Raw genomic sequence first — 144,179 nt, 5'->3', positions numbered from 1 at the left:
TCAGGTCAATCTTTGAGAAGTAGGTTTCTCTACCTAAGCAATCCATCATATCATCCATTCGTGGCAATGGAAACTTGTAATGAATAGTGATCTTGTTGATTTCTCTAGAGTCAGTGCACATTCTCCATTCTCCACCCTTCTTTGGACTTAGTACTATAGGTACGACACACAGACTCAAACTTTCTCTTATTAATCCTTTGTCTAACAATTCTTGGACTTTCTTCCTCACTTCCTCATTCTCTTTGGGTGTCATTTGATATGCATCCTTGTTTGGAAGACTTGCTCTCGGTATCAAGTCTATGTGATGACTGATGCTTCTTTTGGGTGGCAACTCACTTGGCAATTCATCAACTACAATATCATGAAACTCATGCAACAACTCCTGAACTTCAATAGGTAAATCTATAATTCAGTGTGTAGAAGTACTACCTTTGGCTTGCAAATCACTGCATAGCTTACCTCTTCTTCTTCCATCTGTTGTAGAAATTCCTTTCCACTAAGTAGCAGTGCTTTTGGGTTGGTTGTTTTAGTTGTACCTTCCTCTTTAAATGGTACAAGAGTGTGCTTGATGCCATCCTTTTCGAGCTTATAATAATTGCTCTCTGCATCATAGCCTGCTCTCAAATTCACCTTGTAAAACTCTTCAGTGTATTCTCTCATTGTCATTATCTTTTGTTTAATATTTTTCATCTATTTGTAAAGAGTTAGCTCATAATCCTTTGGCAAGAACTTACTCTTCATCTTTGCCACCATTCTATCCCAGTTTTTAATCAATGGTTTTTCCTTCTTCCTTATTTCAGCCAATACATTGTCCCACCATAGTGCAGCATGGCCTTTCAACCTTGTTACAGCAAACTTGACTCTCTTATCCTTGTCAATTTCCTCGTACTCAAAATACTTGTCCATCTCACTGATCCAATCTAGTAGATTTTCATCTTTCAAACTGCCATCATAAATAGATATTTCAGGCTTTGGCCTTGAACTTGAGCCTAATACTGCTCTCAACAACTTAATCTCAACAACTTTTTCAACATGTGTTGCTCCTTCTTCTTCAAGTTCCTCTTCGGCCTCACTAACATCTCCACCTTCAGGATACCATTGTCTCCCTAATTCCATGGATTCTAATCAAATTTGTAGTCCCCTTATCTCTTCCCAAAGTTCTGCATTACCCACGGGTCTGCATCCGCGACCTTGTGCCATTCCCGCTTGCCTATTCATCTCTCTATACTATAGAGACCAAAATCATTAAGGCTCTCATACCACAAATGGATGGCCCACAAATTGATGACTGTTATCTCAGTAGCTTACAGTGTTGTTACAGGAGGAACAACAAATCATTTCTCTCACAACAAACTAGAGTGATGTTACAGGAGGAACAAAAAATCATTGCTCTCACAAAAAACTACAGTGATGTTACAGGGAGAACAAAAAATCATTGCTCTCACAGTAAACTACAGTGTTGTTACAGGAGGAACAACAAATCATTGCTCTCACATCAAACTACAATGTTGTTACAGGAGGAACAACAAATTGTTTTTTCCAGCCACGTAGTCTGTAAAAACACAATTTAAATATCCCTTCGTAACTCCCCAACCAAGGATCTTTCTGGAAAATCACTCACGAGTTATCAAATAGATCCTACTCTACACAAAATCCAGATGCCAGAATTTTGAATTTCGTGTTTCTTTGATCGTAAATTGACCCGTAAATTTGACGATTATTTTCCTTTACAAATTTTCTTTCTTCTATTGGCTTGATACAGAGTGCTCTGTAATCTCGAATCTGTAATGTAAAATGATTCTTTCCAATACACAATCTTGGATGAAAAAGTACTGGATTAAAATATTAATTGAAATATGATTCTCCAAGTTCTCATTTAAATGTAAATAATAGAGAAAATACAGTGCAGGAATTCCTCATTCAAAACAACAATTTAAAGACCAAATCAATTTCAATCTCCAGATATTAATATTATGGTTCATAAACCTCACAAACACATATGCAAATAATTGTCTCACACACACTTACAGATTCAATTTGTTGATACAAAAAGCCATTGGTCTAAGAAATGATGTTCAATTAACTTCAATCTCACACCAAAACTTCCAGCACCCGAAAATGTTCGTCCTCTCTCTCCAAAAATAAAAACAACTGTCCAAGAAATGAGTTCATGGGTGTGAACCAATTTCCCTTAGACCTAACTACCTACTAGCTATAGAATCCTTTCTTTTAACTAGATATTCCTAACTAATCTTAACTAAATATCAAAAAGTTTTCACAAATAAACTTTAAATGTTTAGCCTTGACATGTGATCAATCTGTCACATTGCTAGACTCTTGGTCTGACTTTAATAACTTATCATTTTTATGTGCTCAGCCTAATGCACCTTCATCAGAGAGGATGAGGAAAAGGGAGGGAGGGAGATATAGATAGCTAGATATCGAGAGAGTGTGTGTTTTGGGGGTGAGATAGAGAGACAAAGAAGGAGAAATGAAGGGAGATAGAGATATAAATGAAGGAGGGGAGGAGATGGAAGAAGAGAGAGAAAAAGAGACGGAGGGAGGGAGATATAGATATCTATGGGGAGAGAGAGAGAGGGAGATGGGAGAGAAAGAGGAATGAAGAAAGATACACACAAATACAAATACAAATACAAATACAAATACAAATACAAATATTATATAGTATTTATATAATTGAACAATATTGACCATAGAGAAAGAGGAAGGATTTTACAAAAGGTAAAAGAAGTTGGATTTAGGAAGCCATGAATATTTTGTTTTTTCACTAAAATACATGCATTGATTTAAGTGTGGATGTTGGTTTCTGATCCTATTTGATTTATCACATTGGATATGTTGATTTATAATCCTATTTAGTTGCTTGCACTAGATGCATTGATTATAATGTAGATGTTGATTTTTAGTCCTATTTGATTTCTTTCACTAAATGCATTGATTTCAATAGAGATGTTGATTTCTGATTTGATGTAACTAGATGTTTGATGTACATTAATTTTAAGTTAATAATTTTAATAATGTGCATCGATTTCAACTATTGATGGTGTGCATTGATTTCTATGTTACAATAATTCAACCATGAATGAAATACTTGAATTTTCATCTTAGATAAAATGTTCTTTTACCTGAAATGTTTACTTCTTGAAACTGCAAACTATTTGTAATTGAGTACATTCTTATTATTCCCATTTTTCCATCATTCAATATTGTTAGTCGCTTTTCATGTGAGGTAATAGAAAAAAACTAGCATTGAAACTTACATGGGGTTTAACACTCCATAAGTCACAATGATTGACATTGGAGAAGTATAACTATTAATATTGGAGAGCAAGAGAGAGACAAGGTATGACTTTTACTACAATAGCTCGAGTTAAAGATTTGAATGGTATACAATTTCAACTGCCCTTTTCACATGATCAATATGAAACGATGGAAAAACTAACACTTGTCACAATAAGAACAATAGAATAAAATAGTTTGAGAACTATCACAATGAAAACTATTTGTAATTGACTCAATTATTATTATTCACATTTTCTATCATTCAACATTATTATTTATCACTTTGCATTTAAAATTTTAAGTTCATCATTTTTCATCATTCAAGTTATTAATGGTCTCGATTATCTAAAAAAACTAAGGTAATTGAGTAAATTTAAAATTAAAATGACTAGAATATTCTTAGACATATTTAACATATTTGAAATGATTAGAGTGATTGGATGTTTAACAATTTTTGTGTGACCACACATGATTGAAACTAGCCTATATCCATCTTAACCCTAGATCTATCAAGCACTAAGAGGGACCAAATCTCTTGAGTATTGTAAACACTTCCTCAACATTTTTTTCTTAGAAAATAGGTTTGCACCTCGAGAGATTTGTGCCCTCTTTGTGCTTGATAAATCTAGGGCTAAGATGGAACTAGGTGGGTTCTAACCCCAATTATTCGATCAAAGCAAAGGCCTTGGTTGGGATTTTTCCATTAGATGTAAGGTATAACATCTTTGAAGGGTGAGGGATTCATTAGATTCATTGGGATTGTCATTGGTTAAATTGGTATTGGTGATTAATTTGTAGGGGCTATAAATTCTAAATAATTATAAAATGAGTCAACATAATAGAATGGCACAATGATCATTTCCTAGTGACAAGAAGCCTCAACCACAATCCAATGATTTTATATCTTATTCAATTCACTTTATAATTATAATGAGCAACTCATACTTCTACTTCATATCCCCAAACATCAATGCCAAATCCTTTCAAGGAATGAGCCAAGGCCCAGGAATAGGGAAATATAGCAGGCTGGTAAAGGTATGGAGCTGAATGAAGTGAACTTCACAAAGAGGGGTTACCCCTCAACAATCACTAAGGGGAGGCCCTATTGTTGTGGATTCCTCTCCCAAGTTCCCTTCAATAGCTACTACAAATTGATTTTTTCATACTGAATAGGTAGGTAATATCATAGTATAGTGGTCAACTGCTTCTAAATTATTGTTCAAATAGGCCTCACTTTGTTGCTAACTAGGAAATTTGTCTCCCCTCCAATATGAGAGAAAGTAAAAAACAAATAGTTGGCATCCAATGTTGAACTTGAATCATCACATGATTATTTTGAGCAAAACTAATGATGCAAATGTTGGGATAACTTCATGTTATAACAAGTGTACTGGGGGACGGGGGACTCCCTTGAAGGATGACTTCACAGCTTTAAATGCCTGAATAAAGAGAGAATAAATAAGGGGTGGATCCTTGATAAATATATTTCTCAATTGTCAATAGTTAGTGGGTGCAAGGTTATTGGGACTTATTATGAAATGTTTAGGAAATATGTTGAAATGACTTCCATGAAGTTTCTCTTATAAAGAATTTTCATTTAACTCATTGGATGACTGTGCATGTGTTTCTAACGTTGAAAGTTATCAAAGTTGCACCACTTGAATTTGTTATTGTATTAATTGCATATATTGTAAAAATTGAGAGTTTTTTCTATATACAATCAAACACCATACACTATATTCTTTATATAATAAGTTTCTTGATGAAGATATGCAATTTAATGTATATTATTTTAGACTAAAAGTCCTATTTGTTTCTCAAGATCATGTATTTATCTAATAGAATATAATTTTATGTTAACTCTCAGAGTAGTTGATTAATTCCTTCCTATTCCTCTCTTCCATTTTGATTCCCGTGAGAATTGCATTTGATGGAGGATAGATTACAACAATAATTCGTTACATCCCATTCCAAAAGCCACCACCAATGATGTTGGGAATTTAGGTAAAGGATATGCGCATGTGAACAAATTATTTCAACTAATTTCCACTGAATCATAATCCCTAACAAGAATGAAAATCTATATTAATCCTTAACAGGAACAAAAATCTACATTAGCGAAAAGAGGCATTGTGTAGTTAGGGTACTTTAAGGAAAATGAGTATGTTAACATTAAAGGGTCATTAGTACTTTCACCCTTGTTTTCAATTGTGTTATTAGGTGTCATCACAAGAAGATTTGTTGGAGCCTTTTAATTAATGCATAGGTGACTGGCTTATGCTCATCTACACATAGCTTCATGGTAACCAGTTCTTACATTAAATGTACTATTATGATATTTGGACTCATTACCCATTGTAATTGAGAGATACATCTCATTTCCTAAGGTCATGTATTCTTTATATGGAGTTAAAGTTGATATTATGTGAGCTTATGGATGATGGATTGCAATATTCTTCATTAGATCCCATTCTATTTAAAGGAGTTGTGTAGGTCAACAAATTCTCTAGACAAATTTCCACAAGGTCATATTTCTAAACAAAGGATACAATATATAAGAAAATAATATTGAAGTTTCATAGAAGTGATTTTATTTGGTATTTTTATCTTTTATCCATTTTATTGCATATTATTCGTAATTATTTAAGATTCTTGGTGTGAGATCTTCCTTTTTATTGGCACAAAGATATTTAGGTTAGATAGTAACCTCTACAGACATACTTCTAAACCACATTGCAGAGGACATGTTGTAAGTGTATTGTTGATGTTTCCTCTTAGAGAGTACGTAACTAAATTGATGGAAAAACATAAACATAACATCCATTCAATAACCATAATTTATTTCCTAAAAACCAAATAACATTACATAATCATATTTTACCGTTGGAAATCAACCATAACCTTGACACATTTGCAAAAATACCAAGTCATAACAGTGACATATTGGGAGATTACTAAACAACAAGAATATATTAGTGTAATAATAATATATATTTGCATGTATTCGAGTCAATCCGAGTAAATTTGAACATTTAGTAGATCGAAGAAATGGGAATTAGAGATTATCCTAAGGCTATTAAACAACCCCAAAAGACTCTAATTTTGAGAAATATTGCACAGACAATTGGTGTCACTCTTATTAAGAAGCATATATTCACACTATCTCTTGATATGGCTTCAATAGTCCAACAATTTCTTACTCTCAACTCATATTTTTGCATTAATCATATAATTTAGTATCTTAATTTTTCCCCACAGATAAAGGTGATCATAAGTGTAGTGAATCTCCTCAGCATTTGGTTTGAAATAATATTATTTTATTTTGATTACTTGATATAGCTTCCTAATACTAGCTTATTCATTATAAGGTTCTGACCGAGGCTTTCCTTGCTTGGGGTTTATAGATATAATTATTATTCTACCATTTCCCTTTTATTTTTTTCTATCCTTCTCTAGGAATATTATTTCTTTCATTTTCCTGCGCCATGACATTTTGATTAACCCCACATATGTTTAGTTCCTTTGACCAGATCCATGACTTCAAAGCCAACCAATGTTGTTATTCCCATTATGTTTGTTTCTATGCCTTTAAGTAGCCCAATGGGCTCTACAAATATTTAGTCTACAAACTTTAAGAAGTTTATTAACTTAACTAAGTTAGTTATCCCCATTTATCCAAGTCTCCTCGAGAGGATACTAATTTTAGATCCAATTTAGACTATGATTTGAAGAATAAAAAACATTTAATCTCTAGAATGACTTGGGGATCATAATTGTGAATTGGCTTGTGTCACATAATTTTGATAACTTTGTTTTCATCCTAAGAGATTTTAAATATATTAATTAGTTTGAGTATCTTACTACTAATTCTTCTGTACCAAAGAACTCTAAGAATTCTTAGTTAATCTTTTGAACAATTAATGCAAATTTAATTCCAAATGGCATCAATGACATGGTTTTGTACAATAGCATTTGAGTAATAGCATTGAGTAATATTTTAAAACCAACTTTACAGAAATAATGATTTTTCCACATAAAACTTTACAGAAATGTTTGTACAGCCATGGTTGGGTTGGTTACAGGTGTTGCAACTTGGGAGGTGAGCGTTTTGTCGGCTTGCATAGAGAAAAGAAAAATGATGTGAGTTAGTGGAACGTCAATTCCAGGTCTGCTTTACAGTTGCCCATCTTTTGAGGTTCAGCTACTCACGCATGCACAACATCTTGTCTTTTTTGCACAGAATTTTCCCTTTTCCCTTTTAAATGTGGAGGGTACATGTCAAAGTTCCATTAGATGGAATAAAGTAAAGTGAAAATTCACTCTGGGAAAAAACCATGAAAGTTAAACCATTGTTGACCCCACACACAAAGCAAGCAAAGTCAAAGTTATTTCTCAGAAAAAGTCATGAAATTTAAACCATCGTGGACCCCACAAAAAGATAGAGGGTATAGTGAAAGCTAATCCTCACACGAGACTTAAACCTCGCGCAATGAGAGTAAAGTGAAAGGTAATTCTCAGGAGAAGAACATCAAAGTGAAAGGGAAAGAAAGATTCGTTGGAGTCCATTAATCGTGTGGACCACACACGCAAGAGATGAAATTCCACGTGGTTCATCCGTCCCTACCACTGTTGATGAAATTCCACGAGGTCCATCCGTCCCTACTTTTATCACTCAGGTTGTCCTTAAGCTCCGGAAAGGATACGACCGAGGTAACCACAAACCAACTTTGGACTGCAGGTTCTAGCCCACCTGCAATCAGAGAGGGCTCTCTCTTTCTGATTTAGCTTTGTTGAAAATGATCTTAGGCTAGCTATTGGGTTCAGGGGTTTTTGTTCTGTTTTGGTGGGAAAATTGATGTTTCAGGTAGAGAGGCAGAGCATAGCTTGAGGGTTTCAAACCATTGGGCGTGGAGTCAAGGAGGAGGACTGCTGGTGCATTCCCTTGGTTACAATAAGGGAAGGTGGAGCAAGATAGCTGCGCATGAAACAATGTTTCAGGTTTAAATGATGGAATGAATGCTAAGTAATGAGAGGCAGTTAAGAATCTCTCAATCAGCTTAACAGATGGATGTAACAGAGCTCTACCTAGGGGCATTTAAGAATCCCTAGATAATTGGCAAACACAGGTGAATAGGGGTAAATATAAGCCAGGAGGAATTCATATTCATAACCAATTCATTCAGAGGAAAACATAAGGAAATAGCAGAAACTGAGCATAGAGTGTATTTAAACAAATTCTAAGCTATTCTTTCTTTCTGCTATTTAGATAGTGGTGAAAAATAAAACAAAGGTAAGATGCACTTATTGTTTCAGGCTGCAGCACAAGAATTCCATCTTCATATCTTCAAAACATTCATTAACAACAGGCAGTTTGCTCTCCAAGCTTTCAGCAATCTTTGGTTATAGAAAAACCCAGGTATACAATGCGAGTCTCTAGTGAAAATTCTCAATTGACCAACGCTTGAAACAATGTAGAGAGCGATATATATATGGAAAAACTCTCTACAACTGCTTTTATTACAAATTAACCTAAACAGGTCTGAAAGAAAGATGATTACGTTAACCTAATCCTATCCAGAAATAAATGCATAAAAATATCTCGGGCTGCGCTGAGGGCTGCCGTATAAAAACTGAGTAAATGATGTAGTCCTCAGTGGCTTGGTGCAGTGTTTTCTGCAATAAATGTGTATGGGTTTCTGCTTCTTTGTTGTTTGTCTGCATTTAAAGCTTTAACTGTGATTTGAGGGCAAGGATGGGCTTACGCCTCTTGATTTGACTTTCTGGGGGGCTCATCAATGTTCAGGTGCTTCGAGCCCTTAAAAAATATTGGCTGATACTCTTTGGCTCTTCTTCTCCATCTGATACTCTTTGGCAAATGAATTGGGATGTTGTTCTGATGTGCTATGTGTTAAATCAACATTTAATGGCCGCTGTTCAGCTCTGTCTTCTTTAAAACTATCTTCGGCTCTTTGCTGAATGCTTCGCGAAGGAAAACAAGTCATTCGGCGCCTTTCGGGCTTGCTGGGGGCTGCATAATGAAAAGATTCCCTAAAGATTCCCCATTCAGGCCTATTTTATCCAGCGATGCGCGATTTGCGCTAGGCCTCAGAAACTGATTCCAGGGCTCCGAAGTACGATTTTCGCCCTTCGCGCCAAAAACTGATGATGATGTCAACATGACGTCAGCAGGTGGGACCTCGTACGGCGGATGACGTCAGCATGATGACGTGGTGGTATGACGTTAGCATGATGACGTCATCACGTACGGAGGTGACGTGGCAGTACGGCAGGGTGACTCGGCGGTACAGTGGCAGGAGGCGGCAGGCAGATGACGTGTCATGGTGACTGGGCAGGGGGGTGACGCAAGCGGGTGACGTCACTGGGCAGGAGGCGGTTTCCGGTTTTGCGGCGCACCGCCTTTAGGCATGAGTGGTTTTGTCAGAGGGGGCTCCGCCACAACCCAGGAGGTGACGCGTGGTGGGAGTACGGTGGCAATACTGCCCATCTCCCAGACGCTAACCTTCGGGCGCATCAGGGGACAGGAAGGCCTGCCCACCGTAGATCTGTGGGGCGGGCGATCCAATGGTTGGCGGCAAGGACGAGGCGGGGGCGGGATAAAGGACGGGGATCTGTGGGAATATTCCCATTTTAATCAAGCGCGGCGGTGGGTTTAAAACTTAGGGAATGGCGGAGTTTGTGGGTTATGTGGGTTAATGCGCGCGGATTAATATTTTCAGGGGTGAAACTTTGGGAAAAGGGGAAAATATGGTTTTTCTTTTTGGAGGTTTGCGTGGGCAGGATTTGAATATTTACAAGCCCAACTTTAGGGGAAGGGTAGCAATAGGGGCATTGTAGAATTAGGGGAATGGCTGTTAGTCTAACTAGGTGTTATACCAATTCCAAGACACGGATGGGCTAATGGCAGCCCCAGATGGACTGTTCTTTCCCTGACTCAGAAAATATGGCTATATCGCTAGGGAAAAGTGACTAATAAATGAGAAATAAAGAATCCTTGACTGAAGTAGAACTTCACGAGGACAAATGACATGGAGAATGATGAAACTAAGAGGAATCAAGCAGATCTTGACCTCTTTGGGAAATTAGTAATTGACTTGGGGAATTTAGAAGAAGGGGAATTTAGTGATGTCCATATTGAGCTCCTGCAGATGAAAAACTGTCTGCAACTGTGATCTGAAGAGATAAAACACTTTGTAACACAAAATTGATCATAAATCATCATTCTGCAACCTTACAGCTACCTACCCAGCCTACTCACCTAACATTTTTTCTTCTTTTGATTTGGGTGCACTTAGACTTGTAGACCCAGCTTTACAATTTTTCTTTTGAATGTTTCCTATCTAAATCTACACTTATTTCTGCCAGGGCCCAGATTAAGCAGTTGGGTCCCTTTGATTCTCTACCTATCTACAGATCTGCCAAGATTAAACTGTTTGGTCAGATGCATTCTCTACATTCTAAAACAGGAAATTGAAACCTAGGGAGACCAAGGTTAGACTGTTTGGACCTGTTACACTAAAAAATGTCACCATGGTCATGAACAGTTAGTATGGCTCTATCAATAGTCATGCTATCCTCCTGGGCAAGTCTTATGCCTCTGCTTGTCATTTCAAACTCCAAAATGAGAGAAAGTCTTTGTAAAAGTGTTTATCTCTGGGTACGCAGGTTCTCTCAGCTTTGCCTGCGGGGACGCACCCAATGTTCACAAAAGCTGCGTCCTTGGACGCTCTGTATGTAAAGGGACAGGTGCGTCCCCCTGTAAAAGTCAAAATGCGCAAGTTTCATCTTTAAAAAGTTACTTGTGGTCATTTCTAGAGCATTCTAGAGGGTTGTTCGACGTGTATTGAGCGCCTCCAGATGGTTCATGTATCCCTATGAAGGAGGAACTTATCCCATCAAGAGGGGAAATATCCCACCCAAAGAGGGACTTATCCCATTGATGGTGGACCTGAATAACTTCTTCCTGAGCACTATAAATAAAGGCCTTGGGCCAGAAGGAGGGGAGGTTGAAAGCTATACATTTCTAAGGGTAAATGCTGTCGAAATAGAGACTCCCATTTAGAAGCTTGTGAGGAGAGATTGTCATCTTTACTTGTTCTACTTGGAAGTGGGGTGAGCTTTGTCAAAGTAGAGGAAAATCTTGAAGGACCCTTGGGAGGAACTTGCACAACACCAAGGCTCAGGTTGTAATTGTTCCTTTTGTTACCTTTAATGCAAATTAGTCCATTCTTCTCAATAACTTGTTGTTTATGAGTTGTTTCATGTACTCCTTGGTCTACATGTTGAATATGCTTTGTTTTATGTCATAATCAGGTGCTATTTAATGGTTTGACTGTTGGTGATTGCAGGTTTTGGAGAAAAGGAGGAGCTCATCCAGATCAACAAAGCTTGGACTTCTACAACAGCGTTTGGACAAAGGTAAGAGCCACGTACTTGATTTCTCATATAATAATGCATGTTTAGAGAAGGATAGCTCTACTTTGTTTTGTTTGTCACTAGAGAGTCTTAGGCTCCTAGGGAGGTTGATTGTGTCCGCATTGTCAACTCTTTCCGCCTGACAGGACCTCCCTTAAAAAATTCTTCAAAACTTGGAACAACTCATCAAAATTGGAATATAGCAGTGGCATTTGGACTAGCACACTTCATGGCTTTTTGTGGAAATATGGAAAACTGCAGCCTGCAAAGTATGACATATTTGGCATGTAAAAATGTCAATCATGAAAGATGAAACCCTGTTGCAACAGGAGGCTAACAGTGGCTCCACTTGGGGATGGCTTTTCCTTGTAAAAAGTCAAGAACAGCAGGTCAGATTGCCTTGATCTTCTATGGTTTCTGTAGACGGGAAACATTTGTTCTAGCTGCTAAAAATGTAAAACTTTGAAATCTGAACCATTCTCTCCTCCACTGAGTTACTGTGGACTGTATAGCATCGCCTGCTTTCTTCTACGTGCTTGATGATTATGTACAATGCTTTGACTATAAACATTTCTTTTTCTACCAGGAATTGCTTGTAATGTGACAGTTTTTTCTCTTGATACTTTGCTGAAAACTGGTGTAGAAATAGAGCTTTTAAAAACTGGAATACTTGTATCGGCTATATCTTTACAAAGTTTACTGTTGTCCCTTAAACAATCATCCTACTTATACAAAAATAAAAACAGAGTGTTGATATATACAAATAAGACTGTACAAAGATATATACAAAATTGCATTGTGTCCCTTAAAAGGGGTCATGATAATGTTTCAGCATACGACCATTGACAGGGCCCTCTTCAGCAGAACAATCCTCTACAAAATTGAGAAAATATGTGTTATTTCCCTGAACAGAAGAAACAACAAATGGGCCTTTCCATAAAAAATCAAACTTTGCATGTTTTCCCTTGTCTTCTCTTCTTGAGTCCCACCTCAGAACTTTGTCACCAACATTGAAATCCTCAGCCTTAGCTCTTTTATCGAACATCTTTTTAAGCTTTTCTTGCAAAATTTGAGCTCTGTCATAAACTTGTTCTCTAGTTTACTGAAGATGAATGGTCTGATTAATCCTTCTTTGAATGTCATTTGGTTCAGCCTGAATCTCTTGTAACAATTTGAAACTAGGAATGCTTAGGGATGAAGGAAATCTTGCTTCCATGCCATATACTAGCTCATAAGGGCTCATCCCAATGGATCTCTTGCTTGAGAGTCTGTCTGCCCATAAGGCATTTACCAGCTTTTTGTGCCAGTTCTTCTTGTTCTCTTCCAGCACTTTCTTTATGATGTTGATGAGGCTTTTGTTTGATGATTCGGCCAAGCCATTACCTTGAGGGTAATAGGCTGTAGAGTGGCCCAAGGTAATATCAAATCTGCGGCAGAAATTGAATATCTTTTTGGACTTAAAGGCAGCGGCATTTTCAGTGATGATTTTCTCAGGGAAGCCAAATATAGAAAGGATATTGCACTCAAGGAATTGGATAATGATGGTTTCATTGGCTTGTCTGCAGGGAATGGCTTCAACCCACTTGGTGAAATAGTCAGTGGCTGTTAGGATCCATTTGTGCTGGCCTGAGGAAGAGGGATGAATTTCTCCAATGAAGTCAAGACCCCACTGTTGAAAAGGTTGTTCGGTTGAGATGGGTTTCAGGGGCAGGGGTAATAGCTTTCTCTTGCCCTCAAAAATTTGGCATTTGTGACATGACATGGCAAACCTCTTTACATCTGCAAAAAGAGAGGGCCAATAGAAACCAGCCCTTAGAATTTTATCAGCAGTGGACTTCCAATATAGATGTCCTCCACAGTCACATGCATGGAATTCTTTCATGACATTGTTAGTTTCATTCATGGTTAAACAATTAAGCAATATGCCTTCATGATTTCTCCAAAATAATGCACCATCTATAACACAGAACTTTAAAGCCTTCATTTTCAAAAATCTTTTCTTGGTCCTGGACAATCCTGGGGGAGCACACAGGTTTAACAATACAAAGCAAATATCAGTGTACCAAGGGCATTGCAGAAATATTTCACTGATCTGTGGAGTTGCCAGCTCCGATTCCTTGTCCAATTGGTTAATGTCTAAGGCTTGAAAATTTGTTTCGGACATTAGTTTGGCTAAACCTTGTCCCTTTATCAGCTTGGTTGGTTTTATTTCTATGTCATACTCAAGGATGCTTGCAATCCACTTGCCTCTTTTGCCTTCTAATCCCTCTTGGGTCAATATGCCTTTTACAGCAGCGTGTGGGACATAGGCAATCACATGTGAACATAAAATGTACACTCGGAAATCCTTGATGGCCTTAACAAGTGTGTAGGCCTGCTTTTCTATTATTGGGTACTTCAAAGGGGCGTCTCTTAATGCTCGGCTGAAGAAAGCGATTGGCTTTTCAGCTCCTTGTTCATCCTTTTGCAAAAGGACAACATCTATTGTGTGATCATATGCAAACGAAAATATGATAAAATCTTTGTCAAACTGTGGGCTGGTGAGTACAGGGGTTTGGGTTAATGCAGCTTTGATACTTTCAAATGCTTGCTTGGTTTCCAGGGACCATCTTACCTTGGCATCCTTCTTCAACATGTTGCTTAACAATCGTATTAACTCAGCTAGATTTGGAATAAATCTTCTTAGGAAGTTGATCTTTCCAAGGAATGCTTGCATCTCTTTTATGTTTCTTGGATATGGAATTTGGAGGATGGCTTGGATTCTTTCAGGGTCAATTCTAATCCCATCTTTTGATATGATGTGGCCAAGTAACTTGCCTTCTTCTAGGCCAAATAGGGACTTCTTAGGATTCAAGGAAATGCCATATTTCCTGCATGTCATGAAACTTTGCCTAAGATGCTTGAGGTGCTCTTCATCAGATTTGGAAAATGGGGTCAAGTCATCAAGATAGACAACTAGGAAGTCATGTATTTCTTTGGCAAATGCAATATCCATTGCTTGTTGAAAAGTTGCACCAGCGTTTTTAAGTCCGAATGGCATCTTTACATACTTAAATGTTCCCCACGGTGTGGTAAAAGCAGTTTTTTCCTGGTCATCCGGGTGAACAAGTATTTGGTTGAAACCTGAAAAACCATCTAGCAAAGAGATTCTAGATGACCCCACTACTCTCTGCAAGATGTCGTCCATTTTAGGCAAAGGGTAATGGTCTTTTAAGGAGACTTGGTTTAAATTTCTGAGATCTACACAAAGTCTGATTTCACCTGTCTTTTTTCTTGTAGGAACAAGATTGGATACCCATTCAGAAAATCTGATGGGTGCTATGATGCCTGCTTCAAACATCCTCTTTACTTCCTCCTCAATCGGTGGAAGAAGCATAGGGTTAATTCTTCTAAGTTTCTGCTTGAAGGGTTTGTGGTTCGGTTTTAAGGGGATTGTGTGTTGGATCACCGAGGTGTCATAGGATTTCAAATCCTCATAGCTCCAAGCAAATACATCTTGGAACTCTTTGAACAAGTCAATGTATTTGGGCTTTTGATCTAGTGGCAAGTTTTTGGATAGTTGGATCATTTTTGGGTTTTCTGCCGTCCCAATATTGTGTTCTTCTATATCAGTGTTAATGGGTTGCAATTTTGGCTTTCTAGGAACGTCATTGGCATCAAACATGTCTTCTAATGGGGTTAGGCCAGCAGGTAGAAAGTTATCCTTTAAGTCAATGATCTCTGCCTCTTCTTTGGCAATGTCTTCCAAATGCATTTGTTTCAGTTGTTCTATGTTTTCTTTGTCAAAAACAGTTGGGTTCAAGATTTTCTTGGCTGTTGCAGCTGTTATAGGTTGCTGATCTTCATTTGTTTGCTGTTCCGAATCTCTCATAGCATCCAAGTCAATGTTGATATTTGAAAATTCATGCTCAAGGGTAAGGAAATTATTAATCTGGACGTCATTTCGAACACTTGCCAATCTATGATGTTATTTGGGACAGCGGACCTATGTTTTATTTCAGCTATGAAGTGATGGTTTGGGTCAAAAGGAAGCTTGCATGTACTAGCAAAGGTGGCTAGGCTGTGTGCATGAATGTTATGTTCTCTTGAAATTTTGGCCAGCTTGAATTCAGTGAATGCATTGAGTATATTAGTGGCAGCAGTCCTATAGGCTCTCATTCTATTGTCGTTGGTAACAAAATTACCTTTCATCTGTTGTATGATTAAATCAGAGTCTCCTAAAATAGACACTTTAGCAGCTCCTAGTGCTTTGAGCAGTTTAAGGCCTAACAACAGAGCCTCATACTCTGCCATGTTATTTGTGCATTTAAAATTCAGCCTGTAGGCATGACCTTCTGCATGGTTGTTATATGTATTGTGAATCCAGACACCTGCCCCTGCTCCTAACTTGTTAACAGAGCCATCAAACTCTAAATACCAAGTGATTTCTTGCTTGTGGTTTGTACTAAGAGTTTCAGCTAATTTAGGATTGGGCAGATTTAAAATTTCTATTTGGGGATGTTCTTCTAACATGCTGGTTGTGTTAACTGTTGTGACAGTTTCACTAGTGTGTGCAACTGATTCTTCATTGATGTGTGCTTGTTGTTCTAGAGCCAAGGGCTCATTATCAATTGGAGAATTTGTATCATCATTAAACAAAATAAAGGAATCCATATCAGAATGGATTGAATAAATGGGAAAATTTTCAGGCTTGCTCTCACTACTCACCACATATTTCATCAGCGTTTCTCTATACAGTCTCTTTGGTTGCCCAAAGACTGAAATGGTGGCATAGGAAAGGTCTAATTGAAGGGATCCTTGAAGCTTTGCTCCCCATGATCTTGATAGGAGCATACCGTATTTTGGTGGAATGTCAGCAACCACTACATCCATGAGGATGGTCTTATTTGGATATTGAACTAAGGAAACACACAAGTCTTTGATGAGGCCTAGACATTTCACTTGACTTGAGTCAAATGAGTACAAGTCTTTGTAAGGTCTTGTAACGTCAAGGTTCAGATTTTCCATAACTGCTTTGGGCATTAGATTGTGTGATGCCCCTGATTCAAACATAGCATTGTGCAAAACTTTGTCATGTATATGCAAACGGACATAAAAGGGTGGGACAGGTCCATGTGTTGACTTTCCATTGACTTCTGGGCCAAACAGCAGTTCAGGGGAATCATCCAAAACATTTACATCGTCTTTGTTTTCTGGAATTTGAAGTGACCTTTGAATTTGTTGCCTATATACTTCGTGTTTGGCAAGTTCTGAGAGGGGGATGGATATTTTCAACTTAGCTATTTTTGCCTCTAAATTAAATGGTTTTTCCAATGGAGTCTTGTTATTGATAAAGGCAGTTTTTTCCTTTTCATTTAAATTATCTGCGGCTTGCTCTTGTTTATCAGCGTTATGAGGACTGATGGCTTGCGGTTTTTTAGTTTCAGGAAAGTTTTTTGGAACACTGTTCGAGCTTTCTTTCGAGGGAGAAGGTGGCAAAGGCTGATCTTTGGAAGGCTGTATTTCTGTTATGTCTTCTACAGTCACTTGATGCGGGTTTGGAACATTTGTGTCAGCTGTTTCTGTTATGACAGCCTTGCCTTTGGTCTTGTTGGGCTGTTTGCCATCCTTTGTTTTACTAGGTTCCGAAATGTCAATGGTCCTAGTTCTCAGCTTATATTGTTTGTGTACTTCATACAGTATCATATCCTTGTTTAAAATAAAAAGACTCACCAGATTTAGTTTGAAACTGATTGTAATCGAGTTCATTTTGGTCTTCTTGGGACAGGACAGTTTGGTGCTCACCCTTTAGATCCATCAGGTTCATGTGAGTGTCCTCTATGGGTTCACTAGAAGTAGATCCTTCAACATAGTTATCCTGAAAAGCGGGTCTTATGTCATGGTCTTGGTTAGACCTACCAGCATTTGTGTTCTGCGTTTTCCTGAAATTTGGATTCCTTATGGTATTGGACTGTTGTCCTTCCCATGATGCTTTTCTCTCAACATTTTCTACTCTTTCTCCTAGCCTTTGTAGGCCATTGATAATAGCATCAAGCTTTTGATCAAAGGCTGAGGGTTCTTCCTTAAAGGTGGTTCTTCTTTCCATTCTAGCTCTATTTCTCTTGGCAATTAAGTTAGCCTCAACACTGACAAATACTTTTTGCATGTCTGCAAGGGTCTGAGGAGCTCTTTCTTTTAACTGGTATGCCATATCAGGATCAAAACCATCCGGAAATTTGTACAAGGCCATATCAGGGGGAGGCCTTAGGTTCTGAGGTATTGCGTTATATACATTATTGAATCTTGCACAGTACTCCAAAACAGTCTCTTGAGGACCTCGTTTAATCGTATCATATTCAGCTAGTATGTGCAAGGGGTATTTCTTTTTCTCCCATCTGTTGGTAAAGGATTGGTAAAGCTCATCTGGGGTGGTTATGGAATTTGCAGAAAGTGATCTGAACCAGGTTCTTACATCACCTGTTAAGCTCTGAACAAAAATTCTCATTCTCACGCTATCATCATCTATTTCGTAGTTTTCAAAATATTCTTGCATCTTTTTGGTATGCTGAATGGCAGTAAAAGGACCAGTGCTATCAAAATATGTGATTTTAGATTGGTACTCTTGAGGTAAAGCCCCAGCATTAGCAGGTAATTGCAGGGGTGCATATCTATTAGCCATATTGGCAGGGATAAGTGGGACAACGAGGATAAATGGAGCAACTGGAGTAACGGGGATCACAGGAGTAACTGGAACGCTGGAAACAACAGTAGTGGTAGTATGTGCAATGAATGAAGGTGTGGAAGGAGGAGTTCGAGGTGTAGAGGATGAAATAGGGGAAACAGGGGCTGAATGAAACAAAGACTTGACAGGAGTCGGAATACAACTAGGGTAAGCTGTTTCAGGGCTCAAGTCAGCAAAATTTTCCTGTCTTTCTTACTTCCTAAGGATTTTCGGGATTATATTAGGGTTTTCAAAAACAGCTAGAGGGTTGGGATCTGGATTTGACCTTGTATATCGTGGATTTTTCTTGGGAGCCAGTCTTCCGAATTGTTTTTTGGGTATTTTTATGGGAATATTTTTGTAATTGACAAGGGACAAATCAGATTTTGGAATGGTTGTGTATATCTTAAAACTAGCATGAAGATTGACTGAAGCAGCTTTTATTTACTTCTGCTAATGTAAAACAGAAACAGTTCAAAGGCTTTCTGGCTGACATTCAGGCTTCATCTGTAGTTTTAAGAGATAAACAGAAATTGGAAAGTTTGATCTATGGTTTCAGCGGAGCTTTCTTACCTTCTTTGTGAAATTAACTGAGGAGTCCCCAGTCGAGTCACCATTATGTTATCACTCAGGTTGGTCTTAAGCTCCAGAAAAGATACAGCCGAGGTAACCACAAAACAACTTTGGACTGCAGGTTCTAGCCCACCTGCAATCAGAGAGGGATCTCTCTTTCTGATTTAGCTTTGTTGAAAATCATCTTAGGCTAGCTATTGGGTTCAGGGGTTTTTGTTCTGTTTTGGTGGGAAAATTGATGTTTCAGGTAGAGAGGCAGAGCATAGTCTGAGGGTTTCAAACCATTGGGCATGGAGTCGAGGAGGAGGACTGCTGGTGCATTCCCTTGGTTACATAAGGGAAGGTGGAGCAAGATAGCTGCGCATGAAACAATGTTTCAGGTTTAAATGATGGAATGAATGCTAAGTAATGAGAGGCAGTTAAGAATATCTCAATCAGCTTAACAGATGGATGTAACAGAGCTCTACCTAGGGGCATTTAAGAATCCCTAGATAATTGGCAAACACAGGTGAATAGGGTTAAATATGAGCCAGGAGGAATTCATATTCATAACCAATTCATTCAGAGGAAAACATAAGGAAATAGCAGAAACTGAGCATAGAGTGTATTTAAACAAATTCTAAGCTATTCTTTCTTTCTGCTATTTAGATAGTGGTGAACAATAAAACAGAGGTAAGATGCACTTATTGTTTTAGGCTACGGCACAAGAATTCCATCTTCATATCTTCAAAACATTCATTAACAACAGGCAGTTTGCTCTCCAAGCTTTCAGCAATCTTTGGTTATAGAAAAGCCCAGGTATACAATGCGAGTCTCTAGTGAAAATTCTCAATTGACCAACGCTTGAAACAATGTAGAGAGCGATATATATATGGAAAAACTCTCTACAACTACTTTTATTACAACTTGACCTAAACAGGTCTGAAAGAAAGATGATTACTTTAACCAAATCCTATCCAGAAATAAATGCATAAAAATATCTCGGGCTGCGCTGAGGGCTGCCGTATCAAAACTGAGTAAATGTAGTCCTCGATGGCTTGGTGCAGTGTTTTCTGCAATAAATGTGTATGGGTTTCTGCTTCTTTGCTGTCTGTCTGCATTTAAAGCTTTAACTGTGATTTGAGGGCAAGGATGGGCTTACGCCTCTTGATTTGACTTTCTGGGGGGCTCATCAATGTTCAAGTGCTTCGAGCCCCTAAAAAATCTTGGTTGATACTCTTTGGCTCTTCTTCTCCATCTGATACTCTTTGACAAATGAATTGGGATGTTGTTCTGATGTGCTATGCGTTAAATCAACATTTAATGGCCGTTGTTCGGCTCTGTCTTCTTTAAAACTGTCTTCGGCTCCTCGTTGAATGCTTCACGAAGGAAAACGGGTCATTCGGCGCCTTTTGGGCTTGTTGGGGGCTGCGTAATGAAAAGATTCCCTAAAGATTCCCCATTCAGGCCTATTTTATCCAGCGATGCGCGATTTGCGCTAGGCGCATCAAAAACTGCCTCAGAAACTGATTCCGGGGCTCCGGAGTGCGATTTTTGCCCTTCGCACCAAAAACTGATGATGACGTCAGCATGACATAAGCAGGTGGGACCTCGTACGGCGGATGACGTCAGCGATGATGTGGCAGGATGATGTCAGCATGATGACGTCATCACGTACGAAGGTGACGTGGCAGTACGACAAGGTGACTCGGCGGTACAGTGGCAGGAGGCGGCAGGCAGATGACATGTCATGGTGACTAGGCAGGGGGGTGACGCAAGCGGGTGACGTCACGGGGCAGGAGGCGGTTTCCGGTTTTGGGGCGCACCGCCTTTAGGCATGAGTGGTTTTGTCAGAGGGGGCTCCGCCATAGCCCAGGAGGTGACGCGTGGCGGGAGTACGGGAGCAATACCGCCCATCTCCCGGACGCTAAACTTCGGGCGCGTCGGGGGATAGGAAGGCCCGCCCACCGTAGATCTGTGGGGTGGGCGATCCAACGGTTGGCGGCAAGGACGAGGCGGGGGCAGGATAAAGGACAGGGATCTGTGGGAATATTCCCATTTTAATCAAGCGCGGCGGTGGGTTTAAAACTTAGGGAATGGCGGAGTTTGTGGGTTAATGCACGCGGATTAATATTTTCTGGGGTGAAACTTTGGGAAAAGGGGAAAATATGGTTTTTCTTTTTGGAGGTTTGCATGGGCGGGATTTGAATATTTACAAGCCCAACTTTAGGGGAAGGGTAGCAACAAGGGCATTGTAGAATTAGGGGAATGGCTATTAGTCTAACCAGGTGTTAGACCAATTCCAAGACACGGATGGGCTAATGGCAGCCCCAGACGGACTGTTCTTTCCCTGACTCAGAAAATATGGCTATATCGCCAGGGAGGGGATATTTACATAGGGGAATTTTATATACATTCTTTTAGTAGGGGAAAGGGAAAACTGATAGGGAGTTATATATTAGAGTTAGTGGTTAATATGGTGATGATAAGCAGGCGCTAAGGTAAGAGACCTTAGGCTAATCCTCGAGGGAAAAGTGACTAATAAATGAGAAATAAAGAATCCTTGAGTGAAGCAGATCTTCACCAGGACAAATGACATGGAGAATGATGAAACTAAGAGGAATCAAGCAGATCTTGACCTCTTTGGGAAATTAGTAATTGACTTGGGGAATTTAGAAGAAGGGGAATTTAGTGATGTCCATCTTGAGCTCCTGTAGATGAAAAACTGTCTGCAACTGTGATCTGAAGAGATAAAACACTTTGTAACACAAAATTGATCATAAATCATCATTCTGCAACCTCACAGCTACCTACCCAGCCTACTCATCTAACATTTTTTCTTCTTTTGATTTGGGTGCACTTAGACTTGCAGACCCAGATTTACAATTTTTCTTTTGAATGTTTCCTATCTAAATCTACACTTATTTCTGCCAGGGCCCAGATTAAGGAGTTGGGTGCCTTTGATTCTCTACCTATCTACAGATCTGCCAAGATTAAACTGTTTGGTCAGATGCATTCTCTACATTCTAAAACAGGAAATTGAAACCTAGGGAGACCAAGGTTAGACTGTTTGGACCTCCCTTAAAAAACTCTTCAAAACTTGGAACAACTCATCAAAATTGGAATATAGCAGTGGCATTTGGACTAGCACACTTCATGGCTTTTTGTGGAAATATGTAAAACTACAGCCTGCAAAGTATGACATATTTGGCATGTAAAAATGTCAATCATGAAAGATGAAACCCTGTTGCAACAGGAGGCTAACACCTACAACTGTTGAAATTCCACGTGGTTCATCCGTCACTCTTCAGAAATATTGATCGCCATAAAAGAGAGGCTAACACAGCGCTGAAAATAAATAACATGTTATACGGTATTAATTGGGCGGTCGCTGTATATACTTAGGTATATATTGCTGCTGCTCAATTAATGCCCTATAACATGTTCAATATTTGTTACTTACACGCAAAACAATGTTATAATTTTACAGTGTTTAAATATGCCATAGTCTAACTAGCCAGAGGAATTTCTCGGAAAGTTATGGAAATTCCAGGCATATTTAGAGAAAATCGGGCAACGATTTTTGTAAATCCAAATTATAGTTGTTAAACTTCAAAATTTTAGGTGTCCTAGACATTTTTGATGGTGCTAAATCCATTTCCACCATCAAAAACACTATTCAATCACTGTCTCTACAAGATTTTTTGAAAATTTTTTCCCCAGATTCAGACCACTTTTCGCTGTCCAGGAATCCCTCCACCTCATTAGACGACTCCATCAAGTATAGAAAAGAGAAACTTGAAGCAGAACAATGGCAGAACTTACATTGTACCATCTGACAATTTGGAAGAGAGAATAAAACATGTGCATGTATGGTTATAATATAAATGTGCTTTTAATCTGGAAAGAAATGGAGTCCATATTATTATAAATATTATATAGTGAAATTTATATATATATATATATATATATATATATATAAATTTATATTGAAAAGATATTTTAGTAAAAAAATTATGATTATATTTTTATTAAATTTGAGAAATAGGTATATGTTTTTTTCATTTTAAATATTAAGATTTAAATATTCACTGCTTGTAAAAGAGAAAAGTATTTTTTCCGATTAAAGTAATTTATTTACGAAAACCTTATTTGAATTGATTTGATTTATTTAGTTTTTTTAAAAATTAAATATGAAATAAAAATATTTTTTTTTTAAATTATAAATAAATATAAATATATATTTAAATTTAAATGTTTTTTTTTTAAATTTAAAATTTACCATACTAAAAACAACTTATAAATATTAATAAAAAGACTTGCAAATATTAATAAAAATATTTATAAAAGTTAAAATAAATTTTAATAATTATAAATAAATTAAGTTATAAAGGTTAAAATATTTTTTAATAATTATAAATAAAGCATGGTATTATGGTTTTGTATTTTTTTTTTTTTAATATTTAAATTTTCTTATCATATTTTACAAAAATGTTACTTCCAAAAAAATAACCTTGTTCTTTAATTGGCATAAACATTTTATTGTGTGCAATAAAATTATATTATGAGCTTGAATACTAATTAACATAATTATATTGAGTGTTAAGTTATTATATTAACTAAAGACTATATTGACATAAGACTATATTAATTTTATATAGTTTTTAGTTAATATAAATACTATTAACTCAATTGGCAATGGCCATGGAAATGAAGTCTTATTTAACCAAAAGTCTTGGGTTCAAATCTTGTTCCCTCTGATCGGGGTTGAAGATGTAGTCCTACCATGCTTACAAAAAAAATAAAACTAAAGACTATATTAGCATAAGAAGGAATTTTTATAACTAAATTAGCATCTATATTAACACAAGAAGGATAATCTACAAGTAAATAAGAGATGCTAGAGAAGAACATTATCTTTTAGCAGTTGGTCCATTGATTGACTAATCATCTATTTTTCTTTTGGCATTAGGATTGGAAGTTGGGGGTCACCATCAATGTGAATTGGTTTGTCTTGACTACGAATAGAACCCTTAAACCCTTCCTCGGTACTTGGAACCTCCTCATCTTCTACAATCTAGTAGACTTCAATTCTAAATCCAAATACAACTTGATAAACAACTCCAAAATTCCCCAACGCTCTAATTTTGTGTATTATATGTTGTTGTAAAATATTATGTTCATTTAAGGCTTGAGTTGGCATTGTTTTTACCATCTAGTAAACATCAATAATCTAGTATACCTTTATTTCTAGGGTCTTAAAAAGGAAGGGCCTTGAACCCACCCCTCCATTTCCTTTTGAATTTATTCTCCATTCATCTCATGTTTACCTCAACTCTTCCATCCAATTCTACTAATGAGGCTTTTGCAAATGCAAGGACGCAGTAGTAAAATAACACTTTTGTTGCTAAGGCTTCCCTTTCAACTTAGGTTGTAGAATTTGAATTCCCATGAGAATAATTTTGCTTAGGGGAGGTCATGAGCCTCTTGCTTTTTCTTCCTTTGCTTGTGTATTTCTTTTTTTCATTATGTCTTTGTGCAAACATTGGTGTCAAAAGAATTTGACTTGGAAAACTAAGTTGGAGTAAGTTATCCCCTCTATATTTGATCTCAGAATACCAAGCTAGAGTAGGTAATCCCTTTTATTTCCCAAAATAACAAAATGGTCACTATTACCTCTCCATAAGAGCCACATATCTAACTCCTCACCCAAGCCTCCCAACCAACAACAAAATTGGTGCTTGAGCGGCCACAGATCCAAGTCCTTACCCAAGCTCTCCAATAAATAACCAAATGGTGATCAAGTTGTTTGGATACAAATCACACCTCTCAAGCTTAGTGGCTTGAGACCATCCAAAACCTAGAGAACCTAGATTATATAGAGAAATTTATCATGATTTGGATTTTGCTTGAAGGAAATGGAACAACTATTGATTCCATGCCCTAGAACCTTTATTGAATCTCTCATTCATAGGAAAGGAGTAATTCCCTTGGTACCTCTACACTACCATCTTCAACCATGATCTCCTCATTGTCATTATATCTTAGTGTGCTAGTGTCTCAATGCAGAGGATTTTGGGTGAGCTTATACTCATCCTAGATCAATGTACACCCAAATTTATCATTTTTCTCAACTTCACTAATTTTAACATCAATGGGTCATAAAGTGTTGTACAAGTTGGTGGCCAAGTGACATGTGGTGGTTGTCACAACCCCAATTGTCACCATCTCATCCAAGGACAAATATTATAGTTGTTAAAAAAATGTAGTTTTTTGAAAATTTGTTTACAATCTTTTAATTACCTAAAATATTATTATTAGTATTTGTAAACATCGTCACTTTAATATTTAAACCAGTTTTATTGCTTTTTTTATGACTTTAATATTTATTTTGGGTTGTGATATGAATTTAATTTATTATATGGTTTATGAATTTATTTATTAATTCTAGTTTTTTAAAATTATAGAATAAAAGTATTTCAAATTAGAAATTACAGAATAAAAGTTGGAATGGAATGAAGATTTTTTATTAAAAGAATATAGACCTTTATAATGTAAATGAATTGTTAAATAAAAAGAGAAACAAAAGGTATTATCCATTTGGAAATGGAGGTTTTAAACAAAGGGAGAAAAGGGGGAAATATAAAGTCACATTTTGATTTATAGATTGCAATGAAGTAGTTCATAATAATAGCTCTTATAAGTTTTTGTAAATTATTTTTTATGTATAGTGTTTTATCTATGATTAAGTTTTGATGTTATTATCTTACAACATAAAACGATGAAATAAAATGAAGTAAAATCAAAATATCACACCATCCATGCCATGAGAAAAAGAGTTACTTTCTGAAATTCAATATGGAAAGTCCTAAGTTGAAGGCTATGACTTTCCCTCCAAGGAAAGGTTTAAGGATGAAAATTTATCTTAAAGTTTAGAAACATTGGTGAATCTCACTAGTACATGATACAAAATCTCTAAAATGTTTGGTGATATTTTTGTAAAAATATTCAACTTTTTAATGACTTTATATAGTCTCTATATAAAATTTTAGTGAATTTTAAGGTAAAACAATTCTATACTATAGAATTGGGGCAAAATAGTTTTTCAAAAAATAGAAATTAATGTTTTTTTTTTTTTTGGAAAAGCAGAGAAAAATAGTCCAACTGTGAATATCAGCTCCTAAAATTTTTCCTATTGCCTTGTTCTTCTATAAAATGAAAATATAAAGAAATGAAAATTAATTATGGAGTTGCCATTGACAATTATGGTTTGTATAGTCATGATAGGATCATCTAACTTTTTTTATTTTTTTTTTCTGCTCCAATTTTTCACTTCTTTACTTTTCTCAACTATGGAACACTAATCAATATAACAAGAATGACACCCCCAACTTTTCCAACAACCTAGTATTTAACAACTTATGATGTTGTCTAGGGTTAAAGCTTAGAGCTCTTTCCTACCTTAACTATCAATTAAGATTAGGATTTTAGACCATTTGTAATCTTCTTAAAAGTCCATACGTAAGCCATGTGTGATAGTTGGGAAAAATCACATTTGCTAAAGATTTTTAAGGATAGAGGCTCTTTTAGGGTCTCTAACCCCCACGTGAGATGTGAGATATGCTCTTCCTAGGTGTAGTTTGAAATCAATATATGATCCAAGATAATTACAAATTAGTCTAGAAAATGACATCGCATCATTTATCAAATACTTAAATATCTTTTTTTTTTTTTCTAGTTAAGACTAACCTAAGTACCCACGGGGGATTTGAACCGGTGACCTATCACAAGGAGTGCCTTAACAGTGCACCCATTCATCGTCAATCCAAAGCCCCGTGGGCATCAAATACTTAAATATCAATAGTGCATTATTTAAACATTACTTTATCTTAAAGGTGGTCTTTTAGGTGGCTTCTTCTTTTACTCATACCTAGTGGTATCCCAAGTTGAGATCCAATTTGGTAAAGTATCTAGCATGATGTAGATATTCTATGAGCAAAACTTAAACATAAACGCAACAAATTATAGATATAACCATAAATACCGAAATGCAACAGAAATAACACTTCATTTTATTAATATAAGAATACTGAAATATGCTTACAAACAGAATGGAAATAAACTAGCTCAGATGATGGTAGCTTATCTTTGAGAAGAGATGTGGTGGCTACATGCCTCTTAACTATGTTACAATGAGGCTCCAAGGGCTATTTATTATTGAGAAACAATGGAAAACCCTAAACATCCAGAAACCCAACCCTAGGAGATGGAGCACCAAATTTGTGGGCCTCGTTTGGGTAAATTGGTACATCAATTTCTCAGGGTCGTAACTTTGGCATACGATCTACTTTTGATTATCATAATACCTCATTTTGAAGATCTGAAAGAGTAAGTAGAAGACAATCATGTCTTTCATTATAAGACTTTTCTGGTCTCTCCATTTTCCCAAAAAATGTCATTTAGGGCCTCAAAATGGCTTTGGAAGTTTAGGACCCAAATAACTGCCAAAAATAGTAAACTATGCTACAATTAAGGAAAGTGAAAAAATAAAAGAGACAATGTTGGGGGTCCAAGTGGAATAGGAGGGTGGCCACCAATATCCACCCGGATCAGTCCTACCCCCTTAGGAAGAAATGGTCCCCATTGCATTAAGTGCCTCCATGAGATGGGTAAACTTCGCTGAACTTGGTCCCTGGTGAGCCACTTGCCTTGGCACAGGAGTTGGCCAGCTTTGACAACCCGATACAGTTGGATCTTATACTAGCTATTTTTCTTGATTTGTGTGTCCATGATCCGATAAGTTGTGGCCTATTCCGTGCAGTCTGTGTTTAGCTCTTTTTGTGTGAGTTGTTTTGCAATGTCGAATGTGTCCAACAATGGTGGAAAGGATGGTTGAAGGCAGTCTACATTGAACACTGGGTGCAAACCAAGGAACGGTGAAATGTTGAGCTCAAATTAATTGTCCCCTACAACCTTGGTGATGGTGTATGGCTTATATCAGAGCAGGAGAAACTTGTGATGTAGTCCAGCGAGGTGATCCATCTGCAAATGTAGCCAAACTTTATCACCCACTTGGAACTTGTATGACATCCAATGCGGATCATGGCGATGCTTGTACTTAGCATTGGCTCTGTCCAATATATCATAGGCTTGCTGGAAGATGTGTTGAATGCACTCAATGAAATTGTTAGCTTTGTCAGCTTCAGATTGGACATGAGTTGAATCTGCCTGAGTAGCTACAAACGGTATGGACACATCAATGGGACATAATGGCTTAAATCCCAACCCTACTTGTAAGGGGCTTGGCTCATTGAGCTGTGGAGAGCTATGTTGTATATGTGTTGGACATAGGGAGGCTTTCATCCCATGTGTGCGGATTCTTCGAGTTGTAAATGCACAAAATGTGTATGATCATCTTGTTGACGAATTCTGTTTGGCCATTAAGGGGATGGAAAGTCATGGACTTAGTGATTTTGGTATCCAAAATCGACCAGAGACTTGACCTAAATTCACTTAGGAATCTGTTGTCCTGATTAGAGACAATGGACTGTGGGATCCCAAAGTGTACCCACACTTGCTTAAAGAAGATCTTAGCAGTGGCATCTGTTGTGATACTCTTCTTGCAGGCTTCCATAATGGTCATATTAAATAATTTGTCAACCACCACGAAAATGTAGTTGTTGTCATGCTTAGTAGAAGGAAGGCCTAGCATGTAATCCATGGAGATGGATTCCCAAGGTCGACTAGGAGTAGGCATAGGAATATATAGGCCTTGCTTCTCGATGGTTGGTTTGGAAATGGTGCAAAGAGTGGAAAATTTAATGTACCTCCCAACATCCCGATGAAGGTTCATCCAATAAAAGTACTTCTGCAGTACTGCCACTGTTTTCTCTACTTCAGAATTTCTAGCGACCCAACTATAGTGCGCCTCCCAAATCATCTTGGCACGCTCACTTGAAGGAACACAAATGTGTCCCACATGGCATAACACTACATCCCGGAGGTGAAAATTTGGAACTTTCTTACCTTCAAGGAGTGTCTGGTATGTGCTGCCGAATTTTGGATCTCTCTCGTAAAGATGGGGCCACCTCGAAGTCACGTGCCCACAAGAGTCGAGCACAGTGATTAGCGCAATGATTGGTGGTTAGCTAAGGTAGTCTACAACATTATTGGTGCTACCCTTCTTGTACTTAATGTTAAAATGGAATTGTTTTAGGTATGTGGACCATTTCTAATGGTGATCATTCTGCAACTTCCTTTGTGTTTGTATTAACTACAGGGGTGGGTGGTCTGTGTGGATGACCATTTACTTCCCCATAATGTAATGCTTCCATTAACGATAGACCTGCACAATGTAATACATTTCTTTGTCGTAAATGGGATGCTTTTGGACTGTGTCTGAAAGTGTCTCACTATGGTAAGCCACTAGATGCCCCTGTTGAGTAATAAATGCACCAATAGCATAGTTGGAGGCATTTGTCTCAATCTCAAATGGTTGCTGCAGGTCTGGTAATTGAGCACTAGTGCAAGGCAGAGGCGATGCTTCAACTCGAAAAATACCTTTTGTTGGGTTTTAGACCAAAAAAACTTTGCTTTCACTCTGCCCTTGGTGAATTGACTTAAAGGCTAGGTGATATGAGAGAACCCCAACACGAACTTGCAGTAGAAATTGGCAAGACCTAGAAAGTTACGAAGCTCTGTTAGAGTGGTTAGGGCTGGCCAATCCTGAATGACTTGTATCTTGGTAGGGTCCACATGCACAAATTTCTCATCAATGATGTGTTATATAGGTAAATCCTCTACGCGGATAGAGACGATCCCTCTAGCCCAATGAGTGGATCTAACAACAAATGATACAATCTACAAGACACTTTCCTAAATTACAATCAAAATGAGAGAAGAGGAAGGATACCTACCTCATTATGATCCTATAATACACTCCTTTGTTGAAGATCTTGATCGCTTGCTCCACAGATTCAGTCCTTATTGCTCACAGTGTTTTAATACCTGTACAAGAAGCCAAAGACATAATAAATCATAAAAGTGCAACAAGCATAATTTTTTTTTTGTGAACTTGGTGGTACTTCCTTTATTGATATTATCTATTCAATCAAATTTTCCATTTGTTCCAGGTGGTCTTACCCACCTGAACGAAACCAGGTAGCCACCTGTCTACATTAAACGCTATCCAAAATTTAAAAATATCTTTCTCTATCCGTCTAGCAACATTATCTACACTATCTATATTGCAGTTCAAGTTAAACAAGTAAAAACTATTCATCATAAAAGTTCAAAAAAAATTAATTGGACCTTTGCTTCAATCCTTGTCCGAGGATATTACTGGGGCTGGCACTTTGGCACTAGAGCTCAACATCTCGCTCCTCTTCATGTCTTGCAGTGTTTGTTCAATTCTCCCCAGTGCCAAGTTGTTTCTGTAAGTTTGTATATGGACTGCTGCAATCTCCCTGAGGAGTTCTTCCCTGATGGGATCCTTTTCCTTGGTGTCTTCCTTTACCTCTAGTTCTTCGCTTGCTGCTTTTTCTCGATTGAGAGTCATAGCCCAGGCCACCACGTTCTTCATGCCCAAATACTGTTGTATTGTCTGTCTGAAGAGAGAGTGTTGTCCTCGAGAGTTCCCTGGGTCTGGAACCATGCCCTCCCATTCCTCCATGGGAATGTCTTGGTTCCTTATGTTGTCATTTAGTTCTCGCTCCCAGCCAACTATTTGGGCTCTAACTTCTAGTGGGTTCCTTGCCATGTAAGCATCAATGAGGGTTTTCATGTGTCTGCGTTCAGTCTTTCTCCTTCTCTTGCTTTGCTATTTGTTTGGGCCACTCACCCCCTCTGCCATCGTTTTGCCTGTGCCTCTCTTACCCTTCTTGGTCACCTATTTTCCGTCTCTTGCCATGTTGTCTTTGTATCTGTTTCTGGTTTCTCCTTTCTTTTTACTAGCCTCCTCTCTGTACTGGATGTAATTTGAGGTGAGAACTATCACATAACCATAAAAAATATCAGTTTGATGTTGAACAGACATCCAAACAATTTCCCATTTACCTGTGTCATGTTTGGTTTCCCTTTCAGGGCCAGAACTGAGGCTTTTCATGGTTTCTTTTAGTTTTTCCCAACTCGTCTTGTAGTTTTGGGTTCTTCTAATTCTTTCTTCTTTTACCTTTGTGTTTTTCCCACATCGACGTCCGTCACTCAGACAGTGCGATAGAGGCATCCACTTGGGACTGCCACCAGGATAGACTGGGTTACTGTTCTTTGCTTCACAGGGAGGCTTGGCCATGGGGATGTTCTCCGGGGGTCTAAACAGCAGTACCCTGTCCCTATTCTCCTCCGCACCGGGTAAAATTTTGTTTTTCTGTTTACCTCTTTTCTCTGTTCTCTTTACTCTATGTGGCTCTTCGCTTTTTCCCTCTGTTTTGTCCGAGGAGTCCCCAACAGGAATCATGATGGCCTCAATCTCACTCATTTCGTTTCGTGGGGTTACTGTGGTGGAGACCTCTCCATTCCTGGCTTCTACCCCATCCTCTCCTAGCCATAGGCACCACTTGGTCATAACAGGTTTCCCCATCCCGGTATCCTTACCAGGTTTTCTCGTCTTTCTTCTACTTGCTCCCTTCTCTCTAAGCTCTAGCTATATTGCCAGGGTTTTCATTACTAATTCTGCAGTCTTCGTCCATCTAGGGTCCCAGAAATTCCTGGGTTCCTCCCTACCAGAATCTCTACCTATCTTGGACAATTTTCCTAGATTTCTAAAGAACAACATCCTAATTCTTAAGGTGGTGAGGGAAAGAGAAGCAACATACCAACTTGCAGAGCTAGTTTTGCTTCTGTCCTCGTGCTGTGACATCATTCCCTGGCCACCATTCTTCTCTCTAGTTCTCATTTCCTCCCTCTGAATGCATCTGCCTATAGACTTTTTTCCCTTAAGTTTTATTCCTCTCCCCTTTCTGTCCTTACTCTCTGTGTTCACCTATCTATCATCATTACTCCCCTCATTTATCCCTACATCGTCACCTTGGAATGGTGACCCTCCGTGCTGTCTTGCACTATCTCTCATTAATTCTCACTTACTCCTGGCTGATCTTGCCGCATGTCCTCTTCCCTTGACCTACCACTTGCTGGTGTCCTCCTGCCCGCACTTCCACTGCCCCCCCCCCCCGCCATCCTCACTGTCTTCCTTTCTTGTCTCCGTCGGCTTGCTCTTGGGGTTTGTTCCTTCCCTGCCCTGTCTGTACGCTTGCTCTTCCCCCTGTCCTCAACCTCCACTTCCTCTTCTAATACATGTCCTTTCAGTCGCTTAGACTCTGCCTGCCACTTCCCGGACCCATCTCCACTGACCCACTTCCTCCACGGTGCTACACCCCAATCAGGGGTTCTCCTCCTCTTCCTTGTCTTTTTCCAGGATTTTGTTGAGAATGCAACAAGATGATGGAGCTTAGTGAAAAGAAGTTTCCTTCACTAAGTGGGCCCACAGGTTATTTTTGGTGCAAAGTCTATTTTTAGACATATGGATAATGGTCTATGAGTTTCAGGATGCTATTTGTGGATGATTGGTCATGTTGGTAAAAATAGATGGACTTCTATTTTTAGACATATGGGCGAAGTCTATTTTTAGACTGTCAGGCTAAAAATAGAGCAATTGAATATTATTAGCCCTTAATAATATTTGGACTATAAATATTATCTTATCCTCTTGGAGCACTTCAGTTCGAGCTATGGATGTGGCACATGCAGCTGTTAGAAGGAAATATGATTTTCTTATGGGTCAGTTGAGATATTGCATGCTGGACTTCAGTTGGAACTCAAGTGATTGAGTTTAGTGGAGTTGATTGAGGAGTTGATGGAGTTGTGTTCAGTTTGACTTGGTTGAACTAGTTGTATTTAGTCTAACTGCAGAATACACTAGTGACGAGTGAAGTGAATTAATTATTAATTAATTCACTAATTATTAACTCATACAGCAACTAAAGAATACATCAATTAACTCAGTGCATGGACAGTTCAATGGAGACAGGTGTTAGAGGTGGAGATTGCTATCAGTTGTGACTATAGTTGTGCATGAGATTTGCATAATCAATGGATTGAGTATTGCCAATGAGGATTGCGTGGTTCAGCCAAGGGAAATATGAGTTTGGATCAGCCATTCTCATCTATTCTCATGCAGGATTGCGCAGTGGAGGCAGGCAAGTAGCGGAGGAGATTTGAACCTATGATTGATTCAGATCTGAGCTAGTTTGTGTGTAACAGGTGGAGATAGTACTGAGTACTTGCGAGGAATATTGTACTATGTATTGTTACATGTTCTCAATCAATATAATATACAGATAGTGTGGGGTTTTCAGCTGTATGCTTTCCCCAGATTACATACCGTGTTAATGTGTGCATGCGATTGATGTTTCATTGTTTTTAATTTCGCAAAATTGATGATCAACGTAGAGGAGGTTATGTATTATGCATGCATTCCGCAATAGTGTATAATCAGGATAATCTCTGTGAATAAGTGTCATATTATTCAAAATTTCTACATGGTATTGGAGCAGAGTTGATCATCAGATCTATTATTCAGAAAGTGTTTACATTTTATTTCTTCAGGCAGAGTCTATAATCGGGCCAGGTAGCTTCTGGATTCATCCTTCCTTTGGAAGGTGAGATATCTAGTAAAAGCCCATACAGTCAATCTTTGTACGAGAAATACTTTGTTCTCATGAATTTTAGATCAGAAGTGGTTGAGTTTTGAGCTGGTGGAATTCGAATTTGTAGCAATGTTTTCTTGGTGTCAAAGTTGAAATGTCTTTCAACGGATTGTGATTGGAGTATGCTCTTGAGGGCAGCTCGAATTATATTGCATGGAAAGACAAGATGGAGGCAGTGTTAGATGACAATGGGCTGAAGGAGTTCATATAGGCTGAGGTCCCAAAGCCTACTGATGCTGCTCACATTGAGGTTTGGCAAAAGAAGACAACAAAGTGTCGAAGCATTCTGTTGGAGGGCGTGAAGGATCACATTGTGTCCAGCCTGCATGGAAAGGCTTCTCCATACTTGATGTGGAAAGAGTTGATAGGTCTGTTCCAAAGAAAGAGCGACCAGAGGAAGTTGGCGCTCAAGGATAAACTCAGAAACATTAAGTGTGAGAAAGGAGACAGTATGCCCAAGTATCTCACGAAGTTCACTCAATGTAGGGATAAGCTGTGAAGTGTGGGGGTGACTGTCGATGATGAGGACTTGGTGAGCTTGCCTCTTCTTGGTCTTTCGAAGAGTTGGCATTCCTATCAGGACTCTGTCAATGGTCGGGAGAAATTTCCAGGATGGGAGAGACTTTGGTCAGATCTTGTGCAGGAGGAGATCATGCGGAATACCAGGGACGGATTTTCATCAAAGGCAACTGATGAAGAAAATTGTGCTTTGGTTGCCAAAGCAAAGAAGGGGAAGAACAAGAAATCTTCTCATTCCGGTGTGAAAGGAAAGAAGCAAGACATGTCCAAGGTGAAGTGCTTTCACTGTCACCAGCACGGACATTATGCCACAAATTGTCTGCAGAAGAAGAAAAATAAGCAAGCTGCTGGATCTGCAGCGGGAGAGGCCTTAGCCTCGCAGTTTGAGCTTGATTTTTCATTGATCGCATGCTTGGTATCAAGTGTGATGGGATCGGTATGGTTCTTGGATAGTGGTGCATCTTTTCACATGACAGGAGATCGAGATTTGTTTTCTGATCTGGAGGAGAAATATCTTGGAGTGCACATCGAGATGGGCGATGATGGTAGATACAGTGCGACCGATATCAGTGCCATTTCCTTTGAGAGGGAGTATGGTAAACCCTTCATATTGAAGGAAGTGATGCATGTTCTAGGATTGAAGAAGAATCTTATCTCTGTGGCGATGTTAGAAGACAAGGGATATGATGTTGTTTTCAGCGAGGGAAAGGCTTTCCTGTGCAGTAAGACAACTGGAGAAACCCAAAAGATAGGGGTTCGAGTCAGGAACCTTTATCAGTTGCATGTAGATGGCTGCGTAGCAATGGCATGCAAGGCAGAAGGATTGGTGAGCCGGGATGATGGCGAGCTGTGGCACAGGAGATTGGGCCACCTTCACCATGGAGCCTTGAAGATACTGCAACAGATTAGTACTAGGCTTCCTAAAGGCACTCTTGCACAGTGAGATCAGTGCAAGGGGTGTACTTTGGGAAAATTTGTGAAAGCCACCTTTCATGAGAAGGATAGTCACGCCACCACGATCCTTGAGAGAATTCACACAGACGTGTGTGGACCTTTCTCAGTTGCTTCGACAGCAAAGCACAGGTACTATGTGATCTTTGTTGATGATTTCTCTCGAAAGTGCTGGATCTTCTTCATGCAGAAGAAGAGCGAGACATACTCAAAGTTCTGTGAGTTCAAAGCACTGGTCGAGAAGGAATCGGGGAAGAAGGTGAAGGATCTTAGGAGCGACAATGGTGGTGAATACATCTCTGGCGAGTTCAAGGACTTCTGCAGCGTAGAAGGGATTTGAAGAGAGCTCATAGCTCCCCATAACCCACAGTAGAACGGGGTTGCTGAGTGGAAGAACAGAACGATCATGGGTGCTGCACGGGCGATGTTGCATGGTCAGGGCCTACCCCTTCACTTGTGGGCAGAAGCATGCAATACTGCAGTATATGTGCAGAACCGTTGTCCTCACAAGATACTTGGCATGAGTACACTCGAGGAGGCTTATTCTGGTAAGAGGCTTGATCTTTCTCATTTGAGGATTTTTGGTTCTAACGTTTACATGCATGTGACGAAGGATGCCAGGAAAAAGCCGGAGCCAACCGCAAAGGTTGGGATATTTGTGGGGTACACTGATATGCCCCACAACTATTGTGTGTATTTTCCAGACAGTCGCAAGACTGTTGTGCGACGAGATATCAAATTTCAGGAGGAGAAAGCCATGAAGTGTTCGTTTGAGAGGGAGCCACACTTGCATGAAGATGAGGAGCTATTAGTTCCTAAGGATGAGCTTCAGGATGTGGATCAACCACAAGATGAAGTTCATTGAGTGGAAGAGACCACTCATGCAGCGCCAACCATCAGAGGGCGAAAGCGCACTACAGAAGCTGAGCGACTGGCTCAAGATGTAGAGAAGGTTGTAGAACCACCTACAAGCCAACGCAGACAGAGACAGTCACCTGATCGGTACACTGGATACATGGATATTGTGAGAAAATGTGTTGTGACTGAGCCATCCTCTTTCGAGGAAGCTGTGGAGGATCCCGCATGGGTAGATGCCATGGTGGAAGAGTATGATTCAATTGTCAGAAACAGTGCATGGGAAATTGTCCCAAGACCGGAAGGGAAATCAGTGGTGGGTTCGAGATGGATCTACATGGTGAAGCAGGCAGCTGACGGGAGTGTGGAGAAGTACAAGGCAAGATTTGTTGCCTGAGGCTTCTCACAGATAGAGGGGATCGATTATGAGGAGACCTTTGCACCTGTCGAAAGGTATTCTTCCATTTGGACGATTCTTGCTCTCTCAGCGCAGATGGGGTGGCACATTCATCAGATGGATGTGAAGACTATGTTCCTCAACGGAGTCATTGAGGAGGAGGTGTACATAGAGTAGCCCGAAGGTTTCGAGATCTTCAACAGCGAGTCGCATGTGTGCAGGCTCAAGAGAGCGCTGTATGGGTTGAAACAAGCACCACGTGCTTGGTACACACGGATAGACAATTATTTCACCGTACTTGGATTCTCCAAGAGTGAGGCGGATCCTAACCTATACCAGATTGTGGTGGAGGGTAAGTTTCTTATCATTGTACTTTATGTAGATGATTTGATTCTGACAGGTGATGAGCTGTTGATACTTCCATGCAAGGAGGATCTGGCTAGGGAGTTTGAGATGAAGGACTTGGGCTTCCTTCATTATTTCCTGGGATTGGAAATTTGGCAGCGCAGTGATGGACTATTTGTTTCTCAGGGTAAGTATGCTCAAGAGATACTAGAGAAGTTCAACATGCATGACTGCAAGCCTGTTGATACACCTCTTCCTGGAGGTTGGAGGAAGGAGGATGCTACTTCAGCGGAGGTAGTGGATGCCACTGTTTATCGACAGTTGGTGGGGTTGCTTATGTATCTAGTCAATACACGACCCGATATATGCTATGTTGTTAACCATCTTTCACAAGCTATGGTTAAGCCTGCCAAGCTCTTCTGGATGGCAGGCAAGCATGTATTGTGTTATCTTAGAGGCACATCGGGATATGGATTGTGGTACAAACAGGAGGATGAGGTGAAGCTATGTGGCTTCACGGATGTAGATTGGGCAGGGAGCCCAACGGACAGAAAGAGCACATCTGGAGGGATTTTCAGTATCGGGTTGACAACAATTTCTTGGTACAGCAGGAAGCAGAGATCCGTGGCACTCAGTTCAGCAGAGGCCGAGTATATGGTGTTAGTGTTTGAATTTTCCTCAGGTTGAGGAAGGCAAAACTTGAGGCAACATCAAACCAAGCACAGCCTCGTAGCTAGCCCTACGAGGACAGGAGAGGGCTCTCTCCGGGTCTATCTCGGCAGACAAGTTTTCAAAGGGGCTGAGATGACCGATAAAGAATACTGATTTTAGGCTAGTAAAGAGATATGAAATGAGGTTTTAAACAAATGTTTGGGTTTTCTGGGCTGCATGGGCAAAGACAGCAAGAGCAGAGGTTTAATCAAAGGCACAGGTTAATCCATAAGGCGAGGTAGGCATGAATTTTAAAAATAAAATTGAGATTAAACAGAATGGCAAGACTGTTGAGAAGTCGACAAGGGCATGTGTGATGAATCCTTATCGAATAGAGGGAAACATTAAATATGAACACTTCCTCAAGATAGAGCAAATAAATTGAATTCTGCCTTTCTCACTTAAAAGTATCCATTTAGAAACGATTATGAAATGAAATGGAAACATTACAAAGACATATGAAACATAAGAAAAACATAGGCTAAATTTCCACACCACAAGAATCTTACAGATCAGAGCTGAGCCATTTAATTAATCTTTGTCATTCAACTGTAAAATGAAATGCTCTATTTTCCTCCATGCACCTCTCAAAACTCTCTCCTTTTACAAAAAATTTGCAATACCCTAAATAAATTCCTCTGTGGGAAAACAAATCGACCCAACAACAAAGGTGCTATTTCAACTGAAATTACAAAATTAGAAAGAGCGTTTCATCTATTCTAAAAATAGAACAACGTCCCTCTAAATCTGATGATTGGCTAATTAAGAGGCAAAACTGGAGCGCAGATCCCATAGAATCAGGACTGAAGTCTTAAATAGGAATCGAATCCTATTCTTTGGCTGTGATAGATAGTCTTGACTTATTTTTAGCCTGCACGTTACATTTGTCATTTTAATAAAATAACCTTTAAACTAAAATTCTTCCAATTTCAGCTCATGGTGACAACTGTGCCTGAAGAAGGTTGCATGGTTGCAATTAGTCAGACAGTTTTCTCCTCCGAAGAAATGCTTTTCAACTGAGAAGAAAGCATGTTTGCGTTTTCAATTTCGCAGGTAGATACAACACTTGTTCTTTACCATCATTTTCTTCTGTTCTCAAAGCAGCTGGTTGTTCAACTGCAGGAGCAGAGTTTGGTTTCTCTTCAATTGGGTTGCCGTGAGAGTCTCGAGGTTTAATAGGCCCATGAAATGAGCATACTCGCAGATCCTGCCTCTGGCAGAGTCCACCATTTCTAAGGGATGCATTACATGGATGATTTTCATAGTATGTTGCGTGGACATTGGATGACAACATCTGAATCTACTCTGCCCCAATGGTTCTCAACTTCCAAGCCTGCATGTTCATCAACCCCATGGTCAAAAAAAATCACATCCGTTGAATGAAGCTGATCGTGGCGTTTTGGTATAAATCCAGACGCAATGGCAAAAATTCTGGTGTTGTAACAGTGTGTGTAGCGCTGAACCCAACGCGTAGCGCACACCTTAGTGCGTAGTGCCTATGTATATTTACACTGGCTGCTGAGACCCGATGCGTAGTGCCCACCTCAGTGCGTAGCACACATTTTCAACGCTGTCCACGGGTATGTAATGCAGCTTCGGCCTTCCAAATTGCTCAAACACGATTTTGCCTCCACAACCATGGCAACTGAGAGCAAGCTGCCATCATTGTCATCACTCAGGCCGATTGCTAATCCTTACTGACTGTGTTGTAAAGAAAACTGGCCACATGCACATGTTGTTCTTTAGTTGCATCACTGCCACCGCTTGCATTTCCGCCTATAATAGAAAGAGACAAACAGTATATGCAACATAATATTACAATGAACACTGCTAGAGATACATTGTGCACTCAACCCAGACAGTAAGCAATACGTTCAGAAAGTTCTGTGCCAACTACTTTAATATACTTCTGCAAGTGTCCGGTTAACAAATCAAACCTCCGTCGACCCATAATACCAGAAGCCTTCAAGTCCTTAAATCGAAACCGCAGACCATTCCATTGAATTAAAACCCCACCAATATCTTCAGTATCAAAATCCACAGCGGGTGCTTCAACGCCATTCTCAACACCCATGGAATGGTCACTGCTACCTGAGCTTTGAAATTCATGTAACTCTCCATCACGGAATTCCAGATTATCCTCCATTTCATGATCATCTTGCCCATAGGAATCATGCATTTCATCAGTGGCAGGGCTTTAAAATTGGTTCTGCATGGTCACAAACATCACAGAAACAAAGGTATGCTGCTTTATCAAGCACCAGCTTTGCAAGCTGGAAAGGAGTCCACTGGTAATGCACAGCACATAGAAGTTCCGAAGGATTATATGCTGCCTTGTATCTCATTTTCGGACAAGAGTGAATGTAGTAACCAAGATAGTAGTACTGAAGAGTAGGGCAGTGCTTTTGTGCTGCTTGCACCCATTTTATTTCCTCTAGAGCTGAATACTTCCCAAGTGATAAGAACGCCAAATCAGGATCCCAAAACATGTACTTACTTGAAAGACATTTAGGTAATATATCAACCACACCGACAGCAACCAATCTACCATCAATCAAGTACTGCTGGTGAAATGAGCCAAAGCCACAAGGAGGAGCAGAGTTGTCATTCCCTGGTGGAACAAAAATAAGTGGAGTTTCCACAAGAAATCTTTTGTAAGAACTCTCCCGCACTTCCTCCGGTCTATCGTTATGCACCCTTATTTGATACTTCTTGTACAAGGCAAACTCTTCAGGATCAAATGTTGATCTTTTCATACGAATCTCCAGCTTGTGTTTTTCATGATGCTGAAAACTTTTATTATCATCAAAATCCTTGTCTCTTTTACAATTACCTCCAGTTTTCGTTGGAGATGGTAGATCACATTCCATAACAGGAAAATTTTCACAACGAAAACTCTGCATCGAATCCTCTGATACACTGACAGACATGAAATTGAGATGGCCATTGCACGCTTGTACAAGGAAACCAGAAAGTCCAGATGTTTCTAGTTTGGAAGCCAATTTCTCTGCTATTACCATGGGAGAAAGTTGTTCTGACATTTCTTTGTGACCTTTGACATCCAATGAAACATCAAATGCACTCTTTATGTTTTCTGGCACCAGCTTACGCCTCAGGCTGGCTGCAATTTGAAATGAGATACTGCTGGTATATTCTACGTCTCTAGAAACTCCCTTCAATTTTTTCTTCATACCAGCTGTCAATCTTTTCACAGTTGTGAGGGGAAATTTAGTGTCAGCAGGTAATTCCCCACTTTCAACACAAGCCTTCAATGCAACAAGTCTTTAACTTTGGCATCTCAATCACGATACATGGTAAACCTTTCGATCTCTGAGAAGTACACTAGTAGCATGGCACCATATTTACAGAAAACAAACTTGAAAATTTCTTCTTCAAAACCGAGTTTTGAAGAAGAAATACCTTTGAGCACTTTGACGATGACAATCCTGAAATGAAAACTTATCGAAGCTCCCTTCTGGCCTGCAAGTGTTATTGAAACATTCTGAGAACAAGCTATGCAAACATCTAAGCTATGGTTGGTGAAGGCTGGTTGACATTAGCCTACATATTTGAAAAGAGACTTTGACAACCACCTGTCTGAATTGGACTCTAACAGAGGATTTGAGAAGACGGAGTCTAACATATGGCAGCAAGTTTGGCTGCATGCGAGGCTATATGGATGAGGAAGATCCTGTTCATGTTGTTCGGGTCGCACTTGGTGCCTACAGTGATTTATTGTGATAACTAGAGTTGCATTAAACTCTCGGCTAATCCAGTATTTCATGATAGATCCAAGCACATCGACATCAGGTACCATCATATCAGACATTGTGTGTAGCGGAGAATCATGTTACTTTCATACATTCCAACGGAGGATCAGGATGCTGATATCTTGACGAAGGTGCTCACTAGGAGAAAATTCGAATACCACCGAGGCAGGATAGGGGTTGCAGATAATCCATATCTTGTTGAGAGGGAGTGTTGAGAATGCAACAAGATGATGGAGCTTAGTGAAAAGAAGTCACCTTCACTAAGTGGGCCCGCAGGCTATTTTTGGCGCAAAGTCTATTTTTAGACATATGGATCATTGTCTATGAGTTGCAGGATGCTATTTGTGGATGATTGGTCATTATGGTAAAAATAGATGGACTTATATTTTTAGACATATGGGCGGAGTCTATTTTTAGACTGCCAGGCTAAAAATGGAACAGTCGAATATTATTAGCTCTTAATAGTATTTGGACTACAAACATTATCTTATCCTCTTGGAGCACTTCAGTTCGAGCTACGGATGTGGTACATGTAGCTATCAAAAGGAAATATGCTTTTCTTATGGGTTAGTTGAGCTATTGCATGATGGACTTCAGTTGGAACTCAAGCGATTGAGTTTAGTGGAGTTGATTGAGGAGTTGATGGAGTTGTGTTCAGTTTGACTTGGTTGAACTAGTTGTATTTAGTCTAACTGAAAAATACACTAGTGATGAGTGATGTGAATTAATTATTAATTAATTCACTAATTATTAACTCATAAAGCAACTAAATAATACATCATTTAACTCAGTGCATGGACAGTTCAGTGGAGACAGGTGTTAGAGGTGGAGATTGCTATTAGTTGTGACTATAGTTGTGCATGATATTTGCACAATCAATGGATTGAGTATTGCCAATGAGGATTGTGTGGTTCAGCCAAGGGAATTACAAGTTTGGATAAGCCATTCTCATTAATTCTCATGCAGGATTGCGCAGTGGAGGCAGGCAAGCAGTGGAGGAGATTTAAACCTGTGATTGATTCAGATCTGAGCTAGTTTGTGTGTAACAGGTGGAGATAGTACTGAGTACTTGCAAGGAGTATTGTACTATGTATTGTTACATGTTCTCAATCAATATAATATACAGATAGTGTGGGGTTTTCAGCTGTATGCTTTCCCTGGATTACATACTATGTTAATGTGTGCATGTGATTGATGTTTCATTGTTTTTAATTCCGCAAAATTGATGATCAACGTAGAGGAGGTTATGTATTATGCATGCATTCTGCAATAATGTATAATCAGGATAATCTCTGTGAATAAGTGTCATATTATTCAAAATTTCTACATATTTTCACTAAGTTCTCCATCTCCTCCAATTTTCGAGGTTATCTGTTGCCGCATTGCCTTTCCTTTCGACGTGTGTAGGGATGATGAAGTCTATTTGTCTGATTAGTTTACTAATCTCCTGGACCAGCCATGCAGTTCTCCAGCTTTAACTGATCTTCTCCCATTGAGTTCCTTGGTGTAGCTTCTTTACCATTTCAATCACCATTTTTGAGTTGCCTTCTACCTGTAATTTTTGAAATCGCTCTCTTATCATGATTTCTAGCCCTTTTTTCAGGGCATGAAGCTCTATTTCATTATTTGTCACATTTCCATAGTCCATCGCATAGACTCTAAGTGTCTTACCCCTATCATATCTGAATAACCCTCCTGTCCCCGTCTCACGAGGGTTCCCTTTTGCAGCACCATTGAAGTTTAGTTTGATGAATTCCTTCTGCAATCTTTTGAATAGGTTTACTTCCTCTCCTTTGGTGGTGTGGTGCTTCCATGAAGATGTATGCAACATGCTTGGTTTTAGGTTCAGGTGAGTCATTATCTTTTCTTCCTTTGGGTTAGTTTTCTAATCCTCCTCGACCATTCTCTGTCAGAATAATCTCTTGAATATTTTGGGTTATCTGGTTCCATTTTTCTGCTTTTGCTCTTCCTTATTCCTTGAAGATCAGTTTGTTTCGTTCTTTCCATATATTCCACAGGACAAATGCTAGTGAGAGTCTCCAAGCATGGTTCAGGATTGTATTTTGGCACGGCTTTTTCCGCTAGTTCTCTATTATTGTTTGCATGTTATTTGGATTCCCGTCACTAATTTCGAAAATTTGATGGTGTTGTTTCCACATGTTGTCGCTGTATTTACAAGCATTGGTAAGGTTCTCCATTGTCTCTTCCTGTTCTCGGCATAAGACACATATCGATGGGCCTTGCATTCCTTTTTTGTTGCATTTGGTCCCATGTTAATGCTCGACCATGGCTCAGGATCCAAATAAAGAAAGCAATCTTCGGCCATGTTTTTTCCTTCCATATGCTTTCGCAATTATTTGTTTCTTGATGTCTGAGCTGTTCTGCTTTTAATTGATAACCTTCTCTAATTGTAAACATTTTTTTGATCCTATAGCCCCATCTTAGAATGTCCTGTCCTTGTTTTTTTGCCATTTTCCTGGTTTCCATTTCCTTTTCGTATAGCTTCCATTGGGGTGTTTCTAGTGCTTCTGGCCAATCCTGTTTTTGTTTCCACTTTCTCCAGTATTTTCCTGGCTCTATGCACCAAAAGTTTTACACTGTGTTTCCCCCTTGGAGATTGGAGAATTGGTATATTTCTGCTAGCTGAGGTTGGTGGTGAGCCCCAGTATTGTAGCAATAATGCTGCAACTCCTGGAACTCCCTTCTTTAATTTTATCAACCCAGTAGTTCGTAACAAACTTGGAAGCAACGGTGTTGTATGCACAAGTATTAGCTCTTGCCGCAGCTGTCACTTGGTCAGCTGGCACAAGTCCGCTAGGAGCTTAAGCCAACTTCTATGAGCTAAAGAAACTGGAAAGCGGAAAGGAAATGCAAACCCTAGCAAACCCTAATTTTACTAGCTAGCCTTACTGATGCGAAAAAGAGGATGCAAGCTACTGAAAGAGATGCCATTGACTTCTAGGAAGGTAAAATGCATGTGTCTAAGTTATCACTATCTGAAGAAAACATCTTTTTGTATTTTTGAATAAGTTGTCACAATTATCATGCATACAATTTAACTGTTTTTGACTGTGCAGAGGTGGATTGGCAAGAGGAAATGCTTGGAAGAGGTCGGGAAGGTTCAGAGAGGGCCTAAGGGGTCCCTAACACCCTTCCAGAGAGTTTCATAGATTTTGGCTATCAAGAAACCTCATTCGTGAGCTTCTACAGGAAGTCTGCAGGGGTTCTACAGGATGTTTTAGGAATTGTACAGGATGTTCAGAAATTTCTACAGGATGTTTAAAAATTGGATTTTGGAGGATGGGTGAGTGAGGGAAGATGCATGAATGGATATGGAGGTAGGATAGGGGTCTGAAGTTGCCTAGGGACTGGTGGATGGAGTGGTGAGAAGGTGTAGATAGCTAAGTTGGCTCAAAGAAGGCTGAAACAATGATGTACAAAAACTAGGGTTATGTGAGAAAATGTGGCAAACGTGAGGTAAGGATTCTAAGTAGAGGGTGGAGTGGATGGTGCATATGGAGAATAAGTAGATGAAGAAGTGGTGCAGGTGCTCTGCAAGGTGTACATTTAAACGAATCAATAAAGTCTTACAAATAATCAAAGTCCTAGCTAATCTAATCTAACTGTCAATAAAACGAATGAACAACAGCTTTATTTGGAAAGAAAACCATGTACATCAATCATGCAAAGAAACATTTCAGAGATCTGAACCCATAACTAACTTCTGCAAATGAAAATAGTACACTAAGGATTGCATGGTCAAGCAAACTAGTGTTTTTGTTCGCAGCAAAGTCATCCTAGTCACAGCTCCTGATCCCACTGAGGGAGAGGTGAAACCACAGATGTTTGTTGGCCCTTTTATTGAAGCTTTTTCTGTTAACAACCTATCAACTAAATCTGAGCATGAAAAGCTATTTTACTCATCAAAAACAACCCAAATAATAAAACAAGGTTTAAATCTAAATAATAGATTTTATTCTAAGAATGCAGCAAAGACACATGAAATTAAACAAAGGAGGTACTGGGCACTTGAGATGGGCCCAACCCCAAGAGATACAACCTCCTAAGAGAGATTTAGAGCTGGTGCAAAGTTGGAGTCATCTCTATTGATCAGAAGAAATGTTACATTCCAAAAACTGTCCACAAGGAGAGCTTGAAAATGTGCTGAAAGCAAAGCTAATCTGCTGCATAAAAATCGAACTACAAAATGACTACAAAATGAATATAAAATGACAAACTACTGGCTAGCCAAAATGAGGCCCTAAGGCTTCTTATTTATACAAATTGAGGACCCCAATAGTCCTCCTAAACTTTAGGGACTCGGCTGCCCTTGTAGTTAACAACAGTCCTACTTGACTTGCTTGGCTGCCCTTGTGATAATCGATTTTGTGGCCCTTGAACTCCGAGCTGATGGTGGAGAATTCAAGGTAAGGGCCCATAAATGAAGGGGACACCTTCCTAAAAATCCTCTCCCTTGTTCTCCCACGAATTTGGCTGCCAAGTGCTCATTAAGACCTTTGATTTTGTCTCCAAATTGACCAAAAAGACTACACAAAGCACACATTAGACTTGTTGGCATAATGACTAACCCAATTCACTCTATTAGCATAAATATAATAAAAAACATGCAATAAAATAATGAGAATGGTGGATTAAGTCAAATTAGGAGGTTGAATGAGCCCATATAATTATCCATTTTTGGGGCTCATCAGCTGGCTATTTAATTTTCCTCTTTGTTGCCACCCTTCTTCCCAGAATTTGGCTTTGTCACCTCCTCTAGTTTCCCAGAAGCTATGGTTTCTAATCAGATCCCTGTTAACAATGGCTAGGTTCCATATTGCTGAATCTTTCTTATCATTATGGCTTCTCAGCTTTCCTTTAAGAGACCTGGGCATGCCATACTTCCTCTCCCATAGTCTTTTCCAAAGGGCTACCCCTCCCTGTATCCATCTCCACCACAACTTTGCTCCCATTACCTGATTCAGTATGTATGGGTACCGGAGTCCAAGGCCTCCTTCTTTTAGTGGTTTGCTGAGCCAGCTCCAGGATAGAAGCGCCCATTTTTTGATCGTGCTAGGTCCTTGCCATAAGAATTTTTTGAACATGTCTACCATTTTCTGGCAGACTGTTTTAGGAGTCGCTTGACTAGTTAGTTGATATATCAGAATGGATTGGAATACTGACCTTAGTAGTATTACGCGACTTGGAATGTTCAAAGTTCTGAATTTCTAGTTTTTCATTTTCCTTTGGATGTTTTCCAACAAGAGTTTCCAATTAGCCACTCTTTTCTGCTAGTCATTTAGCTGGACGCCAAGATATTCCATAGGCAAAGTTCCTATTTTGAATCCCATAGTTCTTGCTAGGAAGGCTTGAGATGGTGTTGGGGTGTTGAAGAAGAAGATATCGGACTTCTCTTTGTTTATCTCTGTCTCTGAAGCACCAGTGAAGTCTATGAGGATTTCCATGATTTTCCTAGCTTCCTTGAGCAATGCCTATTCGTATAACATTACATCGTCTATGAATTTTTGGTGGGTTATTCAGAGGTCATTCCCCCATAGTCTAAGGCCCGTATATTATTCACTGCATACTTTCACTTTCATATATCTTCCTAGGCCTTCCGCTGCTAGAATAAACAAGAAGGGTGAGAGTGGGTCGCCTTGCCGGAGCCCTCTGGTTGCATTGAATGCCTCTGTAGGGGATCCATTGAGCATAATTGATAGGATTGGGGTGGTTACCATTGACATTATCCAACTTATCCATCTTTCATAGAAGCCAAATGCCTTCAGTGTTTTTTGTAGATACTCCTAGTTCAATCTATCATAGGCTTTAGCCAAGTCTAGTTTTACCAGCATTCCTTTGGTTTTTGATTTTTTTAATGAGTGATTTGCTTCTTATTCCACCACTATACCGTCTGTTCTTTGTCTGCCTTTGACAAACCTTGTTTTCTCTTGAGAAATCAAACCAGGTAATATGGGTTTTAAACAATTGACCATTATTGTAGCCAAGATTTTGTATATGACATTACAGAGTGCTATTGGTCAGAACCCTTGTGGTTCTTCCGAGTGCTCTGTCTTCGGGATCAGGGCTAGAAATGTTGAATTTAGGGCCAATTGCATTCTTTTGGTACATCTGGACTCCTCCACTAGTTTCACTATGTCTTCACTTAGGAAATCCCAGGTTGCTTGGAAGAATTCAGCAGTGAATCCATCTGGCCATGGTGCTTTGTTTCTCGCCATACTCTTAATTATCTCCTCCACCTCTGATTTAGATATTTCTCTTAAAAGAGCTAGATTCTTGTCTCTTCTCACCAAATTGGGGATATGTTGAATGATTTTATTAATATTATCCCTCCTTCTAATGTTTGGTTCTTTCAGGAGCCCTTTGAAGTGCTGAATTAACAGATTCTCCATTTCTTCCTTTTGGGTGAACCGATTGCCTTGTTGATCCATTAGGGAGAAGATTCTGTTCTGCTGCCTGTGCTGTATCATTGCTTTATGGAAGAGCTTTGTATTTCTTTCTCCTTATTTTAACCATTGGATTCTTGATTTTTGTTTCCATAGGATTTCCTCTTGTTGTCTTCTTTCTTCCAGTTTGTTAATCAACAACCCTTCCTCTTTTGCAAGCTCTTGACTTCTACCCTCATCGATTATTTATTGTTGTATTTTCTTCATATTTGTTTGGATTGTCTCCTGTTCCTTCTTTAAGTTACCGAATTCTTCAGTGTTACATTTATTTATCTTCCCTTTTAGATCTTTTAGTCTGAGTTGGAAGGTGTGCATCTGATTTCTTCCTCCTATCTCATTCTCATTCCCTTTCCACCATTCCTTCATTTTTTCTATAAAGGTTGGTTCTCTTAGCCAAAATGCCTCAAACCTAAAGGGTTTGTTCTGGTTTCTTTGATTCATTTCTATTTCTAGTTTAATAGGCTAGTGATCTGACCCTAAACACGGAAGAATTGATGCTTCATAGAATATATCTTTTCCAATGAAGTGTTCTGTTGCCAAGAATCTATCTAACCTAGAGGCTATATGTCTACTCCCTCCCCTTCTGTTGTTCCACGTATATTTTCCATTTATGGTTGGGATGTCTACCAATTTTAGTTCTTCTTGAAGATCCCTGAAGCTCTCCATTTCCGGCTCTTCCCTTTGTAGTCCTCCTCTTTTCTCCTCTGTTGATGTTATCAAATTGAAGTCCCCTACTATCAGCCAAAGTTTTTCCTTGTGAAGTTTACCTAGCTTTTGTATTTGTTGGAGGAAGTTTCCTTTTTCCACTGGAATATGAGGGCCATATACTGCAGAGAGTAAAAACCATTCTCTATTTCCAATTAGCCAGAATCGACCCGTGAGGATTCTTTTCATACCCACCCAATAATATACTGTGATCTCTGCTGGGTTCCACAGTATTTCTATACCTCCCGCACTACCTTTCACATCTATGGTCATGCATTCATACCTTGGTTTTATTTTGTTTAGGATTTCCTCCATTCTCCTTCCTGTGATTTTTGTTTCTTGTAGCAGCATGAGTTGAGGTTTTTCTTTTCTTAGTCTTTCAACTAAGTGTCTCTATTTTCCTCTGCTATTAAGGCCTCTTATATTCCAGGATGTAATAATCATTGGGTTACTTGGTTTATTTGATGGAATATCACCGATAGTGGTACTACCCTCCCTGTATTCACTAGCATTTCTCCCATAATCTGTATAGATTCCTGTAGGTTTCTTCGGCCTCTTTTCTTTCCGCCTTTCATTTTATTTGGGTAATCTTGGGTGCTGTCATGTTGCAACCCTAGTTGTTCTGCCATCTCCACCTTCCCCTGCCCCTGTTTAACTTGATACTGCTAGAATGTTTCCTTGTATAGTCGTTTTTGGTCTTTTGGAATGAATCACTCATCTAAATGTCTCCATTCATTTAATATTTTCCTCAAAACCTCTTCTTCCATGCTTGGTTCTTCTCCCCTACTTGTAACTATTTCCATTGTAGTGTTATCCATATTTTCTCTGTCTCCCTTCTCCTCCTTCTCTGTCGGCTCACTTTGGGCTTTCCTCTTAGGTTTTAGTTTGCCTTGACTCGAGCTACTTTCCTTTCCTTTCCCCCCTGATAGTCCATTGTTTGGACCTCGTTATCTTCTTCTTATTCTTCTTCTTGTAGTACCTTGAAGCTATTTGTTCTGCTTGGATGGGCTTGTTGTTCTTTTCCCCCCCACTGGTATTCTCTCTTACTTGTTTTCTTTTACTTTTCACCTCTTGAAACCCATCCTTGTCTTCTTGATTTTTCCTCTACTGTTTATGCATGTTCTCTCCCTCTTCTATATTCAGTGGGAACTCCTTAAATAGGTGGCCATACTCATGACATCTTCTACATCTGAATGGGATATGTTCGTAGTCTAGGGTTTGCTGCCAGACCTCTTCATGGTACTCTAGTTCTACTCTAGTTCTTCATTTCTGCTATTTTGACAAATATTCCTATTGTGTTTCCTATGCCCTCTAGTATCTCTGGGTCCCAGAAGTCCATTGGGAGGCCAAATAACCTAACCCACATCGGGGCTGCCAAATTTTTTTCCTTGTCTGGGTCATAGCATTCTTCCCAGTATCTCATAAACAATCCAGCATTATAATGAAAGTAAGGGCCATTTTCAAATACCTTTTCTTTGTCTTGTAGGTTCGAGAATATTACCATGAAGAAGCCTCTAGCTCCCAGCTTGAGCTCGATATGGCCTCGGGGCTGCCATTTTTGCTGAATCCATTTGGTGAGGTCCTTTTCTGTCGGCCATACTCCAATGAACTTACATATTAGTGCATGGTATTTCATATAACTTCTGTATCGCTCTAGTTTGTTCATCAGTATGATGAATCTTGGTTTCTCCGTCACACATGGTAAACATTTGCCTCTGCTGCTTGCCTGCCATCTTGCTCCGAGGACCGGTCCTGACATTCTGTTTGTTTCTCCTACTTGTTTTTGGTTACTGATATTCTGGCATGATTCCCTTGTCTCCATGTCTCGATAGGAGGGGATCTCCCCCTCCCTCTCCTCCTCTGTCATTCCGCTCTGTTTCCTGGTCTCCTGGTTCTGCAACTTTTCAGCAGTCTGCAAGTTTTTTGGGGACGTACCATTTATCTCATGGCTGTCTGGCCATTAGGGTTAAAAGTGAAATAAGCTGTTTTGAATGTAATCCACTTAACAAATCAAAGAGCATTAAGATAAATGAAGCATTGGCACATGCATTTTTGGAAAGTGAACTATCAATTGTATATATTAATAAACAAAAGAGGAATCATACGACCTAGGCCTTGATGTTAGTAGCCCTCCTTGAGTGAATGTCCAAGTTCAAACTCAAGCTCTCCAAGCACTCCTTCTCCAAGGAAAAATGAATAGCATGTAGGCACTATTTCAGTACAAGGGTGCAAATAATCAGATACCAACCATTAGGGAATGGAAGAGGATGAATATATAGGTAGGGGGAGGGAGTTAGGATCTCACCAAAGATAGGGGAAGGTCCTCATCTCAAGGAGGAAGCTAATAGGGATAAGATCAAAGGGCAATATTAGGAGAATTCGACCACATCCACAACAAACAACCTCCAGCTTATCATTCTAGAAGCCTCTAGATCACGAAGCTTCTTGTCCTCTTTGGGAAAACTTTCCTTTTAGGGATCAACGTGGGTATCCAGGTAAAAACTACGCTCGTAGTGCAAGTCTAATATGGTACAACTTGCCATCAGCACAAGTAGGTAGTGTCACAGTCGGGCTGACTTGGAAATTAGGGTTTTGAGCTCATTTCCACAAGGAAGGCTCAAGGCATGTTTTCATTAGTTCTTCAGGGTGGGTTTGCACTGCATATCAGGATGGGTATGCTGCATAATTGTCAAGTTTTGGGTACTCTGGGGTATGACACAAGGAAGTGCAGGAGGTGTGAAAAAGTATTATTTAATATATTCCCCCTAAGGCGTGAAGGCAGAACAGGGAGTGATGGATGAGATGCTTTACAAGCTATTGCAAGGACGAGAACAAACACTGCCAGGAGACCTGCAAATCAAGGATGCATATACATATATATATATGATATCTCTGTCATATATATCAAAACATGGATCCATGATTGGACGCAGCCATCCGGATAGAAAGGACCATGTCAAAAGACCCACAGTATGGGCGCAACCATCCAAATGAAAAGGATAGTCTAGAAATCTAAGATCCATGGCATGGATGCAACCACCCAATATAGAAGGATCATCATCATCATAGATATAAGGTCCCACAGTATGGTCGCAACCATCCATATAGAGGAAACATGTATACAATCATGAATAATACATAACTCCATGCAGCCTGAGTTATATCAGACAAAACTCAGGGCCTTACTCTCCATCCCAACCCGATCAAAGTACACATTTAACATGAGAATGAATGTGTCGAAGTTGAACATGCTAGAAAACCACTTGATTACTGGCCAATGATGTGAACCGTTAACAGGCACAAGAGAAACCAACAATAATGACAATGGCCCTCAAGGTACGATAATACAATACATGAATGTGAAATTGAAGTTGAAGTCGAACACTCATGGAATCATTTGATTGAAGGCCAATGATTAAAACTTGTCTTCGAATGTGAAGAACTTGCCATTAAGGCATGCAAGCTCTAAGGTATTGAAAGGGGGTTTCTAAGTCAGCTTCCTTGATAATGAGCTGAAGTCTATAGGAAGTGACCCATCGAAGGAGGGCCATAATGAGTCCCTCATCATCGACATGAAACAAGGAATAAAGTGGAATAAATTAGCACGATCTAGGACTGTGTCAAAAGGTCAGAGAATGTATAAGTAATAAAATGCAGATAGGACTTCTCTTGAACATATCGACCACATGAATTTGGAGTTTGGCAGCATTTGGATCAACATGGGACCAAGGGTCATGATGATGAAATAGAATAGTCAAATGAGAGGCAAAATGAATCACCCAAACCTGCAAGGGCAAGTGATTGAGAGAGGTTATCCCAAACCTGACACGAGAAACAAATGAATGTCATGTTCAAGAGCGACATGTTGCTTATACAAGAGAGGTTTCATTTTCATTTTCCCCACTATTTCTAGTGAGTACCCCAATTATTTTTAATCACAGGCTTGAAGGGGATAGCATATGCTTGTCATATAAGTTCATTCTTCGAATGAATCCAGCCCAACAAGTTTTACGAGCCCTAGGAAGGAGAAACTCAATCTCATCATTGTGACAAGTATTTTGTTGTTTAGCTTTTACGAGTAAGACGAAAGAGTAAATCAATGTCTTTTTCATACTTATAGAGTTTGAAAAAGGGACGAATAAAGAAAATTACATCAAGTCCCTTTTTGTAATATGTCTCTCGAACTCAAAAAGGTAGAAAACAATATTCTAGAGAACCTCTTGACCATGTTGACCAAGGTGTTCCTTTTTTGTAAATAGTTAATCACAGCCCAAAAAGGGGTAAATGTATAGTGAGACGACATCAATTCATTTAATTTAATGAGTTTGAAAACACAAGTACTTGATGATCTTTTCATCTTTCAAGAGTTAGAAAAGAGCGAGTCTGAAAAAGAGATAAAACAAAAACTCATTGAATCAGTAAAAAAATGATCACCGTTACCACAAAAATATCCTGTAACTGCACAAAGACAACCACACATCACCGATATTGAGAAAAATAATAAAATATTGGTAAAAATGTGTTTAAAAAATTTAAAATAGACTAAAAGTAAAAAACATTTTACCATTTCACTTAGAGTAACTCAGAGAGTGCATTTTACCCCATTTTCCTTTATACTTGAGGCAAGCGGTGTGGTAGATATGGGGCACCATTTCACAAGTTGTCAGTTGCAGGTAAGAGCTCTTTCCTTTCTCTTGCTTTTCATTCTATTTTCATGCCATTTTAGAGAAGTTTTTACTACTTAAGGGGAGGATTTTAATTCTTATAATTGGGGGAAATCAATGCAAGTCTGATCATCGCATCCATGCTGATCACCCCTTAGCCCAAAAGGCCCTCATGCTGCCAGTGCGAAAATAATTCGAACAGTCGTGCTGGGTGTAGAGTGTAAAATAAAATGAGAAATTAGTTTTCTTAACCGGTTTTTTCGCAATTTTGATCCATTGAAAGACTTCCTAATATTTTTTATGGGTTATTTGCAAGAAATTTTGACAGATATGGCCATGGAATGGAAAGAGAGAGGCCACGAGGTGGAAGATCGCCAAGTTGCCCAAGGAGATGAACATGTTAATGCTTTGAAGGACTGTGTATGATTGAATTTCTTTCAAACCTTGGGACTCAGAGCTCAGAATGAGCTGCTAGAATATCTCATTAGATTATGGGATGTCGGTCATGAGACCTTAATCATTGGAGATCAAGAAATGGAACTAGAGGTAGTTGACATCTACTTCATCACTGGATTGTCCATAAGAGGGGAGAGGGTCCAACTCTTTGGAGCTCATCCTGGAGGGGAGAGCACCAATACCCTGATTAGAATGCATTTCCTAGGTGCCAAAACAATCATGAGTGGGAAGGTTAAGATAGCAACAATCGACAACCTTCCCTTGAGGATGATTATACATAGCATGGCCCATATAGTTGGGGCTCAGGCATTGCATGAAGAACGAAATAAAAATTCCAATACGCAATGGATTTCCTGGCTCCAACAATATTTAACTGGTATGAAGGACTGCTAGTCAACATGAAAAGACAACTGACCAAGTGTAAAATAGGGTGCTTGAATAATTTCGAGTTTAGATCGATTTAGTCACATTATGTTTGAGGCGTGTGTCCCTATTTCGATTTCCATGGGTAGAGGTGGACGATTGATGTAGGTGCATCTAGACTTAGCCATCAATGTGATCTGTTCACATGTTGTGGATAACTTGAGATGAATTTCATTGACCTAAGTGGTCAAAGTCAGTTTTAGTAGAGATGGTTGGATCTCTCGAATTTATCTTTGCTTTAATTATTGTAATAATTATATCACTGTATTATTTTTAGACTAAGAGATAATTTGTTAGTATAGGTGTGTATCAGAGCTTGAAACTAGGGATTTAATTGTTATACTGATAAAAATAGAGATTGAGTTGTCAATGCAGTTAGGATAGGATTTGATTCATAAAAGGAAAAAGAATGTAATGAAAAAGGGATTAGATGATCGAGAATAGAGTGAGTAAGTGAGAGGTGTGACAGAGATAGGGTTTGAGATTGAAACGGAGGTCAGACAAACTGTTGTAATCAAGCAGAGAGAGCCAAGACTCTGTAATTTCAATTTTATTTAATAATTAATTGAAGTGTGGTGTGGACACACTGTTCTGGTGAAAAAATTCATTTGTAGTTGTGTATTGGTGTTCTAGGCCCTAATCGGGTATTTTTCTCTGTTTAAACATTTTATTTATAAATCACAGTAAATTAGTATTAAGGGTTAATATTGAACTTAAGCGTTAAAGCTTCCCTTAAGCGTCTTTATTAAAATTATGTATTAAGCACGTGAGTGGTATTGATAAGTGGGAAGTGGTATCTCGCGCGCCCTAAAGGCTGGAAATAGTATTTCAAAAAAGCACGTGATTGACCTTAGCGGGCGACATGTAGCATGAGAAAACCACTTTTCTCGTGCACTCTCGACCAGATATCAGTCGTGCAAGATTTCACGCGAGATTTCGTGACAACCATTCGATTGGATGGGTCACATCAATGGTGGAGATCGTCTGGGCTAGTTAGCGAGTGGACGACGCGATATCCGTTGGATCTGGCGAAGTGAGATCAACAACGCATATTGAAGCACTTGATAAAAGGAGAAGTCAATGAGGGGCCTACAGTGATTGGTCAGAAAAGCGAGACCCTTAGGGGGAAAATCTATGTACAAAGTTTATTTGTGTGCAGCTGATTCGTCACAAAGTTAACTAGTAGTTGAATTACAGACTACCACCTCATTTTCGTCAACCTCCTACGTCATATTTGGTATCATAGCACAAAGATTAAGTTTTGCTACAGTAAACATGCCATCGAGGAGAGGAGCTGGCATAGGTCGAGGAAGACCTGTATCAGATGCAGTTCTGCTGGATGAGATCCAGAATCTACGTACAAGGATGGAGACAATGGAGATTGCTCAAAGGAGATCACTTGATGAAGGATATGCCAGTGCTGCAAAAGAATCTTTTCAGGAAGAAGAAAAGGATGAAAGTGAAACCACCAAAGTTATCAAGATGTTAGCCAAAGTAAGTGGAAGACCAAAGGTGGAAATACCTTTGTATGAAGGGAATCTCAATGCAGAAGAGTTGATGGATTGGATCAGTTCATTGGACAAGTATTTCAACTATGAAGAGGCTGATGATAAAAAGAAGATGAAATTTGCAGTTACCAGATTGAAGGGTCATGAAGCTATCTGGTGGGATGAATTACAAAAATCCAGAGCAAGAAAAGGAAAGTCCAAGATTAAACAATGGGATAAAATGGTGAGTAGATTGAAAGCTAAATTTATGCCAAAAGATTATCAGTTAAATCTTTTCAGATAGTTACAAAATTTGAGGAAAAAAGTAATGACTATCAAAGAATATACAAAATAATTTTATAAACTGAGTATTAGAGTAGGACATGCAGAGGATGATGTAGAAAAGGTAGCCAGATACATCAATGGCTTGAGGTATGACATACAGGATGAGATCAGCTTGCTAAGTTTGAAGACAATTGAAGATGCATATCAAGCAACTTGAAAAGCAAAAGAGAAGATGTTGAGGAAACAAAATCAAAGGAACAGAGGGAAAAGTTCAACAAGAGGTAGAGGGACTACTAGACCAAGATTTCAGCACATTCAGAGTGAAGCAGGAAGTTCAAGTAGTAGACCACCACAGAGAGGAGACTTTAGTAGAGGAAGATTTACACACAGAGGAAGAGGCCGAGGAAGAGACATTCGATGTTATACATGTGGAGAATGGGGACATGGATCATGGGACTGTCCTCATAATAAAGTAACAAATAAGAGAAATGTGAATGTGGCTAAGGCAAAGGAAGAAAAACCTCAAATTGCAAACAAGGAAGAATCACCCAAAGAAAGAGAATATTTGTTGTTTAAAAGGGTATTACTTAAGGCAGAGAAAGAGACAAGAGAACCAACTCAGAGAAAGAGTTTATTCAGAACTACATGAAAGTCCAAAGGAAAATGTTGTAAAGTGATAATTGATAGTGGAAGCACTAATAACCTTGTTTCTACAGAGATGGTGGAAAAGCTAGGATTAGTAAAAACAGTACACCCTACTCCTTACAAAGTGTCATGGTTGCAAAAAGGACATTAGCTTATTGTGATAGAACAATGCAAGGTAGAGATACAGATTGGTACTTATAAGGATGTGATATTGTGTGATGTAATGCCAATGGATGTATGCCATGTGTTGCTGGGAAGACCTTGGCAGTTTGATCAGAAAGTTATTCATGATAGGAGAAGAAATACTTACACTCTAGAGAAGGATGGAAATAAACACACACTACTGCCATTGAAGGAGGAAGCAGGCAAAGAAGCGCCTGAAAACAATGTTATGCTGATGAGTGGAAAGGAGCTGCTGCAAAAAGTCAAGAAGGATGAACATATACATTTTGTTATCATAAGGAGACCTAAGGTAATTTTGACTTCTACAAACTTAGATGATTTACCTGAAGAAATCAAAACTCTGTTGAATGATTTTGCTGATATTATTGTGGATGAGTTGCCAAATGCATTACCACCAATCAGGAGTATTAGTCATCATATTGATTTGATACTTGGAGCAAGTTTTCCAAACAAAGCAACATACAGATTAACTCCTCAAGAGAATGCAGAAGTTGGAAGACAAGTGCAAGAACTAATGGATAAGGGATTAATCAGAGAGAGTCTTAGTCCATGTGTTGTACCAACAGTACTCAGTCCAAGGAAAGGAGGTGAATGGCGCATGTGTACTGATTACAGAGCCATAAACAAGATTACTATCAGGTATAGATTTCCTTTACCACGAATGGATGATTTGATGGATTGTTTAAGTGGGTCAAAGTATTTTACTAAAATAAATATGAAGAGCGGATACCATCAAATAAGGATTAGAGAAGGGGATGAATGGAAGACTGAATTTAAAACAAACAGTGGGCTGTATGAGTGGTTATTGATGCCTTTTGGACTCACTAATGCACCCAGAAAATTCATGAGATTGATGAATGAAGTCTTGAAGGAATATGCAGGCAAGTTTGTCATTGTTTATCTTGATGATATTTTAGTTTTCAGTAAAAGCAAAGAAGAACATCTGGAGCATCTTAAGTTGGTTTTAAGAACTCCGCGGAAAGAGAAATCGCTGACAAATATAAAGAAATGTAGTTTCATTAAAGAGGAATTAATCTATTTGGGATTTGTAGTTTCTAAAGAAGGTCTGAAAATGGATCCAGAGAAAATCCAAGCAATTTGGAACTGGCCTATTCCAAGAAGCATATTTGATGTAAGAAGTTTCCATGCTCTTGCAAGTTTTTATAGAAAATTTATCAGAAGTTTTAGTCAGATTTGTGCACCAATTATTGAAATAATCAAAGAGACTAATCAACTGTTGAAGTGGACAGAAGCAGCAGACCAAAATTTTACGTCGCTGAAGAAGAAAATTACAGAGAAACCAATTTTAGCTTCACCTGATTTTGGAAAAGTATTTCAAGTTGAAACTGATGCTAGTGGAGTTGCAATTGGAGCAGTTTTGAGTTAGGAACAAAGACGAAGAGCATACATTAGTGAGAAACTAAATGAAGCTAAGAATAAATATTCTTCTTATGATAAATAATTTTATGCTATTGTGCAAGCTTTAAATAAATGGAGACATTATTTGCTACCAAAGGAGTTTGTATTATATTCTGACAATCATGCATTACAATTCATAAACAACCAACCAAAATTGAACCAGAAACATGTCAAGTGGGTAGAGTTTTTACAGAGCTTTACTTTTGTGATAAAACATACAAGTGGTAAGTTGAACAAATTTGCTGATGCTTTAAGCAGGGTAAATTTCATTGTGCAAGAATTAAGAGTCGATGTTGTAGGATTTGAAGGAATGGTTGATATGTATAAAGATGATGCTGATTTTAAAGATGTTTACGTAGTTGTACAAAATTTGATAGTTCATAATAGAAGCCAGTGGTTAGATTATCTTATCCAAGGAGGTTTACTGTTTAAAGGTAACAAAATATGCATTCCCAAATGTTCCATGAGGGAAAACATAATCAAGGAGAAACACAGTGGAGGATTATCTGGGAATTTTGGACAAGACAAAACCTTTGCTCAGGTAAATGATTTTTACTATTGGACAAAGACGAAAATTGATGTTAAGAAATTTGTTGAAAAGTGCAGGATATGTTAGCGTGCTAAAGGGAGAAGCTAAAATATAGGATTGTACCAACCATTGTTAATACCAGACCGACCATGGGATATAGTTAGTATGGATTTTGTTTTTGGATTACCTAGATCTCAAAGAGGGAATGATTCCATTTATGTTGTGGTAGATAGGTTTTCCAAAATGGCACATTTCATTGCATGTAAAAATACTAGTGATGCAACACATATTGCTAATCTTTTTTTTTCAGAAGTTGTAAGGTTACATGGATTGCCTGTAAGTATTGTGTCTGATAGGGATACAAAGTTTTTTGGGCATTTTTGGAGAACTCTTTGGAAGAAACTAGGTACCAACCTTAGTTTCAGTTCAACATACCATCCTCAAATAGATGGATAGACTGAAGTGGTAAACAGAAGCCTGGGAAACATGTTGAGAAGTTTAGTGTATCAAAATCCTAAGCAGTGGGATTTAGCACTTGACCAAGCTGAGTTTTCTTATAATGACACTCCAAACTGAAGCACTGGGATGAGTCCATTTCAGATTGTTTTTGGGATGAATCCAAGAGGTGTGTATGAGCTCAAAAATTTGGGCAAATAGGAGATAAGAAGTGAAAAAGCTAAAGAGTTTGCAGAGCAGATGAAGACACTACAAGAAGATGTCAAAGACAGATTGCAGGAAAGCAGTGGAAAATACAAACGCAGAGCTGATATGAGGAGGAGAGAAAACGAATTCCAAGTGGGGGATCTAGTGATGGTATACTTGAGAGAAGAAAGGTTTCCGGATGGGACTTACAATAAAATAAACATGAAAAAGATAGGGCCATGCAGAATTGTGAGGAAGTTTTCAACTAATTCTTATGAAATTGAATTGCCAGAAGGGAGTGGAATTTCACCTATATTCAATGTTGCAGATTTCTATCCATACAAAGAGACAAAGACAGAGCTATAGAAGGAACCTACAGAAGATGAAGTTCAAACTTTAAACTGGGAAGAACAAATGCCAAAGATAGTCAAGAAAGAGGTGGAAGCTGTTCTGGAGAAGAAAGTACCCAAAAGAACCAGAGGACAAGTTTACTTTCAGTATCTAGTCAAATGGAAGGGATAGCCAGTGGAGGATGCTAGTTGGATAACAACAAAAAAATTACAAAAGTATGGAGTAAATCCTGAAATTTTGATGAAGAATTCCATTCTTCCCCAGGAGTCTGATGCAGGAGCATCCAGACTTAGCCAACAATGTGATTGTCTGTTCACATGTTGTGGCTAACATGAGATGAATTTCATTGACCTGAGTGGTCAAAGTCAGTTTTAGTAGAGAGGGTTGGATCTCTCGAATTTATCTTTGCTTTAATTATTGTAATAATTAGATCACTGTATTATTTTTAGACTAAGAGATAAGTTGTTAGTATAGGTGTTATAGACATTTTTGTGCCCTACAACTCCAAGCATGAAATGTCCATAAACCAAGGGCTCCTAAGTCCCTAAAAGTGTTGTTCTAACCCCTAAAGGAACAAGGTCAACAGATTACAGCTTCTCCCAGAAGTTCTCCACCAGAAACTGCTCAGAATAAGTCAAAACAGGATCATTTCAGCTGCTCCACTGGCTAGGTGCGTTGCATTGCACCTAAATACACTGTGAGGGTGTGTTGCATTTCAAAAGTCCCTTCTGTGGGGTGCGATGGGCGAGAAATGACAAATGGCAGTGTCATTCCGCGAGGTGGAGAGACAATGGAAGCTTCCAGAATCTTCTCCTGAGACACTTGCCTCACTGAATTCGACCAAGGATGAGTAAGAGGCCTTCAGTCTCCAAGTGGAAGCAAGAACTGACAGAGAGAAGACACTAATCAAATCACAAGCTAACTCATCCTCCTTACACATATCTATATATGGATCCCTCATCTCAGAGATCCAGAGGCTGGAATTTTGCATATTGTGAGTAATTGCTGTTGGTTTTTGAGACAAATATCAGAGTATTGGGTGATCTATGCTTTGTTTGAGGTGAAGAGGGGCTTCTTTGCTGGGAGGTTGATGCTGGGTCAGGAACCACCGGTTTTAACTCCCCCTGGATCTTTTCTTGTTTATCAATAAAAAACTATTTGAGTTTTCCTCCATGATTTTGTATCATTGATGCTTGTTACATTTGTATGGTTAACTTAAATCTGATCCTAAGTTGTTTATGAATATAGATCCATGTCTTTGTATAGTGTTCTTCTTCTGTGATCTTACAGGTACTTTGTGAAGCTGGGCAAGTAAGGGAGCAGGTAGCTGGAGACTATCAAAGAAGAGAGGGATTGGATCAAAGGATTAGCGCAAGACACAGGTTGGTTCTTTCTATTCCTCTCTATCTATAGTTCATAAAGGAAATACAAAAGTAGTTTTTCTCTATTTGTTTCTAAGGCAGTTGTCACACCTTAGTGGGATAGAGCAGTTCTAAATAGACACTTTTCCCTGTAACAAAATGGCGACTCCACTGGGGAGCTAATTAGTTTGTTTGTTTATCATTCTTTGTTTGTTTGTTTCATAAACTTATAAGTGGCATTCGAACTGCATTTGCCATAACAAATGCAAAGTAGACATCTGCTGCTTCAATCCATTCACTGGATCTGTTTATGATTTGAACAACTAATTCACAAACTATCTGATTTCCCTTGTGATAGCTCTTAGATCCTCCTTAGATCTACCCCTGATTGTTGAATTACTGATTGCTTTTACTCGGCCAAAAACCAAAGACTGAAATGCAAACTGTGACCCGGAACCCAGACAAAGTCTCGTTTCTGGCCCAGCGCAGGTACTGTTAAGAGATCCTGAATTTCAGCGCACTTCCCGAAAGGGCAACCTGCACTGCATTTCAGATTCTCTGTGTTACAAGTGCGCTGATCAGACTAGCCCTGTGCAACTGTGGTTCTTGTGCTTCATTCTTTCCAATTCTATCCCTGGATTTTGCTGCCTGTGATCAGTATATGTCTGTTTGAAACCCCTTTTCCTTGCTGTTATTCCGCCTCCTTTGTACAAAAGAACTGTAGATGTTTTTGTGTGTTTGTTGAGTCGTTTACAGTTTTCCATTGCAAAAGTAGAATAGTCGTACTGTCGTCCTTTGATTTGGATCTGTCACAAGTGTCAATTTCGATCATAGGAGAAAGTTTGATTGCTGTTGATGGTCGATTATACTATTACTATTGCCTTTGGTCTAAATTTGTGATTTTCTAGTGTCAAGAACAAGTGTTCATTTCAAAATCGTAAGGTGTCGTAATCATCTCTGTTTTTTATTTCGGAAAAAGAGCTTGTTTATATTTGTCGCTTGAAAAGAAATTCAGATTTGTACATCAACTTTCTTTTTAGCATCAATACTAAGAAAGTTGAAAACAAATACATGCAAGTGCATTTGCATATAGACAGTCTGTTTGGCTTGATTTAGGAAAGTGCATTTACAGTGTGCTCTTTGCTCTTTGTGAAAAGATTGTGTCTTTCTTTTCCCTTTGTAGCTAGGATTTTCATTGCACAAAAGAGATAAAAGTTTGTTTATCATATTTAGATTGCATTTTAGGAATTACATCTACATCTCGTGGTGAACCCGAAAGGAAAACTTCATAAGCAAGATCAACTTAAAATAAATTCAATGAATCTAACAACGCTTTGGAACTTAACGCACAACATTTAGAGGTCTAGGCTAGAGACGTATTCCGGCATCGTAAAGCCTGGTAACTGTTGTCCTCACTGATGGTTGGGTGATTCCTCCACTTTGAGATGATAAGTGCCAATACGGACTTGTGCTCCCACGTACCATCGAGTATATTTTGGGAGACCCCTATAGGCTTAAATCCTTTATCCATAGGAAGCCGTGTATGCCGCCCTATCGATCGTAATGCACTGAACACAGCATTTGGGAAGATTGACTGCCGTACCGTAAAAATTATTCTGCAGTTTTGTGATTGGTTTGGTACTCCCTCTACCTAGATCTCCAGAGCAGTTCCTTTCGTTCCTTTTCAGACTCCTTAACGGAAAAGGTCCATCTGAGCACTTGTTACTTTAGGCTCATTAAAAATCGAAGGAGACTAGAGTCATCTTTTGTTTTTTCTCGACTCTTAAAAATTGAAAAAACAAGTTGTGTCAAAGTGTCTAAAATTTATTTTAATCGGAATAATCATCACCTTTCCCTCTTTGATCTTCGAAGTTAGCCTCCCTTCATCACAAGTTCTTGTAGAATCGCTAGGAAATCTTTTGGATAGACTAGATATGTCTGAACAACCATCAACATCCAGGACTGTGTCATTCGATGCAGCAGTGGCAGAGCCTCCTGCTGCTAGTCCAACGATGTTCGATGGTATACCAACTCTCCCGGCAAGTTATCAACAACAAGACGGAGTCCAATCGGGGACTGTTTTGATGACATGGTCAGTTCCTATTTCTTCATCTGGATTATCATATGGTATTTCTTATGTTGAAACTCAACAAGTTGATCCAATGTGTCTTCAAAGGCCAATCTACCCTTTAAGTACTGGATTTCCACCATATGGAGGGCAGTATGCCTTTTCATTATTCCCTCCCGGAGAACAACCATATGGGAGTTTACAACAAAGTTCAGGTCAAACTAGAATTACATCCAGCGGTTGGGTACCAATACTGCCTCAGCAACCAAGGGTTGTATATTCAATGCAACCAGTCCACCCTGTGTCGAATATTCCCACTATACCTGCTATGGTGACTGCATCGCAAGTACAAGCGTTACCTGTTGTATGTCAACCCCAAGTTTCTCAGGTTGCAATACAATAACCTCTTGTCTCAACGACTCAATCACAACCTCAGGTTAGTGCCTCCTTATCTGGAGCGACTCAGGCTCAAACAAGTACTATGACTCCTCATCTTGGTCAATCATCCAGTATTGGACAACAGCAAATGGTCCAACAACCAGGGCTGGTTCAATCTCAACAACCGCCATTCCAGCAATCATATCAAGGACCTGAGCAACAAGTCTTTGTAAGTAATGGGCAGCTGCATTTCCAAAGCGGTTATCAACAACCATATTATAATGGTTATGCCCATCAACCTTGTCAAAGTTGCCAGCATCAAATACATTATGCTGGTATGAAAAGACCCATTGCTCAGGCGATTCCATCTTATCCTAGGTATGCTTCGCCTAACCTGAATCAACATTTGCCCTTTGTAGCAACTCTAGAATTACCAGATCTAAACTGGCTGACGAATGATCCAATTGCTTATGCCCCTTGGTGGCCAGCGATTTCGCATAAACTTCCATCAGATATTCCTAAATTTAATGGAAATCCGGGTGAAGATCCGTCAAATCATGTGATGAAATTTCATCTGTGGTGTTCATCAAACACCCTAAACGATGATTCGATTAGGCTTCGCCTTTTTTAGAGGACGTTAACTGGTCCGGAAGCAAAATGGTATATCGAATTGCCTAGAGCTTCATTCGACAACTTTAGTACCCTAGCCACAACCTTTTTAACCCATTTTCAGTTACTGATAAGGTACGAAACGGGAACCAAACTTCTTACCAACTTCAAACAAATGACGACCACTCACATATATGATCATATACATGAATGGCAACGTCGTTGTAGAATGGTGAAAACGTATGTTCCCGATCATCTTTTAGCTGAATGGTTTATTAAGTCATTACTGCCTTCCATCACGGAAGATGTGGCAAAAGGGGGAGTCGTCATAGAAGAGCAAGTTATCGCTCGTGCGCAATATTTAGACTTGATTTACACTCAGTCTGGCACGCTGGAATTCTCAGTTCCTCCTCCTCCTAAATCAAACAATGACTCTCATGCCGGTGATGGCGTGATTGGCGCAACAGACACGAAATCAACAAAGGCTACATCTAAAAAGGCCCGTAAGATTTCAGGTCAAAATGAAAAAGACGAACTTCTTGCTTCGGAAGTAAGTGCCGTATCGACAGACAAAGGCAAAGAAACCAAACAACTAGGGAGCAAGAAAAAAGGCAAAGGGAAGAAGAAGAAACAGGAGGAATCATCACCTGAAAAATCTTCTTCAAACCCTCCTGGAAATAGGAAACCAAAAAATCCATGCTTTATATGCGATGAGGATCATTGGACCGCAGATTGTCCACACAGGGCTGAGCTTAAGAAATTCTTCAAGAATTCGAAAACCTCCGCAGTGTTAACTGATCCGTTTCCAAATCTAGGAACAAATCTGGTTGAGAGTGGAAATGCTTCCCCGTCTCAAGTGCTAATATTGTCGGTTTCAAAACAACAAAAGGATGCTTTGATATCGACAAGGAACAAGGATTATGGGAATCCACAACTGTCGAACAACAAGGATAAAGATCAACCAAGTAGTTTGACAACGACTTCGACAAAAGTTGTGCCACCCACCATTCCTGAATTGACGATAAAACCGCCAAAGGGAGTAGTACACAAGTCGACATTTAATCCCCGCGCTAGAGCGGCACAACATTATAACATAGTGGAAGATTTGGCCAAATCGCCATCTACTATTTCGACTCTTGAAGTACTACAAAATTGCCCGTCCCAAAGGCAGGCTTTATTATCGGCCATTGGTGGGATTGACCCAAAGGATTCCAATCTTGTATCCTTCGATCATAAAGGATACGATCCTCAATTACCAGCTCAACTAGCTTTCCTTATTCAAGTGAAAGCCCTCAACAAAACTGTTCATCGAACAATTATTAATGAGGGGGCATCTACATGTATTATGTCGATGAGTTGCTGGAAAAATTTAGGCTCACCACCCTTGTCGAGATCGTCAACGACGTTAAAAGCATTTGATGGACGATCATACACTCCATATGGGATTTTAAGTAACTTGCAAGTTGAACTGGGGGGCAAAATAGTAGAAATTGATGTTGAAGTAATCTACGGAAACCTCGATTACAACATCCTACTGGGAAGGCCCTGGATATATGCCATGGCCGTAGTTGTGTCGACCTACTTTAGGAAGATTACATTTCCCTTCCAAGGAGGAATTACAATCATAGACCAACAAACATTTCTCCCCAACAGTTCACAAGTTACAGGAAGCATTCCAATGATCCATGGAAGCAATCATTCGCTTAAAAATATTGGGGTAGGCCTCCTAAAAGACCCTACCTTAATGGGTACTTTTGCCCTACCGCCTCCGAGTAATTTGGCGGAAGTGGCCACAGTGGAAACCTACAATATGAAATCTTCTATATCTAATGGATTCCGAAGATTCCTAAACATTTTGTCAGCATGGATCATCGCCATGTTAGAAATATTGTAGCAATCAATTTTCTTGGCTTTGGGGGCAAACCTAAATCAACGCTCATCGAGTGTTTGGATAGATAGGTCTAAGGAATACGGCACCTCTTCAGATCCTTGGTCGCATGTACATTCTATAGACAAAGGAATCATTCAATCAATGATGATAGGAGAGGCACCATGGGAAGATTACCACCATCACCCCCATCTTCTGGATTACCACGAAGATTATTCCAGCAACCTTAATTATCCATCAGTTTTTGATTTTCAATCAAATACTGTAAATACGATGGATTATGAGGATAGTTCTTTTACTGTGTCAACCTCATTAAAAAAATGAAACAAATCCCCTTTCCAAATCTCAAAGGTAAACCTTCATTCCAACCACCGAGTTGAATGCAATGAAGCCTGGGGGGCATGCACCTCGATTTTCGTTATTATGCTGGGGGCATGCAAACTTATCACGAGCAGTTTTACTTTAGGGTTCAAGCTCATTAAAAAATAAACCCGCCTCGAGCAGTGTTACCGCAAGGTTCAAGCTCGTTAAAAAATAAACCCGCATCGAGCAGTTTTAGCACATAGTTCAAGCTCGTTAAAAAATAAACATAAGACATGAGCAAATGTTTCCACCCGCGTTTAAGCTCGTTAAAAAATGAACTATTCCCCGGTAAATAACCACCATGAATGTAGTACTTCAGCCATTAAAGCCTTGGTCATGTTTGCACCATCACCTCCACCTTTTCATTGGCCGATCATTCACCTCCATTTGATTGTTTACCCATTTTGAGGAACAGCTGTGAAGAGTGATTTCATTAGCCATCCTTGTGACACTTCCGTGATTGGAAAATTCCAAACCTTACCTGGAATCAGCTGCTACCCATTTGATCACTCGTTCCTCAAAAGACGAGTCTCCTTTAAGCTCTTTTCAACTGACTCGTAAAATATGAAAAGATTGTCGAGTCCTTGGCCTTCCAGCTCGTTAAAGCGACAGGAAGTGCTATCCCTCATCTAGATTTTAATATTTTTGGACCTGAGGGATTATTGCACAAAAAGATCGAGCGCTTTTTTTGTTCGGCTCGTTAAAACTATCGAAAATTCATCCCTTCTGTATTGTTTTATACTTTTTCGGACTTAAGGGATTAGATGACGAAAAAGGAATTTTGGAGTTACCTTTACGTTCCTTTTCAGACTCTCTAAAATTGAAAAGGACCGAGTTATCTTTGTCGTTAAACTCGTTAAAAAGATTAATAGCGACAAACTTGTCTTTAGACGAGAACGAGTTTCACTATCGCTAGGCTCGTTAAAACATAGCGATGGGTTTGCCCGAAGGGAAAATTATAGAACAAGCATATGTTATCCTCCTCAAGCTTGACAAAAATAAAGAGGTACTAGTCAGCAATGACTGGGGAAAAATTGGGAAGAAAACTCAAAGAATCTTTATTAGTAGCAAGTCGCTCTTGAACATGACACTTCCACTCCGTGTCCGAGTCGGGTTGGGTTGTTTCATTCACTGGTCACATTGCCATGGTCACACCATACCATCCACATTTGGGGTTAATGCTACCAATCCATCACATCAGTGTCGCCGATATGTTCAAGAGAAGTCATCCAGAGAAGTCACCTGTGTCGCACCCACTACCATACATTATACTCCATTCTTTCATGACCGCCACCCTAAACATTATATCATTAGATTTTTTTCACCTCCATCAAAATCATTTGCTCCATTCCGTGTCATTGATGTGGGATTCATTAAGGCCCTCCTTTGACGGATCACTTCTTGTCGACATCAACTCATTATCCAAGAAGCTGGTCTAGGAACACCCCATTCAGTACTTTGAAGCTTGCATACCTCAATGGCAAGTTTCTCACTTCCGGCGACAGGTTTACATCAATGACCTTCGACCGAAATATTTTGCGTGGTGTTCGACGCCAAGTCCTTTATTCACACCACGTGAATTGTACTGCAGTACCTTGAGGATCATTATCATTATCGGTGATTCCTCTCGCGCTTGTTAATAGTTTACATCATTGACTAGTAATCAAGCGATGTATTTCCATGTTCGACTTGAAAACATTTCTCACATGGATCAACTTATACTTCGAGTAAAGATCGGACGAGATTGAAGACCCACGATCTAGTTTCATCCATCCGGGCTGTGATATATATTCAAGGAAACAAAGACATCAAATGTACAACATTGCAGCATAGATAATCATCCTACCAAAAGGATGATGGCTCTATCAGAATCATCAGTCTACCCTCAGACGATTGTCTATCCTATGTACATGAAAATGAATTTATAAAGCTGAGCATGGGAATGCCCGCCTCAGCTAGATCATGAAAATAGTATGAAGATAATGTATTTTATTGTATCTTATTACAGGTCTCCTCCCAGCATTGAAAGAACTTCGGATCCTCATAATAAAGCATTTCACCCGACACCAAAAGGTTAACGACCTCATACTTTAGGGGGCAACTGTTATAGACATTTTTGTGCCCTACAACTCCAAGCATGAAATGTCCATAAACCAAGGGCTCCTAAGTCCCTAAAAGTGTTGTTGTAACCCCTAAAGGAACAAGGTCAACAGATTACAACTTCTCCCAGAAGTTCTCCACCAGAAACTGCTCAGAATAAGTCAAAACATGATCATTTCAGCTGCTCCACTGGCTAGGTGCGTTGCATTGCACCTAAATACACTGTGAGGGTGCGTTGCATTTCAAAAGTCCCTTCTGTGGGGTGCGATGGGCGAGAAATGACAAATGGCAGTGTCATTCCGCGAGGTGGAGAGACAATGGAAGCTTCCAGAATCTTCTCCTGAGACACTTGCCTCACTGAATTCGACCAAGGATGAGTAAGAGGCCTTCAGTCTCCAAGTGGAAGCAAGAACTGACAGAGAGAAGAAACTAATCAAATCACAAGCTGACTCATCCTCCTTACACATATCTATATATGGATCCCTCATCTCAGAGATCCAGAGGCTAGAATTTTGCATATTGTGAGGAATTGTTGTTGGTTTTTGAGACAAACATCAGAGTATTGGGTGATCTATGCTTTGTTTGAGGTGAAGAGGGGCTTCTTTGCTGGGAGGTTGATGCTAGGTCAGGAACCACCGGTTGTAAATCCTCCTGGATCTTTTCTTGTTTATCAATAAAAAACTATTTTAGTTTTCCTCCATGCTTTTGTATCATTGATGCTTGTTACATTTGTATGGTTAACTTAAATCTGATCCTAAGTTGTTTATGAATATAGATCCATGTCTTTGTATAGTGTTCTTCTTCTGTGACCTTACAGGTGCTTTGTGAAGCTGGGCAAGTAAGGGAGCAGGTAGCTGGAGACTATTAGAGAAGAGAGGGATTGGATCAAAGGATTAGCGCAAGACACAGGTTGGTTCTTTCTATTCCTCTCTATCTATAGTTCATAAAGGAAATACAAAAGTAGTTTTTCTCTGTTTGTTTCTAAGGCAGCTGTCACACCTTAGTGGGATAGAGCAGTTCTAAATAGACACTTTTCCCTGTAACAATAGGTGTGTATCAGAGCTTGAAACTAGGGATTTAATTGTTATACTAATAAAAATAGAGATTGAGTTGTCAATGTAGTTAGGATAGGATTTGATTCATAAAAGGAAAAAGAATGTAATGACAGAGGGATTAGATGATCGAGAATAGAGTGAGTAAGTGAGAGGTGTGACAAAGATAGGGTTTGAGATTGAAACAGAGGTTAGAAAAAATGTTGTAATCGAGTTGAGAGGGTCAAGACTGTAATTTCCATTTTATTGAATAATTAATTGAAGTGTGGTGTGGATGCACTGTTCTGGTGCAAAAATTCATTTATAGCTCTGTATTGGTATTCTAGACCGTAATCGGGTATTTTTCTCTGTTTAAACATTTTATTTATAAATCAGAGTCGATTAGTATTAAGGATTAATATTGAATTTAAGCGTTAAACCTTCCCTTAAGCGTATTTATTAAAAGTATGTATTAAGCACGTGAGTGGTATTGATAGGTGGGAAGCGGTATCTCGCGCGCCCTAAAGGCTGGAAATGCTATTTCAAAATTCACGTGATTAACCTTAGCGGGCGACACGTAGCATGGGAAAACCACTTTTCTCACGCGCTCTCGACCATATATCAGTCGTGCAAGATTTCACGCAAGATTGCGTGACAACCGTTCAATTGGTTGAGGTCATCCGGGCTAGTTGGCGAGTAGATGAAGCGATATCCGTTGGATCTGGAGAAGTGAGATCAATAGTGTGGATTGAAGTACTTGATAAAAGGAGAAGTCAATGACGGACTGATAGTGATTGGTCAGAAAAGCGGGACCCTTAGGGGGAAAATATACATACAGAATCTATTAGTGTGTAGTTGATTGGTCACAAAGTTAACCAATAGTCGAATTATAGACTACCACCTCATTTTCGTCAACCCCCTGTGTCAACAATCCAGCTCCATGAGATCCAAGGTTTCTCAAATGTATTGAGATCATGCCTTGAGCGGGAGGAGGTCAATGGATGCATTTCCATCTGCCATTCTTTGGTTTGCTACACCAACAATTGATCATAGTGGATGACAATGCCTCTGCGGGCATAGAATTCAGAGGAGACCCAAATCTTCCCCTACCACCTGGTGCACAGTGGACCGATGCAGATAAAACTTGTTTTTTGGAATTTTTCAAGTTTTATGATATTTTTTTTGAAGTGTATTTGAGAGTTTACTTATGATAATTTTGCAGATGTGTGATTGGAAAGACCTCCTAGAATGTCCCCAATAGCACGGCGAGTAGCACGCCCAGCAAAGGAAGAAGCTCCATACAAGGAGCAGATCCTATAGTAGAGATGGAGAAAAACTTGGAAGTGATTACTCGGGGGATTCCATAGTATGCGTATATAGATGACGTGCCACTGTGGTACTAGAGGCATACAATAGGAGTATCCCTGAGACTACGTCGGTTGTTAGGCCGAGTGATTAAAGCGGTCTCATACTATCATGAGCATCATGTGGGCGAATAGCCTATTCCTAGTTGTGTTTATCTGCACTATTGTAGCATTTCAAAGCCATGTGTCTTAAAACACTATTTTTTGATATTTTGATATAACAAAATTTGACATACTCGATATGCATGTTTCTATTTTCTACTTATGTGTTCATATATCATGATGATGTGTTTGATTTTTTACAAGTGACACAAATGTCTATCTAAAACGTGATGCAGGAGCATTCACCCAAGGGAAAATCATTGTAAATAGTAGACATAGCGGGTCATGTATTTTTAGGAAATAGTTTTCCTAAGTCTCAAAATTAATGTAATTTAGGCCTTTTAGTGATTTAATTAGATCATGGAAGGAATTGTAAGTGCTCTCAAATAAATGAGAACATGCGTGGGAATAAATGACAAGAGTTCAAAGTCAATTAGGACTCTTAGAACAATTAATGATTCTAGCAGCGAGAGAGAGTTTTTAGGCATTAAACTGGAGAAAAAGATGGAATGGATAAAAGTCTCGAGGAGACTTATTAAATGTAATACTACCACATATGTATTCTGTAGTGAGATTTAGGGCTTTAGTTGAGTGATTCAAGGAAAGGATGTGATCAGATCCTTCATAGTGATCCGATCCAATGTTTCCATATAAATATATGTGTGATGGACCTGCGCATTCAATAGGAGATAAGGAGAGGGACATATAGAATATATGTAAGCCTATGGGCAGAGTCAAAAGGGAGAGGCCGCAACATTGAAGAACTGGCCTGTGCGAGACCAAGGAGTCTAGAATGTAATCTTTTCTTTTACATTAATATATATTCAGAGTTTATTTTTGACTATGTCAGAGAGTGTGAATCATATGTTTTGTGGTAATTATGGTGGAACTTGTAGGTTCTGTTACAGTAGATTGCAGGCAAAGTTTTGAAGAACACGTAGAGGAGAGAATGATTCAGAGGAATCATAAGGGTTCTTAGAATCCATTGAAGAAGTTGAGAATTCACTGAGGAATCAGCTCAGGAGGGAGTTGCAACGAAAACAGTGAAGAACGAGATCCTTTGGAAAAGCCAGAACCACGGAGAAAACTGAAGAAAAGGAGTAAAAACACAAGTAAAGTGAAGAGCAGAGGAATGGAGTAGTAATTCTTAGCAGCCATTATATCTGAAAGACTAACGGTCGAGATTAAGTCGCATCAACAGAAGCCATTGCAACAAGGACTGGAATGAGCCTTTGGAATAGAGTGATTGCGATCATGTGATTAATCGTTGACCATCGGATCGCGATCCTGATTGACGGTCACGATTAAATCGACCATCGCATATCGGGGAAGTGGAGATCGGAGGTATCGAAAGATCAGGAATCGGCATTGGAAAGAGGCTCACGATAATACAAAGGGCCGGTGGATGAACGGACCCAATGTTGCTTTGAGTCACAGTATATAAAATTTGAAGTCCGCTTTATATTGGTTTGGGCGGAAGTTTAAGTTAATCCCTTTTTTGCGCCAAGTGTTTAAATGTTATGTTAATGACTCCAATAGTTTCATATCGGAAGTCGGAGGGGTGATGAACCACATATGTGGAAAGGCTGGGAAGGAAAGCCGATAGCGATTGCGATAAGATGCAGCATCGAAATTTGTGCAGAAATCGTGCAAAGGGAGGAAAGGTATGGTTTATGCATATTTTCCTTTGTAAAAGGGTTATAAGGGGAAAGAGCACTGATAGTGTTTTTGTGTTTTAATCCATATGTAACCAATGGTTGAAAGGGAATGGTTACATATATGTAAATTATGGATTATGCAAAGGAGTTGAATGGTTGTTAATTCCCGATAAAAGGATTCTAAAAGAAGACTATAATAAAGTCATAACAAAAGGTTTCTATGGGGTTCAAAGTTTCGATAGGAGGCTCTGGTAGGGTGATTGGGTTTCGATTTAAAGGAATCGTTAAAGGGCCTTAATCACATATATAGTTTGAAGACCTGACTCTTTTGTGAGTCAATTTCCTGGGACTGTTGTGTTTATGCATTTTATGCAAACTGTGGGTAGGTGCGGGGGTTACCCTGCACCATTAGTGGTATCAGAGCAGATCTGTAATCACAACAGATTTGTATCAGAACAGAACTGAGGTTAGAGCAGAATTGTAAGTGAAACAGTTGGGGTTAGACAGAACAAAAAAATTCTATGTGAAAGAATTAAAAGCAGAGTTATGTGTAAAGATGTTTACGCAGACAAGAGGAGGATCAGATTCTAATCTGATAGAAGAAGACACATAGAGATGATGTGTAGCAGTTCCAGTAGAGGCTTGGAGTAGGTAGGAACAGAGGATTCCTTGAAGGAAAGAGAAAGCAAGATTATTTAATGCAAGTTCTGAAGGAAAGAGGACTTGAGGGACAAAACAGAGGACAATCCATTCAAAGTGCAGAAGCATGGGTGAAACAAGATCATACTGAGATCTTGAAGGAGGTAATATGTTCTATTTTAAATTAGGAATGTGTGTTTTTATTCTAATGCACAGGTGACAACAAAAAAATCTGTGAGAGGAGAACCATATGTGTTCTTGAAGACCATGTAAGGAAAACACTCTGAAGAAGAAGTGGAAGTGAACCTGAAGAATCCAACAGGACAACTGAAGTGTTCTCAAGAGGAGGTGAGAGATTGTAGAAGCCTAGAAGGAGCAAAGGTGTTGCTCAAGAGGAGGTTCTAGACAGAGGACCTGTGCTTACCAAAAGACTGAGTGAGGAGAGCTTAGTGAGGTAAGATTGTAGCCAGGAGGATAAGCTATTGTAGAGGCTTGTTGCAAAGGAGCTCATGAAGAAAGAAGAGAAGAATATGACTACTGATATGTTGGAAATAATACTGAGAGGGGGGGGGGTGAATCAGTATTATCAAATTCTTTTCAATATATCTTCCAGATTTATACTTTAATTTATTCTTCAGATATTGATCATTAATTTGTATGTCAGTACCGTATAATAATGAGAAAGAACAAGAAAAATAGATAGTCACACCAATGAACACCAGATCTAAGGTGGAAACCCAATGTGGGTGAAAACCACCTGCTGCAATATGTCTCTATCTTCTTTCAATTAGAAACTTCTTTTACAATGATTTTGTACTGGTGAAGTCCTTTACCAGTACACAGGATGCAACCTACAGAGAGCTACAACCCTCTCTCGTTTTCCAGTCTCTCCTGGAAGGGAGCTACAACCCCCTTAGCTCTTGTACTAGCTGAAATACTAGTACGTAGGTGCTGACCTACTTCTTTTCTTCCAAGGACCACGTTTCATAAAGTTTCAAACCAGATCCATGAACATCAAATAATCATCAAGTACATGTGAATCAACCAATCTCCTTTTATAATCACCCAATGAATCAACCAATAACTTCTCAGAATGCAGTAACCAGAAAAGCAATACTAGTAATCTAAACTCAGAACTCTGCAGCAATAGATAAAACGCAACCAACAAATATTGCAAGAAAAGTCCGCAACTTCACCAATAGAAACCTGCGAATATCCGCAGTTCTTTTGTGTCTAGACTGCGTAGCTCCGCACCTGCACTATCTACCTGATAGCGCACCTCCACACCTGATTCATCTTCTGCGCTGCGTACCTCCACACCTGTGCCTTCTGCTGTGCTGCATACCTCCGTACCTACGCCTTTTGCAGCGCTGCGTGCCTTCGCACCTGCGCCTTCTGCTGCACTGCGTACCTCCACACCCGTGCCTTCTGCTGCGCTGCGTACCTCCGCACCTGCGCCTTCTGCTGCGCTGCGTACCTCCGCACCTACACCTTATGCTGCGCTGCGTACCCCCGCACTGCGCCTTCTGCTGTGCTACGTACCTCCGCACTGCGCCTTCTGCTGCGCTGCGTACCTCCGCACCTGCGCTGTGGATCACCTGCGGACCTCCGAATAGAGCCAAATTATCAGTCCTCCAATGTGCCACAGACAGTCAGATCCACAGATCTGATCATGCGCCAAAGAGATCACGACCTATCAATAGATCCGCCTTACAATTTATAGTTTTCACCTTGATTTAGATCTAGCTTTTCAAACCGATCACCCAAAATTTCAGATCTTAAGATATTCAATTTTCACAAGTAACTAGCCAAGTGATCTCCTTTCCTTTTTATAGGCAAGCCCTTACTCAAACCATGGAACAAAACCATAGAAAACCAATACAAGGGACCCAAAACTAGGGTTCAATAATTTAGATGCTATACCACGGACCAAAACCATAGGATCATGTACGTCGGACTAAATACCATGGACCAATCATAAAAATTCCCACGTGCACACGCTTCTCTGCATTGAAGTGAGTGAATTTGACGCCCGCACCTTTTGTTCGGAGAACCTGCGGGTATGCCCGCACTTCTTGTTTAGGGCACCTACGAGTCCGAATCTTTTCTTAAGCTCACCTACGGGTATCTCTTTTTCTATGATTTTAAGAGCCTGAACAGAGATTTGCCACTTGAGTGGGTTGCCATCAAGTACAACACCTGTGCCATAGCGCCAAACCTGAATCATAATGCCAACAATCTCCCCCTTTGGACTTGATGGCAACCCCAAGATCCTCAAATTCATTCTCCCCCTTTGTCATCAAGGGCAAAGGGTTATGCTCCCCCTGAGAACATGCTGAAAACTCTACTCTGCTGTGCTAATCATGCTCCCCCTGACTGTAGGCCAGATCTGCAAAAGAAATTTTCTTCAAGAAGAACCATAATCCACCATACACCATAAATGACCTTGACAAAAGAGATATAAGACATAGAGACAAAACATTAGCAGCAATATTCAGATCAGCATCCATGTTCTCCTTCTAAACTTTCTCCTCCAAGATCTTCTACAATAATGCCAACAATGTATTATTAGAAGAATATATGCTCCCCCTGAACCTGTGCCAGATGGTCTTTGACCAATCCATAAACCAGCGAATGTACGCGTATACCCCATATGAAACTCGCGTACAACCAACAATCTCTGAAACAGATAAGATTCAACAACAAGATGGTACATCTACTACCCCCAGCTTTTTCCTGAGGAATTCAAAGGTCTCCCTGGGCAGTGGTTTGGTGAGTATATCAACAACTTGTTCCTTAGAAGGAACATACTCCAACTTGACCTTTTGTTCAAGCACTTGTTCCCGAAGAAAATGATATTTGATAGGTATATGCTTGGTCTTTGAATGCATGACTGGGTTCTTTGAAATGCTGATAGCACTTGTATTATCACATAGGATGGAGATAGGTGGAGTACAAGTGATTTGAAAGTCCTGCAAAGTTTGCATCATCCAAATAAGTTGTGTGCAACAAGATGCAACAACCACATACTCTGCTTCAGCTGTAGATAAAGCAATTGAACTCTGTTTCTTTCTGAACCAAGATACTAATCTCGAAACCATGAAGAATGCACCTCCACTAGTGCTTTTTCTGTCATCCATGCTTCCGGCCCAATCTGCATCTATATAAGCATGAAGTGTGAGATCTGTATCTCTAGGATACCATAAGCCATAGTTTTGAGTTCCTTGAAGGTACTTGAAGATTCTCTTAACTGCCTGAAGATGAGTTTCCTTTGGATTTGCCTGAAATCTTCCAACTATTCCCACTGCATGCATGATGTCTGGTCGGGTACCTATCAAATAAAGCAGACTTCCAATCATGGATCTATAGGTTGGTTGATGCAATGCTGTTGATTCATCATTTGCACTGAGGCTACATCCTGTAACCATAGGGGTACATACTGGTTTCGAATCTTCCATGCCATATTTCTTCAAGATCTGCTTGAGGTACTTGGTTTGAGATAAAAAGATACCGCCTTCATTTTGTTGGATTTGTAGACCAAGAAAATATGTCAGCTCTCCAAGCAAAGACATTTCGAATTCTTTCTTCATTACCAAGGCAAAGTTTTGACTCATAGCTTCTTCATCACTGCCAAAGATAATATCATCTACATATACAACAAGTATTACCAATTTGTCATTTTCAATTTTTATATAAAGATTGATATCTGCTGATCCTTTTGAAAAACCTTGTTGATGAAGGTATTTTTCCAACCGATAGTACCAAGCCCTTGGAGCTTGTTTGAGACCATAGAGAGCCTTTTTTAGTCTGCATACAAGATTTGGATCATTCCCAAGGATGAAACCATCTGGTTTCTCAATGTACACTTCTTCTTCTAAGTCTCCATTCAGAAAGGCTGATTTCACATCCATTTGAAATACTTTGAACTTCTGAAAGCTAGAGAGAGCAAGGAACATTCTGATGGCCTCACGTCTTGCAACGAGAGAAAAAGTTTCTTCAAAGTCTATTCCTTCTTGTTGAGCATACCCTTTACAAACAAGTCTGGCCTTGTTTCTAATTACTTCCCCATTTTCATTCAACTTGTTTTTGAAGATCCATTTTGTCCCTATGAAATTCTTATCTTTTGGTCTAGGAACCAACTCCCAAGTGTTGTTCTTTTCGATCTGCTCAAGTTCTTCATCCATTGCCTTGACCCAACATTCATCTTTGCATGCCTCTCTTACATTTTGTGGTTCAGTGGGGGAGAGTAATGCCAAATAGCTTGAAGCTTCTACAATTGTTCTTCTTGTTTGTATGCTTGCATCCTTTTGCCCAAAAATTTGAGATTCTAGATGATTCTTTTGAACATACCTGGATGGAGTCTTTTCTTCTATCCTTATCTGTTCCTCTGGTGCCTCATGGGTTTCTTCTTCATCATGAATCTGATTTGATGGTGACGGATAGTCCTCATCACTTTCGAAGTCTTCAGATCTTACTTTCCTGGGAGTGTTTTCTTTTTCATCCACTACTACATCAATGCTATCGACGATTCTTCCAAGCCTTTTATTGTAACATTTGTATGCTTTGTTGTGAGGAGAATAACCAAGGAGAATGCCTTCATCTGCTCTAGGTTTAAACTTGCCAAGATTTTCATCATTATTTTTAATATAGCATTTGCTTCCAAAATTTTTGAAATGTTTTACCGAAGGAGTCTCACCATACCAGAGCTCATGAGGAGTTTGAGTGCTGTTCACCCGAATATTTGTCTTGTTGAGAATAACAACTGCAGCAAATGCGGCTTCACCCCAGAAGGTTGCGGGAGTTCCAGACTCATCAAGCATAGCATGAGCCATTTGTTGAACCGTTCTGTTCATCCTTTCTACCACTCCATTTTGCTGAGGAGTCCTAGCTATAGAGAATTCCCTTCTTATTCCATGTTCTTCACAAAAGTCGAAAAATTCATTCGAGGTAAACTCCCCACCTCTATCAGACCTGAGGCATTTGATTTTGTGATCTGATTCATTCTCCACCAAGGCTTTGAATGATTTGAACTTTTCAAAGGCTTCATCTTTGTGCTTCATAAGTCCTATCCAACACATCCTAGAAAAGTCATCAATGAATAATATGAAATATTCTTCTCCTCGAGGTGACCTTTTCCTAGATGGGCCACATACATCAGTATGGACAAGTTCAAGTGGCCTACTAGTTGATCCTTCCTTCTCAGGGAAGTTAGTTTTGGTTTGCTTACCAAACTGACATGATTTGCAAATTGTATTGTCTGGAATTCTGATGTCTGGAAGACCACGAACTGCCTGGTATTTACATGCTTTCCTTATCTATGAGAAGCTAAGATGCCCCAATCTTCTGTGCCATAACTAGTGTTCATCGTTCTTGCTTAGATAGCATTGATGTTGTCCTTCTTTGAATATGTATAAATTATTTGGAGTCCTTATGCCTTTGATCACTATTTTTCCTGTATCAAGATCACGAACACTACATCCATTTGATCGAAATATTACCTCTGTTCCTTGATCACACATCTGAATGACACTCAACAAATTATGTTTTAACCCATCAACATACATAACATTTCCAGCTTTGAATTTTTCTTTCAATTGAACAAAACCTTTACCTTTTATGAGCGCAGGGGTGTCATTTCCAAAAGAGACATTCTTCTCCTTCTCTAAGGCACTATATGGCTGGAGTTTTTCCTTATCACCCTTCATGTGTTTCGAACAACCACTGTCAATGTACCATTTATTTTCTTGCCCTTCTGCATATAAAGCTATACCACATCTCTCTGGTTGTGGTTCCTTCATTCTCCATGTTTTGACACTTGAGGCTTGCTCCTTCTGAGTTGTCTACCGAAACCTGCTCCTGCATTCAGAATCTTCATGACCGAAGTTGTTACAAATAGAGCATTCTATTTAATTTTCAAGAGCAGAAAAGTTATTGTAGGTTCTTTTCATGATCCCAGTCATGCTCCTTTGTTTTTGAGCTTCTCTAGTCATGATTGTCTTATAGGCAACACATTGAGCTGCTTTGTGACCAAAGTTATGACAAGAAAAACATTGGCCATTGAATAAACTCCTGCGATTATCAAATCTATGAACCAACTGATTGTAGTTTCTACTGACATCCATTCTTGAGGCAAATTGGGAAGATTTTACCTGTGGCTAGTTGTAGCTTCTATTCATCCTTAAGGTGGATTGCCCCTAATTTACCTAGTAGTCTCTATTCATTCTCGAGGTAAATTGTCCCTGATTTACCTGATGATTTCTATTTGACCTTTGCTCACTCCTCCTTGCTGCATCAAGATAACTTTTGGAGGTGGATGGTTGCTGCACTTTAGATGCTTCTTCATTATATCCCAGACCTGTCTTGATTAGTGGAGAACGTTGTACATTGATAATCTCATCTAGAGTTTCAGATCCTTTAACAAATCTAAGATTAAGAGCTTTTGTTTTCTCAATTTCTTTTCTAAGACCAACAATTTCACATTCTAACTTTTCATGAAGTTTTTCCTTTTCAGCAAGTTGGAATTGAAGAGTATCAATGATCACATTCTTCTCTTCTAAACATATTTTGAGTCTAGAAATCTCTTCATAAAGACCTTCTTCATCTATAGCATCCACAAAATCATCATCTTCAAAAGCCATTAAGAGTCTATAATTGTTACCTTGTTCATCTTCGTCACTATTTGAAAGTCCATCACTGTCTTCATGAGTGTAGTAACTTTTCTTAGTTACATTCTGTTTCTTGTTCCATCTGACAGGTTCCTTACCTTTATCAAGCTTGTCTTTATGTGGACACTTTGCAGCATAGTGACCGACTCTTCCACAAGCAAAGCATTTGAAAGGTAACTTACCTTTGAATCTTCCAGCACCCCGTTGAAGATTCTTGACAAAATTTGATTCTTCGTCTTCTTCTGATAGATGTCCTGACTCATAGTAATCTTTGCCTGAAGCCTTGAATGCAGCTTCTCTTCTGTCTGATGGTCCTCCTTTCCTCATTTCGTAAGCGGTCAGAATTCCGTGCAGCTGTGACATAGTGAGGTTTCGTAGATTCTCCTTTTCTTCTATAGCAGAAACTTTAGATTCAAATTTAGGGGACAAGGATCTTAGAACCTTTTCAACCACAACAGCCTCTTTTACTTCTTCACCCAAGTTTTTCATACAATTAACAATCTCATCTACATGAAGGAAATAGTTAGCCACACTTTCATCATTGTGCATTCTAAGATTTTCATACTGAATTCTGAGGGTTTGAAGTTTTGCTCGTTTTACCTATTCATCTCCTTCATAGCTCAAAACAATCTTGTCCCATATTTCTTTTGCGGATTTATACTGCATAACCTTGATGAATTCTGATTGAGATAGACATCCTAATAGAGTATTAACAGCCTTTGCATTTGTTTCATATTGCTTCTTACCAGCGGGATCTTTAGGTGTTGCTAATGGAAAAGTGTACCCTGTATCTATGATATCCCAGACTTCTGTACCAAGAGATTGAAGATATGCAGTGACTCTTACCTTCTAATATACGAATTTTGTCCCATCAAAAATCGGTGGCCTGATCGATGCTTCTCTCTCGTAGTTGCTCATGATGTAGATCTTCCTTCAATTGATCAAGCTTCTTTTGAAGGACCTGCTCTGATACCAATTGTTGGAAATAATACTAAGAGGGGGGGGTGAATCAGTATTATCAAATTCTTTTCAATATATCTTCCATATTTATACTTTAATTTATTCTTCAGATATTGATCATTAATTTGTATGTCAGTACCATATAATAATGAGCAAGAACAAGAAAAACAGATAGTCACACCAATGAACACCAGATATAAGGTGGAAACCCAATGTGGGTGAAAACCACCTGCTGCAATATGTCTATATCTTCTTTCAATTAGAAACTTCTTTTACAATGATTTTGTACTAGTGCAGTCCTTTACCAGTACGCAGGCTGCGACCTGCAGAGAGCTACAACCCTCTCTCATTTTCCAGTCTCTCCTGGAAGAGAGTTACAACCCCCTTAGCTCTTGTACTAGTTGAACTACTAGTACGTAGGTGCTGACCTACTTCTTTTCTTCCAAGGACCACGTTTCATAAATTTTCAAACTGGATCCATGAACATCAAATAATCATCAAGTACATGTGAATCAACCAATCTCCTTTTACAATCACCCAATGAATCAACCAATAACTTCTCAGAATGCAGTAACCAGAAAATCAATACCAATAATCTAAACCCAGAACTCTGCAGCAATAGATAAAAGGCAGCCAACAAATATTTCAAGAAAAGTCCGCAACTTCACCAATAGAAACCTGTGAATATCCGCAGTTCTTCTGTGTCTAGACTACGTAGCTCCGCACCTGCACTGTCTACCTGACAGCGCACCTCCGCACCTAATTCGTCTTCTGCGCTGCGTACCTCCGCACCTGCGCCTTCTGCTGCGCTGCGTACCTCCGCACCTGCGCCTTCTATTGCATTGCGTACCTCCGCACCTGCGCCTTCTGCTGCACTGCATACCTCCACACCCGTGCCTTCTGCTGCACTGCGTACCTCCTCACCTGCGCCTTCTACTGCGCTGCGTACCTCCGCACCTACACCTTATGCTGCGCTGCGTACCCCCACACTGCGCCTTCTGCTGTGATGCGTACCTCTGCACTGTGCCTTCTGCTACGCTGCGTACCTCTACACTTGCGCCGTGGATCACCTGCTTACCTCTGAATAGAGCCAAATTATCAGTCCTCCAATGTGCCACAGACAGTCAGATCCACAGATCTGATCATGGCACCAAAGAGATCACGACCTATCAATAGATCCACCTTACAATTTACAGTTTTCACCTTGATTTAGATCTAGCTTTTCAAACCGATCACCCAAAATTTCAGATCTTATGATATTCAATTTTCACAAGTAACTAGCCAAGTGATCTCATTTCCTTTTTATAGGCAAGTCCTTGCTCAACCATGGAACAAAACCATAGAAAACCAATACAAGGGACCCAAAACTGGGGTTCAATAATTTAGATGCTATACCACGGACCAAAACCATAGGATCATATACGTCAGACTAAATACCATGGACCAATCATAAAAATTCCCACGTGCGTGCTCTTCTCTGCATTGAAGTGAGTGAATTTGACGCCCGCACCTTTTGTTCAGAGAACCTGCAGGTATGCCCGCACTTCTTGTTCGGAGCACCTGCGGGTCCGCAGCTTTTCTTAAGCTCACGTACGGGTATCTCTTTTTCTATGATTTTAAGATCCTGAATAGAGATTTTCCACTTGAGTGGGTTGCCATCAAGTACAACACCTGTGCCATAGCGCCAAACCTGAATCATAATGCCAACATGATAGTCATAGCAGAGGTTCAGAGATAAGCCACAGTAGAGGATATAAGAAAGAGGATGCCAAAGCAAATGGAAAGAGGATGAGTCAAGAAGAAATTGAGAAAGAGGTTACTAAATTAAAAGAACAACTCAATGCATTAAGGAGAATGCTTGAGGAAAGCTAGAGACTAGGTTGGGTCTTAAGGAAGAAGCCAGTAGAATGGCATGAGATACAGAGAAGGCTACAACAAAGGCAAGTGAAGTGGTTGATGGAAAAACACAAGGAAGCTGAGTTGGAAATGGAAAAGGAAGAGTACATTTGTGAACCAGAACAAGGAGAAATTCTGGGAGGGACTGGAGATGAAGACTTGAATATTGAAAATTCAAGTGAGGCCAAAGGGTCACATGGTTTTAAAACTAACAATTTGTGTATGTATGCAGGTGGAACATGTAAAGAAGGAAAATTGGCTGATATTGTCATAAAGAAGGAAGAAGACTAGCAGAATCTAAATTCTGTTCTGGAAGAAGATGAGATAGATAGGTCTCATATGCAGTTGGAGGAAGATATCAAGCAACCAAGTGAAGGGCTTGAAGAGATTGAAGAAGAGAATATCAAAGAATTTCTGAATCACATGAAGGGTTTAGAACAACAAGAAGATATGATGGTTGAACCATCAAGTGAGACCATAGGGTCTTATATTTTTTGTAGAGGTAAATCCTCTCTGCGGACAGAGATGATCCCTACTAGCCCAGACCGGGTCTAGCAACAATCACACAATGCTATCACGCAAGTTCCTAATTGCAAATAAAAAGTAGATGGTGAGAACCTACTTGGATTCCAACGCTAGTGTTCGTCGAAGAGATGTCGCCTTCGTTCCTTTGCCTTGGCCGGTCACGATCCCCACGATCTCCGTGATTGGACACCTGCACATGCAAAGAACAACACGAAAACAAGCGTAAAATCTAGTAGATGCAATTATATATCAGTCAGAAAAGATATAACTCAACATCAAACATAAAACAACGAGAGTGGAACCATAATGATAGTCATCTATTATTAATAAATAACAAAGAAGAATACAACCAAAGTTCTGACGTCGAATCCTTCTCAAGAGGGTCCAGCCAGCAAGTCTCTTAAGCATTCACCCTTGGAGGTAGATCTCCCAAGACAAAAACTCTCTCTCACACAAGTTTACACAAGAAAGAAACACTTCACAACCTTCCTTAAGCTCTCTAGCAATCCCACACTTGTCACACCAACTACCTATCAAGTTCAGACACTAGCAGCAACACTCCAAGCACTATCAATTCCAAAACTATCCAAAACTAGCTGCTTATGGCAATGGTAGAGGCTTAAATAGGAGAGGGAGTCTCCATGAATGGTGGGAGGATGAGCTTATCTCCAAGGAAGGTGGCTCAAATGATGAAACAGACATGCAATAGAAGGGAGGGAGACATTTACAAGGCCAACAACCAGGACTGGAGTCATCTGGAAGGCCGGCTGTTAGAACAAACTTGCCCAAACTAGATCAGCACGGGTCCATAACTGCACTGGAGTGCTGACATCGCAGCTGAATAACAAAGAAGGTCATGTCAGCACGATCAGATATGAATAACAGACGCACTGGCTCATGAAATTCGACCAGCGCGGGAAACACATGTGCTTCCGCGCTGGCAGCGCATTCCGTCTGTTATGGAGCACCCGTCAGCGTGTTTATCTTGACAACAGTCGCGATGATAGCAAAAACTTTGGCAAAGTGGGTCATTTGGCAACATTAGAGAGCATGAGCATGATTAATTTGAACTCATGACACAGTAGGAAGACTGACAGGAAGACAGTGACAAATTACTGTGTACTAGATGCCCCCTAAAGCATGAAGCCCGAGAGAGTGGGAGGGGTGAAATGCTTTACGAAACTGACTGAACTGGAACACCACCAGGAAGAACCTACACGTATGTACAACTGATATCTCTGATAATCGATTACATGTAGTCCAGGCATGGGCACAGCCATCCAAAAGACATACGAAGGAGGTCTGTGGTATGGACGCAGCCACCCAGCTAAAGAGACCATGATGATAATAAAGGTATGGTCGCAGCCATCCATGAAGACTCAGGTATGGGCGCAGCCATCCATCAATGAGTCATGCAATGATCATAATAATCCACAAAATTGCAGCCTGGATTTCAACAGACAAAACCCAGGGTCTTGCACTCCATCTCGACCCGAACAAAGTACAAGTCCAAGCATGTGAATATGGGAGTTGAAGTCAAACATGCAAGAACATCGTCTGATTACCAGTCAATGATGAAAACTGTTAACAGACACGAGAGGGACCACCAATAATGACAATGGTCCTCAAGGTACTATAGGTACAATCCACGGCGTGCGAATCAATGAGCTGGCGTCGAACACCCGCAGAATCATTCGATCGGAGGCCAATGATGAAAACCTCGCGTCGAACACGAAGAACCTGCCATTGAGGCATGCAGGCTCTAAGGCACCTAAAGGGAGTCTCTAAGTCACCTTCCTGGATAATGAGCTGAAGTCGACAGGAAGTGACCTTGATCGAAGGTGGCCCATAATGTTTCCCACATCATCGACATGAGACAGGGAAGGATAAGATATTTTGTGTGAGGTATCAGAGGGGGGTTGAGTATTATTGCAGAGGTCAACTTCTCTTGAACATATCGGCGGCGCGACAGTGGACTTGGCAGTATTGATATTCAAATGATCAAGGTTCATGGTGACAAGTCAATGAGCAGATGAAAAGTCAAATAGGATAACCCAAACCCACAGAGGCCAGTGTAAAACAAGATGAGATGTCCCCACCCAGACACGAATGCGGGCAAGTGCCATGTTCAAGAGCGACATACTGCCGACACGACAATGATTATGATTCCATTTTCCCCACCATTGCTGGCGAGTACCCCAGTTATTTTTAACAAGCTTGACGGGGATAGCATATGCTTGTAAGGCGTCATTGCGACAGAATCCGATGTCATTGAGTTTTAACGAGTCTGACAAAGGAAGAACTCGACGTCTTTTCCTGTTTAGAGAGTCTGAAAAGACAGCAGAAAAGTAAACTCCAGGGGGTCCTTTTTCGTAAAGTTGTGTCTCGCGAGCCCAAAAAAGTATAAAACAATGCTCGACAGAACCGGCCAACTGGTATGATCGAGGAGTACTTTTCGTAAGTAGTGACTTCGACCCGAAAAAGTAGAAAAGCGGTCAGAAGTACGTCGTTTTGGAGCCAATAACGAGTTCGAAACGACAAAAACCTGACAATATTTTTAGTTTAAACGGTCAGAAAAAGAGCTTTAAAGGCGACCGCCTCTCATTCCTTTTAACGAGCCGAGAGGGGGACTCGGCCATCTTTTCTTATTTCACGTCGAAAAAGAGCTTAAAGATGATGTTCCGGGACCAAGTGTGTATAGAACCGTCGTAATTCCACTGGCATGAGAATCTGCACAAAAACACCGCACGCGTAAACCTGTTCGAGATAATATGGACCAGACGCATAAAAACATAGCAGAACTATATGGGCACCAAGAACATGGTAAAAATCAATCCAAAAATCCCTCATTTATGAAAAATAATACTTAATTATGAAATTTTACCATAAATAGGGGGGTAAATAAAGTTTTTTACCATTGTTACCATTTGGAACTTTGGAGGACGTCTTGGAGCTGTGAGGTTGACGAGCCGAATTCCACTCCGTACGCACATCAACCATCCTGCAGTCTGTTCCAGGAAGGTTCACCCTCCTCTACGCTCCATTTTGAAGTATTTTAGCTGCATTGTAATGGTGGGAAGTGTTGGTTTGGGTGGATTTTTTGAACCTCAATTCGCTCTCGGTCAGCGCGGATTTCCTTAACGGGTCCGCATTGATCGAAAAAGATTTACACAGACCACCCCCGGATCAGCACGGAAGAGTGATGTACTTCCGCGTTGACCCAGGAAAAATATCAAAGGGTGCCATTATCAGCGCGACTGTTTTAAAAACAGTCGCGCTGACGCCGCGCAACAAGTTTTTTAACAAATTGAACGTATGAAACTTTATGGACAGGGCCCTAATGAATTTTTGTGATCATGCAGGGTAAAATGGCATTCGTTTGGTAGGAGCGAGCTCATGATAATGAGGACATAGCGGCATTTGCCGATGCTAGGTGCCGTAATGCAATGCGGGCGTGCGGGTTGCTCAAATTCTTCCTAACTCCGCGCCTGCGAGCACAGCCTGACCTTCTTGAATTCCTGATCAGAGCCTGGAATCCCACTGATGGGAAATTTGTGATTCGAGGCCGAGACATTGAGTTCGACTATACAGATATCTATTTTTTGACCGGGTTATCACGTCGAGGTGAGATGCCCATTCTAGAGGGGCAGCGACCCGGCGGTGATACTCTGGATATGTTGATGGCCTGGGTGTGCCCACAGGCATGCAAGTCGCGGAGTGGGAAAGTAGCTATTCCTACGGTGGAGGACATCGTCCTTCGAACCATACTCTTCATGGTGACTCGGGCAGTGGGCTCCTTGGCCAATCACGAGGCCTCGAAGGCCCATCTTCGATTGGCTCTCGAATGTTTAAATCCCACCATATTCAACTGGGCAGCAGCAGTAACAACCAGTATGAAGAGACAGTTGAGCAACTGCCGACGTGGTGAGTCGAAGCAGTTTGGCTATGGGTCGATTTTAGTCCCACTCATGCTGGAGCGGGTACCGGCATTACAGCTATAGGACATGGTCGTGGATCCACCTAGAGGCCCCCGAGAGACGAGGGCCAGTCGATGGGGCCATGTCATGCCACGAGGAGGTGGCGACCGACCAGTGGCATGGGGAGTATACTTCCGAGAGTGGTTGCATCGGCAAACTATTTTTGTGGAGGACTGGCCATATGCTGGCATAGACTTCCGTGGAGACCAAAACATGCCACTGCCTGCTGGAGAGCAGTGGGACGATGGTGGTAAGCCACTTGATCTCTTTTTGATTTTTTATTTTTGTTAATGTTTTTGATTTTTCATGTACATGTCTTAACGATGAATACTATGGTATGCAGATGTAGGACTGATGAGACCCCTTGGTTTGGCCCCAGAGGCGCAGAGGGATGCACAGGGCATTGGAGCTCTAGCCCTGGCTCCTCCGGGAGTCGATACGATGGAGACCGTGATACGGAACTTCAAGGGCTTACTGTCAGGGATTCCAGATTACCAGGGGATAGAGGATGTCCCCATAGCATCTCAGATCCATACAGTGGGGGTAGAACCTAGGATGCACCGCCTTTTGAGGCGGGTGGCACGAGCGGCTGCAGATTATAGAGAGCATAACCCACCCCAGTAGACATCTAGGTCTTTATTTCCTACTGATGGTTTTTTGAGAGACATGTGTCTCAGATGTACCGAGAACACAGGCCTTATCTAGACATATACACTTATTTTTTGAGCGCCTTGGTGCGCCATACGATATATATATACATATTCCTATGGTTTATTATTGTGCTTTTATGTGCTTGCTTGTATGATGTTTTGATTATAAATTACGCAAATGTCTATCTAATACATGATTAGCCAATGCATCAGATAATGTGTTTAATCGTCATGGAATATGCTGATATGTGATAAAGTCAAAATTCCTTTCTAACAATTTAACACGTAAGTACAACCTTAAAATGTGACGGTCTCTGACGGAATATTGCCCATTGAGCTGATGGAAGACAAGTTGAGAGTCTAGGTTAACAACCAATGTACGAATATTGAGATTAATCGCCTCGGCTAATAATTCAATAACAGCACTATATTTAGCGACATTGTTTGTAGTAAAACCTAAACACACACCCTAAAGATCTATCAACTCACCGTGAGGATCGTAGATCACCCACGCCGCAGAGGACAAATTGCGAGTGCTGCGGCAGGCACCATCAGCGAAACCAATGTAAGGTGCACCCGACATCTGCACAAGAAGCAAAAAGACACAATAAGGGTAAATCACGCTTTCACACCAAACCGAAAACATGAAAAATCACACACACACATGCATGTACAAATCGGAGCGCATTAATCTTGAGAATAAAGGGACGGGCATGCCCCCTGGCATGGTGTCTCAATTCGAGGTACATGCCCCCCAAGCTTCAGTCCATTGAAAATGGAGTGAAGGTTGACATCACTGTTATTGCGCTCGAATGGCATCATATCACCCCGAGATTCTATCTGATGTACAAAAAGTGTTTTAATAGGGGCAAGATTCAGAGGTGGAAGTGGAAAGACACCCATTAGGGCGGGGTCCTTAAAGAGCCCAGCTCCCACACTCTCGAATGATTTGGAGGTATGCTCCACGAAAGGCACATTACCTTCAAAAGAAGAGGCGAAGAAGGAGAGTTGGTCCACTGTGACAATCTTCCCCTGATGAGGGAAACGAATGACACAGAAAAGGGAGGAGGCCACGGCTTGCATGGCGTATGTCTAGCTACGTCCGAGGAGGAGGTTGTAGGTAAGATTAGCGTCGACAAATTCGACCTCCACTTCTACCGTCTTCCCTTCCAAGGAGATGGGAAAGCGTTGGAGGATACCGTAAGGACGGGACTCTCTTCCATCAAAGGCTTCTAACGTCGTAGGAGACTGGCTCAATGTTGGAGAACCAATAGCTTTCCAGCAAGCAACAGACATGATGCAAGTTGAGGCACCTTCATCAATGAATGTACGATGAATCGTTTTACCATTGATGATGACCTGTATAAGGAAAGCGATTTGGTGGGGCAGTCTCGACGTATAGCCCTTGAGATCAAAAGAAATCAGATCCGAGTCAGTCGGGTCTATGCCACCGATGGCCGATAGCAAGGACTTCCTCTAGGAGGGGCAGCTCTGGAGGACTTCTAGAGCGGACATAGCAGACGGAGCCTGAGCTAAGTCCTCAACGATGCTGTAGTGTTGGGCAGCACGAGCATTAGGGTTGTAAGAAGACTTCCGGAGTACACCTTTTGGAGGGGGTCGGATAGTCATCTCAATGCTAGGTCTTTCGATGTGGAGAGGACCAGAACTGGACGGAGGAGCGTTGGAGGGGACCTCCGGCTCTTTCCCGGTGTGAGATTGTTATAGGGAAAAGTATCCGACTCGGATGACCCTATCCCACTCTAAGGGTGATAGTACCTCAGCAACAACTGTAAAGAAAACTACTTAAGGTTTACTTCTTTATGAAAGCAAGAGAGAATGAGGAAATGCACTAACCGTTTCCTTGCGCTTAATGTCGAATCCAAACTCTTCTCTTTGCTGCTTGCTCCCAGCTCCTTGCTCTTTTGCTGGCCCAGCTACAATGAGATCCTGCAAAATAACAAAGAAGGAAACTACAAGAAGCATGCAATCATAACTGATTCAAGGATTAGCATAAATCAAATATACAATCATCACAACACATCATTGAAACAAATGCATATAGAAGAACCTCAATAGCTTTTATTAATGGAAGAAGTAAAGTTCTGAGAAGGTTACAACCATTGAAGGCCCCAATCCAACAACACCTCCCAGCAAAAAGAATTTCTCCTCTTCACCTCCTTCAAGCAATCACCCAATAATTCTATAGTGAAACCAACAGCATATCATTACTTTGCACAAAATTCCAGCCTCCTGAGCTCATAGGAGAGAGCTCAATATATAGATGAATTGAGAAAGGATGAGTCAGCTTGCAACTGATGTGTAGCTGCCTTGTGTCCTCTCTCTCTTCAGTTGATATTCAGTTCTTGAGTCCACTTGGAGAACCTTGCTTCCACTTGGAGAAACAGAGCCTCTGACTCATCACAAGGCGAAATCCCTGATCCAAGTGTCATTTTTGGAAGATTCCAGAGCAATGACTCAGTGTGCCACTTGTCCCATCTCGCTCAGCGCAGGTAGCCTTTGTTCTACCTGCTTTGCAACGCAGGTACACCATGGAGGAGTTGAGTTTTAGCGCAGAAGCCTAGTGGAGCACCTGCTTTGATTTCAGGATTGCTTGTTTTTGAGTGTTTTCAGGTGGAGAACTGATCTGAGAGCTGTTGGTTTGCTGATCTTGTTCCTCTAGGGGTAGGAACATCATGTTTAGGGACTTTGGATCCCTTGGATTATTGACAATTCATGCCTGATGCTGCAAGGCACAAAATTGTCTATAACAGATGCCCCCTAAAGTATGAGGTCATTTATCGGGTGAAATGCTTTATTAGGAGGATCCGAAGTTCATTCAATCTGCTGAGAAGCGTCCTGTAATAAGATACAATACAATACATTATTTTTCATACTTTTTCATGATCTAGCTGAGGTGGGCATTCCCATGCTCAGCTTTATAAATTCATTTTGGTACATAGAACAGACGATCGTCTGATGGTAGACTGATAATTCTCTACTGAAATTATCATCCTTTGAGAAGGATGATCATCTGCTGCAATGATGTACACATCAAATGTCTTTATATCCTGAATATATATCGCAGCCCAGATGGATGAAACTAGATCCGGGGTCTTCAAACTCTTCCGATCTTCACTCGATGTACAAGTCGATCCATGTGAGAATTTCTTGAAGTCGAACATGGAAAGACATCGCTTGATTACCGGTCAATGATGTAAACCGTTAACAAGCGCGAGAGGAATCACCGATAAGGATGATGACCCTCAAGGTACAGCAGTACAATTCACATGGTGGGAATAAAGGACTTGGTGTCGACCACCATGCAAAATCTTCTGGTCGAAGGTCATTGATGTATACCTGTCGCCGGAAGTGAGAAACTTGCCATTGAGGCATGCAAGCTTCAAAGTACTGAAGGGGTTGTTCCTAGATCAACTCCTTGGATAATGAGCTGATGTCGACAAGGATCGATCCGTCAAAGGAGGGCCTTAATGAATCCCACATCAGTGACACGGAACGGAGCTAGTGATTGTGATGAGGTGAAAACAAACTGTGATGTATGATTCAGGGTGGCGGTCATGAAATGGATGAAGGACAATGTATGGCAGTGGATGGGACACGGTTGACTCTTTGCAGAACAACATCTCTTGAACATATAATGACACTGATGTGATGGATCGGTAGCATTACCCCAAATGTGGATGGTGTGGCGAGGACCATGGTGATGAGACCGGTGAATGAAACAACCCAACCCGATGTGATACGGAGGACAAAGTGTCATGTTCAAGAGCGACTTGCTACCATTAAAGCTGTGAGGTTCTCCCAATTTTTCCCCAGTCATTGCTGACCAGTACCTCTTTATTTTTGTCAAGCTTGAGGAGGATAACATATGCTTGTTCTATAACCTGCCCTTCGAGCAAGCCCATCGCTATGTTTTAACGAGCCTAGCGATAGGGAAACTCGTTCTCGTCTAAAGACAAGTTTTTCGTTATTTAATGATTTTAACGAGTCTAACGACAAGGATAACTCGGTCCTTTTCATTTTTAGAGAGTCTGAAAAGGTACAGAAAGTTAACTCCAAAATTCCTTTTTCGTCATCTAATCCCTTAAGTCTGAAAAAGTATAAAACAATACAGAAGGGATGAGTTTTCGATTGCTTTAACGAGCCGAACAAAACAAGCGCTCGATCTTTTTGTGCAATAATCCCTCAGGTCCAAAAAGATTAAAATCTAGAGGAGCGATAGCTTTCCGGTCGCTTTAACGAGATGGAAGGCCAAAACTCGGCAAACTTTTCATATTTTACGAGTCAATGAAAAGAGCTTAAAGACGACTCGTCTTTTGAGGAACGAGTGATAAACAGGGATAGCAGCAGATTCCAGGTACAGGTTGGAATTTTCCAATCACGGCAGTGTCACAAGGATGGCTAAGTGAAATCACTCTTCGTAGCTGTTCCTAAAAAAGGGTAAACAAACATATGGAGATGAACGATTGGCCAAATGAACGGATGGAGGTGAGACTGCAAGAACACGACCAAGGGCTTTAATATGGCTGTCAAAGGTTACATTTACCAAGGTTATTTACCGGTTCATTTTTTCTGGGTGAGCTTGAACTCTAGGGGAAGATTGCTCACAACTTATGTTTATTTTTTAATGAGCATGAACTATGTGCTAAAACTGCTCGGATCTTGCGTTTATTTTTTAACGAGCATGAACTGTGTGCTAAAACTGCTCGATGATAAGTTTGTATGCCCCCAGCATAATAATGCAAATCTAGGTGCATGCCCCCCAAGCTTCATTGCATCCAATTCGGTGGTTGGAATGAAGGTTTACCTCGGGGATTTGTTTCATTTTTTAATGAGGTTGACACAAGATAGGAACTGTCCTCGGAGCCCACTGTATTTACAGTATTTCTATTAGGGCGATGATCCATGCTGACAAAATGTTTAGGAATCTTCCGAATCCATTAGATGTAGAAGATTTCATATTGTAGGTTTCCACTGTGGCCATTTCCGCCAGATTACTTGCAGGCGATAGGGCAAAAGTACCCATTAAGGCAGGGTCTTTTAGGAGACCTACTCCAATATTTTGAAGCGAATGATTGTTTCCATGGATCATTGGAATGCTTCCCGTAACTTGTGAACTGTCGGGGAGGAAAGTTTGTTGGTCGATGACTGTAATTCCTCCTTGAAAGGGAAATGCAATCTTCCTGAAGTAGGTCGACACAACTGCGGCCATGGCATATATCCAGGGCCTTCCTAGTAGGATGTTGTACTCGAGGTTTCCATCGATTACTTCAACATCAACTTCTACTGTTTTGCCCCCCAGTTCAACTTGCAAGTTACTTAAAATCCCATATGGAGTGTATGATCGTCCATCAAATGCTTTTAACGTCGTTGACGATTTCGACAAGGGTGGTGAGCCTAAATTTTTCCAGCAACTCATCGACATAAGACATGTAGATGCCCCCTCATCAATAATTGTTCGATGAACAGTTTTGTTGAGGGCTTTCACTTGAATAAGGAAAGCTAGTTGAGCTGGTAACTGAGGGTCATGTCCTTTATGATCAAAGGCCACAAGATTGGAAACCCTTGGGCCAACCCCACCTATTGCTGATAATAAAACTTGCTCTTGGGAGAGGCAATTTTGCGGTACCTCAAGTGTTGACATAGCGGACGGCGATTGGGCCAAGTCCTCTACTATATTATAATTCTGTGCTACTTTGGCACGAGGATTAAATGTCGATTTGTGTACTCCTCCCTTTGGCGACTTTATCATTGGCTCAGGAACGATGGGTGGCAGAACTTCAGTCAAAGTTGTCGTCGAACTACTAGGTTGTTCATTAGCCTTGTTATTCGACAACCGTGGATTCCCGTAATCTTTATTCCTTGTCAAAGCATCATTTTGTTGTTTTGAGACAGACAACATAAGCACTTGGGATCGGGAATTATTTTGATTAGCAACCAGCTTAGTTCTCGGGTTTGGAAACGGATCTGCTGAGGTTTTTGAATTCTTAAAGAGTTTCTTAACTTCAGCTATATGTGGACAATCTTTCGTCCAATGATCCTCATCGCATATATGACACCCCGTAGGGGGTTTCCTTTTTCTCCCTGATTTTTTCTTCTTGCCTCCTGGTTGCTTCAGTTGTTTGCCTTTGTCGTTCGACGCGGCATTTACTTCTGAGGCAAGAAGTTCCTCATTTGCATTTTGATCTGAAATCTTAAGGGCTTGCTTGGAGTTGGCCCTTGTCGATTTTGCGTTTGCTATGCCAATCACGCCATCGCCGGCATGAGAGTCACTATTCGATTTAGGAGGAGGAGGAATTGAAAATTCCGATCTAGGGGCATCAGGTATTTTGTCGTAGAGCGTGCCAGACTGAGTATAAACCAAGTCTAGATATTGCGCACGAGCTATAACTTGCTCTTCTGTTACGACTCCCCCCTTTGCCACATCTTCCGTTATGGCCGGAAGTAATGACTTTATAAACCATTCAGCTAATAGCTGATCGGGAACATATGTTTTTACCATCCTACGACGACGTCGCCATTCATGTATATGATCAGATATATGAGTGGCCGTTGTCTGTTTGAAGTTGGTAAGGAGTTTTGTTCCCGTTTCATACCTTATCGGTAATTGAAAATGGGTTAAAAAGGTTGTGGCTAAGGTACTGAAGTTGTCGAACGAAGCTCTAGGCAATTCAATGTAGCATTTTGCCGCCGGACCCGTTAACGTCCTCTGAAAAAGGCGAAGTCTTATCGAATCATCATTTAGGGTGTTTGATGAACACCATAGATGGAATGTCATCACATGATTCGATGGGTCTTCACCCGGATTTCCATTGAATTTAGGAATATCTGACGGAAGTTTATGCGGAATCGCTGGCCACAAAGGGGCATAAGCAATTGGATCATTCGTCAGTCGGTTTAGATCTGGTAATTCTAGAGTTGCTACAAAGGGCAACTGTTGATTCAGGTTAGGTGAAGCATATCCAGGATAAGACGAAATCGCCTGAGCAGTGGGTCTTTGCATACCAGCATAATGTTGGCAACTTTGACAAGGTTGATGGGCATAACCATTATAGTACGGTTGCCCATTACTTACAAAGACTTGTTGCTCAGGTCCTTGATATGATTGCTGGAATGGCGGTTGTTGAGTTTGAACCAGCTCTGGTTGTTGGACCATTTGCTGATGCCCAATACTGGATGATTGACCAAGATGAGGAGTCACAGTACTTGTTTGATCCTGAGTCACTCCAGATAAGGAGGCACTAACCTGAGGTTGCGATTGAATTGTCGAGACAAGAGGCTGTTGTACGGCAACCTGAGAAACTTGGGGTTGACATGCAACAGGTAGCGCTTGTACTTGCGACGCAATCACCATACCAGGTATAGTGGCTACATTCGACACAGGGTGGACTGGTTGCATTGAATATGCAACCCTTGGTTGCTGAGGCAGTATTGGTACCCATCCGCTGGATGTAATTCCAGTTTGACCTGAATCTTGTTGTAAACTCCCATATGGTTGTTCTCCGGGGGGAAACAATGAAAAGGCATACTGTCCTCCATATGGTGGCAATCCAATACTTAAAGGGTAGATGGGCCTTTGAAGACACATTGGATTGATTTGTTGAGTTTCAACATTAGAAATACCAGATGATAATCCGGATGAAGAAATAGGAACTAACAACGTCATTGCCCCTGACGGGACTCCGGCTTGTTGTCGATAACTTGCCGGGACATATGGTATACCATCGAACATAGTAGGGATAGCAGCAGGAGGCTCTGCCGCTGCTGCATCGGATGACACAGTCCTGGATGTCGACGGTTGTTCAGACATTTTGAGTCTATCCATTTTGAACTTCCACTCGTGGTAGACTAACTTCAAAGATCAACGTGGGAAAGGTGATGATTATTCCGTTTTAAAATAAATTTTATTAACGACGCTTTTAGACACAACTTTGCTTTTTCATGTTTTAAGAGTCGAGAAAAAGCTAAAGATGACTCTAGTCTCCTTCGATGTATTAACGAGCCCGAAGTGACAAATGCTCGGATGGACTTTTTCAGTTATAGAGTTTGAAAAAGGCCAAAAGAAACTGCTCTGGAGATCTAGGCAGAGGGTGTGCCAAACCTTTCGCAAAACCACGGAATACGTTTTACGATACGTGTGGTCAATCTTCGTGAATGCTGTGTTCACTGCATTGCGATCAGTAGGGCGGCCGACACGGCTTCCTAAGGATAAAGGATATATGCCTATAGGGGTCTCCCAATATATACGCGACGGTACGTGGGAGCACAAGTCCGTATTAGTGCCACCGACTCTCAGGAGGAATCACCCACCTTCGTAGAGATCGACAGTCACTACGTTTAACGACGCCGGAACACGTCTCTACCTAGACCTCTATGTGTTTGCGTTATGTTTCAAAGCGTTGTTAAGTAAATTGGATTTATTTTAATGTTGATCTTGCTTAGCAGTTTGCCTTTAAGGATCACCACGAGATGTATGTAACAAATTCCTGAATGCAGTCTAAGATGAGAAGCAAACTTTTCAATCTTTCAACTTTGAAAATCTTAACTACTGAGGAGAAGAAAGGCAAATCTTTTCACACAGATCATAGAGCACACACTAATGCAAAATTTCCTAAATCAGCATGCAAACAGTCAAATGCAAAATGCACAATGCATGTATTTTCTTTTCCCTTTCTTAATGTTGATGCATTACAAAAAGAAAGTTGTTATATAACTTTGATTTCGATTTAAAGCGAAAAACAAACAAGCTTGTCCAAAATCAAAAGACACCTTAAGATTTACTTGTTTAATCACTTGGAAATACATGAAATCAAACCGTAATGACGAAAGTAAAAGGACCAATCAGCAATGGACAGCCAACAAGCTAACTCTTTAGACCAGCAAAATGCCTAACACAGGTTCGGATCTAAGAGGCCAAAGCAATACTAGTTCACTTTCGTTATGGGAAATCGTAAATGAAGTAAGAAATACAAAAGAACAAGTACAATTTCGTTATATAACAGAGGTGGAATGATGGCAAGTAAGGTTGGTTTCAGAACAGGTACAAGACTGGTAACTGAATGCAAAACTATAGTGAAAACAGGCAAGAAAAAGGGAGGAAACCCCAACTGCACAAGGCAAAATTGGGCCAACGCAGGTGCTGCACAGCCAGTCTGGCTCTCAGCGCAGGTAGCCCTTTCGGGACCTGCGTTGCAAAGCAGGTAGCCTGTGTACTACCTGCTTTGGAAAACGAGAGTTGCGTTTTCACAGTTTCCGGGTCACAATTTTCTCAAAAATTCACAGTTTTTGCTCAAATCAGAAGCTATCAGTCAAGCACACACTAAGGGATGACAAGGAAGATGAAAAGCTATCACTAAGAGCTTACAAGGATCCTTGTAGATCAGCTTTTCAAATCATGAACATGCTCAGAAATGAGCTAGAGTAGCTGCCCTCTACTTCGCTTTTGATATAGTCAAAAGCTTTTCGATTTGGTACTCTTTTGTTCAGGAAATGAATAGCAAAATACTACAAACAATCAAACAGATACGATCCCCAGCGGAGTCGCCAGTTTTTTATAGGGAAAAGTATCCGACTCGGATGACCCTATCCCACTCTAAGGGTGATAGTACCTCAGCAACAACTGTAAAGAAAACTACTTAAGGTTTACTTCTTTATGAAAGCAAGAGAGAATGAAGAAATGCACTAACCGTTGCCTTGCGCTTAATGTCGAATCCAAACTCTTCTCTTTGCTGCTTGCTCCCAGCTCCTTGCTCTTTTGCTGGCCCAGCTACAATGAGATCCTGCAAAATAACAAAGAAGGAAACTACAAGAAGCATGCAATCATAACTGATTCAAGGATTAGCATAAATCAAATATACAGTCATCACAACACATCATTGAAACAAATGCATATAGAAGAACCTCAATAGCTTTTATTAATGGAAGAAGTAAAGTTCTGAGAAGGTTACAACCATTGAAGGCCCCAATCCAGCAACACCTCCCAGCAGAAAGAATTTCTCCTCTTCACCTCCTTCAAGCAATCACCCAATAATTCTATAGTGAAACCAACAGCATATCATTACTTTGCACAAAATTCCAGCCTCCTGAGCTCATAGGAGAGAGCTCAATATATAGATGAATTGAGAAAGGATGAGTCAGCTTGCAACTGATGTGTAGCTGCCTTGTGTCCTCTCTCTCTTCAGTTGATCTTCAGTTCTTGAGTCCACTTGGAGAACCTTGCTTCCACTTGGAGAAACAGAGCCTCTGACTCATCACAAGGTGAAATCCCTGATCCAAGTGTCATTTTTGGAAGATTCCAGAGCAATGACTCAGTGTGCCACTTGTCCCATCTCGCTCAGCGCAGGTGGCCTTTGTTCTACCTGCTTTGCAACGCAGGTACACCATGGAGGAGTTGAGTTTCAGTGCAGAAGCCTAGTGGAGCACCTGCTTTGATTTCAGGATTGCTTGTTTTTGAGTGTTTTCAGGTGGAGAACGGATCTGAGAGCTGTTGGTTTGCTGACCTTGTTCCTCTAGGGGTAGGAACATCATGATTAGGGACTTTGGATCCCTTGGATTATTGACAATTCATGCCTGATGCTGCAAGGCACAAAATTGTCTATAACAGAGATGGATATTGTTTTGCTCGAGCAGTGACATGGATGGGAATTGTCCCAGCCATAAATACTTGAGAGCCAAATGAAGAAGAGGGTTGCGATGGATCTGCCACCATTTGAGTTTGTTGAGAAGGGAAAGGTTCTTTAAGCACAGCAGGAGTCCCAAGAGAACCTTTCAAAAATCAACTAACTTCGGACCGCCTGGGGCAGTCTTTAGTGTAGTGATCCTCATCACAGATAAGACAAGGATACTTAGGTTTACGTTTGGCTCCTTCCTCGGGTGGAGGTTTAGGGGAGTCCTGTTTGGGCTGTTCGGATTTATTCTTGGCTTTCCCTTTCTTTTTCCCTTTTGAGGATTTATCCACCGGGGTGGACTGAACGACGTTGACCTCAAAGGTACTTCCAGAATTAGATTGACCCTGAGAAGTGTTTCCATTAGACGCATTCTGTTTTTTCTTCCCAGGGTTCGCGGATGACTTCTTTGAAGACACGTTTACAGAGCCAATAACTCCGTCAACAGATGGTTTTGGCGGAGCTTTGGATGTTCCGGGTCTCGGGGCGTCTGGCAAATAATCATATAAAGTACATGACTGAGAGTATACTAAGTCGAGGTACTGAGCACGCGCGATAGCTTGCTCTTCAGTTACACAAGCTCCCATGGCGATGTCTCGCGCGATCGCATGGACAAAGGAAGTCGTGAACCAATCGGTCAGGAGCTGATCAGGAATCCAAAATTTGATCAAGCGATGATGCCGTCTCCATTCATGTATATGATCGGATATATGCGTGGCCGTGTCCTGTTTGAGAGACGTAAGGAGATGTGTCCCTGTCTCATACCGAATGGGTAACTGAAAATGAGTTAGGAATTCCATAGCCAGCGAGTTGAAATCTTGAAATGTTCCGCGATTCAACTCAATATACCACTTAGCGGCTGAGCCAGTGAGAGTCCTTTGAAAGAGGCGGAGCCGGATGGAGTCATCAAGCCACGAGTTGGATGAGCACCAAAGGTGATAGGTCATGACATGGGCTTGAGGATCTTCACCAGCTTTGCCATCGAATTTTGGGCAATCACCGGGTATTTTAGTTGGAACTGGTGGCCAATATGGATTATGAAGAATGGGATCATTCGTTAACTTGGACACATCTGGAAGTTCCAACGTCGCTAAGAAAGGAAAATGAGGATTAAAAGACATTTGTGGCTGTGGAAGAGAGGTAGTACCAGGGTTCCAACCAGGTGGTGGTTTCCCCCATGGACTTTGTCCGGATGGGCCCGGCCCATAAGGTTTCTGCCCATAGGGATTTTTCCCATAGGGGTTCTGTCCATAAGGATTCTGTCCATAAGGATTCTGTCCATAAGCAGACAGTTGACCCTGGGTCTGCCCCCAGCACCCCATGGATTAGCAACTTGACCTGCAGGCGCAACGTACTGTTGCTGATAATTCTGGTAAGGAGTGACCTTCATTTGTTGATAATTTTGATAAGGGGTGAATTGAGTTTGCCCCTGGGGTCGTTGGTAGCCATACATTTGCTGAGCTCCATACTGAGCCTGATAAGAAGGCTGCGCTTGGTAAGAAGGTTGAGGTCGCGGCCCACCTTGCATTTGATAACTAATTTGAGTCTGGGGCCCAGAAGGATGTCCTTGAACAGGTTGGGCTTGGACCATCTGGCCGGAAGGTTGGCCTGGTTGGGTTTGGGGCGGACCTGTTTGCCCAGAAGGATGTGCTTGCTGGGTACTAGGTTGTCCTTGAGCAACCAAGGGTTGTCCTTGCAGAACAGATGGTTGAGCGGGCTGGACGGCCGGTTGACCTTGAGGTTGGCCAGCCTGTCCATAGGGATGACTAAGCTGGGCAGTGGGTTGGCCTTGCTATGCAGAAAGCTGGCCTGCTTGCCCAAAAGGATGACTAGGCTAGGAAGTGGGTTGGCCCTGCTGTATGTAAGGCTGCCCCCCTTTCCCAGAAGGATACCCCTGTTGGACTGCCGGTTGACCTTGTGGAATATAAGTTTGTCCAGCTTGTCCAGAGGGATAACCTTGCTGGATACCAGGTTGGCCTTGTTGGATGTAAGGTTGTCCTGGTTGTCCAGACGGGTAACCTTGCTGGGTACCAGGTTGCCCCGGATAGCCAGAAGGTTGAGTCAGATAGGTAAAAGATGGACCGCCAGCGGCCGAAGGTTGTCCCTGATAGGGTTGTCCTTGTAGGCCCCCAGGTTGTCCTGGGTAAGACTGGCCATAATATTGCTGCCCTTGGGGGGTTTGCACATAAGATGGCTGGCCTTGGTTAGGCAGTCCCTGAAGCTGTGCAGGCATTGCTTGGCCCCCATGGAAAGTGGTGGCGTTCCAAGCAACGGATAATGGTACCGAAACCTCAACAAAAGGTTGAGTAGGCAAGGGTTGAGAAAGCTGAAGGTATTGACCAGTAGAATCGTAATAAAAGAATGGACCCTGCGCATTCGGATCCTGAACAGCTTGTCCATAGGCATCATATGGCCCCCCTCCTGGGACGGGACCAGAAGAGGGTGGAGCACTTTGTGCAGGGTGGACAACTTTAGGTGAGTGTGCCGGCTGGCCGTTACTCACTTGACCGTGAGGGGGACCAGCACCAGTGTTCAAGGCTGAAGACGCTGTAACGGCACTAACAACTGGAGTTGAATGTGCTACACAAACAGTTGGATTTGTCGGAACTGAAGTGACAGGTGTAGTGTGGACTTGTGAAACAAAAGATCCCGTGGTGGGAGTGATATGGGGGTCCCACATAGTCGAAGCAGGGGTCCTGGCACTTACCCTATCCCTCAACGACTGGTAGCGTGGGGGGAGCGGAGAAGTAGCTGGGATGGGAGTGTCGATATTCGACAAAACAGGTGTCTCACTCACTCTAGGAGATGTCTCATCCATGTGAGAGGTAGACATTGGAGACGAAACACCAGGGGGGGTAAAAGGAATATCGTCCTCTTCAGGTTCCTAGATGGGGTTCCAATGAATTTCATAACCTTCATCATCCAGAGCGCGAGAGTTGATCGGTTGGATACTCGGGATAATAGGAAGAGTATCACTTACAACCGGTACCTCAGGAGCAGCGGAGGACGGAGACCCTTGATCACTTGGAACGGGAGTCGACGGTTCAGCCAGGATGACAAACTTCAAACAAAACCTAAGGGAATCTAACGATAAAGGACCATACTCAAACTAATGCACGCAAGATCTAACCAGGTAATGTTTATCGTGGCCAAATGAATTTTAAGACGCAAGGACACAACTTGACCTTTTCATGTTTTAAGAGTCGAGAAAAGGACAAAAAGGTGACTCTAGTCGCCTTCGAATGTTTTGTGAGCCCGAAGTGACAAACTGCTAAAGTGAGCCTTTTCTTTTAAGGAGTCTGAAAAGGATCAAAAATGACTACTCTTGAGAGACTAGGCAAAGGGTTTACCAAACAAATCCGTAAAACTGCATATACACCTTGGCAGTCATATGAAAACCAAGGACTTCTCGTATGACAATCAATCTTCCCGAATGCTGTGTTCGGTGCGTTATAGCTTGTAAGGCGGCAGAAACGGCTTGCTGTGGATAAAGGATGATAACCTAGTGGGGTCTCCCCTATTACGCGATGGTACGTGTGAGCTCAAGTCTGTGCTAGACCACTATCGAGTCACAAAAGGAGGAATCACCCAACCGTAGTGTGAAACAACAGTGACTAGGTTTAACGACGCCGGAGCACGTCTCTAGCCTAGACCTCTAAATAGTGAGCGTTATGTTCCAATGCGTTTTTAAGTTCATTCAGTTCATTTTACGGTTGATCTTGAATTAGGTTTCGGTTTTCAGGCCCTACCGTATGAAAACTTCTCAAAACTTCCTAAATGCAAACTATATGCCAAAATATGTCATTCCATTCGATGAATGCTAATTACGAGAGAGTTAGAAGGCTTTCATACAAACGAAATGATTACAAAACAACAAACAGCTTCTCTAATGCAGCTAATGGAAGTTCACAATCTTTTCGTTAAGATCACTAATCATTAATCAAAAGGAAAAGCTTCTAGTTCTCATTAGCCAATACAAAGAAAAAGAGATTTTTTGTTGATGGCAAAGTGCATTAAACAAAATTTTGAGAAATAATAACAAACAAATGTGAAAAGAACCGGTTGACCCCAAACAACTGTGATCCGTGTCCGGGTAGTGAGAAGTAATCGAAACAATGTGAAGACTGGTTCAATAACAATCACCTAAACAACCAAGCAAAAGCAAGCAAAGAGGAAGGTTTCGCAAAACCAAAAGCAAGCAGTAAACGAACCTTTGTGAGCGAGTAACCAAGCAAAGCCGATCCAATGAATTTGGAATGATAAAACTAGGTCACAAGACACAAAAAGAAAGATCCGCTCAACAAGACTTCTCAAGAAAGTGCTTCAATCTTCAGACAATGGAAATCAAGTCATAAACCAAGTGAAAACAGCAGGGGATAGCAAAACCAACAGGCTCAGGAGGCAGAATTGAAGAAATTCAATTCTACAGGTATCAGCGCGGGTGATACACAGCAACAATGCGCTGATCAGAAACCACGCGTAGCAACAAAGCGCTGTCAGCGCGGAAGTACACGGCTTAACCGCGCTGGTTCGATTTTCAGAACCGTCACGACTGTTCAGTGTATAAACGCGATGATCACGAAGTCAAAGAAACAGCTATGCGATGGCAGCGCGACTGTTTTATTATAAACCGCGCTGAAGCTAAAAAACAGGCACAATCAAGCCAAAAGCTCCCAAACCAAGGCAATCACTCTTTAAACAATCAAGGCACCTCCCAGACTGAACCAGGAAATCCAAAAACAGAGAACTAATCCCCAATCTTTGAAAAGAGAGCAAAAATCAAACTCAAGGACAAAAATGAACACAAAAAGACAGAAGCCAGCTCCAAGCTGTTCAGTTCGTAAACCAAACCGGAGATGGACTGAAGTGGCTTTGATCTACTTCGCTAATGCAGAGCAATAGTGTTTCGAAGGCTATCTGGCCGTGCTTCAGGCTCCGTCCAAAGTTTACAAATCAAACAACAAGGTAAAGAAACTCCCCAGCGGAGTCGCCAAATTGTTGTAGAGGTAAATCCTCTCTGCGGACAGAGACGATCCCTACTAGCCCAGACCGGGTCTAGCAACAATCACACAATGCTATCACGCAAGTTCCTAATTGAAAATAAAAAGTAGATGGTGAGAACCTACTTGGATTCCAATGCTAGTGTTCATCGAAGAGATGTCGCCTTCGTTCCTTTGCCTTGGCCGGTCACGATCCCCATGATCTCCGTGATTGGACACCTGTACATGCAAAGAACAACACGAAAACAAGCGTAAAATCTAGTAGATGCAATTATATATCAGTCAGAAAAGATATAACTCAACATCAGACATAAAACAACGAGAGTGGAACCATAATGATAGTCATCTATTATTAATAAATAACAAAGAAGAATACAACCAAAGTTCTGATGTCGAATCCTTCTCAAGAGGGTCCAGCCAGCAAGTCTCTTAAGCATTCACCCTTGGAGGTAGATAGATCCCAAGACAAAAACTCTCTCTCACACAAGTTTACACAAGAAAGAAACACTTCACAACCTTCCTTAAGCTCTCTAGCAATCCCACACTTGTCACACCAACTACCTATCAAGTTCACACACTAGCAGCAACACTCCAAGCACTATCAATTCCAAAACTATCCAAAACTAGCTGCTCATGGCAATGGTAGAGGCTTAAATAGGAGAGGGAGTCTCCATGAATGGTGGGAGGATGAGCTTATCTCCAAGAAAGGTGGCTCAAATGACAAAACAGACATGCCAGAGAAGGGAGGGCGACATTTACAAGGCCAACAACCAGGTCTGGAGTCATCTGGAAGGCCGGCTGTTAGAACAAACTCGCCCAAACTGGATCAGCGCGGGTCCATAACTGCACTGGAGCGCTAACATAGTAGCTGAATAACAAAGAAGGTCATGTGAGCGCGATCAGATATGAATAACAGACGCGCTGGCTCATGAAATTCGACCAGCGCGGGAAACACGTGTGCTTCTGCGCTGGCAGCGCATTCCGTCTGTTATGGAGCGCCCGTCAGCGCGTTTATCTTGACAACAGTCGTGATGATAGCAAAAACTTTGGCAAAGTGGGTCATTTGGCAACATTATAGAGCATGAGCATGATTAATTTGAACTCATGACACAATAGGAAGACTGACAGGAAGACAATGACAAATTACTGTGTAAAAATATTTTTAAAACTGATAGTATGTGTATGATGGCAGATATTACAGGAGAAAAGCAACCTTTTGAAGATATCTTAAGAGGAGATGAAGATCTAGAAGCAAAAGGTGACAAAGAAAACATTTTAGAAGAGGAAAAATTTGACTGCATACAGAAGAAAAGGTCTATGGAGGAGTCTATAGACACTGTCATGGAGATGAGGAATCAAGATCTTATTATGAGGAAGAATGAAGAAATACTATCTCAGAAAGGTAATAAAATGAGTTTGATTAATGTTATTGATGAAAACCAAGTGCAGGAGAATGTTAATGAAGATGATGGGACAAGGATAACTCTGGGAGAAGAGTTACAGAGGGACAGCAAGGCAAAATGTACTGAAGAAGAAGAAACTATGTTAGCTGAAAACATAGTAAAAGATCATCAATTCACCATGATGATAGGCACAGTGGAAATAGCCATGAAAGCTATTGAGACAGTCAGTGAAGAAGAAGAACATCTACTGAAAGATGTTAAGGAAGAAGAAGTCTATGGGAAAGACCTAGCAGAGGGAGAAAGGAGATCTAATGATCTATCCATAACAAAGGAAGGTATGGAGAACTATGTGAAATTTCCAAAATCTACTCCAATTAAAGTTATTGAGTTATATAGAAAATTAAATTTTCAAAGAAGGGAGTTGGAAAGACAAAAGAAGGAGTTCACTACAGTGGAAAAAAGCAGAGAAATATCATTGAAGAAGATGGTATGAAAGAGAGACTAATATACAGTCTCATGAATTCTGTTAAGAGTTCAAATGAGAATATTGAGATAGCCAGTGAAGAAGAAGAACATCTACTGAAAGATGTTAAGGAAGAAGAAGTCTATGGGAAAGACCTAGCAAAGGGAGAAAGTACATCTAATGATCTATCCATAACAAAGGAAGGTATGGAGAACTATGTGAAATTTCCAAAATCTACTCCAATTAAAGTTATTGAGTTATATAGAAAATTAGATTTTCAAAGAAGGGAGTTGGAAAGACAAAAGAAGGAGTTCACTACAGTGGACAAAAGCAGAGAAATATCATTGAAGAAGATGGTATGAAAGAGAGACTAATAGACAGTCTCATGAATTCTTTTGAGAGTTCAAATGAGAATACTGATGTGCTAACAGAGGAGAAAGAAATAGTGCAACAAATTGAATTGTTGCCAAAGGAAAATAAGGCACAAAAACCTTGTGTTTTTAATTTTAACAAGTATTTTGTGAATGCAGGTTTTGTTGCAGATGCTGGAGGAGATTTGGCACAGGTGAACAACCAAATAAAGATGAGAGAAGAAGAGAATTCTATGGAAGAACTCAATCCATGGAATAGAGAAATTAATTTTCTAGAGAAAGTGCTGAACAGTCATGATCCAATCATGAAAGAGGGTAAGGATGATAGGGAGGCAACAAGCAAACCAAAAGTTGGAGCAAGTAAAAGAGAAGTCAGCAAAGCAACCAAGGCAAAGGTTGAAGCAAGCAAAGTTAAAGTCAGCATAGGAGTCACAACAAGCATTGAAACAAGAGTAAATGAAGAAGAAAAAGAAAACCAACAGCAGATTGAAGAACTAGTAGACAGCAACAACCTGAAACAAAGAGAAGGAGGTAGAAATATGAAGCATAAGATGGACCAGTCCAAAGATGTACTGGAGACAAAGATTGAAGAAATGTGGGAGTTGATGATGAAGTAGTCCAAATGGAGGAAAATGGTAGCAGTAGCAAGCAAGATCAATCAGAAGTTGAACTTGATTGATAAGAAGAAGAAAATGGAGCAAAAGACAACAAAAGTGCAACAGCAACAAGGGAACAAATCATGTGGACAATTACAGAACAAAGTGTGGGATCCAGGAAGACAAAGACCAGAAGACACATGATCAGGAGATCATGAATATTTTCTACTTTGGGAGTCTGATGTAGGAGCATTCACCCAAGGGAAAATCATTGTAAATAGTAGACATAGGGGGTCATGTATTTTTAGGAAATAGTTTTCCTAGGTCTCAAAATTAATGTAATTTAGGCCTTTTAGTGATTTAATCGGATAATGGAAGGAATTGTAAGTTCTCTCAAATAAATGAGAACATGAGTGGGAATAAATGACAAGAGTCCAAAGTCAATTAGGAACCTTAGAACAGTTCATGATTCTAGGAGCGAGAGAGAGTTTTTAGGCATTAAACCAAAGAAAAAGATGGAATGGATAAAAGTCTCTAGGAGACTTATTAAATGTAATACTGCCACATATGTATTCTGTAGTGAGCTTTAGGGATTTAGTTGAGTGATTCAAGGAAAGGATGTGATTGGATCCTTCACAGTGATCTGATCCAATGTTTCCATATAAATATATGTGTGATGGACCTGCGCGTTCAATAGGAGATAAGGAGAGGGACATATAGAATATATGTAAGCCTACGGGCATAGTCAAAAGGGAGAGGCCGCAACATTGAAGAACTGGCCTGTGTGAGACTGAGGATTCTCGAATGTAATCTTTTCTTTTACAGTAATATATATTCAGAGTTTATTTCTGACAGTGTCAGAGAGTGTGAATCACGTGTTTTGTGATTAATTATGGTGGAACTTGTAGGTTCTGTTACAGTAGATTGTAGGAAAAGTTCTGAAGAACGTGCGAAGGAGAGAATGATTAAGAGGAATCATAAGGGTTCTTAGAATCCATTGAAGAAGTTTAGAATTCATTGAGGAATCAACTCAGGAGGGAGTTGCAGCGAAAATAGTGAAGAACGGGATCCTTTGGAAAAGCTGGAACCAAGGAGAAAACTGAAGAAAATGTGTAAAAACACAAGTAAAGTGAAGAGCGGAGGAATGGAGTAGTAATGCTCAGTAGCCGTTAGATCTGAAAGATTAATGGTTGAGATTAAGTCGCATAGGTGGAAGCCATTGCAACAAGGATTGGAATGAACCTTTGTAATAGAGTGATTGCGATCGCGTGATTAATCATCGACCGTCGCGATTAAATCGACCATCGCATATTGGGGAAGAGCAGATCGGAGGTATCGGAAGATCGTAAATCATCTTTGGAAAGAGGCTCACGATAATACAAAGGGCCGGTGGATGAATGGACCTGACGTTGCTTTGAGTCATAGTATATAAACTTTGAAGTCCGCTTTATGTTGGTTTGGGTGGAAGTTTGAGGTAATCCCTTTGTTGCGCCGAGTGTTTAGATGTTATGTTAATGATTCCGATAGTTGCATATCGGAAGTTGGAGGGGTGATGAACCACATATGTGGTAAGGGCAGGAAGGATAGCTGATAGTGATTACGATAAGATGCAGCATCGAAATTTGTGCAGAAACCGTATAAAGGGAAGAAAGGTATGGTTTATGCATATTTTCCTTTGTGAAAGGGTTATAAAGGGAAAGAACATCGATAGTGTTTTCGTGTGTTAATCCATATGTAGCCAATGGTTGAAAGGGAATGGTTACATCTATGTAAATTATGGATTATGAAAAGGAGTTGAAGGGTTGTTAATTCCCGATAAAAGGATTCTAAAGGAAGACTTTAATAAAATCATAACAAAAGGTTTCTATGGGGTTTAAAGTTCCGATAGGAGGTTTTGGCGGGGTGATTGGGTTCCGATTTAAAGGAACCATGATAAAAGCGCCTTAATCACATATATAGTTTGAAGACTTGACTCCTTTGTGAGTCAATTGCCTGGGACAGCTGTTTTTATGCATTTTAACCATATTGTGGGTAGGTGTGGGGGTTACCCTGCACCAAAACATACTTTTCTAATGCATCTGTTAATGTATTCAATTTTCTAGAATGTGTTTATTTGTAATGTAATCAAAGTTTCTTTCCAGTAATCGAACACGTATATACATGCACAAAATTGGTGGATTTCTTACTGAATAATGACCATTTAATTGTAGCACAAGGAGTTGTGAATCTAACTTAACAACCAAATTTCTGATTTCGAGAGAAACTGATTCTAATAATAGTTCAATAATTGCATTGTACTCGGCAATATTATTAGTTGTTCATCCCAGGCATGGAAAATTTTAGGGGCTACTGTTCACCCATTGGGTTAATTTTCCATGATTTTTCCACAAAAAGGATTCACCAATTTCCAATTTTTATAAAAGACGATTTGCCCAAATTTTAGAATCTAAAATTATTTTACCTTAAAAATCGCCAACATTATATACAGACTATATATGAAATAATTATAAATTTGAATATATTTACAAATATATCAATAAATATTTTATATTTTGGATATTAGGGATTACTGAGATTCGCCGATGTTTTTAAACTTCAAGAAAATTTTCCATCCTTAAAATTTTCCTTGGTCCCAGGAAAATACCTTGTAAATTTATCAAGTCGCCATTAGGGGTGAAGAGTGGCCAAGCTGTGGAAGATAAGTTCTGTGTGCTACAACAAGCACCATCAGCAAAACCAACATAATGGTTTGATGACATCTACAAACCGATTGGAACACATGGTAAGCAAAGAAACATGTCTGCAAAGCAAACAATCACACCAAAAAATCAAAATGCACACTAATGAATTCACACACTAATGTACAAAATTAATTACATGGAACTCACACATAATACTTTTTCAGATAAAGCCCATTGCGAGGCTGTGCTAACGCATTACCTTCATAGTCAACCAACTCATAGGCACCTTTTTGCAAAACATGTTTAACAATGTATGGCCCATGCCACATAGGTTCGAACTTCCCAGCTCCCAACTTATCGTTGGCTTGGTCATACAACAAGACCAAGTCACCTTCAGCAAAAACTCGTGGAGAAACAGTTTGATCATAATGAGCTTTAACTCATTTTTTCTGTGCTTTGATAACCATAGCAGTAATATGATGGGTTTTATTAAGGCTCTCGAGATAAAGTAAATGTTCCTCTCAAGGTGGTGTATTGGGAGTAGTTCGATAGCTATTTTTAACAAAGGAATCTCGCACTCAATAGGGAGTTTCGCCTCTAAACCATATACCAACTGGAATGGAGAGAAACCAACGGTTGTCTTAAGTGAGGTTCGGTAATCCCAAAGATCCAAAAACAACATGAGATGCCAATCCTTTTTATGATTTCCAATGGTATGTTGAAGCATAGTAATTAAGACTTCATTAATTGATTCAACTTGACTATTGGCCTATGGGTAGTAAGGAGTTGAGTTGTTGTGACGAAGACCCAACTGATCACTAAGCTCTGCCATCATGTACTAACAAAAATGTGATCTGTGACCAGTGAAAATGGCTTGAGGGATGCTAAAATGGGCTATGACATGGTTAAATAGGAACTAAGTAGCAGCTGTACCGTCAACATTATATGCGGGCATCGCCTCGGCCCATCTAGTAAAATAGTCGACGATGACAATAATATAGTCATGCCCCCAAGTTGAGCGAGGGTTATAGGTCATGAAATCAATACCCCATTTAGCGAATGGACCAATGGTAACAACTGGGTGTAAGGGTGCTAGTAGGGTGCCCTATTTATGGTTATATATCTGACATTCATGGCACTATTGAACTGTAATAAAGCAATATTTGAAGATAGAAGGCTAGAATTAACCGACACGAAGGATCTTATGAGCAATGGCATAGATTGAGATGTGACCACCACATGCCCCAGAGTAACAGTCATTTAGGACTCTTTCAGCCACTTCAAGTGTTAAACATCTGCGAAGAACATAATCAACACAAACTCAGTACAACGTATCACCAATAATCCGGTAAGGTTGAGAATGATGCTGGATGCAGCATTAGCTAAATCGAGATAACTTGGATCAGAAAGTATGGGTGTGAAGGTAAATGATGATATCTATGTACCACGAGTCAAGAGTACTAATAAGAAACAAGCTTTCATTAAGAATCTTCTTAGTAAAATTAGTGGAGGTGTTTGCAGAAGGAAGGGGGTAGATTAGTTCGACAAAAACTAGTGATTTCTTTGATTTGGAAATAGTAAACTCCAAATCAAACTCCTACAAGATAGCGATCCATTTAGAATATTTTTCCCCAAGCAAAAGATGAGTCAGAATATAAGTCATGCGGTTACATTCAGAAGTCACTGTGGTCTTCCGTAGAAGAATATAATGGTGAAATCATTGGACAACATGGACTCTTGCCAAGGAAAGCTTCTCGACATGAGCATATCAATTTTCTATGTCAAGAATATTTCGACTCAAATAATAAACCACGTGCTCATTTCCATCATCGTTGTCCTAGACTAGTAGCATGGCAATGGTATTGTTAGCTGCGGCCAAGTATAAGAAATAATCATGGTGGTAGTCGGTGGGATGTAATAGAGGATCACTAATGAGTGTTTTCTTTAGAGAATCGAAATATTGTTGGGAAATTTCATCCCAAATGAATGGGATCCCCTTCTTAAGTAAGCGAGTAAATCCCTTGGTAAGCTCAGCATAATTAGGGACAAAGCAATGAAGAAAATTTTCCTTCCCTTGCAAACTTTGCAATTGGTGCAGGGATGAAGGAGGGGGTAGATTTACAATAGCCTCTACTTTCAGAGGATCTATTTGAATTCCTTCTTTGGACTTAACAAAACCCAAGATTCGACCAAATTCGACGCAGAAGACAGATTTGTACGGATTGAGATGAATATTATAGTGTCGACAATGTAGAAAGATTACTTGAAGGTGGTCTGGATGGTCACGATGCTTAGCAGAATGAGCTGGTAAGTCATCTAAATAAGGTTGAACGATGTGTTTAATATCATGAAAGGCATATGACATCGCTCTCTGGAAGGTAGCACCAACATTTTTGAGACCGAAAGGGAGCTTCTTATAAGCAAAATCCTCCCATGGATAGATGAAAGTAGTTTTCTGTTGAATAACATGTAATATGTTAATGTGGTTATAACCAGAAAATCCATCTATAAAATAAAATATCTCACTCCAAGAACACTCATCAATGATCTAATTAATAAAGGGAGTGGGATAATTTTATTTAGGGCATGCACGATTGATATCGCGATAATCAACACAATCTCGAATTGTTCCCTAATTTTTCGTGATAGGTATGATATTGGAAACCCAATCTATCAATGGGTTAGGGTAAATAAAACCAACCTTTAGAAGTTTTTCAACTTCTCCCTTAATAGCAGTGGCCTTTCTGGGATGCACTAGACGAATCGATTGACAAAAGGGACTCACATTAGGATAAGTGGGTATTTCCTGTACCACTATAGCTGGATCAATACTAGGCATTTCCTCATATGACCAAGTGAAGACATTGCAAAATTCTTTAAAAAGGTTAGTGTAAACCTTGGTCTCTTCAAGAGAACAAGAAACCCCGATGTGAATGTTCTTGACAATCTAAGGTTTAATGGAAATGTCGATTGGCATGGTAGCAGTAATATTTCCCATATTACCTTTGGAAAGAACTTTGTGCACTAAAACAAGTTTTTGATGTGGATGCGTTGGGTTATGAGAAACAAAAGTCTCAAGACACGAAGAAATCTCACTAAGACTTGGAAGAAATGAGGAACGATGATGAACATCATTCCAACGAGTTTCTTCAAGAGACATAACCTCAACAATACTCTCGTCGGTGGAAAATATCTCGTTCAAGGGATTCAGAGAATCCCAAGAACCAAGCCAAGGAGATTGCGAATACGTGTTCAGGTGCATACTAAGAATAGTATGAATTTCATAGGTAGTTGTTGAAGCCAAAATAACTTCTTAATAAGCTTTTTCTAAAGGACTTAGCAGCATAGCATCATCGAAAGAGTCAACCTAATCCGGAGTAGGGATGATCCATGGATCATTTGAGGCTGAGATCATGTTTTACTGTGGAGACATGTGGAGGTGGGAGAGAAAAAGTTCCCATTAAAGAAAAATCTTTGAAAAGACCTGCCCTTATGCTCTCATATGGAATATCGATATTTACACATATGGGAGGTTTCCATTTGAAGAACCGGAAGAGAAAAATGACAATTGATTGACGGTGGCAATTTTCCCTTCATGAGGAAAATGGAGTACACGGAACAACATGAGACCACACAAAACATGGCATGAGTCCAACTTCATCCAATTAAAAGGCTGTAATTTAGATTTGCATCTATATCTTCTACTTCTAACTCGACAATTTTCCCTTCCAAGGTGATGGGAAATCTTGTGAGAATACCATAAGGACAGGAGCCTCTGCCATCAAAGGATTCTAAGGTGTTTTGGGACTGGTTGAGAGGTGGAGAACCAATGTCTTTCCAACATGAAACATACATGATGCAAGTGGAAGCACCCTCATCAATGACAGTCCAATGAATCGTCTTTCCTTTTATAATGACTTGAATCAAAAATGCAATTTGATGGGGAAGATGAGGAACATGGTTTTCCAGATGGAAAGTGATCAAATTTGAATCTGTAGGATCTATTCCTCCTATAGAAGAAAATAATGATTTCCACCGCGTTGGACCAGTTTGGAGAACTTCCAAGATAGACATCACCGAAGGCGCTTGAGTTATATCTTCGACAATACTGTAATGTTGACTAGCTCTAGTGTTCGGATTATACGTTGACTTATGAAGCACACCCTTAGGAGGAGGTCGAATGATGGATTCATTAATAGGTATCTTGATGTGAAGAGGACCACAACTGGGTGGAACAGAAGTAGAAGGTGTATCCGTGGCTTCCTTTTCCAATGTCTTCTTTTGAGGAGTTTGATAATCTTTTGACCGGGTGGCAACAAAAATAGGCATTGTACCGCCCATGTAAACCTAAAAACCTGAAGAGGTAGAGGATTGTGGTTGGTCAACCAACTGAGTTTGTTGTGATGGAAACGGCTCTTTCAGTACAGCTGATTTCCCCTTCAATAAGCGACTAACTTCTACATGATGGGGACAATCCTTGGTGTAAGGTTCTTCCTCACAAATGAGGCAAGAATACTTCGGCTTACGTTTGAAGGCATCATTAGCAAATGGCTTAGGAGGATCATGTTTCAGGGTATTAGATTTTGCTTTACCTTTACCCTTTTCCTTACCTTTTTAGGCTTTATCTGCCATGGTAGATTGAACGACATTAACCTCAGATGTTTTACTAGGATTCAAGGGGGTTTTCGAAGGAGGATTGGAACCAATACTCGAAACGGATTTTTTCTTCGAAGAAGCTTTATTGGAAGTTTGAGATATTAATCAAATAATACCATCAACAGGTGGTATTTTTGGAGACTTCGAAGATGCTGGATCCTAAGATGGCCTCAACACATCAGACAATATTTCATATAGTGTGCCAGATTGGGAATAAACCAAATCTAGATATTGGGCATGGGAAATGGCTTGATCCTCAGTAACACAACCTCCCATTGCTATGTCTGCAACAATTTTGTTTATGAATTATTTGGTGAACCATTCAGTTAAAAAATCACAAGGGATTTCAAACTTGATGAGGCAACGCTGACGTCTCCATTCATGGATGTGATCAGAGATGTGGGTCATTGTATCTTGTTTCAAAGATGTAAGCAAATGGGTACCAATTTCATAATGAATTGGTATGATCGAGATTTAAACAAGAACACAAAAAAGTATAGATATAACCATAAATATAGAGATGCTGTAGAAATAACACTTCATTCATTAATATCAAATACTGAAATATGCTTACAAACAGAATGGAAAGAAGACTAGCTCGGGCGATGGTAGCTTATCTCTGAGAAGAGATGTGGTGACTACATGCCTCTAAGCTATCTTACAACGAGGCTCAAAGGAATTTTTATTATTGAGAGACAATGGAAAACCATAAACATCAAAAAACCTAACCCTAGGAGATGAAGTGCCAAACTATGGGTCCTGTTTGGGTAAATTGGTACATCAAATTCCTGGGGTCATAACTTTGGCATACGATCTTCATTTGACGCACACAATACCTCATTAGAAATATCTATATGTGGAAAACACCTTTTGAGTATTTAAAATTGGTCCTTGATCCATTTTGTTCATGTTTTTCCTAAAAAATGTTGTTTAGGGCCTCAAAAAAGCTCCAGAAGTTCGGGACCCGAAAAACTGCCAAAAATAGTATTGTGCTACAAATAAGGAAACTGAAAAACTGAAACAAATAATGGTGGGGGTCCAAGTGGAATAGGTGCGTGGCCACCAATATCAACCTATATCATTCCTCACCCCTTAGGAAGCAATGAGCCCCATTGCGTTCAGTTCCTCTATGAGATGAGGAAACTTTTGTTGAACTTGGTCCTTGGTGAGCTACTTACCCTGATGAAGGAGTTGGCTTGCTTTGACAAATCGATATAGTTGGATTCTTTTATTTTAGGTATTATTGATCTATTTGTCCATGATTCGATTAGTTGTGGCATGATCCATGCATTCTGGATTTAAATCTGTAGGTGTGATTTATATTGCCATGTCTGATGTGTCTAGTAATGGTTGGAAGTATGGTCGAAGGCGGTCCATATTGAACACTGGGTGAAGGCCAAGGTATGGGGGAATGTTGTGCTCCAAAGCATTGTCTCTGAAAACCTTGCTAATGGTTTAAGTACCATATCAGAGTGGTTTGAGCTTCTGATGGACTCTCGTAAGGTGTTATTTCTGCAAATACTTTGTTTTCATAGAAGTCTCTGCTAAGAGATACTTAGAATATAAGTATAAGTTAAACGCAATCTTTCTTCATTAAAATAAGTAACGAAGTTACAACATCACCAAGATAACAATATTATATGTCCAAAATAATAATTACAAACTGTGAAATTATGAACTCTTTGTTGAGTTTTTCTTTCGGCCTTATATATGACAACTAGAAAAGTAAATAGATAAAGTGAATCCTCAAGATCAGGGGATCCTGAGGATTTCGCAATACTCAATCTGATTTCGTCGTAAAATAGCATCGATTTGCCCAGTCTTTCGCTGTCCTACTCTACCTCTGACATTGTCTTTTCCTTTTATGAGATGCTATTATGTTGTCGATTGAATAGCTAATGTATGATTCGTGTATTTTTCACATAAAGATATTAAAAATTAGTTTTTCCTGCTTAGATTCGTCTAATTTGTTACTGATTACTTTTACCCAAGTTTCACTTTTATTTCCTCTACTTTTAATAAACAAAGATAATCATGTGATGATGAGTGCTAAATAAAGCTATTACAAAGGAGAAAAAATACCTTTTTCTTGACCCAACATACTCCCCAACTTACCTTGTTGCATGTCCTCATGCAATTAAGTGGTTTAGGTGCAGCTGAGTTAGGGAATAGGCAGGATATACCTCCTCCTTATAAACTTTGAAGCCATTTTTCTTCTTAAGTACAATGAAAGTTTGGTTTACTTCTTGATCATTCAAGTTGTAGTCACTGCGATATTTATCTGGAGAATACCATATGATTGGGGTTCTATACCGACATCCTATCCACTTAAGCCCCATGGTTAAGACCACGTTACTATATTTATGGCAACGAGAGGAGGAAACTTTAAAGTGTTGTTGGAGACTTCCCACCTTTCTCTAGCTACAGACAAGGCTTCTTCATTGATCTCCTGGAAGTACTCCTTTCCAGCTTGTATAATATCCTTGTGAAATGACCCTAAATAGCCTACAATGCCATATCAATTCATAAATGTCTTGTGCCTGACAGAGAGATGTAGGGGTTTTGTAGGTTCCCCCCTAACCCATAAGTCGATTCCATATTCACGCTTTCTAAAATTATTGTGAGCCTTGGCCCACTTGAGTTGGTTAGTAGCAAAAGAAGGAAATTCTTGGAATTGGACATCCCCTATAAAGGGGCCAGGGTTGTTGTCTCTGTCCTCTTGCAAAAATAAATTGTGCATGTAAAGTTCACAAAAGAGGCATTGTACCTGCTCATTCTACTCTTTGAAGCACTTGACAAATTCCGAGGTAGTTTTGATTTCCATTGACTTGTCAGCCTTAACATCTTTAATTTTCAGCAGGAGGTACCTTTCTAGGAGGAATAATGCATAGTTCGTAGCACGATCTCTGCATGACAAGGTGTCTGAATAAAGAGAGAAGACAATCTTCAACTGCTCTTTATACTTTTTTAATTTTTCTTGTGCTCTCTCAACCTTTTTCTGCTCAGCCTTTTACTAAGCGAAGGTCTCATCCTCAGTAGTTGTGAGTGTCTCAAACTTTTTCCTTAATTATTGATGCATACGTAGGGGCATTACTTCCTCTTTGTGCTGAGTTAATTCCTGTTGAACCTTCAGTAGTTAATTCTGCAGTCTCCTAATAAATGCCTCCCTTACTAAGCAAATGTAATCAGGTGTCTCCTCTATTTGGGCTTCATTATCTTGTGTCTCCATAGGCTCAGTTTGGACAACAACCTCTACTGATTCTTGAGTTATGCAACAATCAATTGGGATGCCTTCTTCAGCATCAATCTGACGACAAAATTCATAGTAGGGTAGTCCGTTTGGGTCTCCTGTGAGCAAAGACAGGGGTATTCTATTTGCATTTCAGTGTCCTCTACAAGACATGGCTTTGTCTAAGTTTCATTTGAACAAAACAAAAGAATCTTAGTTTGGGTTTCAACATCTTTTCCAGAACAATGTTCTATTTGTGTTCCTCTAGTCTGCATTTCCATTTTCAATTTTCTAGCTCTGATTGCTTCTTTTAACCATTGTTTTAGCTGCCCAATTATTCGCTTCTACCTTCTATACTTTTTAAGCTTTTTTTGAGCCTGTCCTTATAGGACTTCTTTATTTTGGGACTTCCAACTGGCGGTGGTGCAACTGCATTTTCCTCAAGTTCATGCTCATGTGGTATTGTGTTAGCATCAGGGAGGGTTTCAATTGGAACTATATCTCCCGATGGAGCTTCACCTTCTAGCTCTTCTTCGTCATGAATTTTTCTCTCAGGAGACCCCAATAAAATGGTGTCTCCTGAGCAGTTATCATTCTCCAGGTTTTCTTCTAGGTAGGCCTCATCCTCATGGGACTTAGAAAAATAGTGTTACCTAGTTGATTTTCATCTCCCAAGGTTTCATCTGTAGGATTTTCTTTAATTGGGGGGTCCACTGGACTGGTATCTGCTGTCTAAATTTCTTCTCTAATGGCTTCCTCTTCATGCACCTCGGCTTCAAGGGGTTTTTCCACAGAAAGGATTGGTTCCCAGAGGTTGTCAGCAAAGGCAGACTAGTTAATTCTATCCTTCAACATTTTCATATTGTTCTCTTCCCTCGCCAAATATCCGCATGTTTTCCAATACCTTGGCCACCTCTTCTTCATAGTCTTGTAAAGGGGTATTTTGCAGACTTGGGGGTGGTGTGTGCGATGGCCCAACCTCATTTGTTTGAATTGGGTATGTCGTTGGGACTTCACTTGCACAGAGTACCTACATTTTGTTGTTTAAATGATTGAACAACACTTTTGCGCCTTTTATTTTTTGCAATTTTTGTTGTTCAAATGATTGAACGATTGTTGTTCAATCGATTGAACAAAATTTCCGCATTTTTGATTTTGCTAATAAAACGATTGAATGATTGTTGTTCAATCAATTGAACAACACTTTTTGCATTTTTTTTCTTTGTTGATATTTTTTGTTCAAACGATTGAACGATTGTTGTTCAATTGATTGAACGACATTTTTGTCTTTTTTCTTTATTTGTTGTTCAAACAATTGAACAACACTTTCATGTTTTTTTATTTTGTTGTTCAAACGATGGAACGATTGTTTTTCAAACGATTGAACGATTGTTGTTCAATCGATTGAACCTTGCATGTTTTATTTTCGATATATGTTGTTCAAACAATTAAGCGATTGCTGTTAAATCGATTGAAGAACACTTTTGCGTTTTTTTTCGATTTTGCTGTTCAACCAATTGAACTATTGTTGTTCAATTGATTGAACATCAATTTTTTTTTTCTTTTCAATTTTGTCATTCAATTGATTGAACGATTGATGTTCAATCAATTGAAAATAAGTTTGTTTTCTCTTCGATTTTGTTGTTCAATAGATTGAACGATTATTGTTCAATCAATTGAACAACACTTTTTGTGTTTTTTTTTTTTAAAGAGGAATTGTGATTTCTTTTATTGATTCATCGCTGGTCATTGTGCCATATTTCTTTTTTCTTTTATGTTTTGAATAAACACCATTTGAGTGGATTTGTGCCTAACATAAAGAAAAATAGTAATGTCAATACCATTATGACCTATGAAGCCTTTTGATGGTTATATTTATTCAAAAGTTGATATGGTGCATCTCTATAATGACTGGATGAACATCTTTTCCTTGGACACATCATAAAATGATTCATTATTTTAAAACCATGCTGGCTTATTTTTCACGCTTTCAAATGGATAAATCCCTTTGAAATGATGAGATGGTGGTAAAAGTATAAAACTTTCATTGAAATCTTTTTACTTCTTACACCATCCCTGAATCTTAAGGAGCAAATGAGCCTCCCTCTTTTTACAATGAAAGCATCAAAAAATGAAAAAAATGAAAATAAAGAAGTATGAAAATGCAACAAACATTGTCTTAAAGAGGATAGGGGGTCTCATCATTAGCCAACCTACCACGATCATAAGGATGTAATGGGTGAAATTCCATTTTTGGCCACCAAACCAAGGTAATGACCTTCTTGATAATTAAAATTGTCAGGAGGACAGGGGGTATCATCACGAGCCATTCTGATCTCTTTGTTATATCTTGGTGAATGGAACTATGATCATCTGGTCACCATGCCGGCATAGTGGTCTTTGGATGGCAAGAAAAGAAGAATCATCTACATACTAAAAGGATTCTGGCTCATTTGTGGGGTGAAAAAGCAACCTTGTCGAGGCTATGAAAGCTTGCTGGAAGCAGTGGCTCTGCTTGTGGTATTGGAGTATTATCTTACACTACCAAATTCTCTCTATTCTATTACCACCTATGCATTTGTTTCTAAGGAAATTTCCTATTTCAGCAACACTCTTACAAGCCAACATGCATGGTAACTTATGTTATATATTCATTATACTATAGTCGTCCAATCACTTTATGACAATCATTAATACTTACTGCCAATTATGCATTTGTTACTAATACCACTTAAGGTGAAAATCTTTTCACGTAATGATTTAATATCTGGTTTTATTTTTTGGCCATTTTACCTCTCATATGTGTATTGCTTTCATTGCTTTGTCATAAATCGCGCCGCTTTTATGGATTCATTGCTTGCATTTATGAATTACCAATTATTTTTCTTGCTTTTCACATGCTTGATAGATGTGAACACCCTTTTCTTATTGAATGGGGGATGGTCTGTGTATGAACTGCATATGTGACAGTTATGGATAATCATGTGATAATTATTAAATTGATTTCCGAGTAAAGGATTGCGTGATGATTATGTATGTGTAATAATTATCAAATTATTTTTGATTGGAGAAAGGACAACGATCATTATGGATGCCATGCAGATTGATTATGAGCTTGTGTCAAATATTGCTGACGAGATAGATGAATTTACTGTATATGTTGTTAATTCCCAAAACAAGGTCATTTTCCTGTTAATTGCTTTAATGTTTGTTGTTGTTGTTCTAAACTACGAAAGTGCAAGAGAAGTCCATGCGAGTGAACTAGTCACTGGAAAATAACATCCATGGGAGGTAGAGCTATCCGAAATGAACTCGCAGTGCTCATAGTGTCGGACCAGGCTTGTGCAATTCTTGAGCGTGCCGGCTAGTTGCAATATCTGAATAAAGTGCATGTATTTCATGGAGAAATGACACTCGAGTTATTATAGAATTTGCAAAATGGCAGCACCATAGTAAGAGGCAGGGAAATAATGGTCTCTAAAGCGGTCATAGCCAAAGTCACTGGACTTCTAGATGAGGGAACAAAGTGGACAGAAAAGCATGTCCTTCTGCACAATGCAGTCACAGTGTTCCAAGACCCAGGCGAGGAATTGGTGTGAACAGGGAAAGGGATTCACCCTTCAGTGTTAAGAAAACCATGGCAGGAATTGGAAGTCATCGTGCAATGGTACATCACATGCGACGGTCGTCAGGATGTGGTAAAACCCCACAAGCTCAAATTGTTAGCCATCCTAAAACAGAAAATTTTAGTTAATTTTCTATTTTATTTGAATTTTCTATTGCATGATGTCGCCCGTCGAGTTAGGAAAGCCAAGGATCCACACACAGTCAGCAGTCATCATGGATTAATCAAATTGATTATCATGCATGGACTGGCCCAGCAGCAGCTAAATTGAGACAAGTAAATCCTAACTGGCCCCACCTCCAGAAAACCCAGCAACAGAACAATAAGGGCCTAGAACCCCAGGTCCGAGAAGGACACTGAAAAGGAAAAATTCCTCTGTGCCCTTGAACCCAACAAAATGTAACACAACCCCCCATTGCTATATATGCAACAATTTTGTTTATGAATGATTTGGTGAACCATTCAGTTAACAAATCATAAGGGATTTCAAACTTGATGAGGCAATGCCAACGTCTCCATTCATGGATGTGATCAGAGATGTGGGTCGTTGTATCTTGTTTCAAAGATGTAAGAAAATGGGTACCAATTTCATAATGAATTGGTATGATCCAGATTTAAACAAGAATGCAAAAAATTATAGATATAACCATTAGTATAGAGATGCAATAGAAATAACACTTCATTTCGTTAATATCAAATACTGAAATATGCTTACAAACAGAATGGAACTAAGACTAGCTCGGGCAATGGTAGCTTATCTCTGAGAAGAGATGTGGCGACTACATGCCTATGAACTATCTTACAATGAGGCTCAAAGGAATTTTTACTATTGAGAAATAATGGAAAACCATAAACATCCAAAAATCTAACCCTAGGAGATGAAGTGCCAAACTATGGGCCCCGTTAGGGTAAATTGGTACATCAAATTCCTGGGGTGATCTTCGTTTGACGCACAAAATACCTCATTAGAAATATCTATCCGTGGAATACAGCTTTTGAGTTGTTAAAATTGGTCCATGATCTGTTATGACCATGTTTTTCCCAAAAATGTTGTTTAGGGCCTCAAAACGGTTTTGGAAGTTCAGGGCCTGAAAAATTGCCAAAAATAGTAAATTGTGCTACAAATAAGGAAACTGAAAAACTGAAACAAACAATGGTGGGGGCCAAGTGGAATAGGCGGGTGACCACCAATATCCGCCTATATCATTCCTCCCCCCTTAGGAAGCAATCATCCCCATTACGTTTAGTTCCTACATGAGATGAGGAAACTTTTGTTGAACTTGGTCCCTGGTGAGCTACTTACCCTGGTGAAGGAGTTGGCTTGCTTCTACAAATAGATATAGTTGGATTCTTTTCTTTCGGATGTTATTGATCTATTTTTCCATGATTCAATCAGTTGTGGCATGTTCCATGCATTCTGGATTTAACTCTGTAGATGTGTGTTATTCTGCCATGTCTGATGTTTCTAGTAATGGTGGGAAGTATGGTCGAAGGCGGTCCAAATTGAACATTCGGTGCAGGCCAAGGAATGGGGGAATGTTTTGCTCCAAAGAATCATCTCCGAAAACCTTAGTAATGGTGTAAGTACCATATTGGAGTGGTCTGAGCTTCTGATGGGCTCTGGTAAGGCATTATTTTTGCAAATGCAACCAAATTTTATTGTCCACTTGAAAATTGTGTGGCACCCAATGTTGATCATGTCGATAATTGTACTTGGCATTTTTCACAATGGAGTGATGATATATCGACTTGTTGGGTGCAGGTGCTCCGGGAGTCATATCGAATGAATGATTGACCTGACAATGCAAGGGTACCCCTATGGGTGAGGAGAAGATGTCCCAATATTCTTTCATGATCGTATCCACTTGCTTCTGCTGCATGGAGGAACCCTTCTCGGGGGCCATGGATGTGGCTATGATCTTCCCCTTACTTTGAGAGCGAACCAGAAAAGAAATAAATTTCCTAGTCTATGAGATGATCTTACTGCATTGCTTCACAGAGATCAAAGAGGTGGCGGTAGGTGGTGTTGGTGCACTAAGATGCCTTTTTACAGGAAATATTAACTCCTACATTAATTGAAAACCCAAGGCATGTATTTTTATTTCAAGAGTGTCACCACTATATATGCAGTGAATTCAGAGGTTAACTAATAACAGATCATTGCAATTGCTAATGACTAACTTTTCAAACTCAATCCAAACAATTCTGAAAGAAGTAACTCTGAAAGAAATTCATAACGTACTTTGCAATTCTACTTGACCTATCATGAAAGCAATTGCATTTGAATACAATTATAAAGAATCACATTTGGCAGTATTAAATGGAATGGAAACTAAGTCACTCAATTATGAAAGAGAACTGTTAACAATTGAACAACAACGATAATTGAACATCAAATCCTAAATGAACAATAAATCCTAATCGAGCGGAAAATCCTAATTGAATAGAAAACGATACTAGAATAAAAAATAATATGTGAACAACAAATGGCTATATAAGCATATTACAGAAAACGATCAATTCTATCTCTAAAATCTATGATAAAATTACTTGGAATGAACAAAGATCTAAGTTAGAACTCACATAACCAATTCAATCAAAAGCATTACTTGTATATAACACACGGCTAAATCTGAATCTAAATGAACAACAAATATAAATCAGAATTGTCAATCCTCATGGTAAGCGAAATGATATTAAATTAACATTAACAAACAATAAAGGATAAATACAAAGGATTATAACATAGGTGAAGCAATAGATCTTTTCTTGACTGGGCCTAGAGTTTCCAGAAGTCTTTGCTAAGAGATACTCAGAATATAAGTATAAGTTAAACATAGTCTTTCTTCATTAAAATAATTAATCAAGTTACAACATCACCAGGATAACAATATTATATGTCCAAAAGAATAATTACAAACTTTGAAATTATGAACTCTTTGTTGAGTTTTCCTTTTGGCCTTATATATGACAATTAGAAAAGTAAATAGATAAAAGTGAATCCTCAGGATCAGGGGATCTTGAGGATTTCGCAATACTCAATCTGATTTCGTCATAAAATAACATCAATCTGCTCGGTCTTTCGCTGTCCTACTCTGCCTCTGACACTGTCTTTTCCTTTTATGAGATGTTGTTGTTCTGTCAATTGAACAACTAACGTCTGATTCACATATTTTTCACATAAAGATATTAAAAATCAATTTTTCTTGCTAAGATTCGTCTAATTTGTTACTGATTACATGTACCCAAGTTTAGATGTTATTTCCTCTACTTTTATTCATAAACAAAGATAATCATGTGAGGATGAGTGCTAAATAAATCTATTACCAAGGAGAAAACATACCTTTTTATTGACCCAACATACTCCCCAACTTACCTTGTTGCATGTCCTCATGAAATTAAATGGTTTAGGTGCACCTGAGTTAGGGAATAGGTAGGATATACCTCCTCCTTATAAACTCTGAATCCATTTTTCTTCCTAAGTACAGTGAAAGTCTAGTTTACTTCTTGATCCTTCAAGTTGTAGTCACTGCGATATTCATTTGGAGGATACCGTATGATTGGGTTTCTATACCGACATCCTATCCACTCAGGCCCCATGGTTAAGACCATGTTACTATATTTATGGAAATGAGAGGAGGCATCTTTAAAGTTTCGGTATCTAAATGGTTCTCTATTTATAACAGTGTTGTTGGAGACTTCCCATCTTTCTCTGGCTGTAGACAAGGCTTCTTCCTTGATCTCCTGAAAGTACTCCTTCCCAGCTTGTATAATATCCATGTGGAATGACCCTAATTAGCCTACAACACCATATCACTTCATAAAGTTCTTGTGCCTGACAAAGAGATGTAGGGGTTTTGTAGGTGCCCCCCTAACCCATAGGTCGATTCCATATTCATGCTTTCTAAAATTATTATGAGCCTTGGCCCACTTGAGTTGGTTAGTAACAAAAGAAAGAAATTCCTGGAATTGGACATCCCCTATAAAGGGGCCAGGGTTGTTGTCTCTGTCCTCTTGCAAAAAGAAATTGTGCATGTAAAGTTCACAAAGGAAGCGTTGTACCTGCTTGTTCTACTCTTTGAAGCACTTGACAAATTCCGAGGTAGTTTTGATTTCCACAGACTTGTTAGCCATAACATCTTTAATTTTTAGCAGGAGGTACCTTTCCAGGAGGAATAATGCATAGTTTGTAGCAGGATCTCTGCATGAGAGGGTGTCTGAATAAAGAGAGAAGACAGTCTACAACTACTATTTAGCCTTTTGTAATTTGTCCTAAGCTCTCTCAACCTTTTCTTCTTAGCCATGTACTAAGCACAGGTCTCATCCTCAGTAGTTGTGAGTGCCTCAAACTTTTTCCTTAATTCTCGCTGCATACGTAGGGGCACTACTTCCTCGTTGTGTTGAGTTAATTCCTGGTAAACCTTCAGTAGTTCATTCTGCAGTCTCCTAGTAAATACCTCCCTTACTAAGGGAATGTAAGTATGTGTATCCTCTGTTTGGGCTTCATTATCTTGTGTCTCCATAGGCTCAGTTTGGACATTAGCCTCGACTGCTTCTTGAGTTATGCAACAATAAATTGGGATGCCTTCTTCAACATCAATTGGAATGACAACATTCCAAGTAGGGTAGTTCATTTGGGTCTCCTGTGAGAAAACACAGGGGTCTTAAGTCTGCATTTCAGTGTCCTCTATAAGAAATGGCTCTGACTGAGTTTCATTTGAACAAACTAAAATAATCTCAGTTTGGATTTCAACATCTTTTCTAGAACAATGTTCTGTTTGTGTTCCTCTGGTCTCCATTTCCACTTTCAATTTTCTGGCTCTAATTTCTTCTTTTAACCACTGTTTTAGCTGCCCAATTATTCACTTCTGCCTTCTATGCTTTTTAAGCATTTTTCTGAGCCTGTCCTTGTAGGACTTCTTTATTCTGGGACTTCCAACCAGCAGTGGTGCAATTGCATTTTCCTCAAGTTCAAGCTTAGGTGGTATTGTGTTAGCATCAGGGAGGGTTTCAATTGGAATTGTATCTCCTGATGGATCTTCACCTTCTAGCTCTTCTTCATCATGAATTTTTCTCAGGATACCCCAATAAAATGGTGTCTCCTGAGCAGTTATTGTTCTTCGAGTTTTATTCTGGGTAGGCCTCTTCCTCATGGGACTTAGAAAAAATAGTGTTACTTGTTTGATTTTCATCTCCCAAAGTTTCATCTGCAGGATTTTCTTCAGCTGGGGGGTCCACTGGACTGTTATCTGTTGTCTGAATTTCTTCTCTAATGACTTCCTCTTCATGCACCTCGGCTTCAAGGGGGTTTTCCACAGAATGGACTGGTTCCCTCTACTCTTCCAAGAAATAATAAATGGCAGTTTTTGATCACAACGAGGGCTTTCAGCAGAGGCATACTAGTTGGGGCTACAATTATGTCCTTCAACATTCTTAGATTGTTCTCTTCCCTCGCCAAATATCCCCATGTTTTCCAATACCCTGGCCACCTCTTCCTCATAGTCTTGCAAAGGGGTATTTTGGGGCTTGGAGGTGGTGTGTGCGATGGCCCGACGTCATTTGTTTGAATTGGTTATGTCGTTGGGACTTCACCCACATTGAACACCTATTTTTCGGACTTCACCTGCACAAGGCCTCTGGCAGTCTAGCAGCCCATTCTCACCAATGTGTTGAGACTGTCTTGGTTAGAATCAATTCAATGAACTTATTAGTGTTTTCGATCTACCTGTTCACCTGCGGGTGATACGGGGAAGTGATCTTGTGTATAATGTGATGGTTTCTGAGAGTGGCAGTAATCTTGTGTCCTACAAATTTCCCTCCACCATCTGTTATCACTTCTGATGGTAAACCATACTGCACAAATAGCTCAAAAATGAAGTTAATTACAGATTCCTCTGTGGCTCTTGGAAAATCTACTGTTTCCACCCATTTCATCACATAATCTGTGGCAACCAGTATGTATGCCTTTTGATTTGATGGCAAATGGAATGGGCCAACAAAATCCAATGCCCATCGTTCGAAGGGTTCTATGACTAGTTGGGGTTGTAGCGGCATTTCATCAGATTGGCCAGGTCAACCCAACCTTTGGCAACTATCACAAGCCTAGGCATATTTCTTAGCATCTTTAAAAATAGTGGGCCAATAGTAGCCCATCTGTAATACCTTATGCCCTGTCCTACAATCTGCGAAGTGTTCCTCGCAGGGCTCATCATGGCAAGCTTTCAGGATGTCATAAATCTCATCCTCACAAATGCAACCGTGTATACACATATCAGACCATGTGTGAAAAAGATATCTGCCAATACAAGAGAATTAGGTACTGCGCTAAATGATTTGTTTCCTCTCCCTCGATGTCAAATTCCTGGGAAGCTTCCCCACTACCATATAATTTGCCACATCTTCGTACCATGGCATCTTAGCTATCACGGCAAACAAATGTTCATCTAGAAATTGGTCGTCTACTGCCAGTGGATCACTTACCTTCGAGATTCACAACAGAAAATCAACAAGTGGGTTTTCCTTCCCTAGACGATCCTTGATAGTAATGTCAAACTCCTATAAAAGAAATAGCCAACGAGTCACCCGACCATTTGTGATAAGTTTGTTTTCTAAATACCGAATGGTAGAGTGATTAGTATACAGAAAAACTTGATAGCCAGTTATATAATGTCTAAATTTGCTTATTGCATAAATAGCAACTAAGAATGCTTTTTTTGTTACTGCATAATTAAGTTCTGTAGGAGTAAGATTTTTGCTAATATAATATATAGCATAAGGTTTCCTGTCATCTTCCTAGCTGAGGACAACACCCATAGCTACATTTGATGCATCTATGGATATGTGAAAAGGTAGCTCTCAGTTTGGTACATGTAATACTAGTGCCATCGAGACTAGCTTCTTTAAACCTGTAAAGTTGTGTCACATTTGTTAGACCATTTGAAATCAACATTTCTAGTTAAAGCATATAAAGGCACAAAAATTTCTATTTTTTTTTAATAAACCTATGATAATAGCCTCATATCCCAGGAAACTGCGTACCTTTGTCTGAGTACGGATAGGCAATAAAATAATTACCTGTATTTTTGGTGGATCTACCTGAATCCCTGCTGCAGAAATATAATGTCCCAAGATTACACCTTTGATCATCATCATGTGACACTAGACATTGCTTTAACATAACCTGGTAGCAATGCATCATTCTAAAACCTTTTCTAATGTTTGCAGTGCTTGATCAAATTCATCCCCATATGGAGTAAATTCATCCATATATAGCTCAAGTCCTTCATTTATCAGGTCAGCAAAAATGTTGAGTATAGCTCTTTGAAATGTGGCAGGGGCATTGCACAAGCCAAATGGTAATACTTTGTAAGCAAATGTACCCCAGGGATAGGTGAAGGTTGTTTTTTATTTCTCTTTAGGGGCAATTTGAATCTGATTGTAGTTGTTGAAGCTATCTAGGAAGGAAATGAACTGCTTCCCTGCCAACGTATCAAGGACTTGATCAATAAATGGGAAAGGGAAGTGATCTGTATGTGTTGCCTTGTTCAATTCCTGGTAATCTACACAGATACACCACTTCCCATTTTTCTTGGGGACAACAACCAATGGAGAAACCCATTTGCTATTAGAAATAGGATAAATGAAATTCATATCCAACAGCTTCTGTAACTCTTCTTTCACAATGTCCTTGAGATGTGGGTTCAATCTCCGCTAAGGTTGCTGGATAGGGCGAGCATCCTTTTCGGTATAGATGTGATGTGTACACAACTGTGGGTATATACCTTTCATGTCGTGATAATCCCAGGAAAAATCCCCTTTATACTTTTTCAGGACCGGAATGAGCTTTTGTTGCTGATCATTTTCCAGGCTATCATTAATGTTTAGAACTTTGCCTAGTTCAATTTCCACAGGCTCGTTGATATGAACAATAGTTGTCTGGATATGTTGATCATCTGTATCCTTCAAAGTATCTTCGATGGATTCATTATCAAGAATTGCTTTCAACATTTGACAGTTTACATTACTCACATTAGCTGGTTGATTGATAAAATTGTTGATAACGTCATCTTCATTTTGGTCTTTGAATTCCAGTACCTCTGCTACTGTGAGTGGTGAACGGATGATTTCTTCTAGGTATGCTGGTGGTTGTTTACATTTTTTTTATCATGGGCAGACTTGGCTTGGCAGGAGGATATAAAACAAGATTTTTTACAACGTCCCCCTTTGCAATAGCCATGTTTCCTTCTCGACAGCTGATATAAGCATCAACTGTCACTGGCCAAGGTCAGCCTAGAATCAGATGGTTCCCATCCAATCGACTCTTTGGGTTTATAACAAGAAAATCTACTGGATATTACCATGAATCAACAGAGACCGTAATATCTTGTAGGGTTCCTTCTAGCCTTACCACCGAATGATCAACCAGTTCTATTAAGGTGGTGGTTGGTTCCAGTGCTGTAATACCAAGTGCTTGATAGATTTCTGTTGTTAAAATGTTGATGGCTACATGCAGATCAACTAGTGTATTGGGAAAAGAGTGCCATATATCTAAACTATCACTATGGGGTTTCCAGGATCTTCATACTTTATCAGAGTTTCCCCACCCAAAAGTAAATCAGATAAGGTTCCTACAACATGAATGGTGGGTGAAGTTTTTGCTTTCCTCGTAGGCTTCTTTACACATAGCTCTTTAATTGTTTTAGCTTAGATGGGAATGTCTTGGATCACCTGGAGGAGAGGAATTTTTATACAAAGATTTTTTAGTTCCCCTACAATATCAAAATGTGGGTAAAAAATCGGCTTAAGTATCGTTAACCTTTCGGGGAAAGGGGGAGAAGTTACTATGAGTTCCTCAGGATCTTTATGCTGATCTGTCTCTTCTGCTTGTTTCATTTCAGTATTAATTACAGGTGGTGGTATATGTACAGGTGGTGTTTCAATCTCCATTGATGGCTGGTCCCTGTTTTCCTCAAGGTGGATGGTATGTCCTGACCTCAATCTAAGTTCATTACATTCTTTTTGCTCAACCTCATAGTCTGAGTTCTCAACAATTTGCACCAACTAGAACATTTTGTTATTGGGATTTGGATTTAGTTGGACTAGCAATTGAGGGTGTAGAAGAGGCTGATGATTTTGCTGTAATGGATAAGGAGTTGACAGTACAGGTTGAGGATGAGGACTTGTCCCCATGGGAGTATTGATATTCCTAAAGGTCGCTACCAATTTTTAGACCAGTTCAAATTTTGAGAAGTGGAGGCAGGCCACTGGGATTGATAGGGATTGCCTTGCCAAACAGGAGTAAAAAGAGAATTTGGCCAGCCATTACTCAGAAAAGATTGAGTTGACCATGGTGTCATAGGGAATAGCTGAGGTTGCCAATTCGAGTAAGGTGATTGGCCTTGCCATGCTTCCCTAGGGTTCTATTTCTTATTAAACTGTGAAGAAGGAAAGAACTGGGATGCATCTTGTGACATAACTGTAGGTTTAGCCTGCCACTATTGACACTGGTTCATTAGATATACTGCCTCTGTCTCCTCTTCTGCTTCCCTGAACACTACTTTCAGCCTTGGCAGTGATGGAAATTGTTCAGTGGCATGATCCTTGGTAAAGATAGCACATGTCTGATCCATGTCTAATGGACACTCCCGTTGGCTGTGCTTCTTTTTACATCGTGGGAAAAAATAGACAAGTTTTGTTCTGCTAAGGCTTGTTTTTATTTAGCCTATAGGACATTCAGCTGCATTGTGTGGGTGCTCAGGATGTTTGTCTTGAAATCTTCCAGGAGGTTACTAATTTCCATTCGTGTTACGCCTCCTGTTGGTGTCCGAGTGTGAATACCTATGAAATGCCTTTCCACATTTAATTTATCAATCCGGGTGCATACTTTGTTTCAATGTAACACACAAAATATATGCAGGTAGCAATGACAAAATAAATCAACAATCTTAGATTCAATGATAGAGTTAATGAAAGAACCGCTGTAACAACAAATAAGAATGAATTTCAGAATTATAAAAAGCATTCACAACAATTAATTAAAATAATGTAACAATAATTGAATTATATCAACACACATGAAAAAATAACACACAAAAATAATGAAACACCTGATCAGAAGAGTGGGCCCGACTCTCTGACCAGGGCTGCGATGGATCCACAACTTATAGGAAGAACAACAAAATAACTTGCATTCAATTAACTTAAACAATCTTTAGTTACAATCTGAATATCTTGTATGTCTAACCCCCATTCACAGCATTGAAACTCTTCTTATACAATACATAGAGAAAACTTTTTTCTCAATATGGCATCTAATGTTCTATCATTATACAATCGTTACAACGACCAACTAGTTGCCAAGAGAAAGACAAGAAAGGTCTGGAATAGGCTTGGAATCTGTTATGCTGTTACAGCGCTTGCTGATATGATGTTGGAAGCTCGGAGTCGCTTCTGTGTTTTGCACTCGTAACCTTTGACTAGTGGATCTGTGGAAATGGAAAGATTAGTAAATCGCATAGGAAAAATCTCCATGACTATTACTTCATTAATTAAACATTCTGTCAAAGTAATCGAAGAGGATTTACCTTATGGATTTAGAGCAATTAGTGAATATAAATGATACAAAGGAGTGAGAGAGAAAGAGTAAAAATGGAGGGAAAAAGTATGCAAATTTGTCACCCAACATATCCCCCCAACTGGTCTTTCTGCATGTCCTCATGCAACTCATCATCTCTTTAGATCTGGGTTGGACCGACTATAGTCAGTGTGCAGCTGAGCAAGGTCATAGTCTTCGGCCATCTCTGTCCCTCAAGGTTTATATCCTTCTGTCATAAGGAAATCCTTCCACCAGTCATTACTCACATTGTATGTTGGGGTGTAATGCTCTGTTGGAAGCCAAATGAGGGGAAACTGAAACCTCAGCCCCATCCACTGGACCCCACAAGTCTGAATGCATGCAAAAAAATGTGGCACCCTTTCTAGTGCTCGTACAAAATTGGATGCCCCAAAAGGCTCCCAGTTTCTAATAGCTGATGACGACATCATCCATATTCTTTGGAAACTATCAAGGGCTTCGTCCTGAAAAGTGACTATCTGTCTGACACAGAGGTCAGTACACCATTTCTGTGTTGCCAGCATTCATTCCTTAGACCCCTCAATCTATAGAAAGGTAGAGTGCTTGTTATAAATAATGACTAGCTAAACATTCTCCCTCCTTATTAGTAGTGGATTTGTAGCTTGATTTTCTTCAAAGGTATCGCAAGCCTTCCTCCATTTAACCTGGTTAATGGTGTAGGAGGTAAAGGCTCTTAGGTGCACATCTCCCACGAATGGAACCGGGTTGAAGCTCTCGTCATCCTTTAAGAAATAACCATGCATTTAGAGCTCACACATCAAATGTTGATTCATGATATCATGGATTCTTATAATACGTAGGAATTGTATCGGGTCCTTGATCTCATTGCTGATATCCTTGTAGATGCTTTCCAAGTAGAAGAAAAATCACTGCTCATGAAGAAACCAAGCGTAACTATGGGTAGGAGGCCGATAGGCCATTACCTGTTGTTCTAGGGTAAAAATTTGTTCCTTATCTACCTTAAACACTTGTATCTGCCCTTCCAAAACCCTTATCTTTCTCTGTTGTTTTTCATGCCTCTACTTTTATTTGTCCATTTGGTCTACATACTTAGCAACAATCACAACAACCTGCTCTCGAACCCTCGTTGTCTCCTTCTTTTGTTCATTCACGACAAATTTCCATCTTTGAATTTCAACGCTAAGAAGAATTCTCGGGCCTCAAACAACTGTTCCACAGGACCAGACTGTGTAGCAGCAGAAGTGGTGGGAACATCTTCTGTTTGTACAGTGACCGAGGAGACCTCGGCCTTGGGCCTTACAACCTTCTTCGTGTGGTGCCTCTTGTCCTGTGGTTGATGCTAGTTCTTGTGGAACAATTTCAACCTCAGGATTTACCTCTTCCACATTTCCTTGCCCTGATTGAGTTGGTGGTGGTTCTTGTGTAGCACCCCCACTCATTTCAACATCTACATTTATTTGGGCAAGTGATGATGGTCCTGGTGTAACAGCATCACTTGCTAGCTCTTTGACCATAACTTCTTCTTCTTTCTCTTCATTAATGAAAGTTTATTCCTACAAAACAACATCAACTCCATCCATTGCCTTCGTATCCCCATCGATAGGTTCCACAGGCAAGGATGGCTTGTGTGACAACCTCGACTGTATCACCAATCGTCTCTTCGACTTCCATTTCTGCAATAATAGGCTCCATAGATGGGGTTGGTTCTTGTGTGAAGGCCTCGACTTTGTCTCCAACTGTTACTTCCACTTCCATCTCTTCTGGTTCCTCTTCTTATTTCTCCATTTTCTCGGGTTCCTCTTCTCCTCCTGTTGTACTAGCAAGGGATGTTGGTCCTTCCTCTGATCCTTCTGGTTCTTCCTCTTCTGTTGTTGTACCAATAGGAGATGATGGTTCTTCCTCAGGCTCTTCTTCCTCTCCTGTTGTACCAGCAGGAGATGTTGGTTCTTCCTTGGGCTCTTCTTCCTCTCCTGCTATACTAGTAGGAGATGCTAGTTATTTCCCCTCTAATTCCTCGGGCTCTTCCTCTCTAGTAGCTATAAAAACTGCCACTTCTTCCTCTATCATCTCGAGGAATTGTGTCCAAGGTACTTGAAATTGGGTCAATGCATGCATGATGAACATTCGAACCAATCCTTGATTTGTGAGGACCGCCAGCACTTGGAATGAGCTCCGAGTGTACTGCATCATAAGTTGAAGACTCTTCATCAAGAAGAAAGGCATGTTCATAGAATGAACTTGTGCCTGTGGAAATCGAAGGTGGGCTAGAATTTTGAAGTGGTATTTGAACAGGGTGGTAAACTTCCCTTCGTAGGTTATATATTTCATAACAGAGCCTTCTACTTCACCCCATGGATGCAGCAAGGACTTTTGGTCATACCCCCTTCCCTTCAAAACAATGCTTTCTCCAGCCTGCAAAAATAATTCTGGTAATTTGGCAATGAAGCCTTCCTTGAGAACCACTTCTGCCCCTGCTGTGTTAACCCACTAACTTCTGCAATGGCCTCCTCTGTGACAGGGATTTCTAATCCTCTAACCCGCAACCAATTCTCGTCCAAATTCATTGTGAACTCCACCGTGATCCCCTCGTCAAACCCCTGCAATTTGTTGAAATAAAAATCCCATCTTGCCTCTACAAAGATCCACCACACATCTGCATTGCTGTGGACTAGGGTTGTATCCTTGGGTTCATGACACACAGCTAGTCCGCTCATACTATAGAAACTATAACAGCACTTTAGACCCAGTAGATTATTGGGAGGAGTGACAACGACTAACTTCTTGTAGTAAAAGCATGGTAAATGAAAACGAATGAGGTGGATTGATAGTAAAATGGAGTGTACCATTGCACAAGGTTTAATGATGCTCATGGTTTAATAATTAGTGCGGTTTTAATTACGCCATTGTTTAATTATGATGACACCCCCCCAACTTATAAATAGCCATCAGCGGCATGTCAATGTCTTGTCCACAAAATATTTAATTAAATCTATAAAGGTCAATGGAGACGTACTTGGTGACCTACCTGACAGTTGGCAGAGTAACGACGGAGTAACAACAAATATTACTTGGAAATTTTTACAAGAAGGTCAGTATTAGTGGATTGATTGTCCCTATTACTCAAGAAATTTTTCAGCTCCTCAATTATTGCGCTTTGATAGTAGCTCCTGCAAAAAGACAAACAATTGAGTAGTAGCATCATTATCTCTATCTATCTATCTATATATCTATATATATATATATATATATATATATATATATACATATACATACATATATATATATATATATATATATATATATATATATATATATATATATATATATATATATATATATATATATATCTATATCTATATCTATATATATATATATATCTATATCTATATCTATATCTCTCTCTCTCTCTCTCTATATATATATATATATCTATATATATCTATATATCTATATATATATATATATATATATATATATATATATATAATTCAAGGGTGTAGAGGAGGTATCCTCTGCACCAACAACCTTCAATCCATATTTTTCAAAGACATGTTTGATGAAGGCTTCTATGGAGGCTGGGTGATGGTAAAGTCTAAGTCGATGTCCATTTACAATGAAAGAAACACGAGAATCATTGATTGTAATAAATATGATAGTCCCATTGTCAAATACTGCATCAATCTTGTATGGTCCCAACCATCATGAGCAAAGCTTTCCTTTCAAATCCTTAAAGCGGGAATCATATAGCAATGCCAAATCCCCTCTGTGAAACACCTTATTTTTAATAAATTTATTGTGCCATTTTTCTCTCTGCTGCTGTATGGTAGTAGTTCTATAGACAACCATTAAAAAAATTTCATCCAGCTCATTTAGTTTTTCTAGCCAGTGTTTCCAGGCTTCTGAAAGATCCAGTACTACTTCCAGTGCTATTCAAAGTGTACTGATTTCAAATTCTATCGAGAACAATGGGGATTTTCCATAAATAAGTTCAAATGGTGAAAATCCCGTTGTGTTCCGCCATGTTGTTATATACACCCAAAGAGATTCAGGCAGCTTTTCAACCCAATCCTGGCAATGATTTTCCATGGTCTTGGTGATAATGTTTTCTAATGCTTTGTTTGTACTCTCCACTTGATTATTTACCTGAGGATGATATGGGGTTGTTATCCTATGTTTGATCCCATATTTTTCCATAAGCTTTGTTATCATGTGTGGCGTGAACTGTGCTCCTCCATCTGAAATTATCTCTCTTGGAGTACCATATCTGGCAAAGATTTCTTCAAATAGAAATTTAGAGACAACCTGCTCTGTCGCTTTTGCTATAGCCTTGGCTTCCACCCACTTCATCACATAATCTGTGCAGACTAAAATTTGGACTTTCTAATGTGAAGGTGGGTTAAATGGACCCACAAAATCAATGGCCCATCTTTTGAAAGGCTCAAGAACTACCCGTGGCTATAATGGCATTTCATTTGAGAGACTATGCTAACCCATCCGTTGGTAGTTATTGCATCTTCGAACATAGTTTCATGCATCACTGAAGATAGATGGCCAATAATATCCCATCTATAACACCTTGTGGCCAGTTCGTTTGTCTGTGAAATGACCCCCACAAGGGCCATCATGAGAAGCTCTCAAAACCTCATAGATTTCACTTTCTTCTACACAACGACAGATCTGTTGATCACCCCCTGTATAAAAGAGATATCCTATTATCCATGAGTAATGGGCACTATGATGAATAATCCTTCATTGTTCCCTGTATGAAAAATGTTGAGGTACTTTTCATGTAGACAAATAATAAGCAATATCTGCATACCAAGGGGTATAAGTAGAAATTGAAAACAAATGTTCATCCAGAAAGCTATATTCTACAGGTTCTCCTTCATTATCAACATTTAATCTAGACAGAAAATCAGCAACTATGTTATCCTTGCCTGGTTGATCTATAATGGTGATATCAAATTCTTGGAGTAATAACAACCACCCTTTTATACACCCAGGAGTTACAGGTTTGTTAATCAAATAGCTGATTGCTGCGTGATCAATACGCACAAAAGTAGGATACCCATTAATATAGTGTCGAAATTTGTTAACAACATAGATGATAGCCAAGAAATCCTCCATTACCGTGTAGTTTAACTCAGCAGACGTTAAATTCTTGCTGACATAATAGATCGCATATGGCTTCTTATCTTCTTGATGTTCCAACACTGCCCCTACAACCATTTGAGAGGCATCTACATGGATATGAAACAAAAGTTCCCAGTTGGGACCACATAAAATTGGAGCTTGGCAGATTATTTCTTTAATCTTTTCAAAAGCTACTTCACAATCATCTATCCATAAAAATTCTGCATATTTAGTTAACAGCTGAAAAAGTGGAAATGCAATTTTATAATTTTTTTCTATAAAATGCTTATAGTAACTAGCGCAACCAATGAAACTGTGCACCTGAGTCGGTGCCTTAGGTATAGGAAAATGTAGAATTACCTTTACGTTGGTAGGATCAACTTGTATCCTAGTAGCTGAAAGTAAATGTCCCATCACTACTCCCTCTTATCTCATCATATGGAATTTTGTTGTACTTGGAGAAACATGCATTTGTTTACACCTTTTAAGAACTTTCTCCAAGTTTTCCAATCCTTCTTCGAATGAGCCCCCATATGGCGTGAAGTCATCCATGTAAATTTCAATACTGTCATTGAGTAAATCAAAAAAATTCCCCAGTATTGCCCTCTGAAAGGTAGCAGGCACATTACAAAGACCAAATGAAAGGACTCGATAAGTGAATGTTCCTCAAGGGCATGTAAAGGTAGTCTTATCCTGATCCTCAAGAGCTATTTGGATTTTGTTATACCCACTAAACTCGTCCAAGAAAGAGAAGAACTTATTTCTGTCCAGGGTATCAAGGACTTGGTCGTTAAATGGCAGAGGAAAATGATCTTTCAAGGTTTCTTTATTCACCTCCCTATAGTCTACACAAATCCTCCATTTACCATTCGTTTTAGGAACGATGACTAGTAGGGATACCCACTGGATTTCCAAAATTGGGTAAATAAATCCTGAATCCAATACTTCTGAAGATCCTCTTTGACAATGTTCTTCAAGGCAGGGTTCATCCTTTTCTGAGGCTGTCTTATGGGTCAACAATCTTCTTTGATATAAATATGATGAGTGCACAAACCGGCAGGGATACCTTTCATATATGTATAATCCCAGGTGAACGCTTCTTTCTATTCTCAAAGGATCTTCAGGAGTTGTTCCGTCTGGGCCAGTGAAAGATTCAGGTTGATATTCAATGTCTTCCCTGACTCAATCTCCATCGGTATGCTGTCAGAAAGTGTTGTTACAAGAATGTCTTCACCTTCGGTTTTTGATCTGATAGTTTCCTGTATTTCGCAGCTCATGATTGATTCCAGAAACTGCCGAGTTGGATCTGCCACAACATGAGGGCTGCTAATGTAAGTGTTGATAATATCATCCTCTATTTCATTCTTAAAGTAGAGGGATTTCCCCATGGTTCAATTTCCTGCTGTTCCATTTCAATCCCATCCAAAGACAAAGAGTTTTGCTTGGGATTTTTTTGCAAGCTAGGCTCTGCAGGGGGATGGTGAATAAGATTTTTCATATTTCCCCATTAGAAATTATCATGTTTCTTGATCGACATCTGATATAGGCATCAGTGGTTGCAAACCATGGTCGTCCTAAAATAAGGGGATGACCACCAGCTAGAGATTGCGTATGCAAGACTAGGAGATCAACAGGGTAACGCCAAGAGTCCACTAAAATCGTTATGTCTTCCAATTTCCCTATCGGCTTGATTGTAGATCTATCAACTAATTCTAAGACTGTAGGGGTTGGCTTGAGATCACGCAATCATAGTGTAAGAAGGGTTTCAGAAGTAATTAAATTAATTGCAGCACCCAAATCTACTAGTACATTCGTAATATCTACCCCATTAATTTGAACTGTTAGAATTGGGTTCCTAGAATCCCCATATTTTAGAGGCATAGCCTTTCCTAGCATAATGTCTGATAATCTCCCCATAACATGAATTGTAAGCAGATCTTTTGTTTTCTTCCTAGGTCTCTTGGAACAATATTCTCAGATAGTTTTAACGTAAATAGGTACATCTTTCATAGCTTGAAGCAGGGGGATTTTTACAAACAAATTCTGCAATTCTCCTAAAAGATCAAATTCTGGTTGAGGGACTGATTTAATCAAGGCTAATCATTTTGGATAAGGAGGATTGGTTTGAAAATCTTGAGTAATAATAAAGTGAGAAGGAGAATGTTCCATATATGGTTGGGTTGTCTCATCCCTGACTACTTGAGACTCTGGATTCTCATCATCAAGATGTTCAACAATAACGAGTAATGTCAGAGTATTTACTACCTGACCAGATAGCAGATTTATCTCATTAAACTATGCGGTAGAAATGTTGTATGAAGGAAGGTTGAGGATGTCTGCTTGCTAAGCGCCCTTATTGTTTGGATTTGGGTTTGGCTAAATAGGAATTTGAGGCCGGAGAGGAGGATTATTGGAGGGGACGTTAGAGGGCAGTTGTAACTATTGTTGTTGTGTAGGTTGAGGAAATTGAGCAGCAGGGGGAACAAGACTACGCTAGCTTTGAGACCATGAAGAACTTGAATTAGGTTGAGGACACCATGGTTGCCAAGGTGGGTATTGATAATATTGAGCCAAAAAGGAACTAATTGAGGATTCATATTATAATACTGAAAAGGATCCTGAGACGTACCTGGATTTAGGCCTGATGACTGTGGCTACCATGGTTTCTTGGACCCCATAAAGCATAGCTGATCTAGTTCTTCATTTGATCCCTGAAATACTTATTTTAGGGCTAGAAGTGATGGACATGCACCAGTGGAGTGGCTATGCTCATAGATAGCACATGTTTATATAGTGTCGAGTGGACACTCCTTCAGTGGGTGTTTCTTTCTACATCATGGGCAGAAAATAGCCATCGTTCTTTCCAAATCCATCTGCTTCTAATTTGACTGTAATGTGTCCATTTGGGAGGATAATGTACTTAGGATATCAGTTTTCACATTATCCAGGAGGTTCTCAATTTCTGCTTTTGTGATTCCCCCGCTTGATGCTTTGAAAGTTCGGATTCCTTGTTTATTCCTTGCAGCTCCTCTTGAACATTGAATACAGAGTTCACAGATGGTGTCAAAGTCTTCCTTAGATATATCCCCTTTTCCTACTATGTTTAACAACTCCAAAGACCCTTCCCTCAGGGCTTGGAGAAAAATAATTTCAAAATATGCTTATGTAGGTCACTGTGGCTAGACCTCTAGAGAGTGTACTTAAAGCACTCTACACAGTGCTCCATATTTTCATCCTCCTTCTACATAAATTTGAAAATTTATTCCTTAATGTCCTAAGATTTACAATAATCCTGATATTTATCTAAGAAGGTCTTCATCCTATCATCCCATGTAGAAATGGTTTTCCCTCCTAAACTCATGAACCATCGCAATGTTGTCCCTTTTATGTAGCAGGATTTTTTAACTTTTGAGCATCATTGACATAGTCATACCCTCTGCAAACGATATCAAACTCAAATAGGAAAGTGTCTGGATCCTCCATGGAAAGCCCATGGAAGTTTGGCAGTGCGGTCAGTGGAATAGGCTTCATTGGTGCATCACCCGTAATTTCCCCAATTAGGAATTCAATTGAAGATGTTGCGGGTGCCATAAATATTCTCCAATAATCGCTTGGAATTTCAACATGTTCTTGCTGTGTAACAACATGTGGTTGTGAAAATTTAACAACACTCCCCTAATCACGAGGTGAAGAGAATCCTTTGAGGCTTCCTTCTTCAATCCTTGAGTGGATTTCTTCTTCTGACCCTCTGTTGGCTACCTCCTCCCTGTCTGATACCAGAGGAAGTGTCTCTACTTTCTCTGATGCCCTGTTTCCTGCTTCTCCTATAGCTGTTGAAAGGGATACTTCCACCTCTGGAGGTTGTATAGGTTGTTCCATAGAATTTCCTTTGGATCTTATGTGAACCCTCACCCTAGCAGTAGCTCGCGAAGAGGCTTCTGATGCATCTTTTGTAATAATTTCTTGTATATAGGTATTCCTCCCCAAATCCTTCCTTCCTTTCCTTTGGGGTCCTCCTATTCCCCTCTTATTTGAACCCTCGTTCATACATTCATTGAAAAGAAAACATTAAAAATTTGACAGCCCAAGACCTGGAGCAGGGCGAAAAGCTCTTTTCCCTCCCTAGGAGGAGAGGATGATTTAAAAACAATAATAAAAAAAAAACTCATGAATTGGAGCAGGGTGAGGAAACTGTTTCCCTCCCCAAGATGAGAGAGTGGCCCCTATCTAAAAATCAACAAGTAAATGAAAGAAAACCCAAAGAAAACAACTAAGGCTTAGGATCTGAAGTAGGGTAACAATTCCCTCCCTCATCTAGAGTTTCATTATCCTTTGCATCCATCTTAAAGATTTCATCTTTTAGCTCCCTAGTCTTGCAAAAGTCCTGGTATCTTGTAAGGAAGTATGTTTTCATATCATACCAAGAATTAATAGTACATCCACCCAAACCCATGAACCATCTTAAAGTTGCTCCTTTCATAGTAGAAGGGAATAGTTTGAGCTTTTGGGGGTCAGTGGTGTAGTCATACCCTCTGCAGAGGACATCAAATTCAAACAGGAAGGCATCGAGATCCTCTGTGATCATCCCATGAAAAGATGGGATGCTCTGGAGAGGAATAACCTTCATGGGGGCATTGGCCACTTGGTTGACTATGGGGTATTCCAATGTCAAGGTTCGACCTTGAGGTATTTGATTTTCCATTTGGTCAAAGATGTGCCAATAACCTTCAAGGATTTCAGGGGGTGCTTTTTGAGTAATCAGAGGATTAGCAACTTGAGCTGGCTTTGCAACACTGACTAGACCTGGGATCACAGGAGACCCTTGTTTAGATAGCTGAGGTCTTGCCTTAGCAGTTCCACTAGTTTCTCCTTCTCCTTCTCTTAAGTTACACACTTTTCCCTCTTGTAGAGGATCAAAATATAAACTTGTTGTAGCTTGACGACTCAATTCAGATCCCCCAATTTGGCTTTGAATCTCACCGTAAGCTGTAGATGGTGAGCCTGCTACCTGAGGGATTACAGTAGAACTTTTTCTAGATACAACCTAGAATCCTATTGATGCTTGAGACTCTGCCTTTTTTACAATTTCATCTATAAAGGTCGTTCTCCCAAGGTTCACCAATCCCATGGGTTTTGTGGATTTAGGTGGGGGATTCTGCTCTTTTTCTATCTATCTATTCCTAGTCATTCATAAAAACCAATTCCTATTTAACCTCTAAGCTTTTGCTGAAAAGCGGGCTAGTAAGTAAGAACTTTACTTTCTTGGTACGCAAGTTCTTACCTCTCATTTTTAATACCCAATTCTTTTGCAACAAGATAAAAGGAAATCACTTTGAAACACTCTCCCCTGAAACGATGCCAAAATGTTGGTGCACTAAGATGTCTTTTTATAGGCAATCTTAATTCCTAGACTAATTGTCAACCCAAGGCAAGTCTTTTTATTTCAAGAGTGTTAGCACTATATATGTAGTGAATTTAGAGTTTAAATAATAACAAATCATTGAAATTGCTAATGACTAACTTTTCAAACTCAATCCAAACAATTTTGAAAGAAGTAACTCTGAAAGAAATTCATACCATACTTTGCAATTCTACTTGACCTATCATGAAAACAATTGAATCTGAATACGATTATAAAGTATCACACTTGGCAATATTAAATGGAATGGAAACTAACTCACTCAATTATGAAAGAGAATTGTTAACGATTGAAAAACAACGATAATTGAACAACAAATCCTAATTGAGCGACAAATCCTATTTGAACAGCAAATGATACTAGAATAAAAAATGATATCTGAACAACAAATGACTATATAAGCATATTACAGAAAACGATCAATTCTATCTCTGAAATCTATAATAACATTACTTGGAATGAACAATGATCTAAGCTAGAACTCGCATAACCAATTCAATCAAAAGCATTACTCGTATATAACACACGCTAAATATGAATCTAAATGAACAACAAATATAAATCGAAATCGTCAATCCTCACAGTAAGTGAAATGATATTAACTTAACATTAACAAACAATAAAGAATAAATAGAAAATATTATAACATAGGGGAAGCGATAGATCTTCTCTTAAGTGGGCCCAGAGTCACCAGATGTCTCTGCTAAGAGATACTCAGAATATAAGTATTAGTTAAACGCAGTCATTCTTCACTAAAATAAGTAACCAAGTTACATCATCACCAAGATAAAAATATTATATGTGCAAAAGAGTAATTACAAACTGTGAAATTCTGAACTCTTTGTTGAGTTTGTCTTTTAGCCTTATATATGACAATTAGAAAAGTAAATAGACAAAAGTGAATCCTTAGGCTCAGGGGATCTTGAGGATTTTGCAATACTCAATCTGATTCCGTCATAAAATAGCATCTGTCTGCCCAGTCTTCTATTGTCCTGCTTTGCCTTTGACACTGTGTTTTCCTTTTATGAGATGTTGTCCTGTCGATTGAACAACTAACATCCGATTCGTGTCTTCTGCACATAAAGATAGTAAAAATCAGTTTTTCCTACTTAGATTCATCTAAATTGTTATTGATTACTTTTACCCAACTTTAGTTGTTATTTACTCTACTTTTATTCATAAAGAAAGATAATCATGTGAGGATGAGTGCTAAATAAATCTATTACCAAGGAGAAAACATACCTTTTTCTTGACCTAACAAGTGGGGCTACCTTTGGTATCTTGTATAACATATTACCCAAAGAAATAATAGCAGGGTGAAGTCTCGACTCATATACAACATGTCACTTCCACAAGTATGGTTGTCCTAATAATACATCAAAAATATCAAGAGGAGAAACATCACATGATACCTCATCTGTGAAGGGCTTGATGCTGTAGTGAAGGTGACATTGTTGGCTAAATCGAAGATCTCGTCCTTGGTGAAGCCACCCGATACTGTATGGATGCAAGTGTAATGTAGTCGGTAGGCCCAACCGCTTCACGACCTCTACTGAAATGAGTTTCTTTTGGCTCCCACTGTCAAAAATGAATTGTAGTGGCGAACCCTTCACCCGCTGCTGTGAGTGGAAGAGACGCTCCCCCTCCTCTGGATCTTTGCAGTGGCAACTGCTGACCTTGGTGATAAAACTGTTGGCCCTGTTGCTGTAGGGGTTGGCCTTGTGGTTGCAAGGTTTCACCTTGTTGATATAAAGGTTGGGTTTTCTACTGCAACAGTTGAAATTACTGCTACAATGGCTGACCTTGTCGATACAAGGGTTAATTCGATTGTTGGACAAACTGTGTTTGTTGCTGCAAAGGTTGTTAAAACTACTGCAAAGGAAGCCCCTATTGTTGTAAAGGTTGCCCCTGCTACTGCAAAGGTTGTTCTTGAATAGTTTCTTGAGGAATTCCTTGTTGGTACGTGTTACAGATCCATTTGGGCACATCAGTCCCATCATTTAGATCAGTGCTATTAGGGCTCATCAAACCCTAATTCAGTTGCTACATGCCCTAGACAAGTCATCACTTTGAATGCCTCCTTCCCTGAGATTTTCTTGGCCTGAAACCCTCCAGTAATGCCTCCTTGAGGGACTAGTGCAGCCTTGGATAGGGTTAAGTGTGCTTCAGTGTAGGTAGGCCCATGTCAAGGTGCTTTCCGGAGCACTTAGGCCCACTTTGACTTGTGCCTGGTGAGATTGAGTGAAATCATCATAGGGTTATGAGAATATTCTTATCTTCTGGAGCCTTCTAGAGGATTCCCATACTTATCATCTCCTATGATATTGAAATTGGATAGGGAATGAGTTAAGTAACCTTCTATCCTATCATCCTTTCCTCCATGGAAACTAACTATAAGTTTGGAAGGCCATTCAATACCCTCATTTATGACCAAACATCCTCCATTTTCCTATAAATTGAGCACTCATCTAAGTGATCAGGGGTTGGAATTTGAGAATTTGTAAGGAGATACTATTGATCTGAGGTTTGAGATTGTAAGCAAGTATTGTTATGCTGCCAAAGTGTTGTGGTATTGATGTGATGTTGGTTTGAACCCAAGCTG

The 144,179-nt window shown here is 39.8% G+C and overlaps 1 pseudogene; it reads right to left on the bottom strand.

The window, feature by feature from the left end:
* Nucleotides 1-39,249: 39,249 nt before the first annotated feature.
* On the bottom strand, nt 39,250-132,539 carry LOC149199420 (arginyl-tRNA--protein transferase 2-like; annotated as a pseudogene).
* Nucleotides 132,540-144,179: the final 11,640 nt, after the last annotated feature.

The sequence above is a fragment of the Pinus tabuliformis genome, chromosome 2_1 (assembly GCF_031772625.1).
Source record: "Pinus tabuliformis cultivar Carrire ecotype Pingquan chromosome 2_1, CPIR1, whole genome shotgun sequence".
NCBI lineage: Eukaryota > Viridiplantae > Streptophyta > Pinopsida > Pinales > Pinaceae > Pinus > Pinus tabuliformis.
This window is presented reverse-complemented; position numbering and strand designations above follow the sequence as displayed.